The sequence below is a fragment of the Vicugna pacos genome, chromosome 3, assembly GCF_048564905.1.
Source record: "Vicugna pacos chromosome 3, VicPac4, whole genome shotgun sequence".
Classification (NCBI taxonomy): domain Eukaryota; kingdom Metazoa; phylum Chordata; class Mammalia; order Artiodactyla; family Camelidae; genus Vicugna; species Vicugna pacos.
In genome coordinates, this window is record NC_132989.1 from 97,837,041 (window position 1) to 97,981,219 (window position 144,179).

The 144,179-nt window shown below is 41.5% G+C and overlaps 1 protein-coding gene and 1 long non-coding RNA gene across 4 annotated transcripts; one reads left to right on the forward strand and one right to left on the reverse strand.

Annotated features, from left to right (window-relative positions):
* Window positions 1-51,526: 51,526 nt before the first annotated feature.
* NPR3 (natriuretic peptide receptor 3) lies at window positions 51,527-116,547 on the reverse strand. 3 transcript variants are annotated; one of them, XM_072958805.1, is made up of 9 exons: window positions 115,844-116,009; window positions 108,480-108,492; window positions 106,011-106,133; window positions 95,610-95,776; window positions 64,179-64,314; window positions 58,398-58,492; window positions 56,427-56,562; window positions 54,792-54,879; window positions 51,527-53,802 (listed from the first exon to the last, which is right to left on the reverse strand). In XM_072958805.1, the coding sequence occupies exons 1-9, from the start codon at window positions 115,877-115,879 to the stop codon at window positions 53,691-53,693; spliced, it is 906 nt and encodes a 301-aa protein (XP_072814906.1). In that variant the 5' UTR covers window positions 115,880-116,009; the 3' UTR covers window positions 51,527-53,690. The 3 variants fall into 3 exon arrangements, with proteins under 3 accessions (XP_072814906.1, XP_072814905.1, XP_072814904.1); XM_072958804.1 differs by lacking the exon at window positions 108,480-108,492 and having other exon boundaries at window positions 54,792-54,876; window positions 115,343-116,547; XM_072958803.1 differs by lacking the exon at window positions 108,480-108,492 and having other exon boundaries at window positions 115,343-116,547.
* LOC140695712 (uncharacterized) lies at window positions 54,607-60,455 on the forward strand. The gene is made up of 4 exons (XR_012071543.1): window positions 54,607-54,732; window positions 55,330-55,459; window positions 59,067-59,483; window positions 60,367-60,455. It is a non-coding gene; the product is annotated as an uncharacterized lncRNA (long non-coding RNA).
* Window positions 116,548-144,179: the final 27,632 nt, after the last annotated feature.

Below are 144,179 nucleotides of genomic sequence, written 5' to 3' on the forward strand. Positions count from 1 at the left end.
TCCCCAACCCCTGACTCCTGCATTCACTGAAAAGGAAAGTGAAAAAGTAAAAATCAGATTCACCTTGCTGATCGTTTGGTACCCTTCATGGCTGGGCACTTAGGGAAGCAGCCATTCCATCCAGAGCTCTAATAACTGCAGTGCCATTAAGCATTCATTTCTTGCCTGTATACCTTTAGGTGGTATGATGTCAGAACACATACTTAATCTTAAAGAGATAGACTTCATGTTCTCCTCTACTTTCAAATATTCACTTTTTCCTTTGCAGCCAGGAAGGCAAGACAGTGGTGGAGTTGTGTAGTTGATGACCGACTTTCACCCTTTGGGAGGAAGATGAGCCCTGCTTGTAGGTGGCCATGCTCAGCTCCAGGCTGCTTTTCTCCACACCTGGTTCTCGTTTGTAACACCAAAAGCATTTCATGCTTATTAAGCATCATCTGGTCCCAATTTCTAAACCACAAGTTTGGCTTGGTTTGTTTTTAATAAGCGGTTACAACAGAGTCCACCTTTTCAGTGTGATGATGTCTCTTAAACCCAGCTATTGGCATCTTGGAAATTTAGACTAATGTGACTGTAATAAGAGGTTGAAAGCATGAAGGACACAAATCCTGAAATTTGTGATGTTTTCCTGCCTAGATACGACACAGATTTATTTTCAACACAAGTATTCGAAGATAAAGATGGTCATGTTTAATGGAAATTGTATAATGATTTTTACTTTTGCATGGTAGTCCATATCTCCATTTTTCTTCCCCAATTTTGAATTTAAAGAATTCCTAGATCTTATTCAAAATTATTTTGAAGGGATGAAGCCGGAGGAACTCTTCATCATTGCTCAATTTCTATTTCTCAGTATTTTGCAATTGGTATCACTTAGTTTTTTGACAGCCAGCGGTTCTTTATGTGGTATTTTGTCACTGCATTTGGCTAACAGAAGAGAGCAGAGTTAAGACATTCATCTTCTTTTAAGAAGAGACAGTCAAGAGTCTGTTAGTTCCAAGTTAAATATAATTGTAAAGTCACAAGGTTTAAAAAGGATATATAACTGATAGTTAAATTTTAACAGGATTTTCCAGCTTTCTTTATAATGCATTTTTAAATGCCCATTGCCTGGTATTAAACACTCTTAACCATTCATGTATTGGGCAGGGAAATTGTAAATGTAGCGTGTTACATTCCTTGATGTTGGGTTAACGTCAAAGGTTTGGACCAGTGTGGCATGATTCTGAAGCCATCTCAATTCTCTTTCTTTAAATCAAAGGCCAACCTGGATTGGTGCAAATGTTTAATTTTTCTTCTAAAAAATAAGCGGAATGTATGTTTCCAAGTTCTCCTACCTTCAGGAGAAATAGACCTCATATGAATGACCAATAACCAAGTCTAAATCCTCTTCCTGTGTGCTTTCAAAAGTTGTCTTCTTCACAAGTTTTTCCAAGAAGTTCTAAAACATGTTTATATGTTTCACAGATCTGTCCTACCATAGCCTTTACTCCACCCCACTTTTCTAATTTAATTGTCCAGTGTCATCATCTCTAAGCTACAAAAGGTCAAAGTTCTTTTCTACCTCTTCACTATTATATCCTCATGTATGCCCAGAACAGTGTCTGACACGTAATAGCTTAATTTCTTGGGTAATGGATTGAAGAGTGACTAAATGAGTGAATACATTGGACACATATCTACCATGATGATCCATCCTTAAGCTTCAAAATTTAGATTTTTTTATGCAAATGAGAAAAAGGTAGAGAAATCACATGAATAGTGATCTAAATTTCTATATTATTCCCAGGGACAATCTCTAAATTAATACTACTATTCAGTAATGCTATCTATATTAATTGAATTTATTATTTGGATTATATGCTCTAGTTATCATTGCAGTAATTCCTACAGAGAGGGGATTTGTTGTCAATGTTTATGAATTTCTGTGTGATATTTTGCTCATAGCTTACCTCTTAATATATTTTCTATATAGAAATTTGTCCATGGGTTACACAAATTAGTGAAGGGATGTAGGAGCTTTACAAATGTCCAATAGCATATTTTCATTTTTCTTCCCTTTGGAAGTCTGAGTTCATGGCTAAAATAGATCACAAATTTTACATCTGTCCATTCCTTTATATTTCAAAATTCCAGATTAGTAAATCCAAAAGGCCAGATAAAGATTATTACTATTAATGATCACATTTTGTGGTAGACTCATCTATCAGTGCTGTCAATAATTACCCAATAGTATGAGTTAAACTCCTGACTCTGAATAAAATATGTTTCTGCTACTCTTTCCTTATAGCTTTAGCTTTTGGCATTAAAGGCATTTCTCATCTCTGGGGCATAAACATATTTTCAAAACTGCTTTTTCTCTCAATTACTCACCATACCTCTCAGGGTGATTTTAATCCCAATAAGAAATGGACTTGCCCTCATTTGGGAAGGATTCAGACTCTAGAGGTTAGTTCTCATAAAATCTGCTCTCTTCTGCATCAACCATATCTTTCAGGAAAACCCTAATCTTTATGCATCTCACATATTAATGACCAAATAAGAAGATGTTGAGTCAGCTCACAATGCCCAAGTATCTTTATTTAAGTAAGAAAGTATCAGATTTAAAACAAAGTACTGAAAAAATATGTTAAAATGTTTTCTCAAACAGTACGATGACTTTTGATATTGCCACTCACAGACTCAACTTTTTTTTAAACTGACCCTTCTTGGTGTCTTACATTCTTTTAAGCACATAGTGCTTTTCCTTATATTATCTCATTTGACCACAGTACAGTTCTGTAAATTGTACAGACAACATGCCCAGTCTTTGTGGTAAAACTGATTACTCTGATTTACCTCTGATTACTTCTGTGAACTTGATCAAATTATTTATCCTCACTGAGCTCAGTTTTCTTGTTGTAAAGTAAGATTAATACTGCTTACCCCATATAACTATTAAGATAATTAGATGGGGAAAATGCTTGGATAACAGGGACTACACCTGTTGAAGATGAAATTCATTTATACCTGTAAGTGATTTTGATCAATATGTACATTAGCTTCAAGCAGTGTGACTTGTTCACTCAAACATGTTTTGGAACTCTATGCATCTTAGCACAGAGATTGACTTCTTGCCTTTTAAATGGTCAAATAATGCTTCATAGGATAAATGTTCCAATTTGGTTTTATTGTGTTTACATTTTTGCTTTTGCTTTTATTTTCAGTTGTTCCCCTACAGATGGCCATTTAAGTTGCTGCCAACATTTTTTCTATTACAACAATATTACAATGAACCTCATACATATTCCCTTGCACATCTGTGATAGCAATTACTATGGTAAATGCCAATTTTTGAGGCATAAGGTATACACATTTTTAGTTAGAATAGAAAATATCAAACTACTCTCCAGAGAAGCTCTTCAAAAATGCATTTCACCTCATCTTTAACAACATGTCAAATGTCATATACTTATCCAAACTTTTAGATTCAACACCTGACAAACTAGAAATAGAAGGAATGTAGCTCAACATAATGAAAGCCATTTATGAAAAGACCACAGCTAATATCATACTCAATTGTGAAAGACTGAAAGTTTTTCCTCTAAGAGAGCAAGGCAAGGATGCTTCTATTCAACATAGTATTGTAATTCCTAGTCAGAGTAATTAGACAAGAAAAAGAAATAAAAAGCCTCTAAATGGGGAAGGAAGAAATAAAGTTATCTTTGTTCATGGATGACATGATCTTATATGTAGAAAACCCTAAAGATTCCACACAAAAAATAAACTAATCAACAAATACAGCAAAGTTTCAGGATACAAAATCAACATGCAAAAAATAGTTTCATTTCTGTACACTAACAATGACTAATCCAAAAAGGAAATTAAGAAACAATTTCACTTATGATAGCATCAGAAGGAATAAATTACTTAGGAATAAACTTAACCAAGGAAGTGAAAGACATACACTGAAAACTACAAAACATTGCTGAAAAGAATTAAAGAAGACACAAATAAATGGAAAGACATCTCATGTTTATGGATTGGAAGATTTAATACTGTTGAGATGTTTATACTACCCAGATTGTTCTACAGATTCAGTTCAATCCCTATCAAAATCTTAATGATATTCTTTGCAGAAATATAAAATTCATGTTAAAATTCATATGGAATCTCAAGGGATCCTGAATAGTCAAAACAATTTTGAGAAGGAGAATCAAAGTTGGAGGACTCTAGGAATCTATAATGAAAAAGAATTTGAAAACAAATATGTGTATGTATATGTATGGCTGAAACATTATGCTCTACATCAGAAATTGACACAACATTGTAAACTGACTATACCACAAAAAAAAATTTTTTTTAATCCTTAAACTTGAAACAAAAAAGTTGGAGGACTCACACTTCCTGGTTTGGAAACATATTATAAAGCTACGGTAGTTAAAGCAATGTGGTACTAGCATAAAAACAGACAAATAGAACAATGGAATAGAATACAGAGCCCAGAAATAAATCCTTGCATATATGGTCAAATGATCTTTAACAAGGGTACCAAGTCCACTCAGTGGGGAAAGAGCAATCTCTCAACAAGTGATATTGGGAAAACTGGCTATTCACATCCAAAAGGATTAAGTTAGACCATTGTCTTAAACCATATACTAAAATTGAAACAGTAAAGATCTAAATATAAGACCTAAAGTTATAAAGTTCCTAGAAGAGAATGTAAAGGAAAAGCTTCATGACATTGGATTTGTCAATGATTTCTTGGATATGGCAACAAAAACACAGTCAACAAAAGCAAAAACAGACAGATGGAACTACATCAAACTTAAAAAAAATTGTACATCAGAGAATACAATTAACAGAGTGAAAAAGCAGCCTATGAGATAGGAGAAGATATTTGCAAATCGTATATCTGGTAAGTGGTTTACATCCAGAATATATAAGGAACTCCTATAACTCAGCAACAAAAGATCAAATAACCCAATTCAAAATGGCAGTACAATTTCACTTATATGAGGTACTTAAAGTAGTCAAAATCCTAGGGACAAAAGTTAGGCTGGTGGTTTCCTGGGGTTAGGAGAAGGGGAATAGGGAGTTATTGTTTAATAGATACAATAGAGTTTCAGTTTTGCAAGATGAAAAGTGTTCTGAAGAAGGAAAGTGGTGGTGGTTTTACAATAATATCAATGTACTTAATACCACTGAAGTATATACTTCAAAATGATTAAGACGGTAGTTTTTATGTTATGTGTATTGTAGCATACTGGAGAAAAATGGGCAAAGGACTTAAATAGGCATTTCTCCAAAGAAGTTATACAGATGACCAATAAGCACGTGAAAAGATTTAAAAGAAGCTCAGGTTGTCGGGTGGCATAAACATTTTTTAAACGTTTTTTATCAGGATCCCACTGATTTTATTAAATAATCTGAGGAAAATCAGCAACTTTATGATATTGAATCATTTCACTCACAAACATATGGTGTATAGCTCCTTTTTTCAAATCTTCTCTCATGTTCTTCAATAAAGTTTTATAGTTTTTTCCTGCATAGTTTTCCTTACACAATTATTGTTAAACCTGTTCCTAGGCACTTGGCAGTTGTTGCTCTTATGAATGAGATCTTTTTTTCTATTGAGGGAAAAGGTTAGGAAAGATGTAACACATGAAACTCTTTTTGGGAGGAACAGCTGTTCTTAACTGGGATTTGCCTAAGGGCCAGGAGTCATTCTAGATGCTGTATAGATACTATCTTATATAATTTCCATGATAGCTTATGAGGTAGGTATTATCGTCCCCATTTCACAGATGGGAAAAAGAAGACATCCAGAGTTAAGTAGTATGCCCTCCATCACACGGGCTGAGGTTCAAATCCAATCAGTGCTTGTGTTGCTTTACCATATTTCTCCACTGAGGAGGAGCAAACTGCAATATCTACAGGCTTACAGATGTTTAAAAATTGAGGGAAACAAGTCCATTTAAATGAAGAGGGAAGGGTGAGGACTGTAGCAAACTTAAGAGCCCAGACCCCATGTAAAGGGGATAACATGAGGAAATGTGGTCTTTTGAGGCTGGAATTTTGAATTTTTTTTTTTCATGAGAAGCTGGGAATCTGGAATTTTGCCTCCCAAATTGTAAATGTTGGTTACTAGTTTTAATTAAAAATTAAAAGACTCTTGAGATAAAGCATCTGTAAACAGGCTATCGGCTTGCAAACTGTAACATACTGCCTCCCCCAAAATAAGTTTTGAGCAGCCAGGGGGCAGCAGGAGGGTGTAGAGTGTCACTGGAAGATGATAGAAAGGCAAGTCCAGTCCACTTTGCAGTTTTGCCCAGAGTGCAGACGCAGGAAGCAGGGAGGTCCAGCTATCACGTTGCAGAGCAAGGCCCCACAGAGACTGGAGGAGGATGAGGTAAGGCCCCACTGCTGGTGCACATTCCATCTCCTCCAGGCATCCCTGGGGAGGGCACATTCCTCATGGTCAAGTGGCAGAGTTGTTGATTTAAAAGATTCTTAGAATATTCTGTTCAGTACCCCAGTGGGTTTTTCTTGCTTTGGAAACGATATATATCTAAGCCATGCCTTGGACTGCAGGACCTCCATAGAAGTGAGCAGGAAGATTGTCACAACTAGATCCCTGTGCAGGGTCTCCTGGGGCCTGGCAAGTCCCTTCAGGTCCGCGTCTATTGATTTCTTTTTCCCTTCCCGGAGAAGACTGCGGGCCATACCACCAAGTCACAAACTAATTCTACATTCTTTCCTATAAATTTTAGCTTCTACAGAAAATTGGAAGATTAGCTATTGTCCTGTAGAGAATCTGCAAGGGTTTTTCCAATGAAGTTTTAAAATAGTTGCAAAGTTACTTACAATTACTTTCAGAAAATATAAGTAACTAAACAATAAGCCCTCCTTCCTTGGATGCAACTGGCTCCCTGAAATTATTTAGAGGATCTGGATTATAGACCAGATGCGAGATGATGAGGAATGCAAAGAGAAGGTTTCCACAGATCCAGGTATAAGAAAAGAGCCATCTGATTCAGAGATTTGACTGCAAGTTGTGAAAGGAAATGCTAGGCATAGGTGTGATCACCTGCTTCTCTCACTGGGGGACCAGTTACGAAGCCCACCTGGACAGGCTGTTGACACATGTACTTTAAAAAGCTTCTCTTCTATTTCTAATATTTTCTCTCCCCACCACCCCCTAAAATGTCCAACTGAGAATCTCTGCGGTAAAAGAAAAGAGAGAGGAAAAGGTCAAGTTGTCCTGAGATAGCAAGGCTGTGGATTGGCCAAGCTGGACACAATGCAAGATTGAAATTGCTCCTAAGAAAGATGTGAAAAGGTCCTTTACTGTTTACTACAACCTCATTGTGACTTGGTTGCATTCTACAGTCCCCTGGGGAAATGATAACAAGATACAGTGCTTTACAGAGCAATGCTCCTATTGTTCCCCTACAGTACAAGGCTTCTCAGAGATGGTGCCCTGGAGCTGTAACCCTAATTTCTTTTTAACATTCACAACCAACCCAACAGTGCTTGCAGATAAAGACCCCAGAGATATTGTGCTACTTTCTCAATGAAAGAAATAGAAGCTCTTCTAAGTTCCGCTGCAGAACAGAGCACAGTATAATACATTCCATTATGCATTTATTCCCTCCACCGTGGGCATGTGATATACAGATAGTTCCCAACATGTGCACGCTCTGCTTCTCCAGTAGTTCTCCTCCAGTGCCCTCTCCCATCCCACCTTCCTGCTCCAGTGCATTCCAGGCAATACCCAGCAGATGCTCTGTCTCTCCTGCCTCTGTGCCTACTCCCACCCTGCTGGCTCCCAGCAGCAGCAACACTCTTACTAATGACTCTAGTTTATGGATTCCCCTACTCTCCGCCTCAGCTACATTCTCCATTTAATCGTCACACTAAATTTGTTGCTGTTGTTGTTAGTTTCAATCACTAAGTGAAGTTTTTTGTTTGTTTGTTTTGGTTTGTTTCTTTTTTTTAAAACTGAAGTATAGCCAGTTGCATTGTATCAGTTTCTGATGAACAACATAATATCCCAGATATATGTGTGTGTGTGTGTTTTCATATTCTTTTTCATTAAAGGTTATTACAAGATATTGAATATAGTTCCCTGTGCTACACAGAAGAAATCTGTTTTTTATCTATTTTTATATATAGTGGTTAACATTGCAAATCTCAAACTCCCCAAATTACCCCTTCCCACCCCCTTTCCCCAGTAACCATAATATTGTTTACTATGTCTACAAGCCTGTTTCTTTTGTAGATCAGTTCATTAATGTCCTCCTTTTTCTTTTTCTTTTCTTTTCTTTCTTTTTTAGATTCCACATATGAGTGATATCATATGGTATTTTTCTTTCTCTTTCTGGCTTACTTCACTTAGAATGACAATCTCCAGTCCATCCATGTTGCTACTTGTTTATTTCTTAATAACATATAATTGACATATTGTATTAGCTTCAGGTGTACAACATAGTGATTCAATATTTTTATATATTACAAAATAATCACCACAGTAAGTCTAGTTACCGTCTGTCACCATACAAAGTTATTAAAATACTACTGACTATATTTTGTGTGCTGTACATTACATCCCCATGGCTAATTTTTTTAATGACTGGAATTTTGTACCTCTTTGTCCCTTTTACCTAATTCACCCATCTCCCATTTCCCTCCCCTCTGGCAACCACCAGTTTATTCTCTATATCTGTGTTTATTTCTGTTTTGTCTTGTTTGTTCATTTGTTTTGTTTTACATTCCACATACAAGTGAAGTCACATGATATTTGTCTTTTTTAGCATAATACCTTCTAGGTCTATCCATGTTGTCCAAATGACAAGATTTCATTCTTTTCTACAGCTAATATACCATTGTGTATATATATACCACATCTTCTTAATCCATTCATCTATCAGTGGCCACTTCAATTGCTTCCATATATTGGCTACTATAATGTTGCACTGAACATTGGGGTAGATATATCTTTTTGAATTTGTGTGTTTGTTTTTGTTGGATAAAAAGTGGAATTGCTGGATCATATTTCTATTATTAATTTTTTGAGGACGCTTCATACTGTTTTCCGTAACAATTGTACCAATTCATCCCACCAATAGTGCACAGGGCTCTGTTTTCTCCACATCCTGACCAGCACTTGTTATTTGTTGTCTTTTTGATCATAGCCATCTGACAGCTGCAAAGTGATACCTCATTCTGGTTTTTATTTGCACTTCCCTAATGATTAGTGATATTGAACATTTTTTCATGTGTCTTTTGGCCATCTGTATATTTTCTTTGAAATAATGTCTATGTCCATTTTTTAAATTGGATTGTTTGGTCTTCTGATATTGAGTTGCATGAGTCCTTTATATATTTTGGATATTAATCTCTTATCAGACATGTCATTTGCAAATAACTTATCCCATTGGATACTTTCCGTGATACCACCAGCTTTGTTCTTCTTTCTGAAGATTGCTTTGGTAATCTGGGGTCTTTTGTGGTTCCATGAAAATTTCAGGATGATTTGCTTTCCTCAAAGGGAACTTGGCACCATGGACTTTTATTTGTTTCAGCCTCTGCTCTCATAAAGCAGTTTATACTTTGTGTGGGGAGATTAAATGCACACACAAAAAACAATGCAAACTATAATCAAGCTCTAAAAATTATCATGTATCTAAAAATGCTGTTGAAAGTCAGAAAATGGATGTCCATGTGGACTAATAAAGTTGGCAATGGCTTAACGGAGGAGGAGGGCTTGAAGGTGAGTCTAAGCACATAGGAGAGTGCACTGGTCTGCTTGGGCTACCATAACAAAACGCCATACATTGGTGGCTTAAACAGGAATTTATTTCTCATGGATCTGGGAACTAGAAGATCAAGATGCTAGCTGACTTCCTGGTGAAGGCGATCCTCCTGGCTTGTAGCTTCCTCTCTGTGTGCTCACATGGCCTTCACTGGGTGCATGAGTCAGGATAAAATGAAAGAGCAAGTTCTCTGTTGTCACTTCTTATAAGGACTAATCTTATAGAATTATGACTCTTAGGAGCTCATTTAACCTTAATTACTTCCTTAGAGGCCCCGTCTCCAAATGTAGCTGCACTGGGTGCCAGAGCTTCCACACATGAATCTGGCAGGGACACAAACATTCAGCCTGTAACAGTGGCATATGACCAAAGAGTATGGGGGACAGTGGTTAGGACCAAGGATGGCAGGAGAAAAAATGAGGAGATGGGAAAAGTTTATATATATATATATATATATATATAATGACATCAGTTATTTCTGAACAAATATTTATTGAGTACCTGCTCCAGACCAGGCACTGTTCCTGACACATGGGCTGCCTTCACAGGGTTATTTCTAGCAGGTGGCAACACACATAAACATAATAAGTCAGTTCTTTAGTAACTGTTATCAGATGTGTACAAGTGATGAGTACTATGGGAATAAGAAGAAAGTTGAGCCGGAGATGGGGGTCAAGGTTAGACATGGTGAGGGGAGAGGATGAGAAGTTTAGTTAGGGTGGGCAACACAGGCCTCACTGAAAAGATGAGAATTGAGCAAAGACTTGAGGAACTGAATAAGTTGGGGAAAGCATTCCAGACAGAGGGAAGATAAAGCAAAGACCTAAGAGGCAGAAAATTCTTGACATTCAAGAAAGAATGAAGATGCCAGTGTAGCCAGAGGGGAGTGAGTGAGGGCAGGGCCTGTGGGAAAGGTCAGCGTAGGCCTCAAAGGCCACTGCAAGGACTTTGGGAGCCAGTGCAGGGTTTGAACAAAACAGTGAGAAGATCTGACTGTTTAAAGGCTTGCTCTGGCTGCTGCATGTCTGGCTAGGAGCGGGGAGGCCATACCAGACAAGACACGATGGTGGTTCAGACCAAGGTGGTAGCAGGGGAGGTGGCAGCAGTGATCTGATTCTGGATATATGTTGACAGCAGAGCCAAGAGAATTTCCTGACCGACTGTGGAAGAATGGGGCGAGTCAAGAGCGATTGTGATGCTCACATTTACACTTCACACTAGACTCATTACACTGCAGCTGGAGCACTTCTACCTTCCTGCCCGACTCCACCTCTGTCACTTTGTAGGTGAGAAATGCAGGACTCAGAGAATCTCACTGAGTTATCAGAAGTCTCTACGTTAAAGGAAGTAAAACTAAAATTGTTTCTATTCATAAAATATAGAATAACTTCATTCTACATTGGTTTAGTGCTCTCGCTACTGTTAAATATAAACATTCCTTGACCATTCTTTGAAAAACTGCAACTCAACTCTCCCTCTTTCCCTTTCTTCATTTCTTTTTCTCCCAAGCAATTGCCAACATCTAACATGTTGTACTTAGATATCTTGTTTACTGTCTGTCTCCCAGACTAGAATACAAGCAGCCATTTTTCTTGGTGTGTTTGTTGCTGTGTCTCTGCTGCCTAGAAAAGTGCCTGGCACATGATAGATATTCAGTAAATATGTATTAAATGAATGTGCTCATGCATGAATGTGTGGAAGAAGGAAGGGAGGGGAAGAGAGAAGAAAATGGAAAAGAAGAGGAGGGGGAGGGGAGGAGAGGAAGAGAGAGAAGGAAATGAAAGGATGTAGCTCCTTTAGGAGTTCACATTCTTCATGCCCTTTGCTAAGGGACACAGGAAACTCAGATTGTCCAGTTTTTTAGGTCTCATATCCACACACATATACACAAACAAAACAACAGAATTAAAATTACAAAGTAACCCAAAAGTTAAAGATTTGTTAGTTTTTAAAAACTAAATTCAACCTTATATATATGTATATTCCTTTCTCATAAATGATATTGCATCTGGGCACATTTTCTTTACTCCAGAAGATTTGCAGTTCTGCCAATTTCCACTGAGAGGGAGATGAAAACTATGGTAGGAGTCAGCAAAGCTACGACATAATTTTTTTTTTAATGAGTATTGAGCAAATAAATCAAGTGACACCATTCTTCCCAACAATGCTTAACTGGTGCTTATAATTCTGAAGCCCCTCACAGAAGAAAATGGGCTACATGCTTCTGTATAAACTGAAAAGGGGCTGAACTTTTAGGTCACAGGGTCATTAACTCTGAAAGCTGGCCTTTCCTACCCATGGCCCCCAATTAATCAAAATGCAGTACGGCCAGCAGGCATGGGAGTCATTTCCTGCTACTGAATCAGTATCACTGTCTACTGCAGCTCTTCCTAGATCTGGAAACGGGTTGAATTGTATGAAAACCTACCCTTGGAAACAATTGTTACCCCAAAAGGGGAAGAGAAAAGACCCCAGTTCTTGTCACACCCAAAAGATGAGAATTCAGACAGGAGAAAGAGTGTTGTGTAGCAAAAGATTTTAAAGGATTTATTTAGGAAGGGAAAAGTACATTTCCGAGAATGGGAGGAGGGCGATCCAGGGGAGAAACAGTGGTGGTCCTTGTTTATCCCTTCCTCTTAAACCCTCGCTTGGAGGTGGTCTTTTGACTGACTGACAGTTCTTGCCCCTGGAATGCCTAGTCATGTTTGTCCTCTTTGCGCACGTCCTCCTCACCCACGATACACACAGGAAAACCCATTGAGAGGCCTAAAACCGCAATGCTAATTATATTACAATGAGCACTGGGTCATGCCCGGCTAGGTCCTTCTCGCTACCGCAGTTGCTGCTGTTGGGGTCTAACCGGTTTCTTGCTGGTGCTCATTTGGAGGCAGTAAAGTCCCTTTATGCTGGAGGTAGGCATACCGCCACCTTCTGGACCATCTTCCCTCTCCTCCACTTACGTGCCCAGGGTCCCCACTTATCTGACTACCTAACACAATGAGTGAATATTTTCAGTTAAACTATACTTCAGTTTGCAGTTTGCAGAGCATGTTTTATGTATTTCACCCGTTCAGCGGGCTAGGTGGGGCTCCCTTCCCCAGGTGAGAAGCAAATTACTTAAGCTTTTGAGTCCTTCCATGGTCCTTGTGCTGGGTAACTTCGGCGTGCCACTCCAGACCCATTCTCCTCCCTTCTCCATCCTCTCTTCCCATTCCGCCCTCTGCTCCTGGAAATCCACTGGCCTGCAGCAACCCGTCCCTGGGCTTCTGGCTTCTCGCTGGCTCCGCCGATGGGAGACCGCAGTAGCAGAGGGGAGGGCAACAGAGAGCAGGCCCTCGGCCCTTATTTCTCTTGCTCTCTCCTACCAGGTCTAAGGGAACAAGCCGTATCCCTCTAGTCAAGCACAGTTCCTTTCTGGCGTCCCCTCTGCATTCCAGACATGGCCCCCTTCCATCTCCCCTTCTGGCCTAGAGATGGCAACATTTGTGGTTTTTTCTTGAACTCAGCCCTTGCTTTGTAAATAGTCCTTTTAATAAGCTCTCCTCAAATCACCTGATTTGAGAGTGTCCTCTGTTTTCTGCTAAAACCCAGGAACACACACACTTAACAGATAAGGAGCAGGACTTTCCCCCAGATCTGTTAACTCCAAGTCCAGGCCTCTTCCCCTGCCTAACAGTCGAGGCTATCAGATGATAAACCCGATTGCCCCCCTCATCTTGTAACAATATCTCGTCTCCAGACACAGATCAGTTTCAGCCCTAAGGGGTGGGTGCAGGCCGAGACCAGTGGAAACTCAAGAAATTGAGCTTTTTGGAGGAACCACCGTTCCATTCTGTTTCATGTCCTGGGTGTAAATCAGCCCCACCTAAGATGCCCGGAAGGGAAGTACTCCTGATCCTCGTGCTTTTGCTCTTTCACCACACTAGCCAAGCCCCTCGAGTTATGTTCTTCTCTACAGGAGGCAAAACTGAGTAAGACAATGTAATCTGCCTCTGAGGAATCAGAAGGATTCTATAAGTAGCAACTGTCAAACACAAAAAGGTCTCTGGGTAAACCAGGGGTGCAAGCACTGTCCTGTGCTATGACAAATTCAAGCACAGCAGTGAAGGAGACAGCGGAGCGTGTTCGTGCCTGACAGGAATTTCGTTCCCTGAGAAACGTTCCTGTCATGTCAGGTTGGCCAGGGAAACAGCTTTACTCTAGACAACTATGTCTTCTCAGGGGTCTATTTAGATGACAGTTTAGAGATACTAAGGACAATTGACTAATTAATTCTGACTAATGGCCTTGATTTTAGTTGAACTGTGTAGAATTTGTTAGTCAAAATATGATTTTTTCCCCAGGTTAGACAAAAGCGCCAAGTTCAGTGTGCTTGATTTAGACCATTAAGGGGTAAACTGTATGTGACTGTGAACAAGAAGAGGTGGCACGTTGGGTCCTTCCATTTTCCCGAGACGTGCCCTTGAGCTCTCCTCACTGGCCACAGAAACTTAAAGATAAAATTCCATACAGAACATTTTGCTCTCCCCCAGGGGAAAAGGAAAGCAGTTTTGGCCGGGGAGGAACCCTGTGAGGGTCAGAGTTGACAAAAACCTTAGTTTGTCCAAGCTGTTGCTATAGATTTTAAATATATAGCCATGCAGTGCTTTGGGCTGATTTCCCAGGGGCATATATGCTCCAAATTCCTAGCTCATCTATCAAGAGCTTTAAGTTGTTTAATGTTGCTTAAGACACGCTGGGTGTTGCCAATACATTCTTCCCTTCAGGGAGGCTTTTTCTCCTTGAATGTTTTCTTCTCGGCTTGTTGGAGGCAAAGGCCTCAAGAACACATCAAGTGCTTCCTCTGGGTTTCACCACGCCCTGACTGCCCCTCCTAATCCTATACCTCATAACGTAGAGAAATGAGTCTTTTCGTTCATTCTTTGATTTGCTAAGCCATTAAGGATTATATTTGTTCCAAATGCTAAGCTTAGAGGACTTCAGCAAGTGGAAGAGATCAACAAGTCAACACAAAACCAGGATCCAAGATGATTATTGCTAAGAGACTCAGGATAAAGTGCTTTGGGAATATTTTTCAACAGTCTTGTCCACAACCACGTTATGGGCTCATCTCAGCGATTTTGCCTTCTTAGAGTCTTCACCGTACCCCCAATGTAAATCTCCCTCCTTAAGCTCAGAACTTTACAGAAGAGAGCATTGTCCTCTATTCTTCCTGATGGTTGAGTCTAGAAAGTCTAAGTGTGTATCCCACAAAGCTAGTTATTCTATTATAGTTCTATTATAGTCCCTGTAGCATAAGGATCATTGGGAGATTTTTGACTCTCTTCTCCAGGGTATCATGCCATTCCACATAATAGCTAAGAAGCACAAAGGCTTTTGTGTCATGGAGTTCATTCAAGGGGAAGAAAGGCCTCTTGAAGGATTTTATGCAGAATATTGAAGATGTGAACTCAGTCATTGGCCTCCTAAGCAGGGGGTTCTTTCAAAACAGGAAGGACTGGCAGCTAAATGTTCTTTTAGTTAAATCTCATCTGAAAGTATAAACACAGGAATTCCACTTCCTTATCAATGTATTTATCTCCAACGCCTCTGCTCTGACGAATAAAAGAGGTAATCTCATATTGTTGATCTGGATGGGTAACTACTTCACTTGAACTCACTTGCAACAAGGCATTATTTGGAATATGTTAGAGGAAAGGAAAAAAATAAAGCCAATTCTTTAAAACAATTATGGAGAAACTGCCAATGGAGCTGACATATCTTTATAAACAGTTGGCTTCAAATGGTCCAGAGATTAATTGACTGGAAGCAGGAATGGCCTCATCAGCTTTCACTTTGACGTCATGAAACTACTGTTGCTTGCTCTTCCCTGGGGCAAACAAAGGGACTCAAAGCTCTTGGTGGGCCCATCACCAAAAACCCTCCTGCATTTAAATATCAATGCCTCTTAAAAGGGACCTCAGCCCTGCTGAACCAGGAAAAGGGAGAGCAAACAGACACTTATCTGCAGGGCCAAGGGACAGAGGGCTCCCTGGTCTGAACCTGAGTGTGCAGCTGAGCCAGGCACCACGAGGACACTGCCTGGCCGGCGGCCACCGCGCGGGCCTCTGTGGAGCCCAGCGCCCTGAAAGAGTTCATTCACTCCACATGGGTGAGCAATTTCCTCCCAAGTGGCTACTCACTAATGGCAGACTCAATTACAGACAAGATTAATGGGTCTGCCCGGTGTGCTGAATCTACCTTAGTTCTTTTTTCTTTCCAAAGGAAAAAGTCTACACATACAAGAACTAAAGCTCTGGGACAAATCTTATGTCAGATAATGAGATGATTTCTTGAAATGGAGGAAAAAAAGGAAACAAAGTGGGAAACCACAGGAAATATTGCGGAAAGTGACTCTGGAAGCGATGCCTTTCACATGTCCCTCACACACACACACACTCACACACACACACACACACACACACACCCGAGAAGGGCAGTGACTCTCAGAGCCGAGAGTGGAAGACACTGTCTTACCGGTGTGGGAAAAGCCATATCTCTGCCCACGGGAAGGCCGTGGGCTCTGTGTCCGTTCTCTCCTTTCCTAGCTGGGTTCCTGCTGCCTGGGACTGAAGTGAAGGGGATGAGTTTGCCTTTCTCTGGTTTTTTCTAGAATAACTTCTTGGTAAAGCTGTACTGGAACCCTAAGCCCTTTGAATTTCATCTACTAGCATTTTTCTTCCAGAGCCAACTACATAATGTATGAGGCCCGGTGCAAAATGCAAATGTGGGCCCCTTGTCCACAAAAGCAGGGGAAAAGGTGTTTCCTTTTGTTTGTGGTCTCCCTTTCAGCCAGTTGAGGTGATTTTTACTGGCTATTCAATGTTGCACTCCTTTAAGTGCAGCAGAGCACTTCAGGGTGAGTGGAGATTCTCATACATGCCTGGGGCTTCACCTGACGATGGGGGTTGCATATGCTTAGCCCTTAAACCTCTCTCCACCATGTCCATGTCCATATCCCCACCAGAGACAGAAGACAGCAGCATAACTGGGCAGTCTCAGGGAGTGGGAGGCTGAGAACCCCCCCAACAGAGGTGGCAGGAGACAGGAGAACAAGTAAATCAAGGCTCCAAGGCCCCTGTGCATGCTCCATTGTCCCACTGGACTTCACTTACAAAACTTAAATTCAAAGATAAAATTATTAAGAATTTCAACACGGCGACCACAGAGCATTAACCTCTAAGCGTGAACCCCTGTCTGAACGTGGACAGCTGCACTGGTCACCCACTCATGGAGCCAGCCCTGTTTTCTTCTAATACAGGAAATACGGCTCTTCAAGCAAAAAATTCAAGAGTTTCCCCAGATATATGGATTTAGATAAACAGAGGAGACAGGCACACATGCATTTACGTGTGTGAAACTGGCTCTTCTCTGTATTTTCTCCTAAACCAGTTGCTCAGATGCCCAATTACTGAGACAAAGGAATAAATATTGTTGGGGTTTGGATGCCCACTGACAGATTACTTGGATGAGGAGTGTGGTGGCATCCAGTGCCACCAGCAAATCCCAGCAGGACAGGTTGACAATATCCTCTTTGGCACTGAGGGCTACTGTGTGCTGGTAAACAGTTTTATTCACTTGATACAAAAAAAGAAGTTAGCCTCATGTTATTTTCATTGTGGTTAAAATATTATTTTATGTACTTTTTGTATGTCTGAAATATTTTGCAATTTTTTTAAACCAAATTTTTTGATAATTGAAGCATGCTATTTAGTGATGTCATGCAGCAGACACTATTTTAAATTGCCACCTTTCCTGTTGATCTTAATGTCTGTGTCCAGCAGAAGAGGAGAGGAGAGGAAAGAAGAGAAAAAAGAAAAGGAAAGGGAAATTTAAACCTCAGTGGGAAAATCTCTCACCTTAAAGTCATCATTGTCAAATGTAGCAGTTGGAGCTCTCACTTTATTGTGATTGGACAAAGACATCTGGTCCCACAGCATTCGTGGTCAGTATCCATCCTAAGTCCTTTATCATTTGCTGCTTTTACTGTGGTTACTTTTATGTCTGTTTTATTCCCCAGCCTTTCACCCTCAAACAAATCATAAGCCCCTTGGGTTTTATGCAGCTTTGCATGATCCCACAATGCTTACTTAGCACAGTGATAGGTACATGGTTGTCACCAGACTTTCTGAAAAAAATCGGGAAAATTCAAACGGCTTATACACGTTGAGGTCCCTCATCCTGTCTTCTCACCCTCATGTGTAGCTATTACCAGATTTATGAGTTTCAGGTAGAATTATATGTCAACCATGAATTAAAAGAGACAAATTCAGAAATGTCATATATATATATATATATATATATGGATACACACAAGAGAATGACATTTTGTGAAGCTGACCAATCAATATCTAAATGCAGGAAATTTAACATGTAATGAAGACTAGTTTTTAACTTGGCAAGTGAAACTATGAATATATTAAAAGTTTGTAATATGTTGTACATTGAAAGTTTAGAAATATTATGATAAAACTAACAGAAAATGAAGTTAAACATATCTATATTCAAATATTTTAAAACTGAATACATCCCTTTTTCTTAAACCAGAGTTTTCTTAAGCCAACAATAATAACTATAGACAACTGAATACAAAATATTCTACAAATAGAGAAAAATATTTTTAAGGAGATTTGCAAGGCAGTGCAGTTACTGCATACAAGAATCCTGGCCAGTAAGAAACTCTGAATATAGAAATATATGTAAATACAGACATAGACATAGATAAATAGATATTATGGATAATTCAAAGGATTATCATCACTATGTTCTCTGGAAAGAGGAGGCACTATGTGAAAATATTAACAAAAACGAAGTTTATTGAGCAATTATCATGTGAAAGATATACTAAATGACTTTCTTTAATTCTCACAACAGTCCTAAGGAAATAGAGATGGCTGTAATCTGAGGCTTTGCAGAGGAGGGAACTGAGACGCGAGAAGTGAACTAAGCTAGTGAGCAGTGGAACCAGAATATGAACCAGGCAACAAAAGCCAGCTTTAGCGTCTACATTTGTCTGCCTCACATGGTGCTGCTAGTGGATTTGCTGTCCCTGAAGCTTGGACCAGGCCACCAAGTGCTTCTTGCCTTGGAAGTTGGCTCGTAGGGCTGCCAGATTTAGCAAATTAAAAATACAGGATACTCAGTTAAGACTGAACTTCAGATAAGTAACGAACATTTGTTTAGTGTAAGTATGTCCCAATGTTGCATGGGGCATACTTATATTAGAAGTGATTCATTGTTTATTTGAAATTCAAATTTAACTGGGTGTCCTATTATTTTATCTGGCAACCCTACCAGCTTACCATCTCCCAGGACCTCTGAGTGACCATCACAGTTTCTGAATCACAGCCATGTGGCTTTTTGAAAAAGATAGAAGAGTAATTATAGGTTGAAGTTGGAATTGGAGACAAGGACAGACCCTGTTTCCATAGACAAAAATCTCCTCTTAATAGCAGCCAAGATGAACATCCCTCTTAAACTTGCAGATTGGGCCAAGCGGCCCCACTGAACCCCTCCTCTCCTAGGCCCTGTAAACCCTAATATTTACAGAATGAGGGCCTTCTGACCTTCAGACTTCTCTCCTTGTAAAGAATGATAATATTTCACTGAGTTGTTTTGAAGGTCAAGCGAGGTGATGTATGTGAACATTTACTGTAAATGCTGTTTTGGGACTCATGTTTTTGGACATATGAAATTAAGAAGCTATGTAATTTTGTCCCAAGAACCAAGAATAAATACTGTTAATCCAGGCCACTTTCAGTGAACATATAAACCAGGAAGCCTAGTGTTTAAACAGATTAAGATAAAAACTAACATACTTGAAAGTGTATTTTTTAAAAAGACAGATTTAAATTCTGAAATCAGCTTTAAAGATCACTTAGCATCTGTTCAGGGAGTTATGTACAAGTAAAAATAGCCCTTTTTATGCTATATTTCCATTACTGTGCAGTGTCAACTATTTTTAAATGACATGATATCGAAAGCAACTAATATTTTTAAAAATCATCCTTTTTTTCTCTCTTTACCTGAAAAGTTACCAAAAAAAACAGTACATAGAACAAAGATTTCATTAAAGATACTAGTAGCCAACAGTAATATGGGGAGAAGAAAAGTTGATTTGTTATACACATTTGATAATGAAAGTGATTTTTTAGTGAATATTTTAATTTACCAACATTTTTCAGATTTTTGCTCAAGTTCTTGTTTTGTAGAAAAGTCTTGTTTTTTTTAAGAAACCTCCCCCATGCCATAAGTGGTAATTTCAACTCTCTTCAGAAGGACACATTTTTCTTTTAAAAGAGCAAACACCTCTGAAGAAGTTACTTGAAGTCCTAAATTTTCAAGTTGGACTGATCAGCAGTGGCAACTTCTTCCTCAAAATTCCCTTGTAGACCAGCAGCCCTCAGGCTGACCAGGGTTAGACCACTTGAAGTGTAATTTCTACTGCTAGAAACTCTAGGGAGTTTGAAGAGAAATGATGGAGAAAGAGAGAAGAGAGGAATCGTGGAAGCTCGTGGACCAGAATGTAATCCTGCCACTTCAAAAAGTAGACAGCTGAGGAGATGAGGTTGTAAGGAAGAGAATCTAGACCTTGCAAGGCAGGAAAATCTGAAGTCTTGTCCTGCGTCCCCTGCTAACTCGCTGTGTGACGCTGGGCAAATCACTCAGTCCCCCCGAGCCTTCGTTTTCCTGTCTTCAAAATGGAGACGTCAGTACCTTGCAGGGATATTGTGAGGAGGAAATGGGATCATGTGGCAAAAATGCACTTACTTAAAGTTGATAAACAATTGCTTTAATAGTGTTCTTGCAATACTTATAAGGGAGTAGAACCTAAAGGCTAGATGCTCAGGGAAGAGGAGATTGAGTGAGGGGAGATAGAGCCAGAATTCAAAACTTTATACAGTGGAGGTCACGAGGGAACATGGAGAAGAAACTGGGGGTGGAAAGGCAGATATAGAAGCCAGAAAAAGAATTATGGTTCCCGAAAGTTCTCATATTAACTGGGACATAGACCTGGAAATGATTGGAAAGATGTCCACTCTCTCTGCACTCCTGACTGAAGTCATCGTACGTGTAAATGGTCCTGCAAAACCACTTCCTACAATAATAACCCCATCTGTGCTGTGCCTGAGTGTTGAGTGGAGACAACCCAAGATGGGAGCCATGACTCAGGAGAGCAGCGAAGAAAGGCCATGGGTTTGAAGGAGAAATACATGATCAGATGTGATAGAGGAAGGTTTCCCAAGCATCAGCTGAACCAGATAGATGTATTCTTCCCGGATGATTTCATGTTTTGCAATAGTTCCAAATTAGAAACAGTTGGCAGGCAGTCAGAGAGGAAATCAAGTCCAATCAAATCAAACTATGAGTTCAGTCTTGCTCTTCCCTCTACTGCCCTGCAGGTAAGAATGAGGAATGAATGAGGTACCAGGTCCCGCATCCCTCAGATTCCAGTGGATGCATAAAACATCATCTCAGTGTCCCCTCTCCCGCTTGGCTTAGGGTGAAAGGGAGTGTTCTCTGCCCTGACCCCAGGGAGGGAGTTATCCCCATCATGCTGAGAATCTTCTCTAGGGATGTGCTCTTATTAGCATTTCAATCTCCTCATTAATTTATAGACTTAAAAAATATGTAACCTCTGATATGAGCTAAAAATAAAGATCTGGATAACTTACTTTGTAGATCCTGCGTAAACCGTCTGATAACCTCAGTCTAGAATATGGTCATTCTCATCTATTGTTTGACCCTTGATTTTATGGACCTCTAGAAAACCTGGCATATCAAGAAAATTCTTAATCAACATACCATTTCATTAGTGTATTGATTAAAAAATCCAAAGGAATGTGCACAAACCCATGCAGGATAGTGATTTTCAGGGAAGTGGGGGTGACCACAAGGGACTTTAACTTTCTGCGGGACACAGTCCTACTAAGTTCAGATTTGTGTCTGTATTTCCTACTTTGCAATAAGAAAAAAAAATCATTAATATAAATGTCCCCAGGATCTTAGGTTAAGGTATTGGCAGGGAACGTTGAATTGAATATGAAGCCCAAGGAGAGAGCGGACTCTGGCTTCAAGGCATAGTGAAGCTCTAGATTCAAAAGATGACATCAGCTCCTTGCCCTCTCTACCTCCAAAACTTGGCTTTGCCTTCCTCTGAGTCGGCTTCATTCCCATGTGGAAGCAAATATACCTCCCAGAAGTTCCAAGTTCACCTGTGAGCACCAGAAGCACCAAGCTTCCTGATGCTCACAAGGTCAGGAATAGGGAAAGCCTCTCCGTCATAGAATTCATATTGATCTCCCTGACTCCGAAGATTCTCGGTGGCCCCGCTGGAACCTCTGGACGAGTTGCTATGTCCAGCGAGTAGAGCACTTTGATTGGCCAGTCTGGGTTCAGTGGCTACTGAGTGAGTGACCAGTGAGATAAGGGCCACTTAATTGTTGCTCCTAAAACATATGCGAAGGGGAAGAGGATGTGCCCTAAAGTGACATACAGCAGACAAAAAAAGAAATGAAGGAGAAGGAAAGAAGGCAGGAAAGAGGGGAGAGAAGGAGGGAGGAAAGTAAAAGATGACTACTACTTCAGAGAAACAGCATCTATAGGAAACATTTATTGACTGCCTGCTGCATGCATGGTACTGACGATCCTTGGAAATCTAGAATTTAACAATGAAAGTGTTAGCTATAAGGGACTTCAAAGATTCGATATATGACATATAATAAATTCTATAGTGATAATGTTTCCTACATCAGTGGTTCCCAGTGTGCATCACAAGCACTTGGAGGACTTGCTAAAACACAGATTTTTGGCCCAATAAGTCCTGGATGGGACCCAAGGATGTGCATTACTAGTAAGTTCGCAGGTGATCCTCTTATGTTGAGAAGCCCATACTTTGAAAGCCACTGCCCTACATCAGTGTTTCATGAAGACAGATAATATAAATGACTACTATTAATTTGAATCTCTGGTTCAGCAAGAATGGTAATCTTTTATGATAAACAAGTCAGTTCAACTTCTGCATCTCAATTAGTGGTATTCTTGCATTTAGGAAAACTATAAAGTCTATTAATATATTCTTCACAATTATTAAAGGTTTGGTATTCAGAGAAGTTTAACTAAGGGCACATCTTGGATAACAGTGAGACTCCGTGTCAAATGTTTGTTTGACTGAAGCTAAAGCCAGAAGCAAACGACCCATCCTGACCTTTCCCCACTGCTGCCCCATCCTATGAGAAGCAATGCAACATGGACACCATCAAGGGTACCATCAGAAAGAAACAAGCAAAATAGGCAGAAAAGACAGCAAGAGCTTTAAACTCAAGATACCGTCATCTCCAAAACAACGTGTTCTTTCTCTTTGGTTTACCCACTGTTTCTGATGGAAGTAGAATTCTTCTCTGGCTTCCAAGAGAGATTTATGACTGAAAAAGAACAGGTTTTACCTGGCAGGGGGTGCGTGCAAAGTTTGTTCCCTTTCATGGCAGGCCCAATTGCTCTTCATTTTGCAAATGCTAATATTAGGCTCAGTTAATCATTGCACATTCCTTTTATTAGGTGAGGAGCTACATTCTTGAAACCACTCTCAGGAAAACAATCCTTCACTTCCAGACCACCCTGAGTTGTAGACTTGGGGTTTCGGCAGTGGTAGCACTGCTGGGCCCTGTGGCAGACGTCTGGGCAGCCCAGAGACATCTTTTCCTCAGCCTCAACCCTTTGCAAGTGGTTCAGGAACTTCCTCTTTTCTCATTCACTTGGCCCAAAGTTGTTCCTTCTATAAACATCCAAAAGGTGTTAGTACCACCAGAGCATCAGACTTTATTGCCTCCTTCCCTATGGGCAAATCGGCTTATAATGAAGGTGAGCCTGTTGGAGTAGGATGTATTCAATCTCCTTTATTTGAAGGCTCTAATTCAGACAGGTTAGAGCTGTCTGAGTTTTGTGCAAAATCTGAAATAGTTCAGTTAGTTCTCAGTGAATATGTCTTGATTCTAGAAGTCATTTCTAAGTTGATTATTGGCAAATTAGTAGCCAATCTGCCATAGAAACATTGTGGCTAGATTCTGAGCCAAGCCCAGAATGCTTCCTTAACTCACTTTGTGCCTGGAGTGTATAGCTGTACACTAACAGTACCATGAACTCTCATCACCCCTTTCAAGCCTGCTTTTGAAACTGCGCACCGCAAGTTCCCTCTCAGGACTCTCCTTCGTTCTCTCCTGTTCCAGCCATGGTAGCCTGCAGAACTGCCCACAGTGAGATGGGGATCCCAGAAAGCAGAGAGGGGATTCCAGGGGAAGACGGGGTGACGGCCGCAGCCAAAGCCTAGGTCTTCAGTGAACATCGGCTAGCAGTAGCAGTTGTCCACATTTAACATTGTGATCCCTGTCCTTGCTGAGTGACAATGATGGAGGAAATGGGGAGTCAGGAAACAGGAGGAAGAAAAGGTGGCCTCTCACAGAAGCAGTGATGCCAACAGGGCGATGAGCCTCTGGCTTGGCCTCCAATTCATAAGAAGAGGATACTTCAGAGTCTTCAGTTAGGAAGTGGTCCATATGATGACCACAGCGGAACAAAAAAAAACATGCTGCAAACAAGATTCTGCTTCACCAAAAAAAAAAAAAAAAAAAAAAGATTTATAATTGGCACATCAATTCAAAACATAAATGCTTCCAACATGCTTGAAAATAATTTATTTCCTTAAATCTTTTAGCACCTACTTCTCTGCCCACCCTCAGTTTCCATTATCAGACCTCACCCAGCGACTGTGTACTGAGTACCTACTCTGTGCCAAGACTAACCCATGTATCTAGTATTAGTTTGCACAACCTGCAGAACATTTGCTGTGCACTGGAAATAAACTCACTTGCCCCATTTCTTTCCCACTTAACCCTTTCCGGGTCCCCTCTTTCTCTCCTTTGCTCTTTCTCTTACCTCTCTAAATTTACTCAATCACCAGCCTCCTAGGGGGACTCATAGGTACTGCTCATTCTAGAATGCCAGGCGTGGTCAGGCCCAGATGGACAAGGAAGCAGATGTCAGTCCCGGCTGCAGCCTGAAGGTAAAGCAGTGTAAACAAAGCCTGCCTCTATTTCTGTCTGCATTCCATTTTCTAGGTTCTAATAGGATTTGCTTATTTTACTTTCTTTCTTTTCCTTCCTTCCATTTTTTGCCCCTTGTATCCTTTCCTTTTCTTTCTCCTTCATTCTTCCTTCCTCCTTTTCAACCTTTACCTCTGAACCCCCGCATCCTGCTAAGCAATGTGGAGGAGCGGGGGAAACATTAGCCATACGCATGCCCAACTCACACAGAGGAGTGACGCACAGATTAGACTCCAAATGATGAAAACAGGAATCCAGGATTACATTCCCAAAATAATTCTGTTTGGGAAAGACTCCTTACAGGCATTCATGGACGTCTCCAGCCTCATAGACTTCGTTTACATTTCATAGCTTTTACCGAATTTTCTTCAACTGTCCCTCCAAGCATACTTCTCTGGTCCATAAACTGTTTCCAATGAAACTTGGATCATATTTGATATAATTCCTGTAACTTTGCTAGAATCTGAGACAGACCATTCAATTCTAAGCAAACCTCTATTTAAAAGCTTATGTTTGCCATTTCTCAGTCGGCGTTGTCAGTAGTGCTGTCCTCCCTCCTGATGATCCTGATGGTCTGTATTTCCCAATAATAAATACTTGCTGGGAACTTGCTTGCCACTTTCAATTTCATTGCTTCTTTTTTTTTTTTCTTTCCTTTTTAAATGTTTGTTTTGGTGACGGGTGATGTGGAGCAGTTTTACATGTTAATTAAGCATTTTATGTTTTTCTCTTCACATTCTTTTTTTTATTGAAGTATAGTCAGTTTACAATATTGTGTCAATTTCTGGTGTACAGCGTAATGTTTCACTCATACATATGCATACGTATATTCAATTTCATATTCTTTTTCATTATAGGTTACTACAAGATATTGAATATAGTTCCCTGTGCTATACAGTAGAAACTTGTTGTCTATCTATTTTATATATAGTAGTTAGTATCTGCAAATCTCGAACTCTCAATTTATCCCTTCTCACCCCCTTCTCCCCTGGTAACCATAAGTTTGTTTTCTATGTCTGTGAGTCTGTTCCTGTTTTGTAAATAAGTTAGTTTCTGTCTTTTCTTTACAAGCACTTCTCTGTTTATTAAACAATGAACAAGTCTGTTCAACTTGCATGGGACCAAGTGTGAAAGAAATGCTATAACATTTGATATTCCCAGCTTCCCCCAACCTCTTCCTTTTAAGTAAAGAAATCTTTCATACTAAAATTTAGATAACAGATAAGGCTTAGAGGTGACTTCTACCAGTGTATTGAGTTTTCTCTGGGGCAAATGTAAGGTGGAGCTTCAGGGATGGAGCCTCAGGCTGTGTTCTGAAGCTCCTGAAATGCGGTATCATTAAGGTAACCACTTACTGCCATGGGTCTGAGGACTCTGAGAAGTCAGAGGAATTGCTCACTGGCCCACCGCTTCCTAGAATTTCACTTTTTAAATAATCAGGATGTAGTTAGGAGGCAGCCTGATCTGTAAAGACCAACCGCCTACGACAGGGAACTCCACCTGTAGGAGAGGCATTACTCTGCCTTTGCCCTTCCTGGAACACGGGGAACACGCGGAGGCAAGCTTCTCTTCATGTCACCAGGGAGAACAAAGCCTCCCTCCTGGGAGCCTAGCCAAGGAAAAGAACATTCTGTTAATCATTACTCATTATCAATTTGGGCAAAGAATTGGGGGGGTGGGTTTTTTGGTTTGGGTTTTTGTTTGTTTGTTTTGTTTTGTGTTTTGTGTGCATCTGGGTGGCACAACTCTGGGCAAATTATATCACATAAACAACCAGTTTACAATTCTGGGTGGTTTCCCTGGAGCAGAAACTCTTAAACATGTCCTGAATTTCCAGTGAGATCTATCTCATCTTAAACCTAATAGACGTGACATTTTCAGTCATCCTCTTGACTTGGTAAAATGGAATTCTCCATCAATCTCTTCAGAGCTCAGGAGGCTTTTCTGGGGAAAAAAAAGAAAAGAAAAGTTTATACAGACCATCATTTTCATGTGCATTTACCCTAAAATGGAAGAATGATTAAAAAACACTTCTGTGCATTCTTCTGCTCCCAGGTGCCGTAGAATCAAGGGCTCGCTTGCTTTTGCCTAGGAAACTGGGGATGCTTTGTGATACTAGAGCCGGTCTAGCTTTTCTTCCTCAAGATCAGTTATTCAAACAGTGACTTTATTTGATTTAAACAAGCCCCACTGCTTCTTCTGCTTTTGACAAATGGAAAAATCCAGTAGGAAAGTCATGTTTACTCCTACGAATGGCAAGATATGCATTATTAATGACTCCAATCCTCAAAGGGGCTTAGAAACACTGAGTCAAGTTTTCATCTCTTATAATTGTCCCTGAGGAATCTCAGGCAAAAATCACTTGCTTAGGTAGGCAGGAAATAATTGTTAGTATTTCATTTTGTTCCAATCCTGAGAGGACTTGGAAAAACTCAGAGACTTCCGCTCCTCTGATATGGGACATAGGAAAAAAATCAAAATACTCTGCTTAGAATCCACAACAAGGCAAGCTGCACTAGTCAAGATTGTCCCAATTCTAAGAAAAAGGCAACTCATTCAGACAAAATCAAATTTCATGTTTCTAGAGGGTAAATTTAAGAGAGCGTTTTTCAAACTTTTGTTTTTACTACAACCCACAGCAAAAATATATAGATTTTACATCCTTTATGCACACATATATTTGCCTGAAATATGTTTTGTTAAATATAACTTACCCTTACTACGTACTATGAACGCTGATAGTTTTCTCTCTCTTATTTCATTCTATTCAATTCTATTTCATTCTTTTTAAAATGCTAGCTGTGACCCATGAAATTGATTTCCCAGCCCACTACCCACAGTGTAAAAAGAACTCTTAGGGTCAGGGATAAAGAGGTTAATCCCTATCACAAATCCTCTAAATCCTCTCACTTCTGTTGGAGATGTTCAAAATCTCCCACAGAGGATGTCATTGCTTTGGCTAAAAATATTCTCTTATTGAAATGTAAGTGAACGCTGTATGGGTAAGAGATGAAATCTGGTTCATCATGTACACCTTTATGATACTGAGTCTATTTCACTATATCACCTCACCTCTATCACATCACAAATAGGCTGAAGTCCTCCTTAGCACACCCAGAATTCCCCCCTCGTCTCCAGCATATTTTGTGGGCAGGAAAGGGAAGTCAGCGCAGAAATGGAAAGGGAAAAACCAGAGCACCATGGGGCCTGCAGTGGGGCTTCCATCAGGCAGCAGGGCAACCCTGGGGTGGGAAGACGCATCCAGCCCCACCTCCTTCCCCTCACTTCACTCCTTCTCCCTCTGGGAAGGTTCTTCCCAGTCCTCGCCACCTTGCTCACCTTTCCCAGTGAGACATCCCCACCTCTGCCAGCCCTCCTCTGAGTTCCAGGGGCACTTTCTGTGAGTATCACCCCTCCGCCCATCAAAGCAGCTTGTGTATGTGTCCATCAGAGCCCTGCACTCAGGTCATCGCCAATGATTGGCTGCCTCAGTTGTTAGATTGTCAGTTCCTTGAGGGTCCTAGGGCCATGCCTAGTAGCCGGCACAGTGGCCACACCCCTTCACTCTTTCCCCCATTTAACAGATACTAATTTATGCTAGTACACTGGGCCAGGTGTAGGTCATGCAGTGATGAGCTGCCTTGTAGAACTTGTTGTCTATTTGTTAATGCATAAATATTTGCAGAATAAGTGAAGCGATGTAGGAGTGAATAAATGGACCCCATGCTGCCTTACATTGTTATCTCACTGCTTCATCACGCACCCCTACCCCATCCGGGACAGCTTTAATTGTGAGGAAGTCCTTATGCTGAACCGAAGTCGGTTTCCCTGAAGCGTCTGTGTCAGTCCATGAAGAACAGGAGCAGCTGACAACAGCTGCTATGTCCCCAGGCCTTCCCCTCTCCAGTCTGAACATCTCCTGCTATCTCAGGACTCAGGGGGTCCTTGAGATAGCGACATCGGGAGTAGCACGGAATGGTTTGAGTTGCCCCACCAGTTGACTTGCTTCCCTCAAAATGCTTTCTGTTTGGTCTATAATCTCCTCTAAGCACGATCCCTGTAACAAAATCCCAGTCTCCAGGTGTGCTAAATGCCACACCTTAAAGTCCATCTCCACAGACCCAGCCTCCTTCCACATCAGCTTCTCTGAAACACACATTGTCTCACTGACTTAATCTTAACAGCACTGACCACACACTTATACTTGGCCTCTATGGGGTCATGGGGTTACTTACCCAGAAACTTCCTTTACTTCTTGATATTTTGGAATTTCAAGGACATTGAAATGGCTCTTTTGGTAAGTAAACCTAATTGCCACCCCCACCCCCAAAACAAACTTAAAAAAAAGAAAAATTGCAAATGATGAAATGGCTCTTTTGAAAACTGACCTTTGTATATGATTGTTTCCCTGGTTACAAGAGAGCCCTTATCAGGGTGCCTCTCAGAAATCTCTCTCAGAATTTTTCTGAGTCTCTCTCAAGTCCAATAGCAAAAGTCAGAAGAGGTGGGACTCATAAGCATTTAGGGGCCATAACCCTGCCTTGTGCAGAAGGATGGTCTGTGGTGAGAGACAAGAAAACACAAAGGAGAGAGTGCCACCTGAAGAGAAGCCAGGGCTAGAGTGGAGAGAGCCCTAGGCTCTTGTGTCCCTTGCCCTGTTCATCCCTGAAACCCAGCAGCCTCCCTTCCTTCCCCGGGTCTGGTTGTTCTTGGATTCTGAGAGCCAGTAAATTCCCTTCCTGCCCTTTTGCCTAATTCCACTTGGGTTTCTGTAAGTTGCAACCAAAAAATTCCTGACTAATACAACCCCTAATTTTTTCTTCCTGAGTTCTGCCATGATGTTCCTAAACCAAATATTCACATCCTGTACTTACGTATTTTTGAACTCAAAGGCAGGATCTTACATTCACGGCTGGGGAACATCATCTTGTCTTATTTGATTCATAATTCTAGTGTAGCTGGTCACAGATTGGCACACACTACCTTCAGTTGTGCTAAGAAAATGTGGCTGCTGTAAACTTTTGGTAATAGAGCTAGTCACCCTCATGAGATCCTGCTGGGTAGCAAGAAAAATAAATTAATTTTCCAGTAACAGTGTCTCATTCAAGAACACTTTTAAGCCAGAAGAAACTGACTCAGTTCTTTTGAATAAATTTTCAGTTCTTTGGGGCACTCCAGCCCCTCTTCTCCAAGATGTCACCTGGCTAAAGGAGGAATTCATGAGGCCTCATGACGAGTGTAAAGGGTCCCCAAGTCCAACTAGCATCCTCTGGTTCTCACTGGTCTATACCAGGGAGTAACTTGTCTAATTTAATTCCTGAGAGGTTGATGGCCACAACTGAGCCTCAGGTTATCATACTGGCACCTACAGCTGGATCAGTAGCCCTGGCCATTTGCCTCTGGTCACCCACTCATTGGAATGCTATTATCAAATAAAAGCAACTCCATTTATAGACATTAGAGTTGACTGCTTTATTTGTTTAATTAATTACTGACTGTTTTTGGTGCACTGTCATGTGAGCTTGAAGATCACGAACATCATTTGTCATATTAATTTCACTTCCAAGTGATTAGAATAGGACCTGAAGCACTTAATAAATACTTTGAATATATATTAACATTTGTAATAACCCATAGTGAAAAAGAATATATGTGTGTAACTGAACCACTATGCTGGTTCACCAGAAACTAACACACTGCAAATCAACTATACTTAAAGAACAACAACAAATCCAGACTAGTAAGGGGAGACTATTCAAAAGGATTGTTGCAAAAGAGGGAAAGGCAATTGCAGGAGGAGGGGCTATTGGATTAGGGAGGACATCTTGACCATAGATCTGCAAGCATCTCAAGAATTCAGCAAAGAGAGTTTTTCTTTCATAGAGAGCAGGAAATGAGGCTAAAAAGAACTGGGATGAAAGGGTGATGTGGTGGAACAGTAGAGCAGAGAATATTGTACCCAGGAGCCAGCCTGTTCTTAGGAGGAGGTTATGTGCTGGCGCAGGCTGAAAGCAGGTAAAAATTTAGCGACCTGGGAGAAGGCGTAAATCCTAACTCTAGCTAAGGTTTGACTAACAGGTGTTTTGTTCCAGTTGATCAGTAGACACAAGCAGTTTAGCTAATCATTTATGAGGCAAAAACGCGAATTTGGAGAGCATGTGTCTGATCTTGTCATAGCTAACCAGGCGGCATCCGAAAGCCTCTTCTAGGTCACATGAGGGAGGGTGGCTCTTTGCAGTGATCCCTTTCCTGGAACACAAAAAGATGGGGGATTTCTTATCCTTTTCTTGTTCCCCAGGATCACGACTCAGGTAAGGTCCAACATTGTCACTGTGAGCTTTTGTTTTCACTCCTCTCAGCTTCTCCATGTGCCCTCCTTGGGGCATGGGAGAACGTCTGGGCTCTGAGAATGACAGGAACAGGTCATAGGAGGCCGGAAGTGGTGTCTCAGGTCCATCTATCAAGCTGCCTCTCTGTTAGGGATACACCACATTGGAAATCAGGGCTGCCCAGCCCACTGTGAGACTAATTCCAGAAGTTTGCAAATTACCTCAGTCTACATATAAGGAAACTGACCAATCATCCCCCTGTGACTGGGTTTCCATACACCTATCTAGGTATTTCTGCTGCCCTTGAAGTTTTGGCCTGAATAAGGTCCCTAAGGGCCCTAACATTTGACCTCCATATCCTACTCTGTCTCCTTCCTCCTTCCCACCGCCCTCTGAGATTGCAAGGAATGCGCTTTCCTTCCTTCCTTAATGGCAGAGGCCTCTGTGACACGGTATCTATGTTCCCTCTGCCTTGTTACTTATAATAAAACTCGGTGGTCAAAAAAATTATTGGGAGCTAAAGAAGTTTAGGAAATCTATTCTCTCTCACCAAGTCCTCTTTCAAAATATTGTCAGCCTGTGAACTCAAAACTTCTGTTCTGAAATTTAAAATTCAGCATTGCCTTTGTCCTTGAATTCCTGCTGCAAAAATCCTAATTTTCCCCCAAGGCAAATGGGTGCCTCTGACAGAATAAGAGGTCACATACAAGGAAATTCAAATACCAAAATCATCTTAAATCAAAAATATGACCCCTTTTACACTAGAATGGAAAAAAATGGAACATAATTGTGTCAAATTATTTGCTAACACTCTGATCTCATTCAGCCATAAATTTGAAAAACTTATCTTCTGTATCTTCTTGGAGTCATTGATAAAAAGGATAAAATTATTGAATGAGACAGAGGACAGAACTTGGAGACACACCACAGAAACATGTTTGCAAATTGACAGTGATCCACAGTGAAAATATTGCTTGCTTGGAATTTATTCCTGTTAGCCCAAGCAAATCATTTTGGGGGGTTTGTAGTGGACAAACCCCACAATGTTCCTCTTCTGGTATTCACGCCCTTATATAATTTCCTCCCTTTGAGTTTGGGTGGTACTTGTGAGCTGCTTCTAACCAATAGAATATGGCAGTGGTGATGCAGTGCCTTGCCTTGATTGTTAAGTTCTATAAGGCTCTGTCTTGCTAGAGACTTTCTCCCTTGCTGGCTTTGAAGAGATAAGTGGCCATGTTGGAAGGCCCTCATACCAAGAGGGTGAGGAAGGCCTCTAAGAGCTGAGGATAGCTTCTAGCCAACAGCCAGAAGGAAGCTAAGGCCCTCAGTCTCACAGCCACAAGGTAGTAAGTTCTGTCAACAACCCAAGAGAGCTTGAAAAGGATGCTTCTCCAGTCAGTCCTTCAGGTGAGAACACAGCCTGACCAATACTTTGATTATCGCAGCCTGAATCCAGAGAATCCAGCTAAGCCTTGATCACATTCTTGACCCACAGAAATAGTAAGATACATATAGTATAGAATACATATGGTATGTGAACATACATATAATAAGCATACTATATATATATGTGATATAGTAAATGTATATTGTTTTAAGACACTATGTTTGTGGCAATTTGTTACATAGCATTGAAAACTAATACGAGGTCTTAGAGTGAGGGAACAAACTGTTCAAACCTGTGCCTTGGTTCTGATCCCTGCTTCATACTAGATAGTCAAGTGACTGAATCAGAACTCAGAAGATCTAGGATCTAAGACAAATCCCATTAAATTATGACCAGCAATTTCCTCCCCTTCCCTATGCTTCATTTTTCTCATCTATAAAATGAACATTATAGTGGGTGAACTCTAAGGAACGTTTCAGCTCAAATATTTTATGTCCTATGGCCCCAAAACAGGAAGATACCCCTGAAATGCATTTGAACTGAGGTCAAACAGAAAAGAATGAAGTTTGGAAATAATGGAACGGAAATGAGCAAGTATTGAAGACTAAGAGGAAATTCAGCTCAGAATAGAAAGTTTGAAAAGCCTGGATACTGATAAGCCCCATAGAAGTTCCATAGAAGTTAACGAAATGAAATGACCCAGACCAATTACAGACATGATGCTGGCACAGCCAGTCAAGTGGGCAATGGGACCATTAGCACTTCCCACCTTGGTTTTATGGACTTCATTCCAAAGACATCTTTTGTTTGGTTTGGTTTTTTTTTTTAATCTAGCTCAAATATTTTCCAGTGAAAGAAAAAGGCACATACTTTTAGCCCAACTCTGAGAAACAGCGTAGAAATCCTCTTCATGTTCTCCACCCCTAATAACAGACGTTGCTCAGTTATTAGACCGCTGTCATGACTTCTGGTTAGTTGGGAGAGCAGAGCCAATGTTCCTAGAAGGAAACCAGAGCAACAAACTTATGTGAAATAGTTTTGTGGGTCCCCATTTTCTAATGCTACATAAAGAAAGGCTTTGAACAGTGCTGGATTCTGGGAAGAACCATGGTGAGTATTTTCAAAGATTTCAAAGTCAATGGGGGATATAACTGAGAACATAAATTCTAAGCCATCATAAGCTGAATGCTGGAAAAAGAGAAGCAAGTGTTCTTTTCAGTGTGAAAAAAAAAACCTGCTCATTAGGGCCTTAGAATGAATCTACTCTTACAAGTCTAATCCATGAATAAACTAAGAAATAGAACTTTGCTGAAAAATTCCTCATGGATTTATAAGTTGCTATAAGTCCCCAGGGAGTGGAGTTTGAGCTATAAAGTTGTCTGAGGTACACAAGTCTGTACAGTGTAGTGAGAAGTTGGAAACTGACATCTGTCCACAACAAAGACACTACTGATACCAAAAGCCAGACCTATCTGGCTTCCTGTCCCCTGTGTCAAATAGTACTTAGTGTGGGTTTAAGAGTAACTTAATGGTTGCTGGCTTAAGAAAGAGGGAACTCTGAGGGACTGTTGGATGTGTGAAAGCAGAAGAACCAATCTAGATTTCTTAAAAACCTAGGACTTTAAGTCACTTAATTTTTATCTTAAATTGATCATATTATTGGTCTAATAATATTCAAAATCTTTAACTACTAAAATACATTTAAGTAAATCCAGAAAACAAATGTACATATGCCCTCATTCCTCTTGTCAAATGAAATAACAATATTAAAGGGCCCAGCAAATAGAAGGTTTCATTTCATCGTACATTCTGTGCTTTATCCAAATGTCCCATAATAATGGACCAATTCTTTGCCAACTCTTAGATTTTGTAATGAACTCAGCTGAATGTTTAAGGTGTCGTTTTGGATGGACATCAGTTAAAAACACAATCACAAAACTGGACTATAGTAAGACTAAGCCGAGAATATTGACTGTCTTATAGATTATACCAATCTCTGATGCTAAATCCATTTGTGAAGCCTGCTTTGGCCAAATGCAACATTCTTTTCTTCCTCAACTGAGAAAGGGTCCAATTTGGAAGAACTATGAGAGAAAATTACCAACTTTGGGGGCATAACAATGCTTGGTCAGAGTAAGGATTATTTTATTTTCTGTGTATTTTGACAGTTAGACTGGATCAAAAATCTGGAAGTCAGTGATTGGTCATGATCTTACCACCTTAAGCAGGCAGCTGGGTGCTCGTCAGATGGAGGACTTCAAGGAGATGTTTCACAACCCTTAGATATTTTCAGGATGGGCTTTTTATTTACCTTTGAGTTCGGTCAGATTTTCTAGTTTATATTCAAGAATTCAATAAAAGAACATTTTTAGCCATTTCACTCGGTATTTTTAATCATTTTCATTCACCAAAGAAGGTATTGGTGTCCAACTATATTCAAAACATCTTGCCAATTAGAGCAGGGGAGAGGGATAAAGAAATTTATAAGACATAATTCCTGGCCTCTAAGAATAGCTAGTCTTAGTGAGAGAAATGAGACATAGTCACAGACAACCACAAAACAAGGCAAAATGTGCCATAAGAGGAGTACAGCTAATATACAACATGAGCTTGAGGACAGAAGGATTATTTTGGATTGTCAGGACTCAAAAAAATATTCAACACTGTATGTCATTGATGTACAATATGGGGCAATCATTTATCCTAGAATCAAGGATCTCAGAACTAGGAGAATTCTGAGAAGTCACCAAGTCCAATTCTTTATCCCAGGGGTTCCTAAGTAGAAATCCATGAACTGGCTTTAGGGTATTTGGATCCTCCTCATTGCCTTTGGAGACACACTGTCTTCTATTCAGTCATTAAATATTGAAGTTTCTCAGATATTCATCTCAGGCCCATTCCATCCATGCCCATGACTTCATTAGTATGTATATCCACGATTCCTAAATTTACCTCTCCAGTCAAGACCTCATCTCTAAAGTTCCATATATTTTACTGCCCACTTGACATCTCCACTAGGAAAACTCAACATGTCTAAGATGTACCTCATAATCTTCCCCTTTATACCTGGTCCTCTTTTATAGTTACCTCCTGCTTCCATCCTTAAACCCCTACAGCTCTATCTCTACCCACTGAAATCACATCATCTTTTTTCAACCCATATCTAATCATGTCACTCTTTTGCTAAGATCCTTTAACAACTTCTCATTGTTGATTAAAGACCAAACTCTACACATGACTTTATGGTCTTGTGTGCTTTTGGCTGTAAATCATGGAGAGCCCTCACTCAATTAGCTTAAATAGTAGTGATGTTACTTATAAAGAATTCCTTACAATGGTGGCTTCAGATGGATCATCGACATCTTCAAGGACCCAATTTTCTTTCATCTTTCTTCTCTGCCATTGAATTCTTTTAAAGATTTCTGGTTTATGTTCACCATTGCTTTGGCCATGAAGTCAAAATTTTCTTTCTGTATCAATCCATACTGAACTATTATTTAAAGTGTCTTCATTTTGTCATTTAATTATGGTGAGGGCATCTTTGCAAAGTATTATCTTTTTTTAAATTGATTAACAATGCATTAGTTTCTGGTGTACAACAGTGGTTCCATTGTATATGTACATATATATTCTTTTTCACTATAGGTTATTACAAAATATTGAATATCATTCCCTGTGGTATACAGTAGGATGTTGTTGTTTATCTATTTTTTATATAGTAGTTTGTATCTGCTAATCCTAAACTCTTAATTTATCCATCCCCTCCTTTCCCCTTTGGTAACCACAAGTTTGTTTTCTATGTCTGTGAGTGTCTTTCTCTTTTGTAAATAAGTTCATTTGTATCATTTTTTAGATTCCACATATAAGTGATGTCATGTGTTATTTGTCTTTCTCTATCTGACCTACTTCACTTAGTATGATAACCACTAGGTCCATCCATGTTGCTGCAAATGGCATTATTTCATTCTTTTTTATAGCTGAGTAGTATTCCATTGTAAGGTATTTTCAAGTGTAATTGGGTAGAGTCTGTAGGATATGTTGCTACACCAAGTTGCACAATTTTGAGAATTACCTCCCTGGTCACATGACCAAAAAAGTGTCATGGTCCCATTCCAACTTATCTATAAAGCATCAGCAGCCAATGAGTTCCAAGGGCAGAAGCATTCAGTTGTATTGGACTGAAACATTTAATAGTATTTGGTCAAGCATTGAGTGGCACACTGTGTTTTCTTCAGACTACCTCCCAAGAAGATAAAATATTCATCAGTTGTGAGTCTTGCATTCTCCCCTTGCCATGTGCTTCGCTGTGTTGAACAGGTACAGGGCTATAACTCAAGAGATAACAAGGAAATAAAAGGGAATATAAAAAGTATGAGTTCTTGTTTTAAAGTCATAATTTGAGGAGAGGCATACCAGGCAGAAAGGCACCATGAGAAACCCTCCTTGAGAATGGCAATGATGCTGACAGGAACACAGCTTGCCAAGCTAAAGGTTCTGATCCAACATCAACTGCAAATAAAAATTGATGAACAGAAAGTCATTTGCAGTAAAAATGCTATGTTGCTTGTAGTCATTACTTAAAGGTAGCCAAGGCGACCTTTGTGACCTCCAAAAGAAGACAACCACCCCAGCCTGAGGAGAGACCAAGACTTAAAATCAGGAGGAAAGAGACTCCTATAGTTCTAGTCTAGTCCAAGCATATAATAGACATGGCACGAAGACCCTAGCATGAGCTCACAGGAGAAAAGCAGGAGCCAAGATGAAGTGGTCTTTCCATCATTAGGAAAACACATAGAAGACTTGTAAGGAGAGCTCTATAAAGCTTATGTAATGAACCCAGGTGAACATTAATTGAGTGATAATTTTGGATGGAAAACAAACACGAACGTTCTGGGTGTTTTCTACTCTTGATCAAAAAACTCAGTTTGTCACAGCTTCTTCAAATTTTGAAGATCATTTGAATCCCCATTGCCATTGAGAGCTGAACTGAGCAACTCAAGGTTGACTGATGGGATATTTTCAAAACATCCATAATTCCAGGGATCTTATGAAAAAATACAAGAAAGATATTGTCATCTCACACCCATTAGGGTGGCTACTGTCAAAAAAAACAGAAAATAACAAGTGTTGGCAAGGATGTGGAGAAATTGGAACCCTTGTGCCCTATTGGTGAGAGTGTAAAATGGGCAGCTGCTATGGAAAATAGTACAGAGCTCCCTCAAAAAATTAAAAATAGAACTACCATGTGATCCAGCAATCCCACTTCTGTATATATAACCAAAAGAATTAAAAACAGAGTCTCAAAGAAATATCTGCTCATCCATGTTCATATCAGCACTATTGACAATAGCCAAGAGATACAAACAACCCAGATATTCATTTATAAATGAAAGTCAAAACAAAATGTGGTGTATACATGCAGTGGAATATTATTCAGCCTTAAAAGAAGAGAAAAATTCTGACACATACTAAAATATGGATGAACCTTGAGGACATTATGCTAAGTGAAGTAAGCCAATCACAAAAAGACAAAAATACTGTATGATTCCATTTATATGAGGCATCTAGTAGTCAAATTCATAGACATAGAAAAAAGAATGGTGGTTGCCAGGGGGAAGGGGGAGTTGTCATTTAACAGGTATAGAGTTTCAGATTTGCAAGATTAAAATGTTCTGGAGATCTGTTTCACAATAATGTGAATATATTTCACAGTACTGAACTTTATACTTAAAAATGGCTAAGATGGTAAATTCTATGTTATGTGTTTTTTACCACCACCACCACAACAACAACAATAAAAAAAAGACATTGCCAGTTCCTTTATTGGCAATTAACTTCAGGAAAGATTGGGTGAGAGACTTCCTCACAGATAACAGGAAGACTGATGGGGGAAATAATACAGAGTTTTAAGTGGACAGGACTTGTCTCTGTTCCCAGTAGCTTGGGAACTGTTGAAGCTGCAGAGTGTAAATGAAGACAGAGCTGAGATAATAACCTCGGAATACAAAGGGATTGAAGAGGTTTATGCAAGACCTCCTTTCTGCTCACTTCGGGTCTCCTCAATTCTGAATCCCTTGATGGATCTGCATCTTCTGATATCAGACCCATCCACTCTGTCCTCCTTAGTCTCTGTACCACCTGAACTGTCCACACAGAATCTTCATATGATTTGCCTCTATCTGTGCTGGGAAGACAACTAAGAGAAAGTACCACATCCTGGGGGCTAAAACACAAGCATGGATTGGGCATGGAGGGAGCCCTGGGGATCAGGTGAGCCACCTAAAGGTGGGTCCATGTGGTTCTTTAGTTCCCAGATGTAATGCAGACCACCCAGTACAGAAACTTACCTCACCTCTAAGACCCCGATTCAGGGTTTCAGCAATGCCTGACATTTTCTACCAAGGGTAAGAAAGGGCATCCATTGTTCATCTACAAAGCGGGTGGGGATTTGCCAGTTTACAGAAACCAGGACTTGGGTTTTAGCCACATAGGAACAGAGAATGAACCTTTCAGAGAAAATATGCCATGACTAGGTGTCTCTCTAGGTGACCTTGGGTGATGTCTAGCCTCCTGATCAGAACCAATGCCCAGATCTTTCTTCCCATGACAGTTCCTGAGGAAGAACATGATGAACTTTCTTCTGTGGATCTTCTGGGTGTGTTTATGTCTATTAGAAGGCAGAGGACATTGAGGCTACTTAAGTGCAGTAAGAAAAATCCCTTGAGACCCTCAGACTCCTCCAGCTCTGGAGAATTTAGTCACCTGTGAGCCTTTAGCTCCTCATCTTCTCACCCAGCTTCACAGAGTTCAGGTATCCATCTTCTATTCCTCCTGCCTGCCCCACTCCAAGGTGCTAAGGGTCAAGAATCTACAGCCCAGAGGATCCTGAACCCAGAACCTACTTTGCCTTAAAATGAACAGTCAAGCCTACAGTGTTCTTTCTGAAAAAATTAAACAATTATTCCCTCTGGAGGGAGGGAGCCTGTTTTAAAAGCCAAAAATGATGTGTTTCCTTTAACAAGTCTCCACAGTGACAACTTTGGTCACAGCCACCTCTAGTCTGGAACTAGCATCTGGGAGAAAAACTGGAGGTCTCGGGAAACAGCACCAAACTGTCAGGTCAGGAAACTGGCAGGCACCTTGGAAGGAAAAAGGGAGCACACGGTCACGGTAAAAACGGAGCTCCTTATCGGCGGTGTTCGTTCTCCTCAATCAAGGAAATCCGTGTTTTCCTGAGAAGGTAAATAGGAGAAGGTTATGAGCCCTGAGATGCCTCACTGAAACGCACCCAGAGTAGCTGTGTGTTCACCAGGAGACCCCCATTGGCGTTGCAGGCTGTAAATTTTGGTCATTCCTGAGAGGTAACAAGAGAGGTTCTGTCAGCTGTGCAATTACTTTGTTTTGGCAGGACACTTTGGAGTCAAGAAAACATTGGCTGGAGTTCAAGGCCAAGATTTTGGATCAGCTGCCACCATAATTTTTCAGAAATGTGATGACTGTTCCTCAAGAAATAGTTTCCTGAGTAGGCTGCAGGAATGTCTCCCGTACGTGTTCGAATGGGAGTTAAAGAATGAAGCCCTTGGGGACCTCCTGGTACGACTGAGTGACCATGGGCTTCTCAAGCAAAGGGCAAGAAGTCCGGGTCACATCAGGAATCCTCCTCACCAAATGTACTCAAAGAATTAGAGAGCGATTTTCATTGAGACAGGCCATGCTGGGACTCTGTATCTTCTTCATGGTATGTGAGAAGCGCAATGTAAAAAATCCATCCAGGTTACCCAGGTAGATCTTCTGTCTTCAAGTTCTGTTACACTAACAGCGTAGGCTTCCTATGCTTCTCCATATCCTGTTTGGATGTCATAGTAAAGAGGAGAATCATGGGAACATCTGGATGGCCCCCGACCTTCCAGAGGACGATGGGTGGACTCATTCTTTCTTGCCTATCACGGTCCTTCATTACACAGCAGAAGGCATCACTCATACTTTAAAAGTTCAGAGGATGATTGCAATTTGAATACCAAGTCTGCAGGTTGGCATGAAGAACAGTCCCTACTATTTTTTCTTTAGCATAACATTGCATCTAGATGAACACTCTGTTAACACTGTATATTGTGCTTGTCAACAGAAACATTTACAATGTCCCTGAGTTCCTAAGATAGAAAAGAAGATGAAGTCTGGGTGGTTGGAGGTTGGGTATAAAATTAAGAGTCGAACACAGAAATACCATTACGGGAAGCAGAGGTGTGATGCCTGTGGAGGTGCTGAGTGTGCTTGGCAGTGAGGGGAGAGAGGAGAAGGCAGGTCCTTTGAGGCAGTGGCTGGGCCATAGAAATAATAACCTGAAAATTAATTTATTACCAATTATTACATTCAGTTTATTAATTTTGTGGGAGTAAACTTGAGTATATTAAAAATAAAAAGCACTGTTTGCTCTATAAGAGATTTTACAAAGAAGATAGTCAGCCTCTGAAAATTTATATAATTCACACAAATGTTTCCAAGATGGGGGCTGATGCTGGAGTTCTCATTCTGTTTAGATTACATTCATTACTCTTGGGGAAACCTGTAAAAATTTCTCTGCTCTACTATGAATGTGCTTAGATAGTGTCTACATCACAAATATAATATTTAAAATGTCACAAGAGATAGTGTTATACAAACGATATGGACTGAGATCTGACTTGGAAAGCCTACTAAATTTCAATCGTTTTGAATTGAATTTTTATTCTCTGTATTTTTTTATCACGTTTCCAGCCTTACCACGTTTGCCACGTGGTCTGCCGAGGTGGGTGTATGTCAGGAGAAGGTGTAGAGGTGGGTCTAAAAGTTCAACAGCAAAGCTTCCAATGATCAGATTCCTATTGGTTCTCATCCTTTTGTGTCGCTCTCTGCTTCCCACCCCCCCAGCTTGAGTGCACACACAAACCTCACTAAAATACTGAGGGTTCTTGTGAGACAACAGCAATTTGGGAATACTAGCTGAAGCCACAAAAAAATTTCATATTGTAAGGATCTCTGTTACAGGAGTCACAATCTTTGATCTCTCAGGGGACCCTTAGGGCAGAGCTCTCTCCAGGGCTGTTTCTAAGCTGGGAAGTTCACCCTAACATTCAAGACTCTTGTTAGGGTCTGTAGTGCCTTTCATCCACAGTATAAAAAGGGCATTCAGCTTTTGAAGCCCTGGGTTCTAGACCTGAGTTGACTGTTTATCAGCTGTGAGATTTTGAATAGATCATTTAACGTCTCAGAACAGCAATTTCCTTATCTGTGAAAGAGAGGTGTCACTGAGGGGTTGAGTTCTGGGTTCACCTGCTAGGAAGAAGGCCATGGTGGTCAGTGGTGTGCTGGTAAGCATTTGACAAGCAGGTCTCTGGAGGGAACGTGCCACGATTTGTAATGTTTGCTGATTTCCATGGTGTAAATATTCGTACCAAGACCCACTGCAAGCTACCAGTGTCATGTTACTGAACGTGTAGCAAGCACCCCATTATTTTGTATTTCTGTACAGATACCTTACAGTTGGAGTAATAAAAGTAACCCCAAATGCATAGACAATGGGAAAATGTTGTAATTAGAAAGTGATGATTTGAGTTTTTATTCCCTTTGTTTTTAATAACATTTATTTAGTAATAGTTTATACAATTTAGTTTTTGAGACTGCCTTTGTTTACCAACCAGCTCATGAAGTTCCTGAAAATGTAATCAATTGTTCCCTCAAGCCAGCTCCAGCACATCACCAGTGGTGTGGTTTCTTTAACATGAACCAGAGAATGGCAATTAATTCTTAAATAAAACCTAAGAAAGCCTTTGGGCCAAGGTTCACTTGAATGAGATAATATAGGATCTTGGATGGGTAGAAATGAGGATAAAACACAAAAATTGTCTATAGTGATGTGCAGGGTTTGGGCATCAGGAGCTATTCTTTTTTCTCTTAAGTCAAAGCAGCTAAGTTTAAAAAGGCTTAAAATAAAAGTGTCAGTGTGATGGTTTGGAAGTGGAGGTCTCTAACGTGTTATATTATTTCGCTGTCATTATTGTTATCATAATAAGCTGATAAGTAGTGATCTGTCTCACTGTAGTAGCTGCTTGTAAAGTAGCTAAAAGTTCAAGATTGGAGACTGGTTTTGAGAAACAACTATGAATCATTTGGAGGAAAGAGCTTCAGCCTGAGGTGTTTGTTCTGCCAACATTTTTGGTTTGAAGATGACTTGTTAACCACTCAACTAGTCAGAATGTGAGCATTCTCTCAAAAGAGGGCAAAGATAAACTGTTAGGAATCTGGGCTGGGACACAGGTTTTGGGTGGCCTTTAAAAGAATCAGCCAGCAGGGATTTACTCAGCAGATATCTCTAAGCCCCTGGAATACAAAAAGAGAGGAAGGCTGGCCCAGAAGACAAGATATAGTCTCAGGTTCACAGTGAATAAACAAGCAGACATAGTGTAATCCTATCAGACAACAGACCGTGTTTCTAGACTGGTGGACTTCATGAATTTTAACCATTAGTTGCCAAACTTTTTATTTTGTCTAATAAAGACATTTTAAACAAAAGCTAACTCTTATCACTACCATTTTATAATAGAAGAAGTATTTTCACAATTCAGACACAATGTCACAAAGTTACAATCTCAGAAGAAGAGCCAGTGCTTTACATACTGAGTCACCTCATGTTTATGAACACTTCCCTATTATTGTCCTAATTTTTCTTATTTCAGCTCAAACTGGTAAAACTCCCCAGATTGACACCGGTCTGCAGATGGTATTTGAGAACCTCAGAGCCACAGTCCTAAATTCTGCCATAAGCACACAGTCATTTTCTTGTCATCATGATTGATGTGTGCTAGGGCAGGAAGTGACAGGATTAAAGGTGAGAGGGTCTCCGAGGTCTTGTAGGCATACCTGGGACATTAGAACAACACTGAATGTGCCTCTGGTGGATTTCAAAGAGGAGGAGAGCTTGGGTTCTAGAACCAGATTTCCTACTTTCACACCTTGGCTCTGTCATTCCCTGTCTGGGGGTAAGAGGGCAAGGTGTATAAGTTCTCTGTGTCTCATGAGAAATGACCATGGTGCCAGCTTCACAGGGCTGCGGTGGGGACAGCGTGAGATTCAGGACCTAGAACAGCCTCTGGTAGAGGGTCCACACCACAGACACAAGCTTTTGCAGATGCTCTGTGCCAGGAACCTCCCACCCACCGTCTTGGCATGCCCCAGCATCCTCACCTATGAAATGAGGATAAGATTAGAAGGATGCATATCTAGCACAAGGTCCGTGCCAAGAGGACCCCATGGCCTCAGGGTGGGGCCAGACTCGATAACGGGAACCCAAAACCTTGAGGCACTAGGTAAGGCTGCCTTGTGAAAACAGTAAAGGCTCCCATTTATGAAGCTTCTGCTGAAACTTCAAAGTAGTTATTAGTCTCCTGATTGTACAAAGGAGGAAACTGAGGCTCAGAACAGCCTGTGGTTTGCTGAGGCCCCACAGCTAGTAAATAGAAAAGCTGGAATTTAAGTTCTTGAGTCCTCTTTGTGGGAGGCCATTTAAGAATTTCCCAGTTTTAAGAAAAGTTCACAAAGCAGAAACATTTTGGAGTAAGTATTAACATTACAAAACTACATGGAGTCTCTTTGGGTAATAATTTCCCTGGTGCAGGAAATCGTTTATTTTGGAATCATTTCATACTTGACAAAGATGAGAAAGGAAGAGAAACAAATCCAAAGTGTCAGGGAATTCTTTGAAGACCAGCAGCTTGGAAGTTACGATGGTAAAACTATAAGTAAGGTGGCAGTCGAAGAGAGGGCGTAAAGCTCCCCGGTATTGTCCACGTAGCTGCACACGCAGCGCCTGCAAGTCCCAAAGCCCTAACGTCAGTGAGTGAAGAAAATGAGGTGTAAGAACATTCGGAACGTACGGGTCTGGCAAATTGGAGAGCATCTGCCCCAACCCAAAACTTTCGAATTCCTTTTCTTTTTTTCCCTCTCTGAGCACTGGCTGGCCGAACAAAACCCATCTGCAGACCACCCGTTCACAACCCCTGAGACAATAAGTGCCGCAAAATAAGGCAGGGCCCGTCAGGGGTGAGGCCAGACAGGGAAGCTTACAGTGAGCTGGGATGTGAACTGCAGATAAAGGATGGACCCAATCAGAAGGCAAGGGTCTTCCAGGCGGGAGGAACAGCAGGAATAAAAAGTTGCTGGCAAGAAAGCGCAGGGAATGTTTAGTGGAAGACAAGTAAATCAATTTCAGTAAGTCAATTTCAGCACAATTTGACTGAACAAGGAGTAGTGAATAATAAGGCAAGAAAGCAAGACTGAGGGGGGAGGGCTGTGAACACGAGGCACAGAATACGGAGTCTGACCTTTGAGGACTGGGAGTCTTTAAGGGTTGTTGAACAAGAGAGTAACCCTCTGCAGCAGTATTTTAGGGAGATGAGCAGTGGTGAGCAAAATGAGTTAAAAGGAAGAGCTTAGAAATAAGAAGAGTTAGGAGGCTGCTCCCTGCTAATCTGGGATGAGGTGATAATGGTCTTGTTTGGTGGCAGTGAAAATGGAGAGGGAGAGATGGGCAGGCATCTGAATGGATGTGGAAGGTGATGAAAAGGGTGCAGGTCTACTGAGAGAGACCAAACGTGACCATAAGCCACCAGGCTAAGCAGTTTGGCAAAGTCGTCCTTAGAGCCAGCAATCTGACTTCAAACCCCAGCTCTGTCTCTTAGTAGCTGGGAAGCCTTGGGCAAGTGCCTTGGCCTCTCTGTGCCTCCATTTACACACCTGTAAAAGGAGGAGGATGACCACAGTCTGCTTCGTAGGGGTGATGTATGGGTAACTATATATGGTTAAATAAATGAACACATTTAAGATGCTTAGTGCAGTCTTGGCTTGGGAAGCTCTCAGTAAATATTTACTGTGATGGAATTCAAATGGGGACGCGCTCTCACTCATTCTTCATTTTCCTTCTGAATAAAATGCTGAGAATAGTTATCAAGGCTAAGATACCAGGTGGCAAGTTCTATTTAGATGCAGTCTAGCTGGATTTTTGCCTGAAAGCATAAAATGCCTTTGGTGGCACCCAAGACGGCTCTGGCTGGGGGAGCGTGGCTCTCGTGCACAGCTGGTGCTTCTCAAGCCTTTGTGAACCCTCCACCCCTACCCCACCCTCACCTCCACCCCCACCAAAGGGGGCCCAGCTCTGGAAGCTGCGCGAAGGGATGCGGAGGAGGTGACACAGCTGGAATGCAGCCTCCCAGATCTGCCTCGCCTGACCTTCTGCACCCGAGCAGGCTTTCCAGAAGATCTCTGAGGCCGCTGGCCCAGAGGGAGAAGCCCCATAAGCACCAGGGACTTCGAGGCTTGACGAGGTCATTTCCCACCAGCCTGCATGATGCCTGGTCTCTCGTGGCCCACTGTTGTAGCAGTGGAATAAGAGCCCCGTTTTGTCTACCCTGGAAAATACCCCCATCCACTAGTGCACTGATGAGATGTCACTGTTGCATTTGGGACAAAATCCCAGCATCCTCAGGGCAGGCCTGGCTGAGGGCACCCCTGGTGGGAACAACGTCCTTTAGGACCATGAGGCCCTTTATGTTGTGGGGACAGGTGCGGATCTGAGGATCACAGCTGCTGGTTCCGCCGCCTGGGGTATGAGGTCCAGGGAGCGGTCCTCAGGGCCCTCTCAGCCAAGGGCAGAAAGCGGGAGGTGTGCGGCGGGCGTGATGCGCTGGTCCAGCTGAGGCGCCTCCACTCTGAGGAGAAAGCATATTTCAGCGAACCTGCTCACAGCCTCTGAGAGCTTCCCAGGCAATGTGGCCATCACTGTCCCCCTCCTGGCCCCTACCTGGCCCCTTTGGGAGGGGACCAGTGTACAGAAAAGGGGCCTCTTTCTCCCAGAGTCTCTCATTGCAGCCTCTAAGAGGGCAGGACTAGGTGCCATCAAGCCAAATTGTCTTGGAATCCTCAAAAATGGCCAACTGCGGGTTTCGTCTCCTCGCCCGGAGAGACAGGGCAGTACGGTCGCCATTCCTTTGAATGCCTCACGATGTGCCAAGTCCGGAGTCCTCCCAGCAGCCTGCTGAGCCTGGCACTTCGATTATCCCCATTTTCACACAGGCTGCAGAGCCGAAGTATCAGAGCCAGGCTCTAAACAGCGGGAGTCCAGCTCCAGAGGGTCCCCACTATGAACTGGCAACGAGGGGGCTTTAGCAGCTAATGATGGTCATGGACGCTCAAAGCCTGCAAAAGGAATTCTTTCTCTTGGTTCTAGTTTGGTGCCAATAGATGGTTTGTTAAATTGCTATTTTTGTAAAGACGTGTAGTCATCGGCACCTCTCCCAATTGCAGTTGCTGTGTAAGTCAACCTCAGAAACCCATGATCTAGAGTGAGGGCGAGGTCGAGCTCCCCAGGGCTTTTTCAAGGACGTACCCCCTGCCACTCGCCAGCCATGAGGATCTTTGGCCTATCATGGGATGTTAGATCTTCACGAAGAAATTCAAAATGTGTAGGATGTGGAATGAAAAGATTCAGAGAGGCCATGGTCCCCAAAGTGGTGTGGGGAAGTCATGGAAATACTCTGTATTATGGAGTGAATGTTTGTGTGCCCTGCTAAAATTTGTATGTTGAAATCCGAACCCCCCATGTGGCTGTATTTGGAGCTGGGGCCTCTGAGAAAGTAAGAAAGGTTAGATGAGGTCATAAAGGTGGGGCCTTGTCATAGGATTAGTGTCCCATAGGATTAGAGACACGGAGAGTCCCTCCTCTCTTTCTCTCCCCTCCCCACACTCATACACACACACACACACACACACACACACACACACACACACACACACACACACACACACACACACACACAGGAAAAGCCGTGTGAGGACACAGGAAGAAGGCAGCCGTCTACAAGCCAGGAGGAAACCCTCACCAGGAAGCAAACCCTCCAAAAATGCGAGAAATAAATTTCTGCTGTGTAAGCCGCAGTCTGTGGTGTTTTGTTACAGCAGCCAAAGTGGACAGAGACACCCTGTGCTTTCTGGATGTTTCCTGGCCGCACCCCTCATTCTTGCCATGGCTGCCCACATCCTGCCCCCGACCCCCACCCCCCAGCCCCCGAGTCAGTGTCCTGCTGCAGAATCTTCTCAAACATGGGCACTCGGGGTGAGGGGCATTTGTGCTACTGGCAGGGGACCTCACCTTTGGTGGCAGCAGCAGCAGCAGGACCTGGGGCTCCTTGATCCAACCACAAGAATCGCTATGCGTTTCTTGGGCAGAAAATAAATCATAACTAACCTCCCAGAGGGTGAAGCAACTGTTAACAACGGGAGGCACCTGGAGATGCTCGAGGCTCTTGGTTTACTAAGCACGCTAGAATCTGAGGGGCTCTTTAGAATGACAAGACTGACTTAGGACCTCTTCAAAGGGGCAAGGAACAGAATATGCGCCAACGAGGCCAACGTGTGACTCCGTGCTGTTCACCAGCTGTAGAGACTCAGGGCGATAGCATTCAGGAAGACTTCATTTTTACCTGCCAATTCAAGGTTTGCTCTTCACTTTAATAATATGTTCTTTTCTTAATTCTTCCAAGGTCCCTTTTCAGGGCAGAAATTCTTGAGTTCATTCAGGGGCATCATTCAAACAGCACAATTCATCACATCTGCCAATTGACCTTTTGCTTAAACCGATCCTAGGCGAACAGAAAAGTCCTCAGAGAATATGGGTATGTGCAGTGTATGTTGGCTGAATTATAAACAGGAAAAGGTTTCTGTGGGATGTATCTTTTAATGAGAACACATTGTTACACTGTGAGCATGTGGCATTCTTGCTTAACAGAAACATTTACAAGAACACATACACATTTATATCCAAACACCAACTGAAGTAGATATTTTAAATGACCAGTTTGCACCAGAAATAAAATATATTATACAAAACAGGGGTTATATCCACAGTCATTAATTCTCATTTTCTACACAAAACAATAATAAATTAAATCACATTATATGCAGATAGTTCTACTTACATTAGAATAATAAACTGTATGTAGCTAGTGCAGCTTTTTCATCTACCTTTCTACCCGACTCGTGGGGTGTTGTTTGTAAGTCCTCTATGGAAATTAACAATGAACAATATGGCCCAGAAGACAAGGACGGCAGAAGTAACCCCCCACGGTGTCTGTGCTGGGTCCTCTTGGATTCAATTATTCACCATGCACAGGGAACAAAGCTTGGATTCCCCAGGGGGGAAAAAAAAGGCCTGCAAACTGACAGCATCTCCAGGCTGTTAAGGGTACCTCACTTGTAAGGTACACCGCACTGAACATTTTCAGATCTTGGCATTAATGATAAACAGGACATAACGGTCTCAAAAATCCGAATTTTCTTCTTTCTCATCCTTCTCTGCCCAGTCATTATGTGCTATGACAGCTACGTTCTCCCAGCAGATAAAAACCACCTTGGTAGCCTATGTCGTGACTTACACTGGTGAATGGGCCCTTTATTCCTTGTGCATAGAAATTTCGGTCTTTAAGCACATGAATCGAAGCAATGCAGCATTTTTGCTAGCTCTTAATTCTCCTTGTTCAAATACGTCCCCTAGAAGTCATCCCACATCTGATACATCAAAGAGCTATTATACCGTGGGTTTTTGCTTCTGAGACTCAGCTCCCACTGAAGCCCTTTCACTGCGTTAAAGTCGCCGAAAATGTGAACAGCAACAGCACCGGCTGGTTTAGAACTGCTTTGCCTTTGGTGTGAATAATATTAGTGGTTAATAAGAAATCTGAACAAACTCCAATCCAGCACCTTTTGAAAGTCATTTTAGTCCTGAAGTCTAGCTAGGGAAGAGACATCTCTGAGACCTACATGCTGAAAACCAAAGCCGGGTTTGTGGGAGCGTATGCACGTCACAGGCCTGAAGAGCCCCGGGAGCAGGTGGTCAAGTTAGGGAAGGGTTCTGATTAGAAGCCAGCTACATTCTTCCGGCCGGCGCCGTTGTGTCTCCTCTCCCTGTGAGGAGGTATGGAGGTCCTATTCACAAGTGGCCACCTGCGAGGGCAAGATGCTGATCATCTTTGGAGCCATGATGGACAGCAGATGCAGGAGGGGAGGGAGGGAGTGGTAAAGATGGTAGCAGCTGGCAATGCTACCCTCTTTCTTTCGGAAGAGCTTGATCCTGATTCTTCTTGCTGAGTGTGTCCCAAGCTTCTTACTGAAGAGGAACTAAATTACTGGTTATTCTGTAGTTCTAAAGATCAACTAAAAAGGAAACAGACCTCTCTGAACAGCACCATCTCATTCTCCATGCTTCCACACTGCCTCTAAACATATTCTGTGTTTTTAAATCAGTTCACTTTTTCCCACTAAAGGAGAAATTCAGCTCATTTTCAGCTTCCTTACAAAGCACTGAACCCCAGGGCATAACTAAACAACACCCATGAAACAGAGGTCCGGGGGCCTAATTTTGCTTGGTGTTGGGCTTTATGGCTGCATCTGCTCAGAAAGTGAGTGTTTTGTGTCCCAAGAAACATAGGTACACGTTCCTTTCAGTTTATAAACCCTCTTTTAATACTCATGGCATACTATTCCATTTGCTCTTCTACAGAGACTTCCACAGACAGCCATGGTATGCGCACTCACAGGAAGGTGGTGAGACCACTGGACCTTCTCTGAACTCTTGTCTCTGTCTATATGGGGTCTATACAATGGCCTTAATCTCACGGCCAATGGCAAACCTTATGCGCCCCAAATCAGTGGCCCCGAAGAGGAAAGTGGTCCATTAGGGGCACAAAGGCTGCCTTGTGGAAGTTAATGATCCCAGAAGCCTGTGAACAGGGAGAAGTGACTGACATTCCAAAGCAGAAGTCTTTGAATTTAAGGAAGAGGAGAAAAGGAGGCATTATCTTTCCATACCCTTCCCCCCTCCCTCCACTGAAATACAGCTTCTGACGTGTAAAGAACCACGCTACGTCTGCGGTTCAGGAAAGGACATGCGGATGGTGCTTCCGAGAACTGTAATGTTTACAGGGACGTCCTCGTGGAAGCTTGGTCAGTCTGGGAGAAGACATACACTCTATACAGAACGTCCTTCCTGGATAGATGTGATCATCTGGAGAAAGCTTTTATTTCTGAGTCCGGAAAAGAAAAAACTCTAAGATGATGATGACCATAAAACATATGCTTATTTTCAACACCAAGAGTAGACGCTATTTTGACCTCTATCAATGTCAGCCGATGTTTGGCCAGATGACAAAATACTGATAAAGTGTCCCTTTTGAAATCTGAACAGCCTGGACTTCAGGGTAATAATTTATAAAATGTTTTAAGAACTAAAGTCCTACTTTTTTTACTGTATGATATGAGGCTACTGGAGAAGGAGAAATGACTAGTTTTCAAAGATGTTAGCAGTTAGGAACTTAAATCCGAGTTATAATCTCCAGAAGTCTTAACTCAGGGTAACCTAGGGCCAAACACTTACACTTTGAGCAAAGGTTTCCCAACTTAAGGGAGTTTTCAAAACAATAGACTTTCGGTAACTCAGATGAGGATTTCAGGGACGAGAGAATGGACAACAGACATGTAAATGAGCAATCAATCTGAGGAACCCTAGAATCGCTTTAAGATTGGAAGAACACAGCACCCAGGTATCAGAAACCTCAGGATTTGCTCTACCATTTTTAAAAAACTAAATTCTCACTAAAAATTTTTAAGATTTTTTATCTGGGGATAGAATATTAAGTTTAGAACCATTCCTCTACCTTAAGTAGAAATAAAAGATACTAACTTTAAAGACACTAACAAGCCCCTATATAAATTCTAGAAAGGTTAGAAATATTTATACCCAAAGACTGCAACCAAGGTAGAGTGTTTTTTCCCTGTAATAAGCACTTGGGCTCAAAATTTTAATTTTTTTTAAACAAACACAAGATAATAGAAGATGAATATCTCTAAATTATATGGAAAACATCATTGAAAAATAAAAATGAGAGAGAAACAAGCTCTCAATTCATGAAATGTAGATAGATGCAAACCTTTCGTTCTGATCTCAGCTGGGGAGTCCCAAGAGGTCACACGCTTTGCTTGCCTGGTTTTACTTCCCAAACTCTCTTCCTGGAGCAGAATTTCTGGAGCTGGCCTTCCTTGCCTTCTTTTTCCATCCTGTTTTGAATTCAGCACTTTTTCCTTTGCACTCTGCGTGGAGAACTACAACATAGCTCTTTCAGTGGCTTGTAGTTCATTCTTTTATCATGTTCTCCAGCTGCCTGCATTCCATTTTTAAACAATAGAGGGGAAATGTGCCTCACGCAGAAATAATCCATTCAGCTTGACTGGCTGAGGTTGGAGTGAAGGAGACAGGCTCCTCCGGGAAAGCGAGCCCGGGCCAACTTTCCGGACACACGGCTCTCATCGCCCTGCCTCCTCCTCCACCGGTATCTGTGCAGCCCCGACCTCCATCACTACCAAGGAATTGCTCTAATTCCTATATTCCCCTAGTTTCTTGAATTCCCCAATTTTCCTCTTAGAAATGGGCTTTTACTGACATGAAGATAACCTTAAAAACTATTTTCCAGATGCTCAAGATGTTACTGAGGAAAGATCTCAGTGACACCATTATAAGATGTTCCACTGATCTGGCAACTTCCCATTCTTCCCTCACTGTCTACTTTCTCCACAAATTATCAATGAAGAGTGGCAACCTGAGTTTAAACCTATGTGCAGAGTACTGGGTGCAAAGTAGAGATTCAGTAAATACTTACTCAACTCTGTCCAAATTCTGCATATCCATACCCCCCCATTACACGGGTTATTAGTGGATGACCGCCAAGCTCTGCAGAGTTCCCCGAAAGGGAATACAGTAGCTATTTCAATTCCCTCTTTTAACCAAAATCACCATTGTGAATTTTGGTAAAATGTCATGATGCATTTGTTAAATTGATTATTTCTATGCTTACTGTCAAAGTCTAACTCTCTTTAAAGTTCCTCTTAAGAAAAAAGGGCTGCCTCCTTTTATAAAGTCTGACTTAATTCTAATGTTTCATCCTTGATCTGGACACTCGCTGTTTGGCCGGAACTGGAAGAAGTCTATCTCTAAAATGACTTGCATATAAAATGGGTAAACTGATGTATTCCTGTAGAGTCTACAATCTAATACATTTCTAGGTCTCTGTAATTAAAGCAGCAATTAGTATTGGGCTGTGGCCAAGGGGAATAGGAAAGCAGGAAGAAAAAGAGAGGCATCTTTCATCACTATTGGTTTGTTGTACACTTTACCCATGCTTTTAAAATATAAGTGAAATTTAATCTCCAAAATGAAAAAATAGACACATTTTCTAATAGCAAAATATAAGATTAAAATACTTAAAAATAAAATGTTAGTGTGAAATAGGGCTTTTTATATTTAAAAAAAAGAAACATTTTTGATTTGCTTTTCTTGTATAAGTCCTCTTATCGCATTAATAGTTACAACTTTCCAGAGTAGCTTTTATGAGACGCCGAAGGAGACAGGGAGGAAATCCTTTTTCAAGATACAAGGTCAGGACCCGAACGTATACACTGGACAGAGCAGTCCTCAACCTCAGATCCATCCACCAGCGCTGCAGAAAGGAATGCAGTATTTCCAACCTTGAGATTTTTCATTATATTTTCTTCTTCCTGGGGTTAAATTCTGTCCAAGAATATTCTACTTGTAAAAATCATTGTACTCTAGCTATAAAACATTTCATTTAAGGAAAAATTTTATAGCTTTCTGTGAAATACCTCCCAAAGCCATCAAGATCTGGGGACACCAGACTTTCAAGACATAAACCTAACCATATGCCCTTGAAACAGTATCAACATTGAACAGAATGACGTTATAGTCTTATATTTGTTTGTCATGAGATGAAGGCCGGGAGGCATATGCCGAGTAACAATCGTTCCTGAGCTTCTGAAGAAATTTTACAACGAAATGACTAACTGCTTAAAAGAATGAGTTCTTCAAGAGCGCCCCTTCTGTTCCATTGATGTCTTTCATCCCATCTATCTCCTCAAAGAATCTCAAGCCAAAAGAATAGGCTGCCTTTTAAGCCACTGAAAAATGGGATCTGATGGAATCTTCCCGTAACTCCCGATGTTTTCCAACGTGACTTTCTTCTTGCTGGTTTCGCCTCTCAATGGTTATTCTGTATTTCTTCCTGGGTAAAGGGAAAGTGAATGTAGTAATAAAACTTCATTTGGCTACAAAATAACTATGGTTTCTCTTACAAAGAATGACCTCAAGGGACATCTGGGTTTGGATTGATAAATGAGAAGTGACAGAATATGAAACCCTGGGCAGAGATTAAAGCAGTGTGCCCCAAGGCATCATGCCCTCATTCAAGGAGGAAAATTAGCCTGCTTTCCCAGATGCCATAGAACAAGCCTTCCCCTTCTTCCCTGGGTGCCTTGTGGGTTAAGTCTTGTCTATTCTGCCACAGACGCTCTCCCCAACTCCCAGGATATGCCCTAGAACAGGAATACAATTGTTTCCACAAAGAGTTGCAGACACCCAGCGTTACATTTCCATGCAGAAATGAAAAAATCATGGTCTAATGACTTAAGAATAAGCCACAAATTCAACCACCAAAGATTACAAAGGAATGGACAGCCCTCAAGAAGCAAAACTATCAGTATCTTGAACACACATAAATATTACAATTTTACAAGACTTGAGGCTTAACCACAGTAACTAAGCATGTGGGTTCTCAAATCCTGAGCACAGAGCAGCCTGAGAGCAGGGACTGCTCAGAGCCACTTCCTCCTCTATAGAAGGTGAACCCAGCACCTATTTCTGAATTGGAGGAAGCCTGAGAACGGGGAAGTTGACTTCCCCTTTGTCCAGATTCCTTCTCCACTTATGCACACTGTGGGTGGTAGGAATCCGGGTCAGAATATTTGTGAGCAAACAATGGCAGTGGCTATGTGGCCACAGGGCAAGGCAGCAGAAACCCTTGACCCCCTGCCTAGTGTGCCGCCCCGTTGACCACCAAACCCAGGGCCACCCCAGAGGAACGGCTTTGTTCTTTTCGCTGCCATGCTTTTTGGGTAAGAGCAAGAGGCAAGCAAGTCACAAGGAGAGTGCCAAGGCAAGTGACAGAGGCAATTAAGGAGAGTGAATGTTAAAACTCTATAAAGCGGTCCTGACCTGAAGAAGTAGAAGGCCATTAGCAAGCCAGCTCCTAGTAAGGCCCCCACGACAATCCCTGTCACCGCTGATTCTTCTAGGCCACCTGCTTGAAAAAGAAACACAGACAATCTGAGTTCATTTTGAGAAACAGCTAGAAATGCCTCATTCTGACTTTTCATTCACTGAAAACTTTCATTCAATGGAAGATGTTTCTCAATTTCCCACTTGAGGCAAATTTTCCAATTTTCCTTTCTTTCTAAGAAACATTTTCTAGGGGATCCTGTTTGTGGGGGGTGGGAGTGGTTGAGGTTTCACTTTTTGGTCTTTGGTTTTGTTTTTTAAACCAAGGGCAAAGCTTAAAAAGCACTTAAGAAAGTACTAGATAAACAAACTATTACAAGAAAGTGAGCACAATGGGAATAAAGCAGGGTCAAGGAGGATATGGGGAAAACTAGAAACTGAGGTTTTCAGATATATCCACACTCTCTTGAGTTTACAGGCAGAGAAGACAACCGCGCAGACCATGGGACTGACCCAGCATCTCTCATTTTCACAGATGGATGGTGACACTTCAAAGTGCTGGAAGATTTGGTGAAAAATTCACTGGGTCAGTGTTCTATTGTTAGATGTTCTCTCACCAAAGGCAGAGTTTCATGTCAAAATGTCTTATATAGCTTTGTGAAAATGTAAGTAACGATTTGCAACAATCAAGTTCAGTTATGTCCCAGTTATATAAAAATGAGAAGTAGCTAGCTTGTATAGGAAGAGTTTAGGATAAAGTCTTTCATGCATTATCATATTTAATCCTCAAAACAGTCCTAAGAGATAGACACATTTTTTTCATTTCACATATGAGAAAACTGAGGCTTAAAGAAGTGATGGAATGCTCCTGGAGGGTCACAAAACCAGTAAGTGACAAGGGTGGAATTTCAAATCCAGGCCCAATAACTCTAGAGACTGTGTTCTTAACATATTTCTGCCACACTCCTTCCCATAATTATTGCACATACATAAAGACCTCACAGTTTGAGGGCTGTTCCCACAACACAAGGAGCACACACATATTAGCCGAAGGCGAGCAACTGGCCTGAAAGGTCAAGGTTGACACTCACTTTGCTCTCCCTCAATAGCTTATCAAAGGGTCTTTCTAAAGCAGTGATTTCCAACCATTTTCCTACTTGTAAGCTCCTTATCAGAACATCCTTTTGCCTCTATATTTATGACAAGGCTGCTCGTGAACAACAGATTTTACACTTATTTGCTAATTTGTAAATTTCTGAGTGTTTAAGGGACATTGTTTGGTTCTGAGGGGTAAGAGGATAAATACAAACTCTGAAACAAGAAATGAATGAGTGACATTTCATATCTGATCATTTAATTTTCCCTAGTAGGGTAAGCTCAAATAGCCCAAGGTTACAGTAGGAGATGTAACAATAGGGAGAAGCCTTCCTACCGTTTTGGATAAGGGCAGAGGGGAAGAAGGACCTCGAAGCCGCTGATGAAGACGGATGCCAGTCTGTGAATTGTTCCGTGGGTTTTACACATCAGGAAAAGACACCTGAACTCTCAGAACATGAGCTCCTTGAAGAACACCTGTGTTACCCTGATACCACGGATGATGAAACCCAGATCTGATTAAGTCTCTAAACTTACATGATTTGCAAGGAGAGCTGTTTGTGTGCTCCACAATCCTGGTTTCATCTATTCTCAGTTTTAAAGGTCCCCAAGGATATTTGATGTTCGGCCGCATTTCAAAACGACCCTCTTTTCCAAAGTAATCACCAATAACCTATGTCGAGGCAAAAAAAAAAAAAAAAAGAGAAAAGAAGAAGAAAAGAAAAGGAACACAAAAAGAAAACAAATACACAAACTGAAAGGTCAAAGTGATTTGTTTCCAAAGGAGGCACAGGTGGGGCTCCCCTCTCCTTCACACGACTGTAAACAGTGTGTTTCTGAGGACTGTAGATCAAGATTTGCAGTTGCCAATGGTGCTCTGAAGATGAGCCTAATTTAGGGAAAACTGGCTCCCCATGGCAGGGAAACTTCATACAGAAAGCAAGAATCTCGGAATTCAGGTCTTCTCCCATGCTCATCAGAGAGGGTGCTGCTCCACCCTTCTGCCACGAGGTCAGCCGTTTGTCAGGCCCAAGTGACTTTCAGGGAAGTGTGAGATCAGAACGAGTCTTATACTCAGGCTAAGCATATGTGCAGCCCACGCCACCCACTTAGCTTGGCCAATAATTCAAGCATTGAAGAGCATCTTTAGGAACTTCCCATTTCACCCTCCTCTGGTTGGAAGACTATTCCCCATCCTGACTTCCGGGCTTACACTCTCCTCCCTGATGAATTTACTTTAATTTCACCCCCACTTCCAGGCTGACCGCCTCAGTTGGTTCCCTTGGCCCCTGAAAAAATAATATTCTTTACGGCTCAGTGTGAGGTTCACCCGCAGTTTCTGGTTTAAACGACTGTTTCATCAGCTACCAGAGCTCTGATCTAGAAGTATCTTCACACCCAGGCTCTCAGGCTTCAGTTCTGCTCCTGGGGGGCCTGTGACCTCCCCTCCCCACTATCTCCTGAAGTGCCCAGCAAGCACTCACAGGCTATTTGATATCCGAGTAAAAGACTCCTAGATCATCACCAAAATCGAACAGTCACTGGCACATCCTGAGCACTTGCCAGGTACTTGACGCACCTTCACCCCCGAATCCCCACAACAACCCCATCTAGCACAGACTATAACGATCCACCCTTAACAGAGGGGGAGACTCGCATATACATCAGATCCAGCCCATCAAAGGGTGAAAAAATAGTGCTTTAAATGTAGCAAGGGCCAGGTGCTGCTGGCTCGGCCCCTCCCACAGAGGCCAGGTATGTGAGAATTGCGAGAAAAACAGCTAGTCCCTTGTGCTGGGACACATGAAATGTTACAGGAACATCAACCCTGGGTCGGAGCCATCAGAGAAGCACATAGGTAGTGCCATTATTGGACCTGAAACACTGCATATTTGTATAATCTTTATATATTTATCATGCAAAGTTTCGATAGTACTTCTCTCAGTTCCAACTTCTCTGATACGCACAAGAATCGTGTGAGATCGGCAAGGAAGAGATTATGATTCCCTCATGACAGCCAAGGAAGCTGAGGCAGCGAGCTCGCACCCCAGACAGTGTCAGAGACTCATTTCGTGTCCTGGGCACTGTCTTCTCTTCCTGATGCAATCCTGAAACTCCATCATCTTCTGAGATACTAATGCATGTCCAGTTTGTAATCACCACCCACCAAAAAAAATTTTTTTTTCAAATTTTAAGGGAGGAAATAAATACACAATTTCACTTTACATCTCTTATCCGACCCCTGTCCTGCTTCTCAGGACTGAGGTGTGAGTCTTGGCCACTTGAAAAGTAGGATCTCCCCACTTAGGATAAACATGGAGCCATTTCCTGAAGTCTTTCCTGGTACCCTCAACCAGAAGGAAGCCCCCCCTTGGAAACTCCCAGTGTTCAGCTCATTGGTATTTGGAGGTTGCTCTGGGGACAGCAGTTGGGACATCAGGACAGACACATTCCTTGGAATCTCAACAGGCAGAAGGAGCAGCTGGGGCAGAAGTCCCGTGTGCTTACCTCCTGGGTGCCCACTTCCGTGTCGGTCATGGCGATCACGGAGAAATCCCCGTACCGGTCTCCGTTGGCATCTATGGACACCTGCCCAGCAATACCTAGAGGATGAGATGTGAAGAACTCCAGTTGGTTCCTTAAAATACCTCCATCCGCCAACAAAAACAAGAAAATGAATTGACAGGATTTTTTTAAACAAACTCATGCCACAGGGAATCTCATCAGACTCGGAGCATTTTTGTTGGCATTTGGAAAGACATTGTAATTTCATCTGTGTCTGCATTCCTAAATTCTTAACATTTCTCCACTTGAAAATGAAAAGAAAAAGAAACAAATGACCTTCTTTGCAGAATATGCTAAAGAAAAAAAGAAAAGATTAAGGTTAATCCTGAAAGCAGTATGCTTATGCCAGAGTTTTGTATTAATTAAGAAAAAAATAGAGTGAGAAATGGAGGTGTAGCTCATTCCTAGACTTGTCATGGGTTCACATTATCATTGGACAAACCTTATAATAGAAAACCCATGCCAGGCCCGGGACTCAATGAATGTGTTTTCCCTATGGGCTCCTTGGACGCACCAGAGGGCAGAGGGCCTGCTTCCCAGGTCGCAGGAGTCTTCTCTCTCTTAGGTTCATTCATTCATTGTTGCTTTTGGGGTTTGGGTTTTCTTTTCCAGCTACACTGAGATATAACTGACACTCATCACTGTACGGGGTTCCAGTGTGCAGCATAAAGCTTTGACTTGCAGTTACTGTGAAGTGAGTTTAGTTGCCGCGCATCATCTCACAGGCATACGATAAATCATTCGTTGTTTATCCAGCAATTACTAGAGGCTGAATTTAATGCAGCAGCTGAGGCAAAGATGAACTGGACACAGTGTCTGCTCAGAAGAGGGGCGCCTGGACTAGCGATTTAATCTCATTGGCACTGAAATCCAACGGCCCGCATCTGAATCCCAGATTTCACATTCAGGAGCTCTGTGCCCCTGGGCGGGGATTTAGCCCTCTGAGCCTCAGTCTCCAGGACTATAGACGAGGCATCCCAGTACTTCCCTGCCAAGGGGCTGCTGAAGAGATTAAGTGAGCTGAGACAGGTAAAGTACTTTAAGAGAAGTCAGTTGTTTTCTTCTTTTGTTATTACTTCTATTGCTATGCCAGGCATCTGGGAGAGGACATCTGACCGTGCCCAGGCCACTCGGAGGAGGAGGAGCTGGCACATCTAGGTGGGGACTCCGGGAGGCCTCGGTGAAAGAGCAGGTCTTTGATAGGAATGCTGGTGAAGCCTACGATTTGGACAAACAGCCATCAGAGTGTGGGAGTACCCTCAGCAGAAAGGGAGTCTTGCTTGCACTTACAAAGGCTGAAAGGAACCAAAGGGATGATGAGGTTTGAGGGGAAGTCACCCGCGTGTCTGGAAGAGAGCCGTGAGATGTAAGGGTGGAATGGCTGGAACGAAGTGGCCAGAGCATGGGGAGCCTTGAGTGTCACTCAGAGGGTTTGCATTTGTTGTGGCTGCAATGGTGGCTTACAGCAGCTAACTGATAAAAGCAAATTTTATATTTATATATACATATATTTATATATAAATAAATATATATTTTTATATATATATTTCATTACTTGATATTAAATATGTTTTCATTGTAATTTTCATTAAGTAAGAGAATGCCTATGTCAGCCACATTCGAATTATTTGTTTTCTTTCATTTTTAACTGTGGCAGAGTTCAGTGTAATTCGTAACTGGCACTTCTATTGGCTTGGTTCTCTCCAGAAGCAAAACAAATGTCTGGGAAAAGGGATCCCAGGGGAAAGTTCCATCCTCTAGTGTGGTCTGGGGAGAGCAAGTATGTGGGTTTACTGTCCTTTGGGCTGTGGTTTGAAGGCCCACTGATTTTTTCAGACCTTGGTCTACTTTGCCGGAAACAGAATGGAGCAACTATTCATCTTGATTTTTTTCTTTTGTCTTCTTAATATAGACTGGTTACAAAGGAGACACCTATCTCAAGCTGGATTATCCTTGACACCCAATACAACTTTCAAGTAATAAATGCCATTTTTCAAAAAAAATATATGTTTACCTCCAAACACATGAGCTGCCCAAAACCATCTGCCGTTCTGTTCAGAGGTGTTTATGACGGTGTGTTCCGCTAAGTGTTTTGCAGAGTATTTTATAAGACAAGGTGGCCCTAGTAATCCAAGACCTCATTACACTTGAAGCTATTACAATTCTGCCAAGAAATGGGGTGTGAACCCTGAGGGTGGCCGATTAGCAAGTGAGACTTCACCTGAGAGTGCTGTACCTGAGGTGAGACTGTCGGGCTGACAGCAGAATTTTCCTGTACTTAAGTGATGAGACTTTCCACCCTCATTTCCACTGGCCTGTCGTGGAGCTCAAGGTTTGAGCTGCACCCCTCTGACCTCTCACACATACAGAAAATTCAGCTTCTTCCCAGGCCATTTATTGAAAGCCTTGAAAGTCAGTCGTAGGTTACACAGTAATAAAATCCAAATTTGTCAGATAACATCCAGAGTACTTTCCCTTGACAACTTAATGGTCACTTTTAGTGACTATTAAAATTTAAATTGTTTTTAATTATAGAAAGGTTAGGTTTTTTTTTTTTTTAAATAGTTCTTTGCGGGGGCTGCCCTCAGATTAATCATTGTTTAGCAAATAAAATGGACTCTCCAAACCATTCAAGGCCAAAACTTACCTTGGCTTCAGTTATCTTTCCATTTGGACAAATGAGGTTCTAAGTTTAGACTGAACTGTACAATTGACTGTTTGGGGACTCACTTCATAGTGCCTGTGTAGACCCGGCCCTAGAATTGAAGTGTCAGGTTGGCCTACGGGAAAATGCAGTCCATGCCCTCTAAATGAAACTGAGTTCCAGCCACTGTGGGCACCTGCCCTTCCCTTAACAACCTCCCTCAGAAGACCAAGAGCAAATGACCACACCACGCAGTGAGGGCCAGCTAAGGACGGGATGTGGCCCACCAAGATTGTGTCCACACACGTCGGTTTCTCGGTGTATTGAGCACAATTTCTGGGAAACTTGACGCTGTCCTAATATGCCCCTGAACTAGTCTGTTTGAGTCCAGTGTCTCTGCAGAAGCAGTCAGAGGTTGAGCAAGACAATCCTGGAGGCTTCTTTTATTTGTTCTCAGTCTACAATCTGTCTAAAGTTAGAGCAGATGTCACTCCAGTTTTGAGTAAGATGTGGCATCCACTAAAACCACCAAGAAGAAATGAAATCCACCAGTTGTCACCACCATATCTGCTACCCAGACAATTCTAGCTGGAGCCTGACCCCTCTGTACTGTCCTACCCTTTCTAACAACGAAGGGGAAGATGTGATGGAGTGGATGGGAGTCCCAAGTGAAAAATATGTGCCCCAAATCTAGACTTGGATATCTAAAGATAGGCATTGCCCCCAGGGCATTAAAGGGCTCAAAGGAAGAGTTAGCTTGATGGAGAATTTAAAAAGCCTGTGTCAGTCATCAACTGGTCCAACCCCTTGAGCACAGGTGATGACGTAGAAGCCCAGAGGACTGAGTTACAGCCAGGGGCAGGGATGCATGTTCTCTGACCCCTGGTCATGACCTGTATGGTCAGTGGTTCTCAAGTGACACCCCTTAGCACACTACAGTTTATTCTCCACCTAGCCCCCATAAGGACCCCTTTTAAGGACTCAAGACAGATCCTGTCTCTCGAAATTCTCCAGTGGCTTTCCATCTCACTCAAGAAGGAACCCAAAGTCCTCAAGGCAGCTCCCAGGTCCACAGGCTTTGGCCCCCACTCCCTCCCTGACTTTGGCTCATATCGCACTGCGACTCACAAGCCTGGCCTCGGCCACACAGGCCCCCTCGGTCTCCCGGGGGTGCTCAGTGCTTTCCCACCAGATATGCCCAAGCTCTCTGCGTTTGCTGCTGCCTCTGGAATACTCTCTCCTAAACATCTATGTAATTCCTTTCACTTCCCTCAGGCCTCTACTCAACTGCCCCTTATCAGAGAGCCCTCCCCAGACCCTTCTGTTTAAGTCAGCAGTCCCACCACACCTTTCCCATCACTTTCTATCTCCTCATCCTGCTTTACTTTATATCCCCTGGAGTGGTGTATTTATTCGTTCATCTCCAGTTCCCCCCACCACTACAGTAGCTCGGAAGCTCAGCTGATTGCAGGAGATGTCTTGAGTTCACTGCTGAGTCTTCAGCACCTTGACAAGTGCCTGGAAGTAGCAAGTGCTTGGGAAGATTTGATGAATGAATGAATGAATGAGTGAATATGAAGAGCTCCAGCAGCTGGAACATCTCATACTGAGTCTCATGTTAATTTTTTTTTTTTGATTGATGGTGAGTTGGGAGGAAACCAGCACTCTACACACTGTTGGCACGAATATGCACTAGCAGATCTTTCTGGAGGATATCGGGCAATATCTAATGCACTTTAAAAGGCACCAACATACTTTTGGACCCAGATATCCCATGACTGAGAATGTTCCCTATTGGAAATAGACTCGTGAATATAGAAAACAAACTATGGTTACCAAAGGAGAAAGGGAGGGAGGGATAAATGAGGAGTTTGGGATTAACAGATACACACTACTATGTATAAAACAGATAAACAACAAGGACCTATTGTATAGCACAGGGAACTATATTCAAGTTCTTGTAATAAGAAAATTGATTGACTGTACACATTAGATTTGTGTACTTTTCATGTCTATGTTATACTTCAATAAAAAGGTTTTAAAAATGGAAAAAAAAAAAAGAATGTTCCCTGTTGGAAGTACTCACAAAAATTCATCAAGATATGTAAGGTACTCCTGGTAGCATTTTGCATAATTACAAAAACTGTGAACAACTGAAGTGTCCATCAATCAGAGGCTCCTTAAAGAAATTCTTGCACAGCCAAACAGTGGGAAAATATGGAACTGTCATTTTAAAACGTGCTGAATCTATGAGTGCCCATATGGAAAATTCTTCTACTTGACATGCAAGTGAAACAGCTAAGATGAAGAATGGCATTCATACTATGATCCTTTTGTGTAAATTTTTTAGATAAGATATACAATTGCATATGTGCTGGCAGAAGGCACCAAATATTTTTAGACTGAATCATAGAAAATTGTTAATAGCGATTACATTGGGGAGAGGGGACTAGGGTGGGAAGGAAAACTTTCACTTTTCATTTTGTACATTTTTGTATGGTTTAAATTTTCCAGCCAAGAATTGGCTCATTCTTGTACAGTTTTTAAATGTCAACAGAGGTTGCTTGAGTGATGAGATGATGGGCCATTTTCTGATTGTTCTTATACTTCTCTGTAAGAAAGCAACAGCTAATGTTCACCATTTTCAAAATAAAATAAAATAAAAGCAGGGAACTCAGTTGGACGTGCTCACCATCTCAAACCACCCAGTTTTGAACAGAAGAATGTATATCTGGGTGTATTTCTTTTCAAACTGATCCCAGAACTCCTCACAAAATCATTATGTGTGGTGAATGAGGCTTGTGAAAAATTTAATTTTAAGAAGCATGGAGTCATTCATTACCTGGCAATCAGAAGGAGACGGGGCACTTCCAATCTCAGTGAGGCTTTTTCAAAGCACTTTCGCAAGCTTTATCTCATTGAATTTTCACAACAAGCCAGTGAAGTGGGTTGACCTGGACTTATTATCCTTATTTTATAGCTGAGAAAAGCAAGATACTGGCAAGTCCCACCGTTATAAGAGAGAAAAACAGAACCAGGAAAGAAGCAGCTTGATGCTGCCTTGGAGACTGAAGCCTCACCTTCAAATGTTCTGTTCCAAGTCTGCTGGATAATTTTCCCTCCATCCTTCTTGCTGTAACCAGCTCTGAGCACTTCATGTAAAGCCAGGACGTAGAGGAGGATGGCATCATGGAATCCTTCAACAAACATGTTAACCTGGAAAGGAAAGCCCAGGTGAGTGAGCCCACGCACCAGGTGACTCACATTCAGGAATCGCGACTCACATTCAGGAATCATGACTCACACTCAGGGCAAAAGAGTCCAACTCAAGGCTGCAGGCAGTGGCAGAGGTGTGCAGGAGTAGCTAACAAGTACCACGCCACAGGTTTCCTGGGACCAGCTTAGTCAGGAAACCCTTTCCCCCACTTGGGATTCTGGAGAGCAGACAAGATGTCACAGAAGTCAAGAAAATTGTACCTGTGGGCCAGGTTAATATTCCAGGTGCAACAGCCTTTGCCCACAGTGCCCTCTGCACACTTGCCCTCCTTCTTCCCCACAGCTGCTCTCTACCTCAAGCCAGCTTGAGTCCAGCCTCCCCCTTGAGGTCTCCTCCACCTTCACCAGCCCCTGTGATGTCTCCACACTCTGCACATGGAACAAAACTAAAAGAACAGTGGGAGTCGCTATACTGTTTTCTGTAGTGGCTGCACAAATTGCAGACTTACCATAGGATCCGGCCATCCCACTCCTGCGCAGGTATCTGGAAAAAACTCCAATTCAAAAAGATACATGCACCCCAATGTTCACAGCAGCACTATTTACAAATAGCCAACACATGGAAGCAACCTAAATGTCCATCGGCAGATGAATGGATAAAGAAGATGTGGTGTATACATACGAAGGAATTCTACCCAGCTATTAAAAAAGAATGAAGTAGTGCCATTTGCAGCAACATGGATGGACCTAGGGATGATCCTACTAAGCGAGTCAGACAAAGACAACTATCATCATATGATACCACTTATATGTGGAATCAAAAAAACTGATACAAATGAATTTATATTCAAAAGAGAAAGAGACTCACATAGAAAACGAATTTATGGTTACCAAAGGGCAAAGGAGGGGGTGGATAAATTAAAAGTTTGGATTAGCAGATACAAACTACTATATATAAAACAGATAAACAACAAGGTCCTAATGTACAGCACAGGGAACTATAGTCAATACCTTGTAATAACCTATAATGAAAAGGAATATGAAAAAGTATATATATAGTGTATAACTGAATCACCATGCTGTACAACAGAAACTAACACAACATTGTAAATGAACTATACTTTGATATGAATTAATTAAGCTAAGAAAAAAAAGAAAGAACAGTAGAGATCCACACAGTCATATTCAGATACTACTGGGTGCCCAGCAGAGCGCTGAGGGTGCAAAGGCGTGGGCACCGCCACTCCTGCCTGCCCGGCATTCATGTCCTCTCTTCTACCAGCGTTAACATCTCAGTTTCTCTTTCCAATTTGTGTTCTGAGGAGTTTCAGTGCATCTGGCCACTCCCTACCTCCAGTCCCTGCCAAGCTCCAAGGACAAGAATGGAGACAGGCCATTGGTTTATCTCAGTTGAGTCATTCAGAAACACACAACTTCACGTGAAATCGGAGAAGTCACTTAATCTCTCTGATCCTTGTTTCCTTCTATGAGCACCATTTGGCATGTTCTGATACCACATTTCAACCCATTGTAACATTCACTGAACACGAAATGGGCAAATACAATCTTGAAACACTTAGTGGCTTACAAATTCTGTTCAAGTGTACCCCAAAATTCAAGCCTTCTGATTTCAAGTGTCAAGAATGGAATTCCACGCAGCAGAATGGATTGGGCAGCCCACGGACAACCTCAGGGAGGCATTGTGAGGGGTATTTCTGCCCCAGCCCTAGAAAGAGACCCCGGAGAGAGAGAGCCACCCGGCTCTGCACCATCTGGTCCAAATACACAAGCGGCCACAGAAGACAGCGCTCAGTGTCTGGTTCTTCTTGGCCTGGTCCCACCATGAAGGACAGTCAGTCCTGTTTGCATCACAGAAGCAAATACTTCAGAATTGCCAAAGCCTCGTGCTAAGAGGTCGGCTAGAATACAGTCAAAGAGCCTGGGCTCGCGACCCAGCTCTGCCGCTCCCTGGCTGGGTTTCTACACCACTCTGGGTCTCAGTTTTCCCCATCTGGAAAATGAGGAAAATGGTAGTACCTATCTCAAGGGGTTGCCATTATGTTTAAGTGAATTAATAAATGTAAAATATGTAACAGTCAGTGCTCGCTGTCAGCTTTTGTTGTTATTGTCTAACAGAGAATTATAAACCTGAGCATCTGCTTAGCTTCTAATTCCTAACGGCAGTGTTCAGAAAACAAGTGATCTGCTTACTGGTACAGCATAGCTCACTGACCCACTTCACGCTTAATGGAAAATAAGACTCCTCATTCATGCTTTGATCTCCCATACAGTTCTCTTCCACAGTGTCACGTCCGTCATTCCACCCAACTATGATGGGTGCAGCCCAAGCTGGTCAAGTCCACTGGGACAGGCGGAGGACGGAAAAGTGCTGGTTCACAGGGGAGTCTGAGTTCACTGCTAGACCCCAAGTCTAATCCTAGCCCTGATACGCTACGTAATCTCTCTAATCTCCAACTCCCTTATAGGCTGAGCGGGACTTTAGTGCCCACTCATCTCCTAGAGCTCTTCTGGGGATTAAATAAACGCGTGCATGTAAAGCATCTCAGACAGTTCTGGGGCCCATAAAAGCGAATGGTGGACACCGGCTCTTACCCTTCGCCATCAAGCTCAGAGTCATTATTTTTTAGGCAAAGCAGAATGGTGTAGAAATAACATCTACCAGTCAAAGATAATTTGCTGCTGATTTGGCTCTGCTCATTCAGTTTTCCAAAGAAATATGAAAGTTTCACGTAAGCCATGACGTCATCATGGCTTGAGAAAGTACTGTGAGGAGTCAGTGAGTTTTAATGAGTGGGCTTCAGCTGTGCAACTTAATCCTCAGACCACAGTAAAGACACTTTTTTCCCAAAGGATCTGTCTTCTCTTTGATAACTGTATAAAACCCACCCTGCTGCAGAGGGAAGAACTACAGAATGGTGGAACGTGGGACGTGTCAGATGCCTTTGAAAAGCTCTGGTCTAATCCAGCCCTTGCATTGAGGACAAGAGCATCACTCTTTCTCAGTCTTCCTGCATTTTGTAAAGGAGTGTTGTTCTGTCTATACTTCCTGTTCCTGGGGAGCCTAAGACAGCCCCTACTTAGCTCATGACATCATCTGTCCACTTCTCTCCCTCCTCCTTCTCCAAATCCTAACCCAGGACCACCATGCTGCCATTGGCCACCCAAAGCCCTGGAGATGTACCCCAGTACCAGCCTTAACCTGGCCCTTCTCCTTCCTTCTTGATATGCCCCCTAACCCTCTACCATCCAGGATGGGAAGAACAATTACTTGACTGAAGGAAACATGAACTTGGATTACTTTTGATCTCATGGGTTTAATGGTAGAAGAGAATGCACAGGCTCTAAACACATGCCCAGGTCTGAAAACTCATCTGCAACTCATCTGCAAATGAATCACAAAATTGCCCTTCTCTCCTCTCAGAGTCCCTGAGTGTCTCCCTCTCCTGCCAAAATTAGCAGGCGAGCTGCCAGCTCCCACCGAGGTTCACTAGCACCCCAGCCTGCTGTGGGGGTGGCTTCATAACACCTATCTCATAGCACCTCAAGCCAGAAGCAAAACCCCAGAGACCGTCTTTTCCCGAGGAGAACATTCTTACACCTACACGTGTTTTTTAATGGGAGGAAAGCCCGTTAGCACATTATACACTGAAAATTAGAGGTGCAAATTTAAAAAAAAAAAAGAGAGAGAGAGAGAAATCAATCCAGACTATTAAGTTGCCTTTGGAACACTTTCCACTGGACCTCCGGGCTGAAAGGAACCAGGTCATCTGGTCCGTCGCCCTGCCTCTTTACAGAACAACACTTGGACCGCAAAGTCCTGACCGACAGATCGTGGTGTCCTTACTGACAGATCATGGTGTCCTTACTAACGGGAGAAACAAGACTCCCTCTTCTGACCAACCTGTTCTAGTAGTGAGCCTCATTTCTAGCCAGAAAGGCCTTCCTTACTGTCATCAGTCATAAGTCTCAACTCCTAAACGCAGCCATTGCCCTGCTCGGTGCCACACAGAGTTAAGAGAATACAGTTCATGAGCCCTCGGAGTTTACAGCCCCCACCAGACAGCCCGGCCGCCCACACGAGCATGGGGATGGGCCCTACACGAGGCCCCTGTGAAGTGGACCCCACGAGGGACAAGTGCCAGGGAAATAATTATCTGTGCTGAGTGTCAAATAAAGTGTCTAGCGTTCAAACAAGATGGAAATCACTTACCATCTCCCACGCATTCGGACAGATTGCCAGAACAAGGACGCATGCCGTCCCATCATTTTGTCTCAGTTCTCGGATTTTGTCCTCTGTAGTTGGCCAGCAGCGGGTATCCCAAGGAAAAGAAAGCCACCTCTGCCTTTGGTCTTTCCCGCTGATGGCGCCTGTCGGCCATGTCTGCCTGCTAGTGTGGGTGTTTTCCTTAATCTTCTATCGTGGGGAAAGCCGAATAGGAATCTAGTTATTTTTAAAACTGAGCGTAAAGAGTTGCCATTCGTGACCTGGCTCCTACCTGTGACAGAGAGCCAGATCTTTCTCATTTCTCTCTGGGGAGACAAATTCAGAGACAAATCCCCCAGTGCTTGTCTTCCAAATGAGTCAGCAGAGCATGCTATGTGCCTCAGCTGGTCTGGCAAGTGAGTGAATAATCCAGCAGCAATCTGGCTCCCAGGGCCGTCTGGAGCTCTGAGAAAGGCTGCAAAGCTCTGAGACATAGGCTAGTGGAAGAAAGCCATCAACATCCAATGCAAGGCTAGGCTGGCCCAGGTACCCACATGCACTTAAGCCTGTCAGAGAGTGGTCTGTCTTCCTGATCACAGACCAATGGTTCCCAGTGCGAAGGAGGCTTTAAAGCAGAAGGTGTTGCGCAGGAGTTCTCAAGAGTTTTTTGGAAAGACGTGACCTTTAACCTCCCATTCAGTTAAAGGGGAGATCAGGGAAGGGGAAATTTCGATCGCAGGCAGATAAGAGGAGGGACGGGTCCGGGACCCACTTCTCCCTATCACAGCGGGAACAAAGTTAGCTTCATCTTGAATGATTGGTAATAAGACCCAGAAAGTGAACCTCGTCCTGCCCTCCGAGGCCACCGGAGATGGTGGACTGTGGCAGAAAGTGGCCTGAGTGTGCTGCGTGGGTAGGCCAAACGTCAAAGAATATTATGCACTTGATGAACCCTGTGCATGTGACCTCCAGGCAATAAAAATATAGATACTGTTTTCATTCAGTTTGCTTTTGAATCATGAAATTAAAAATTCACAATTTAGAGTAACAGCAGGAACTTCCATAAATCAAGTGATCACAAATTCTTCATCAGAAGAGGGGCTCTCACCCTTCTTGCACCCCGAGGTCTGCTCTTCCAGCCTGGGCCTGCCTTCGTGCAGGTCATACTCGGTCGCTGGCTGACTTATTTCAGCCTTGAAGAGAGTGAAGTTGGAAATCTCCGTCCTTACCTAGTGAACTCAGGAAACGCAAAGGGCCAGTGGCTTACTCACAGTCTGGCAGCGATCCGGGAGAGAGCCAGGGGCCAGCCCTGTGCTTGACCCAAGACTCACTGTATCACCCGGTAGACTTCTTTCTCCCCATGAAGAAGTTATGGGCTGTCTTGGGGTGGGGGTTTGTCCTAAATTGCCCAAATGACGGTTTCCATCCCAGGCTCAGCACTGCCCCTATAGCAATGCCCTGGGCTGACAAGTTCACTCATCTCCCAGCCTCAAGTGTGGCTGCCTGCAGAGAGAAACAGATTTGTTTTCTCTCTCCTCACCTAAAACAAACTGGATCGTCAAACAAAAGGCTGTCCTGGGGAGCTCATTAAGTCAAGTTCTGACCCTCATTAGTCTCGCCTGCATACAATACAGCAACTGGCTGCCCTTTTAATGACAAGAACAGCAGGGCGCCCCAGGGCTGGCAGATGACGTCCATTTACATAAGCAAACCTCAGCAAGGAGAGCGGCCGGGCCTGTGTGTGCAGAGAGACCAGGTGGAGGAGAACTCCGTGGACCTGGGCTCTTGGAATTAGTGAGTGTGGGGCGCAAGCACATGAGAATGACCTTTTTTTTTTTTTAATTGAAGTAGAGTTGATTTACAATATTGTGGTCGTTCCTCGTGTACAGCAGTGATTCAGTGAGAATGACTTTTTAAAATTCTCCCGATGCTCATGCAGGGAATTGGTCATCTGATATATTTGCCCTTTGAGTGTGTCACACACACGTCATATACGGATGCTTCTCATCCCCCATCACTCCCGAAGGCTTAGTTGAGAAACGCACGTCAATAATGTAATGACATAACCGTCCCTGGCTTCTAGGTGGTCAGGTGAGCAATGTCTGTCCTTGGCCTTGATGTCCCACTGGTGCCTGACCAGATGTGCCTCTGGAAAGCTTGGGGACACATCCCCCAGAGACTGCTTTGGACAGTCACTGGCCTCACTTCCCAGGGGTCTGGGTTCCTGTCGGACAGAGGGTCGAGGTGGGTAAACACATACAAAGCCCCAAAGGGGGCGGACAGGGGCAGGAAGCAGTACCTGCACACCCTGCTGAGCAGAGAGGCCGACCCAAGACCAGAAGAGGGGCAGCCAAGCCAGAGGGAGATGGAGACAGGGCAACACCGGGGGACGATTCTGGCCTCATTATTTCTGAAAGGCCAAAATCAGAAAGAACATATAAATTCTAACTTTTCCAACTTGATGACATCCTTTCAAGCTGGTCCTGAGAACATCAGAGAGCTCCCCCTGAATTTCTTGAGTCACCTGGAGATGTGATTAGAAGGAAGAGAGGAGCAAAAATCCAGGCTTTGTAGAAAGATGGCTTTTTTTTTTTTTTTTTTGTCTTGTGTCTTAAAATGAAAGCTCTCCCTTTTTAAACAAGCACTTTCAAGGTACGGTGAGGACTGAGCTGAGAATCAGAAGCCCAACTCCTAGTTCAAGCTTCATTCATTTATTCACTCACTGCGAACAATCAGCAGCTTAATTTTGTTCAATTCTACCTTCAAGCTGTATTCCATAGAGCAGCAGCATTCCTTAAAATGTCAACAGATGGCCCTAGAAATAGCACTCTGGTGGTTAAACAGGTTTACAAAATGCTAAATTGAACAAAGTCAAGCAGTTCTCTTTATGTTCCAGTAATAATTATAATAACTAATTTCTGTTGAATAGCTCCTGTATTCTAGGAGCTGAACTTAATAGAATTTAAGTTCTATTGTGTTTAGTTCTTACAAAGCTTTCGTAGATGGGGACTGTTATTATCCTATGAGAGAGACTCTGGCTAACATCCTAAACAGAAAGAAGAGATCTTCGTCAGTGGATGGGGTCAAAACCCCAGAAAATGTTGGGTGGGCAAGTTCTTAAGTAGGGGTCCAAACCAGGCTTGCCTAGTAATGACATGTCTCCTATTAGCACGTATGTTCAGCTAGCGAATACGGGCAAACAGCTTTGTGCTGCAGTTTCTTTTTCTAACAGGCAGGTCTACAAATTGAGTATGTACACTGGGAAGAAGAGAAGGTCCATAAAAGAGAAGACTAAGACTGACAATGTACTTCAAGGTGAGAGAGGGACAGAACCCACACCTGGAGATGGAACTAGCGGGCAAAAGATGGAAGAAGAAAAAGAGGAGGGGAGACATGAGATGACACACTAAAGGTCCCTCATTTTAAAGCAAGTATTTAAAACAGCAGCTAATACAGCATGACTCAGATCAAGTGAATCAGGATTTCTGACTCAGCTGGAGTTGACCTTGCTCCAGCTGTGAAAAAAAAAGTCTGTGAAACCAAAGGAGCATCTAAACAAGCTGTATGGAAAGGATGAGGGTCCCAGTCTGCTCCCAGCACATCAGCAAGCAAAGGTAATAAAAGATCTCCTTATTTAATGTTTTCTAACTAACACTCAACATGAAACATGATGACAGTGGTTTTGGAGGGTCTTTATTCTGTATGGCCTTGGTTCTTTTTTTTTTTAATTATTTTGATGGGGGAAGTAATTAGGGTTATTTATTTATTTTATTTTTTAATGGAGGTACCAGGGATTGAACCCAGGACCTCATGCATGCTAAGCACACACTCTACCACTGATCTATACCCTCCTTGCCTTGATTCTTGATAATAATAATAGTAACCTGATAAATAATAATAAATGTAGCAAAGCTTCATTTACCCAGCCTTGTCAAGGAAAAAAAGGTGTTTCATACAAGCAACTATTCTGAATTCTTAAGTGTTATTTCTCTAAGTATCGAAACTTCTTGAATATAAACACCTTTGATGGAAGTGCTTCTAAAATGACCCACACAAATCCTTGCCTTGATGCCAGAAATATGCTAAATGTGATACTAACTTATTGTGATTCTCTATATGAAAGGCTAGGACAGTGAACAGTCCAATAGCCTCCATCACTACTGAAGAGTGTATTGTGCTGTTTGCACAAGGCTGACACCAGACTTGTGTGTTTCTAGATAATCTTTCCTCCTCCACACTGACACGGCATGAGCTGGGACCCTCCTCCCTTCCAGAAATGCTGCCTTCCCTCGGCTGTGGAGTCTTCTGCCTCTCCTCATCTGGCCCCTCCTACTGCTGACCTCTAGGGTCCAGCACAGCTAAAGAATGAAGTCTCCCTGCCTCAGGATGGTGCAGAACACACTCCATTAGTAGTCACACCCCTAAATAAACTCTATGTCCTCCTCCTTGCAAAATCTCTTGGCTTCTCTGAGCATGCCATGAGGAACCATCACACATTAGCCCTTGGGGTTGGAATGCCCTCCCCAGGGGCCTTGTCTCTTTCAAAGCCAAGTCCTACTCAGCCTTGCTGGATGTTCTCAAGTTACCCTCTCCAGACCCGCCTCCCACCCTTCTCCAGTCAGCTGACATATATGGACGTCAGCTGGGTCCCCTCATCCTCCGGCTTCTGGCTGGCTTCCTCAGGAGATGAGCAGGCAGGAGATGAAGGCCCGGATGCCAGGGTCTGCACTCCTCCACCAGACGCCACAGGTGGTTCTCCCAACTACCATGGGCCTTGCAGGTTCCAGAAACCTCTCCCTCCTCTTGCCCTTTCTGATCTAGAGGTGCTAACAGCTTTCCTTTTGTGGGCCCTGGGTTCTTTGCCACCCTTTGATGACTTTCCTTAACTCCACACATACTTTGGCAAGAGCAGCTTTACTGAGCTCTCTCTCGCGTCCTTTCAACGTGTCTTCCATTTCCTCCCAGCACCCAATGGACACATCAAGCTTCTGTGAGCCATGGAAGCTTGTTCTTGCTGGAGCCTTCCCTGAACCACCCAGCTCCCCCCTCCTTCTGTAATGCACTCCATGCAGACTTGTGCTGTTCCACTCACCAGTCCCTCTTACACTTTTGCACACCTGCGTGCCCTGACTCTCCACAAGCAACTTGATCTGCAAGCCACATGGTAGGTATCTTAGTCTCCCTAGGACCCGGCCCTGCCTCTAATGCAGAGACGGCACTCGCTTGAGTTGACTCCACTGTCACCTGTCACTATGTGCTACTCTCACTGTGTCTGCCTCTAGGATATTACCTTCCTCTCTCATACTCACTCCTACTAATGTTACGCAAACTGAGGAAAGAAATCGCAAAGCGTGTTATAGCTCTACTTAAAGAGGCGTCAAATAGGTTCAGAGTGAGGATTTGAGAGATTTCCCCTATGATAAAATTAATAGATTATGTGTCTATTTTAGCTGCTAAAGGCCTTTATCACACACTTCTTTGCTCTTGACTAGATTCCACGTAGTTGAGACTGCCATAAAAATTGGTTAGGCGGCTACTGCTAAGAGAAAGTCTTCTAGGTTTTACACCAATACAGGATGTTCATACTGAAACTAATGATGTAATTCGCAGCCAGTGAATGAGACAGATTTTTTTTTGAGAAATCTGTTCCCAAGTTTGCATCAAGAAAACAAACTTAAACAAAATCAAACATCATCTCCCTCACAAGAAACTTAATTCCTTACATCCTGAACACTGTTTATTGGTGAAATTAAGGAATTATTGTAAACTTTCAGGTATGATAATAGTATTATGGATATGTCTTTAAAAATACAAGAGTTCCAGTAGTGACAGAATGGCTTGTATCAGATTACCTTCGAAAAAAAACAATTACACACTCTGGACAAAGTATTTTAAAAAGAACATTTTTAAAATGTTAAATGAATATCTTAAAAAGTATTTCATTGAAGGCACTGGAAAGTGACAAAAATCAGGCAGAAACTGGAAGATATTTGACCCTTGCAAGAAGGGACCCCACTGAATGAGAACTAAATGTACATGGCTTTTCCTTTGAGGGTATTCCTGGGCCAGGAGGCACGAAGCAGCTCAAACTCAAGCAGGAAGCTATGACTTCCTGGCTGTAGCGATCAGGGATGTGGTTCAGAGCTGATCCTGAGGTCGCACAATGAGGGAGTAAATTCTGGGGAGAAAACAGCCACAGAGAAAGGAGCACCCAAATCTGTTCACAAACTTCTGCTGCCCTTAGTTGATTCCCATATTTCATATGCACCGAGGAGACACCAAGGAGTCCAGTAGACAGTGACAGCTGGAAGGCTGAAGAACATCTGAACCACTGCCTTCTTCACAGAAGAGACTATGGAACTGAGATACCAGCAAGTTAGAGGAACATGGTCAAGACCTCAGGCTTCCCAGGAAAACCCTATATGGGCTACACTTGAGGCACAGAGATTATGTCCAAAGACTAAGGATTCATCCTAAGACCAAAAGAAAACCGAGACAGAGCCAGTTTCTTTCTCCTTAAGAAAGAATAAAACCAAGCTTCCAAAAGTTCAGAGTGGTCAATCAGTAAACTTGCCTGCTAGAACGAAAATTACTCTTTAGAGGAATATAACTGAATACAATCTCTATAACATATCATCCACAACATCCAGTCTAAAATTAAAAAATTACTAGATATGCAGGGGCAGAGAGGTGATCCATAGTCAAGAGAAAAAGAAACGGTGTATACAAAGTGGTCCTGAAATGATCCATATGTTGCAATTAGCAGATAAGAACTTTAAAGCAGCTAATGTAAATATGTTCAACGACTTAAAGAGAAAGACGGCCAAAAGGAGTGACCAAATGGGGAATCTCAGCAGAAAAATGGAAGCTATAAAAAAGACCAGGTGGATATACTAGAACTGATAAATACAATATTGAAAAAAGAAATATTCACTGGAGAGGCTTAAAAGCAAATTAAGTCTGTGATCTCAAAGATTTATCAATAGTAAATATCCCAATCTAAATACAAAATCAATATACAATTTGGTATTTCTATATATACTACCAAAATCATTTGAAAGATCAACTTCTTATTCTGCTTACAACAGTATCAGAAGACATAAAATTATTTGCCATAAATTTAATCAAATATATGCAGGACTGCCACACAGAAAACTACAAAAGTTACCAAGAAAAATTAAAGAAGACTTAGTTATATGGAGAGGTATATCATGTTTGTGGGTTGGAAGACTCAATATATTTAAGTTGTCAGTTTTTCCCCAAACTGGTCTGCAGTTCAGTACCATCCAAATCAAAAATCCCAGGAAGTTTTTTGTAGATATTGACAAGTTGATTCTAAAATTTATATTGAAAAAAGAAAGAACTAGAATAGGCAAAATATAAAGAAGAGGCAAAACTAGAATAGAGAAGAATAAATCAGAGGACTCACATGACCAGATTTCATCTTACTATAAAGCTATAATGTTCAAGACGGTATGAAATTGGTATAAGGATAGACAAACAGATAGTGAAACAGAAAAAAAAGAACCCCAAAAACCACACTTAAAACAGTCATCTGAGTTGTCCAAGGCACCTGAGCAATTCAATGGGGGAAAAAAATCTTTTTCAACATATGGTAATAAGACAAATTGATTTAAAAAATACAAGTAAAAGCTAAAACTTGATTTCTACCTCTCAGCTTACACAAAAATTCATTTGAGATGGATGACAAATCTAAACATGAAAGCTAAAACTATGTAGTTCTGAAAGAAAACAGGAGAATATCTTTGTGTCTTTGGAGTTGGCAAATTTTTCTTAAAGAGAATATTAAAAAGCACTAAACATGTTTTTAAAAAGACTTCAATATAAAAATCTCTTTTTATCAAAAAGCACCATTAAAAATATGAAAAGGACTGAAATGAAATATTCATTATACATATAGTTGACTTATATCCAGAACATTAAGGTCAAGTAGGGTGTAGCCCAGTGGTAGAGTGCCTGCTGAGTATGTATGAAGCCCTGGGTTCAATCCCCAGTATCTGCATTAAAAATAATAATAATTTAAAAATAAATAAACCTAATTACTTCCCCTCAAAACAAAAACAAACAGAATATTTAAAAGAACTCTTTAAATCAATGACAAAAAGAGATAATAATCCAAGTTTTAAATAGGCAAAATACTTCAGCAGACAGATCACAAAAGTGAATGAGCCAACCAGCACATGGAAGGAGGCTCAGAAATAACTAGTCACCAAGGGAATACAGTCTAAAACCACAATGAGATACCATTTTACACACATCAGAATAGCTAAAATTAAAAATCTGACAACACCAAATGTAGATAAGATTGTAAAACAACTAACTCTCATGCATTGCTAGTGGGAATGTAAAACAATATCATTGTGGCATTTTCTTATAAAGTTAAACAGACATCTATACCGTGACCCAGTAATTCCATTCCTAGGTATTCATGCAATAGAAATGAAAACATATGTGCACACAAAGACTTATATGCTCTTTACAGCTTTAGTCATAATAGTCCCAAACTGGAAAAAAAAAAAAAGTCTATCAATAGGAGAAGAAATAAATTGTGGTGTATTTATGCAATAGAATATTACTCAGCAATGTAAAAAAATAGAATGAATATTAATACATGCAACATCATATAAAATCTCAAAAGCAGTATATGGAGTGAAAAAAACCAGACACAAGAGTATATATGGCATGATTCCACCCATATAGTATGTACTATATGGATTCAAGAATGGGCAAAGCAAACGTATGGTAATAGAAATAAGAGCAGTTACACCAAAAACAATAAAATATATAGGAGTAAATTTAACCAAAGAGGTAAAAGATCTGTATACTGAAAACTATAAGACTTTGATGAAAAAAAATTGAAGACACAAATAGAAGGAAAAAATATTGCATATTCTTGGACTAGAAGAATTAATATTGCTAAAATACCCATACTACCCAAGGTGACCTATAGATTCAATGCAATCCCTATACATTTCCAATGACATTGTTCACAGAAATAGAACAATTCAAAAATTTGTACATAACCACAGAAGACCCCTGTAGAGCCAAAGCAATCTTAAGGAAAAACAAAGTTGGAAGCATCACACTTCCTGGTTTCAAACTATACTACAAAGCTATAGTAATCAAAACAGTATGATACAGGCATTAAAAAATAGACACATAGACCAATAGACAGAATCAGATGCCCAGAAATAAACCCACACATATACAATCAACTAATTTTAGACAATGGAGCCAAAAATACACAATGGAGAAAGGATAATCTCTTCAATAAATGATGTTAGGAAAACTAGATATCCACACAGAAAAGAATGAAATCGGAGCCCTATCTCATCTCACTCACAAAAATTAGCTCAAAATGAATTAAAGATTTAAATGTAAGACCTGAAACCATAAAACTACTACAAAACGTAGGGGAAAGCTCTTTGATATTGGTCTTGGCTATGATTGTTTAGATATGACACTGAAAGCACAAGTAACAAAAGCAAAAATAAACAAGTGGGACTCTATCAAACTAAAAAGCTGCTGCACAGCAAAGGAGCCATCAAGAAAATGAAAAGGCAACCTATGGAGTAGTAGAAGACATTTGTGAATTTTATATCTGATAAGGAGTTAATATCCAAAACACATAAGAAACTCATATAACTCAACAGCAAAAACACAATCTGATTAACCAAATGAGCAAAGAACCCAAGTAGACATTTTTCCAAAGAGAACATATGGATGGCCAACACGTACATGTAAAGGTGCTCAACGTTACTAATCATCAGGGAAATGAAATCAAAACGGCAAGGAGATGTCACTTCACACCTGTTAAGATGGTATTATCAAAAAAGAGAGAGAAAGATAAGTGTTGGTGAGGATGTGGAGAAAAAAAGAAAACTGTGCACTGCTGGTGGGAATGTAAATTGATACAGCTTCTATTGGAAACAGTATGGACCTTCTTCAAAGAAATTAAAAATAGAACTACCATGTGACCCAGCTATCCAGCTTCTGGGTATGTATCTTAAAGAACTGAAGCCAGTACCTAGAAGAGATAAATGCACTCTGTGTTCACTGCAGCATTATTCACAAGAGCCACGATATGGAAACAACCTGTATCCACTGACAGACAAATTGTGATTTGTGATTAAAGAAACTGTGAGACAGAAACATAGACAGAGAGATGGAGAGATAGATAGACAGATGATAGATAGATGATAGAGAGAGAGAGATAGAATTCAGCCATAAAAATATGGAAATCCTGCATTTGCAACAACATGGATCAATCTGGAAGGCATTATGCTAAGTAAAATAAACCATACAGAGAAAAAAACAAATACTGTGTGATGTCACATGTGTGGAATTTTAAGAAAGTCAAATTCATAGAAAAAGAAAGTTGAATGGTGGTTGTCAAGGATTGGAGATTGGGAGAAATGGGGAGATGTTGGCAAAAGGGTAAAACTTTCAGTCATAGGGTAAATAAGTTCTGGAGATCTAACGCACAGCATGGTGACTATTGTTAACAATACTATACTGTATACATGTAATCTACTAAGAGAGTAAATCTTAAAATGTTCTCACCATCAAAAAATAAAAATAAGAAAGGTAACTATATGAGGTTATGGATATGTTAACTAACTTTATTGTGGTAATCATTTCACAATATATACATATATCAAATCATTATGTTGTACACCTTAAATTTGTGCAATTTCATTTGTCAATTATACCTCAGTAAAGATTCAGGGGGAAGAAGAGTGGCTGCTTATGGGGATGGAAATTGATTGGAAAGGGACATGAGGGAACTGTGTGTGGTCATGCAAATCTCCTATATCTTAACAGGAGTGGTAGTTGCATGAACATACACATTTATCAAAGGCAATCAAACTGCACAGTTAAGAGCTATGAATTTCACTGTATATAAATTTTATTTTAATAAAATAATAAAGAGATTTATCATATTTAGATACATATTAAAATACAGATGAAATAAGGACACCTTGGATTCGCTTCACAGTCACCAAGGTTATAGATGAAATTGGACTGAGTAGATTAATCATTGAAGCTGAGAGTTGGGGACATGGAGTTTCACAATACTGTGCTCTCCATTTTTGTATATATTTAAAACTTCCCATAATAAAACGTGTCTTGATTAATCAATTCCCTAAATGAATATCCCAAGCCTAGAAAACTGTGGAACCCTTCCCACAGTCGGTGCTATTAGGACATATGAAAATACAGAACAATAAGGTCAACATTCATATTTTGTCCAATCCCATCCTGTTTTCTATCGCTGCACTAATTTTTTTTTAATTTTTAAATCAATACTTTTTTAAAGACATCTGTAGACCTCAAATATCAACTTTAAAGAATAGGGCAACACACCAAAAGATCAACCCGCTCTGAATCCCACTTGGGAGCCATCATAATGAACTGCTCTAAATCATTCTGGACCATGGTAAGACAGCCTTTGGAAACTATGCAAGTAATGAGTTTCATATGCTTACTAACTACCAGGAAAAATAGTCATTCCTTGTCATCAGCCTAAAAGTAGCCCTTCTACAGGTCTACAGTTTGAGAATTCAGTTAAGTCTTCAGGTTTCAAGAAACGCCCCACAGTCTTCACAGGTTGAATCATGCTTCATTTCGAAGAGACTGATCTTTTTAAGTCTATTTCATAAGAAAATTGTTTCACTCTCTTGGGCAATTAAAAGATACTCTATTTCTTTTTTAAAACATTTAGGGCTAACATATTCTACTAATGTGAGGAGAGTTCGCCTCTCTGAAGAAAGTTACCAAAACTATGAAGAGTATTCTAGATGCAGATGGATTATGATTTTGAATCACCGAGGCCCAATATTTTGAAAGGTAGAATGACACTGAGCTTAATAAATATATTGGCTGCAATACAAGAGAGACTCCTGGCTACATGCCTTAGGGAGATGCATTATTTTAACCTCTCAGGGATCCTTAACAGCCTAAAAGAATTATAGAATCACAAAAGTTTACACCTCGAAGGGAATTTAGAGCTCATAGAGTCCACCCAGCATGTTGTGAAAATGAGAAACTGAAGCTCATAACAGTTACCGGATTCGCTCAGTGTTGCTCCAGTGGTAAGAACAGAGCTGCGACTGGAACTCAAGTCTCCCGACTCCAAATCCGTACCTCCATCATCAGTGTTGACTTGTTTCTCAAGCAAGGCACCTCGCTAAACACCAAACTCACACCTAAGGCTGGAGCACCAATGTGAGTTCTCTCACATGTGTAAGATTCCGAAGAAGTTCTCTGCATATCAGGAGGGAGGGGAAAAAAATGAAGAAGTTTGCCCTAGCAAACAGATTTTCAGTGAACTGTCAGGAAAGCAGAATCAAAGAAGAAAAAAGAAGTGATATTGGGTACCAGATTGTTAAACTTAGCTCCAAGGTTGTTTAAAAAAAAAAAAGTTAATTGACAAAAAGGCTTAATCTGTTTAAGCCCACTGCTCGTAAGTCGATTCATCATTATTTAAGGACCTACTGCATTTTTTAAGAGCTGAGGTACAGAACTTTAAGGAGATAAAATCCTAATCAGAGGCTCTGTTCTCAAAGAACTAAGATGTCAAAAATCCTACGTCAAATATCACTGTCATCTGACGCAAGGAGCCTCCCTCACTCCCAGGGCATAAATGAATGTGTTAAAGAGGTTGGCAGGCAGCTCACGTTCTTCTTCTCCACCCACATTACTGCATTCGTACTGAACTATTTCAGTGTCCCTGTGTGTGATCCATTCATTTAACATTGTAGCATCTTGGTTCCCTGACTGACGTCTTTGTTGAATTTCATCGATTCACTCTCATGCGCACATCCTAGTCCAAAGCTTTGCAGACTTTAATGTGCATACAGTTCATCTGGGAATCTTGTTCAAATGCAGATTCTGACTCAGTAGGCCAGAGGGATGGGGCACTAAGACTCCTCATTTCTTCCATCTCCCAGGTGATGCTGATGCCACTGGTCCACAGTCCACCCTTTGAGTAGCAAGACCTTGGATCTTACCATCCCCTGGAACTCCTACATTTTCAAAATCCTTGAGAAACTCTTTTTGACTACAATCTCTTCCTTTTTCCTTCCTCTGTGTGCAGAACAAGTTCTTTGAACTCAAGCTCCCATCCTCCTTAATACTCACACGATGCTTGGTCCAGCAGAGCACAGAACAGAGCAGTTCTGAATGAAAGGGTGAGGCAGTAGACACAGTGTTATTCAGGCAGAGGTGCCGGGAGGAAATTGGAACTGGGGGACTGCCACTCAGAGAGAGCTTTGGAGTTGGAGATAGAAATGTAGGTGTTACCCACATAGAGATGAACATCCCACCCAGGAGAGTGGATGTGCTGCCCAGAAAGTGTTTAGAGAAAAAGGGGCCAAGGGATGAACTTGGGAAACACTAATATTTGTGAAGCAAGTGGAAAAGAGGAGTCATGAAAGGAGACCAGGAAGGGCTGCAATGTACACAGAGAACTTAGAGACGGTGGTGTCTTGGCAGCCAAGGGAAGAGCAAATTTCAAAAAAGAGAGAGACCTTTCTAAACTCCTCCACTAAAAATCCCCCCATTCAAGCCTGGTTATTTTGCTCACTCTTCCCTAAATGTGTCTAATGCATTCCTCCTTCTAGGCTGGGATTCCCTATACCGGTCTCTCTGAGGAGGCTCTTCAGTACCCATCTCTTCTTACCCATCCTTCGAGAGCCACCCACACAGGTGCTGAATTGTCCTCCCAGGACACCATGCCTTGCCCGAAGGAGGGGCTCGGTGAGTGTGCAATGGTACAGGTTCAATCAACAGCTGTCCACAGGCTTAACCACATGCATGGTGATGCACAGGGTCAAGTGATCAACAAAAATTCACGTGCATCAAGAGGGTGTATGAGCTGTATCTGAAATCTCTTCTACCCGAGAAATTCTTGCACATATGGTTACCATAAATATAGGTCACTTCTGAGTACCAGAAAGAGAAATGGCCCCAAATTGAAATGAATGTAATTTGTAGGTCAACAATGAGCAAATTAGGAGACTATTTACTAATAAATTGTCTCTTTAAGATGGAATAAAATCACAGGTGTCCAACTTCAGTGATTTAGTAATTATTCCACCTAAAGATAACTGGTTAAAGGAAATAAAAAATACAGGTCTCCAAATTTAGGCCAATTGTTAAATTGTTTATTTACACACACACACACACACACACACACACACACACACACACACACACACACACAGATAAATTCTCTGCTCGCCTCCTTCCTACCACCAAATCACAGCCTGTTAGAGCACGATTTTTAGAACTTTACAGAATGAAGCAAGTTCATTCCGGGGTGGGGAGGTGGGGATCAGGTGATGAAGACTAATCCAAAGTAATTTCCTACAGCTTGAGCCACTTTCAAATGTCATAACCAGGAAGGGGGGTGAGTCTCCAGCAATATATTCTTCTAGGTCCTCTCTTTTAACAATTGGCTGGACCCCAGAAAGGATGTCATTTAAAACCGCTACTGCTCGCTACTCACAGGGCCAGGGAGATGCTCGGCTCTCTGCTGCTGGGGCTGTTTTCTTTGGACACTATCACTCAAAGCGCTTAAGCTTCGAAAACCCCTTTGCAATCATTTTTCATAACTTCCAAGAGCAACTCGGTGTGGTTTTCTCCATTTCACAGATTAAAGTCTTTGGCACATAATGTGGCATGCCCGGGGGTCATCGATTGTAGTTTTCACACCCATCAGTTGACATTTATTGAACCACTACCTTGGGCTCCTCCACCACATCCACCTACACGGACAGCAGCATCAATGGCCAGGCCTTATGGACCAGAAATCTGCCCCAAGAGGTTAAAAACCTGCGGCTGCTGTCAGCATCAAACCCCAGAGTCCTCTGTCCATGCAGTGGCCAACAAAGCTGGCAGGGGCCTGCCAGCCGCCCTTCTTCCAAGCTGGAAGGCTGAACACATGGGCATCCCTTTCTGGTTCCTGTCAAATTATGTGAATTGCAGTCATTTTGCCTCTGCTCTCTTAGGAAAATGCAAAGCTTCATGGAAGGGAGTTCACGTTCTCAAAGGACCACACTGCTCTAGCCACATGGTGGCCGGACTAAAGAAATGTTTCCTGAGCAGAGATCTCTTGTAGAAAAACTAAATTCTGGCATTTGAAAGACTCACTCATCTCCGCTTGACAACAAAATATCACCTTTATTAGATTTATTTACTTTAAGCCTTCCTTTTCCAGGTTCCTCCTTGAAATGAAATATCTAATTTCAGTAAAGCTAATCTACTGAACCCCTGGTATCTTTGTGTAAAGGAGTTCTTCACCAAGTGGAGAAAGAGGATGCCAAGGTCCTGAGGCTCCCGGAGCACAGAGGCGTTGGAAGGGAGGGGAAAGGCAGAAAGAAGAAATCTGAGCTGTCCTCCTCTACAGTTTTGTCCCCTGCTCCTCACTTACATTAATGGGCATCATTGTTACAGCTGATGTATGTTCCTTCTGCAAGCTGAACTGGTAATGTGCCTGCCCACCGGCCAGATCTGAAGTGACCTGACTCCTCTAGAAAGAATGATGTTGCCTCCATTGTAAGGAGTTGGGCCAAATGCGTGAAATGCCCTTCTGCTCCATTCAGTGGCAACTCAGGAAGAAAAACAAAGTAAAACAGCTCGGCCTTTTGATTGTGAAATGTATTTCCACACCGCTTTGCTATTTCAGTCGTGCATATTTGAGTATATTGTCACCATTATTGCAAAATATCTTTCGAACTGAAATTATATCACTGAGCATAATGGAAAAAAACAAAACAAAACAAAAGACAGTGATTATCTTGTGAAAGGTCAAAATGAAGTCTGTCGCCTGGAAAAAATCATTTCTCATAGGTGCTGTGGCCCTTCCTGGAACATTTTCCGACTGCACCAGTTTGACAGCATTTTTGCAGTTAGTAAGTCCACACCTGCCAATATGTGGAGATAACAAGTAAATGGATACTTAGTTACAATCAAATGAAAATACTTAAACCAGGAGATTCCCAAGGCTTTTTGTTTGTTTGTTTGTTTTTTAATTTTCTAATATAGTACAACTAAAGCTATTTAAAAGTTACAGGAATAAAAAAATTTAAAGCACTTTTCCTTCATGGCAGAAAATGAAAGTGATGTATTTTTTTTTAGATTTCAGTATATCTACATTTAAATGTGTTTTGAAAGCCAACTGATATTTCTTTAGCTAGGAAAAAAAAAAAAGAATGGCTTTAATAAGCCATTCCTCTTGCAGTCTTTATTCCACTTGATTACATTTTCCTAATAAAACTAATCTTATTAATATGTTGGCATGTGAACTCATTATTTTTTCTGTTGTTAAAGTCCAACTTGTGGTTTGCTTTTATTCTTTCAAATACAATTAGCAAAGCCCTCCAGTGCCTGAAAGGGCCTTTCCGTTTGGACAAATTATTCCCTGGCTGACTTAAAGAAAGGGGTGAGGACACGGTGGGGGGATGGTGTTGAGTGGGGGCCGGGGGTGGGGGTGGGGGCGTGTCTCCTATTCTGTTGCAGCCCTGGCAGACACAAAAGCCTGCCTGTACACACTCTCACCAGAAGTGGGGCCAACACTGCATGCTTCAGCTGCGTTTTTTCTCTTGCATTGGTTTTACTGAAGAGCTAACTGAAAATTTCCAGGAAGCATATACAGTTCTAATTAAATGATATTATATAAGACAAGAAGAGGTGAAGTGCCCGGCCAAGATTTCATGGATGATCTGTTAACTTCTCAACTGATGTCACCTCCCACATTGCATCTGTGCAAAACCAGTGTCAAAACACAAGCTGGGTTAGACATCTTTGCTGTGGGGCCTTCCGCCCATTGAAGGAAATGAGAGTGTTGTTTTTCAGCATATTGGACTTTCCAAAATGTCATGCCTGGCCTATCTAAACAATGATTTATTAAACCCTGTCTCTGTTGGAATACTCTGGCTAGATAAGCTGCAGTTTCCCGGGGCCCCCATTTTGTTTCTGGGTGTCAGAGGGAGACCTGGGAGGGACGGGATGCCCAGGACACACCCCGCCTCCCTAACAATACCGCTGTGCATCAGACGCTGCCAGAATATTTGTTTAACAGTTAAATTTTCAACTTTTAAATAAGGAGAAAAAACAAGCTACGGGTGGCCTGCTAACCTCAAACGAGCAAATATCCAAGGTTATAAAATCACCCCCTGCTCAGAATACCTAGTTAGAAATAAAAACAGAATTTAACCAAATTCTACCCCAAGTCAAGAACAGAGGTCGCATTAAGAAGTATGAAACTGAATCTGAAAGCCAAAGTACCAAGGATGTAGCATTATTTCATTAAAAAATGGACTCTGCACATTCTCTGTAACTAAAACAACTTTCTTCAACAGCCATCTCTGAGATTAACTGGAGAAATACTTTTTTAAAAATGCTTCTGATCCACTCTTAGAAACTAGGCTCTAGTTTTGTTTGCAAAACCACACTTGCAGCTGGATCCTTGCAAATGCAAATTGGACACGAAGCATTGCAATTACTTAATTTGTGTACACAAAGATGAGTTTTGCATATACAAACAGTTTCAGGCCAAAGAATGGAGACCAGCTTGGAGCCAAAGAAAAGTTGGCCCTTTGTATTTTAAAGTTGGAATAATGAAAATTTCCAAGGGATTTGTATGATATAATGTTACAAGCAGCAGAATACTTTATTGTAATAAAAGCCTTCTAAAACAGAGGTGGGTGGGTTGTGATGATTGTTACACTGTGATTTTTCAATATAGAGTAAATTCCGTACCCAGAGAGTGACAATGAATCACAACTTCTAAATTAAGACTAAAGTTAGAAAAACATTTTCAACATGTAATATTAGAAACCTGGGAATGGGAAAGCCCCTGAAGGTGACAGCCCCAAATCTCTGGTTTTATAAACAGAAGAAGCCCTAAGAAGTAAAAGGACCCAGTCAAGGGTTTTCTCAGCCCAAGTCCAGGGTCAGAAGCTCTGCCTTCTCTCCTGCAGCTCCTTTCCCAGAGGGCTTGCCTTCAGTTCTAGAATGATGTTATATCTGCAACACTGGAGATTACTAGGGAGTGGAGCCTATTCAGAGGAGACAGTCTCTGCTACCCAAGGTTGCATTGGAAGGTGATTGAGCCCCACACTGGAAACCTCTGTACAACTTTATGTCTTCAAATGGTTTTCAACTTTTTTCTGAAGTATTTGGTTTTATAATAAGAGAGCCAAATAACCTGCCAGAACACAAACAGTTCCAATTATTTTTACGTAAATACCCCTTTTTAAAAATCTTAAAACTGAGTCAACTTAGCTTTTTAAAAATCTACTTTAAAACCTAAACTTCTCCTTAAACTGGCAACAAGATTCCTAGACAATGTTTCTATATAGAATCCTTTTTCAAAGGAAACTGGTATAAGAGCTATATTAGAGGATACCGTTTAGCTCTAGACAAGAAAGTAAAATAAAGTCTTTAGACACCAGTATGACAAGTCTGTAAAAGAACAACTCTTTTCTTAGTGAGTATGTATTATTGTTAATATATGTTGCTTCTGTACAATTGCTTTTGAAGAATCGCAGAAGGCAAGTGTATCTGTGAGGGTAAGAAAGTCAGCATTGAGCTAATAAATCAAGAATTAAGTAGCCACTAGAAAGAAAACTATAACCAAATAGGTATTTCTAAAGGAACAAGGGCATTCTGGACCAAAAGAAATATGCTGACTCCTTCTCTCAGACACACCCTCTCTTTCCCGCTTCCTTCTTTGCTTTGAATGTAACAAGATTACCACCATCACCACCACCACCACCACCACCACCACCACTCTCAAAAATAAATAAAAATACACAGCACCACCATCTCTCTATACTTGCATGGTACTAAGATGCAACAATCCAGAGAGACTTCTGGTAAATCACAGCCCTTTAAACGCACATTCCCTGCAAAATCCCCACTAAAATGACAATGAAAATTTTAAGGTGTAAAATTACAGTTGAAAGAGTACAGGAAGAAAATGGGAGATGGGGAAATTCAACAAAATTCTGGAAGTTGGAAAGGGGCGAGTGACTCAACAGACCAAAGTATGCAAAGGAGCATGACAGGGACTCCAACAAGAAGCAAGGAAGTCCAGTTCCAGGGCTCTAGAATTGGAGGCACCAGTTACCTCTGGAGGTGAGGATGCAGGGGAGTTGAAAATAGTGGGATTCATTGAAAGGCTGTACAAGGAGCATTTAAACGTCAGCTCCCCCACCCTCAGCCCTCACGTGGAGAAGAAACTGCCCCTTCCATCCAGGCAGAAGACAGAAGACTTATTGTCTTAATACACTGACGCAAAGAGGATCCGAACGGGAGGGTACAGGGCACAGCTGGAGATTGGGTGAAGCATAATACTGAAAATTGAGGTGTAAGTGAAAAGTCTGCAGTCCTAAAGGTGAGATTCCTCTTCTCTGGGCTCCCAGAATGTAGGGCAGCCTTATGACTCTTAAGAAGAAATTTGGAGAATTATTTACTGAAACTGACCAGCCTAAGAAACAACTTCACATAATCATATTTGAGATAACCTCTGAAAAAGTCAGCTTGACGTCTTATTACCCTACAATAAAGTCCACCACTAGACAGGTTCCCATACACACAGAGCTTCTGGAGAACTCTTTAATGGATCACCTTTAAATATAAACAGATAGATAAGGATTACCAACAGTTTAAGAAAAGCTTGTAATATGACAGAGAAAGAATTCAGAATTAACATTTTTAAATAGGAACTTGAAAGAAATAGACAACGCAGGAAGTAAAAAAAAAAAAAAACTCAACCAATGTGAAATACCAGCAATTATAAGAAGCACCTTTGTTTTATGTGCACTTAGAAAGAAAAAATTAAGACAGCCCACCAATTATAAAATGAATCTCAACTTTTGATAAGTTAAAATGAGAAAGAAGTATATTCCAGAACTGATGAAAGGGTATCCTCAGGAAAAGAAGATACTGCAATTAGGAAACAAAATCAGGGTGTTATTTTTTAAAAAGAGAGGCACTCAGAGAACAAGAAGAGCCCTTGTAAATTTAAAATACCATAGCAAAAATTAAAAATTGAATAGACAGTTGAAAGATAAAGTTGTGAAAATCACTCAGCAAATAAAAGAAAATGGCACAGTTCAAAAATAGAGAAAATTAGAGAATCAACTGAGAAGAACTGACATCCAACTTTAAAATTTTCAGAAAGAGCAAAGTGTTCAGCACAGATTTTAAAAGACTCACACCAAGACACGTCATCATGAAATTTCAAAACACCAGTGAGCCAACTGTCTGCCTCTTTGATCTCCAGTTCATTCCCCTCCCTACATCTGCTTTGCTCTACTCCATATCATTAGAGAATGATTCTTCCAGGCTGCATTTCCCTGACAGCTGACTCTTGGTTCATTCAGCCAACAAGAAGCAGTGGTTGAAGAGCAAGAAAGAGCGAAAAGCCAGGATATTGCTCCTTCTCGCTCTTTGCCTTAGATAGCATCTCTGGCAGAGGCTAGGCTTCTTCCATGCTTCTAGCTCCCATGAGCCACCCTAACCCTTGAATACTGATCAAACCATCTCTTCTCTGGTCCTTCTAGCTCTAGAGACAGTAATGGCTCTTTGCTGTTGCTAATCTCTGGCTTGCCTTACTCTTCTCTTTAGCATTTCAGCTTTTCCTTCACCTTAAAGTTAGTTTCTCCCAGTAAATTTCTTCTGTTGAATTACCTGGTGTGGACTCCATTTCCCTTACTAGATCCTGACTGATACAACCAACAACATAGAGAAAACACTAAAGCATCTAGAGACAAAGGAAAAGAAAACAGCATGAAAAAAATAAATAATCCAAACGGTAACACCAAAAACTGCAACAACAAGAAAATAGTGACCCTGACATCAAAATTTTAAGGGAGAATAACCTTCAAACTAAAATTTTATACCCAGCTAAATAATCAATTAATATAACAGTAAAAGAAAATGTTTTTTGATATGCAAAATCTCAAAAGATTTTCCACTCATACCTTCTTTGTCCTTCAAAACTAAGGTGAAAATCAACAAAGAATGAGATTTAATATCCAATAAAAAGAGGACCTGATCCAAGAGAGAACTGAAGGTTGATACTGAGGGAACCAATTAATCTAAACTAGAGAAAGAAGATAAAGGGGAAAAAAAGAAACATAATTATTTAAAATGTTTGGCTATGGGAATGAGAATGAAATAGTGAGAGTTAAATGGAAGCAAATTTTAAAAAACAAGGAAATTACTAACTCCAGAAAAAAACAAAAAGCTACATAGGAAAGGAAACGTAATCCTAAAACACTACATGATTCTGTTGTGTATGTGTGTATGTATGTGTGTGTGTATGTATGTGTGTATATATATATATAAAATAGTAAAAACTATGTTTTTTTAGCTTTTCTTCAAATTTTATTTTGCACCTATACCTTTAACTAAAAACTATGTCATAAAAATATTGGAAGAATGGGAGGAAAAAGAAGTATTGCTAGAGAAAAAGTGTGTAAAGGAGCTAATTTTTTTCCATCTTAGGGAATCAAGAAATAATATCAAAAACATCAATTTAAATAAGCCATTTTAGAAATATGGAGGGAAACAGCAGAAGCCAGTAAAAGTATTAAGGACTATGCCCTCTAAAGAATGAGAGTCCAGAGTGGAGAAGGGCAGAATGGGAGACCCGTGTTTACCTTAACTCTTATGGTACTATGAATTTATTTATAATTCAGTGTGGGTCTTTTTTCATTGAATTCAATCTAGAAAATCATGTGTTATTTTGATTCAAACAACAACAACATCAGGAAAAAAGGGTGAGCTTGACCCAAGGGCAGAGCCAGCTGTTAAAGGGCCAGCCAGTGAATGGGTCTCAGAAGTGCCAAACACAATAGGAGAATGAGGCAAAGCCAACAGCGGGATTTACAGGACAGAGAAGTCAGAGCAGCTGCCAGAGGGGAAAAGATGTCTCCAACACTGGCTCAGTCTAAACTGAGAAGTAGCAGCTGTGACAAATTTAAGTCTACCTCTTAAAGACATAATGTGAAAACACCAGGAGTTGTGAAGACTGGACTGACTCCCTAGTCCAGAATGAAGGAATGAATAAATGAATCTCTCTTTCATCTCAGAAATAAGATTAATGGTTTTAGAATATAAGATGAAGAAATATCAGAGCATTTAGGTATTCATTTTCTTCCAAGGGAGTGGTTTTTCCAAGCTTGCACAATGTTATACCCTATCCATGTGAATAAATTACAAACAAAGTTTGTACATAAGTATAAAGGGTTAACGCACCCTAAGTCAAGAAACTTTGATCCACTTAAAGAGGTCATGGAAATTTGCATAAATTTGGAAAGCACCTCTGCTAAAGAACTAAGTGAGCCCACTCCACTGTGTTTGATTTCATTTCTCTAGAAACATGGATATTTTCACACCTGTGTCACATTTGGTCTGCTACAAGATAAACTGTCCAGACTTGTGTGAGTACTGTCAGTGCTTCAGAGTGTGTTATCCTGAAGAGAAAGATGTCTGACGTCTGTGCTGGCACAGGAATGCAGCGCCCGTGGGCTCCCAGAACTTGTGGCCATAGATATTTATAGACCTTCTTAGGTATTTTTAGGTGATGAAGATCTCGCCCAAGATGGGACCACATGGGACCACATGGGACCACATGGTCCAGGATAGAGCTCCCAGCCATGCTCCCTGGAGGATGCCATAAAAGGCATCTGATGATTTAGGAAATGATGGTTTACACTACAGAAGAAAGCAGGCAAAATCGATAGCTGCAGATGAAGAGGAGACAGAGTCCCAGCCAGGCTTCATCAAGGATGAGAAAGAGTAAAGAGAAACTGATATCTTGAAAGCGTGTCTTTGGGCAGGCAGGATGCAGGGAGAGGAAGGAAGAGCTTCTGCCTATGCTGCCTGCCAGGCTCACTTGTAGGGCCTGAGACACTTAATCTTCAGGTCATGGGTTTGCCCCCATCTGGGGCACATTGTTATTAAAAAGGTCAGACTGATGTAGTGGAAAAAGAGAGTCACTGAACCAGGAGTCAGGGGATGCAACTAATCTCAGCTTGGCCACTGCACAGCGCATTCTAAAACCAAATACCAGGGCTCTAGACTTGGAACCACTTGTGTGGCAGAGGCCAAACACCTCCATTAAGACGCCCTTGAGTGAGAGCCACTGCACATGTGGGCAATCCAATAAATAGCTACCAGAGAAGCCTAGACAGGCACTTGGCAGACACTTGTCTGAGCCACACTGGGAGCCCCAGTGACGAGGGCCTCTCCAGTGGGCTTTACCTCTAACTTTATTTCTGATGACCCCTCAGATGGTCTTCAGAACTCCCACTGTAAAAAGCCATTACTGCCCCCCAATACCATCCCCCACTGAAACTGAACTCCTGGCTTTGTGTACCCGATAAGGTCTAGCCACAGGACTCACTCACCACCCAACTCTGTTGCACTGACTGCAATATAGTGGTTACATTTGGAAAAGCCACTTCACCTCCCTGGGCCTCAGTTTTCACCACCGTACAGGAAGGGGGTTGAATTTGATGTCCTCTGGTTCAATAGCTACTAGATAACTAAAATAATTAAACATCATAATAAAAGCTTACTTTTATTGGCTGCTTCCTATGTGCCAAGCATACAGTACGAGGGATGCAAGAGTGAGCAGAAACAGACATGGTTCCTGCTCTCACAGAATTCACAGTCTGGTAGAGGAGGCCAGAGTTAACCTAAAAATCCCAGTGACTACAACCCGAGCGGCGTGCTAGGATGGAAAGGAACAGAGGGCATAAGATAGTTCAGAGTGTCAGGAAAAACCGTGCTGAGAAAACGGTATCTGAGTTACTATCTGAAGGATGAGCAGGAAGACCAGGGAGGACACTGACATGCGGGAGTATCACTGGTTACAGTGGTTACATTGGACTGGAATGTAAGAAACAAAAGGAAGAGAAATCATAGCCCCCCAACCACTGAATATTTACTTAGTGCCTGGCATTGCATTAAATACTATTTAAATACACTTCTTGAGTTCTTTCAATGACTTTGTCAGTTAAAAACGATTACCCCCACTTTGTAGTCACAGTTTTACGGCACAGTTTTAAAAACATGCCCAAGAGAAAAACAGCAGGAGGCAGAGCCAGGTCTATGAAACCCCAAGCGTGCACATTTAACCACTATGCTATACTGTACAATACATTGGGCCCTATTAAAACCTGATGTGTCAAAATAGAATAGGTTTTCCATCCTGGAGCTAACTTTAACAATCTAATGTCAGAATAGAATAGATTTCCACCAAATCTCCCTTTTCTACAACACTCACCGCAGCCACCCATTTCAGCACACTGATAAACCTCTGCAGTGGCACTCAAAAAACACAACTAAACACACATAACTATGAAAGATGGAATAAGTTATTATAATGAGCTCCAATTTCTGCTTTACATTATCATTTTTATTTGTTTATAAAACTAATTTTAATGATCCCACCATCAGAGAGAAGCAGTATTGTAGTCTATGACTACAAATAATCTCTAAAGCAACAGTGTTTGGCTTGGAACATATTATGGATCTTCGTAGTAGGTGTACCTTCCAGGGAGGTTTTCCTTGATCTACCATTAAAATAAGATGTAATATTCTGAACACAGGATATCTGATGACCAAGGAGATTCATCTAGAAGTGCGCTGGAATGCCAACCTTTGCCCAATGAGTAGCATCATGTTGGACAACCTGCACTGAAATACTTGAACTTCAACAACCTCAGGAAGGAGATCAGACAAAATGACTCCATTTTTGAGTTTTTAAGCTGGAAAATTAATATGAACCTAGTAAAGTAAAATAACATACAGTGGCCTACAGAAAGAGAAAGAAAAATACCATATGATATCACTCATATGTGGAATCTCAAAAAAGGAAAAAAGAAGACACTAATGAACTCATCTACAAAACAGAAATAGACTCACAGATGTAGTAAATAATCTTATGGTTACCAGAGGAGAGGGGGTGAAAAGCGATGAATTTGGGAGTTTGAGATTTGCAAATGTTAGCCACCATATATAAAAATAGATTTACAAAAACAAGTTTCTTCTGTATAGCACAGGGAACTACATTCAGTATCTTGTAATAACCTTTAATGAAAAAGAATATGAAAACAAATATATGTATGTATATGCATGACTGGGACATTGTGATGTGTACCAGAAATTGACACAGAAATTTACATATTCTGTTTTCCTATCTCAGAATAAAATACAAACTCTAGAAAAAAAATATACAGTGGCCTATGCAAAAGACTTTGATTTTTCAGTACTGACACAGGCCACCTCTGGCAGCACTCCTGAAGGAATCACAGTGCCCTTTGTGTTCTTTCATATCCCTGAAGCAAAGGATTTGGATGATGACAATACTACCATAGGTTTTCATAAACTTGGTCTCTACTACAAAAACCTGCTTCTTTCATGATTCAGAACACATTGTCCAATACGGGAGCCACTATTCACATATCACTACGAGTACTTGACCTGAATTAAGATATTCCGTAAGGGTAAAATACACACTGGATTTCAAAGACTTCATACAAGAAAAAATATACATTCTTATTCACAATTTCTACATTGATTAAATGTTAAAATAATATTTTTATATTTAAGTGAAATAAAATATATTATTAAAATTAATTTCACCTAATTTTTAAACTTTTTTTTTCATGTGGCTACTAGAAAATTTTTAATTACATTTGTGGCTCACATTACATATTTACTAAACAGTGCTGATTAAGAAAGTCAAAAAGTATTTTAAATGATGTCTGTATAATATATATATAGCATAATGGCATTTAAGACATTAATATATGTTCATAAGACTATCATTTGATAGCAAATTCTTATATAAAGATGTGTATGATCTTATAAAAACAGTACAAAAGAGGCACCATTTATTGAGTTCCAACTTTTTGGCCAGATCGTACTACAGACTTCACTTAGACTGTCTGTAATCCTCCCAACAGGGAGGAGTACTCTGGATGAGGGAGACTGAGTAATTGGCCCCAGATCACATAGCTAGAAAGTGCTACCTCCAGCCTCTGAGTACAGTCTGTCTGAGGCTAATGTCCAAACTCTGTTGTACTTCAAGTAAAGAAATTGGGTGAGACCCTATTTGGAAGTGACCATCTCTTATGAAGTTGGTCATTATCTACCTTGGGCAAGGACTTCCAAGCCCTACATCTGTCATTAAGAAGATATTCCTTTTCTGTTTTGGATAAAGGGGAATGAAGAGTTTGGAAAACAGCACATCCACCCAACTAGCCTGCTCATCCTGCTCTGAGAAAGAATCTGCAGGAGTTACCCAGAAGTTTGAAGGGCCACACAGAAAAGTGGGCCAGAGGCAGCAAAACAGTGGCATCACGTGAGACGTGGTCAGTTGTCTATGGTGCCACTTCTTAGGAGAGTTCCCCTGCTTAATCCCAAGCCTGGCCTAAGCTTCTGACTCCAGTCTGCTCTTGGAAAATGCACAAGTAACAACATCACCAAGGGTGTGGAGCCCTCAGGAATACTTCAGTAGGAAACACCTTGCAGAGAAAGGGGACAACCACACTGCCACGAGAGAGAGAAGCAGACTGGTCACAACGCTAAGACAGATTGCCAAAAGAAAGAGCCTTCTGAAACCCAGAATACCTTCTGCCACCAAGCTTTGGAAAAATTAGGCATGCAAAACTTTGGCAGTCTTTATCCGCTTTCCCCCTCAGCACACTCCTAGCAGAATAGGTGATGGAGCTCTCCAGACATCTGCTCAGCATTACCACAAGTACCCACAAAAAGCAATTTCCCTTCCTGCAGCAGTTGAAAAAGTGTAAGTGAAGGGTGTGCTGTCGGGGGGCATGGTGGAGAAGGGAAGCCGGGAAACCTGGCCAGAAAGAAAACCACACAGAAAGCGACAGTGACATTCAGACCTGAAGCTAGGAATCTTTGAAGGGCTCAGGATGGGACGCTTTATCACGTCTGATTTAATTCAAAGACTGTTTTTCAGGATGCTGAAGGTCTAGGCTCGCAATCAAGCACTTACGTAATCCTCCTCATTGAGCCCTTGCTTCTCAACAGAACTTTTCACCTCCATGGAAAACTTCTCAAACTCAGGTTTCACTGTCCTCAGTAGAGTGATTGTTTGGAGGGATGAGTACGCTTGCTTAGCTTCAAAGTCGTATTTGTCTCCTCTCTTCCACGAGCCATCTCCTACGGGAGAAGTAAAAATATTTATAATTCCAAGCCAGTTACCATAAAAGGGCCATTCTCCCTTTTCCTCTGCGATGCGTCTCTCTGTGTTTCTTCTGGCAGCTGGGATGGGGGTATTGTCATAGTTTTGCTGTTGGGTATAAAGTGACAATGTCAAGATCCTCAAAGGAGGAGAAGGCCCTTTGGACATGTGTCCCTTTGAAATGTGAGACTGAGAGAAAAGCACTGTTGGGTTAGTTACCTTCTAATAGCCAAGAAACTGCAATTTTCAGCCCCCAAGAATCGCCACACTGAGGAGTAAGAAGTAGGTTTATTCCTTTTTATTCACACTTATTTTTTAATACCTACAATCAACTGTGAAGGTCAATCAAGATGGAACTGTGATATAATTAAACCCAACGTTATATAGATGTGGAAGGCAGGGATGGCTAGGTTCGACAAATTTATGCAAGTAATGTATATAAACTTGGTGCTATTAAGAGAAAAAGGTTTGAGATTATTGATATTTCTTGAAATATTCCTTGAATCACTTCAGACTGAAAATAACTTAGGTGAACTTGAGGATCTGTATCTGTCTAGTGCTGGCAACACCTCATAAAGATTATTTACTGGACAAATTCATCACTGAATCAACAGTAATAAAATTAAAAATTGCTAACATTTACTGATCATATACAACAATAATAAAAGCTTTATTTACAGAATACTTTATATGTATAAACTCATGTAATCCTCAGAAGATCCTGTAATGTGGGTACAATTATCCTCTCTGTTTGACAGATGAGGAAACTGAGGATTGAGAAGCTGAGTATCCTGCTGCTTCTCTGCTCTCCCTTTCACAAAAGCAAAGGCCAATTACATGGATAAGAATCATTTCTCTCCTCTTTATTATTTCATTTTTGAGAAAATATGTGGCTTACAGGACCCCAAAAGGAAATATGGACCTCTAACTTTTGGCCATAATGATAATAATTCAATGAATTATCATCATGAATCCTGGAGGTCTCTGCCACCCCGACCCCCCAGTCCACAGCGGATGCCGGGTACCCAGCAGCTGAACGGTCAGGACGCCTCTGGAGTGTGCAGCCAAGCCTGCCTGGGACTCACTCCATCTTTACAGAAAAAGCTCAGTAAAGAGCTGGTGGCTTTGCACAAAATGAATGCTGGAGAGTGTGTGGAGAAACGGGAACCCTCCTACACTGGTGGTGGAAATGTGAATTGGTGCAGCTACCATGCAAAACAGTACAGAGATTCCTTAAAACCTAAAAATAGAGTTATCATATGATCCAGCAATCTCACTCCAGGGCACATATCCAGAGAAAACTATAATTCAAAAATATACATGCACCCCAATGTTCATAGCAGCACAGTTTACAACAGCCAAGACATGGAAGCAGCCTAAATGTTCAACGGCAGATGATTAGACAAAGAAAATATATACATATATGAATACTACTCTGCCATAAAAAAGAATAAAATCATGCATTTGCAGCATCATGGACGGACTTAGAGATTATCACACTGAGCAAAGTAAGTCAAACTGAGAAAGACAAATATCATATGCTATCAGAGACTCACAGACAGAGAAAACAAACTTTTATTTACCAAAGGGGAAAGGGAGGGAGGGATAAATTAGGAGTTTGGGATTAGTAGAAATAAACTACTATATATAAAACAGATAAATAACAAGGTCCTAATGTATAGCACAGGGAACTATATTCAATATCTTACAATTACCTAAAATGAAAAAGAATATGTATATACATATATAGATGTATGTATGACTGAATCCTGAATCACTGTGTTGTATGCCAGAAACTAACCCAACATGATAAATCAACTAAACTTCAATTTAAAAAGAAAGAGCTGGTAGCTCTGAAATTTCTATCACAGCTTAAATCAGACAAACATGGATTAACTGAACTACGTGCAAGGTTCTGTGATAGCCACCACAGTGGGCATCATGAATGTCTTGAAGAGTCTCCACCTCCTTCAAGAGAGGGATTTAGAGATGGACATGTAAACTGCTGAAGTTATTACAGGGTGACAGTTAGCTTAGTGTGAGGGGCCGGGGGCGGTACAAAGAAGCAACACAGAGTACAGAGGGAGAGGCAACCAGCTCCAACGAGGGAGGTTTCATGCCAGGAGGAGGCATCAGCCTGGCCCTAAATGTGTGAGTAGGACTTTAATAAGAGGAGAGGAGGACGGGAATGCTTGCTTGGCAGAGCCTAGGGCGTGGGCAAAGGTGTCAATGTGTGTGACATCCAGTGGGCAGCTGAGAACCTCAGTCTGGAGCACGAGAAAAGACAGAGACAAAGAATGTGTTTGTGGAAGCGTCTGTTTAATCATAATCCCAATAATAGCAGCCATTTATTAATTGCTTACTGTGTGCCAGGGAACTGTTCTAAGATAAATAAGACAGAGCTGAGGACAGAACTCATTAAGGGCTAGATCCATTCTCAATGAGCACAAGATTAAATTTCAGGCCACCAAACAAAACTTGCTGAAGTCCTCCTCCTCCTCCCATGTGAAACCTCCCCAGTGCTGCTGAGGCCACAGCTATGCCCGTGCTCAGAGAGCAGGTGAGCTGTGCGTCACTGCCCCCAACCAGGGCAAACCTCACTGGGTGCTCAGGGCAGACAATGTGGCCTTTGGGAAGGGGCCAAACCCTTTTGCCAGGAAGACCCCCAAATTCTCAGAATGTCCAGAACATCTTCAACTCATGGGGGAACCCATTGCTTCCAGGCATGCCATCAATACTTATTAATTCAGTTTGAATTGACTTGAGGTATCAAGAATCAGCAGGAATGATGCTTCTTAAGCAAAAAGGTGAGACTTTCTCAGCTCTGGGTAAGAGCTCTTCCCAGAGGCACAAGAAAGGAAACACTTAACCCTGTATGCAATTAGAAAATACACATAGAACTGGAAATGGCAACTATCTAGTCACTAAAATGGAAGAAATACTTTTTCTAATTCTGAAAGACGTGAAATCCAGTACAATCAATCTGTCTGTCACAATCTAAAAGGTAATGAATTTAGAGTTTGTTTTCTAGAAAAAAGAATGGACACAAGAGTGCTTAATTAATCAAAGCCAAGCTGGGTAGGTATCTAGTCACAACCATAACCAATACAATGACTTCTTGCTTTTGTAGGCATTCCTTATTGTAACGTGTCAATAACATCTCCCATCTGCGGCCATTGGAGGCTAGGAAAGCAGAGGCCAGCTTGGCCTGATGCCCCAACAGTGGGGACAAATTTAATTCAGCAGACAACTGGGTGCCTGTGGAGATTTACGAGCGGAACAGAAGAATGACATGATCAGACTCATGCCTTGGGAAATAGCAATGGATTAGACTGGGGAGACACTGAGGGTTCACAGCCACAGTAATCCGGGCAAGAGGTTATAAGAGGTTATATGTGGGAAGTCACACTCCACCCAAAAAAGGTTAAACATGGTTCCCAGGGTGGCTAGAATCACAGGCAAGTTTGCTTTTCTTTTCTTTCTGTGTGTTTTTCTGAATTTAGCAAATTTTCAGAAGTGTATTTACTGCTTTTATAATCATAAAAAGAGGGAGAGCCCTTGAGAATGAAAGAGGAATCTTAGGACTCTGTGAGTTAGGGAGTGAACGGCAGCCCTGGGGGAGATGCGTCACTGGTGATGCCAAGGAGGAAAGGAAAACGGTCGTCAGAGGAAAGGGCAGAGCCAGCGGGAGGAGGAGGGGTGGGGAGGACATGGAAATGATAATGATTTCAGTTAGGGTCACGGTCACTCCAAGGTGACTGCTAAAGAACACCCAAGTGACAGCACCAGGCTGGGGCTGGAAATAGTGGTCCGAAGCCAGAAAGAGGAGTGAGGGCTAGAGAGTATCGGATGTCACATCCATATGTCTTAGAGTTAGATCCCAGAGATGGATGGCACTGGATAAGAAAGAGCATGCAGAAAGAGAAGGGCAGAGGAGAACACACTTAGGGAGGCTGTTTTTAGTGGGCAGGAGGCATAAGAGGAGCCAGAGAAGAGCTAACAGAAAGCTGGAAGAATGCTGTGCCACCAAAGCTAAGAAAAACAGGGTTTCCAGGAAGAAATCCAGCGCTGAACTCTTGTAGCGGCTGCTAGACCCGTGTGTCTAGACTACTTCAATTTAAATGAATCAAAATTAAATGAAATTAAACTTTCAGCTCCTCAGTCGCACTTGCCAGATTTCATACGTGCAAGAGTCACATGTGGCTAGTGGCTCCCGTGCCGGGCAACACAGGATAGAAGACAGCCAGCATCACAGCAGGTTCCAGCGGACAGCACCGCATCAGAGGGTGGAGGGCGGTCTGCGGGAAGGCTGATGGCTCTGGTGATGTGGTCAGTGGTGACTGAGGCTGGCACTCTCAGGGGAGCGCTGGGGACTGATGTCACAGTCTTACAAGGGGCCTGAACAAGGAATTAAGACGAGGAGAAAGAAGTCAGCTAGTGAGAAGAAGTAGGGCAGAGAAGGTGATTCTATGAAGTTGTTTCAGGAATAAGGGAAAACAAATTTGCTCTTTGTTTCATTTTGTTTTAAGCAATATGGGAGCCCCAAGCGGGCATGTAGAGTGAGAAGGGTACAGGATACTTGTGGAAGAGGAAATAACCTGCTCAGCCCCAAGCCTGTGCTCAGCAATCCTGTGCCCAGGGAACTGGCATCGAGCAGGGGTACCCGCGTTGGGATAACGATGTCATCCTGCTGCTCTGGTACTTACCAGAGTCCCAGCACATAGTAAGCTGTTGGTAAGCGTGGAATGAATGATGACCTGAGACATCACAGAAGACATCCAAGAGGTGGATGCCTGAGTCCACCTGGGCTGGCTGCAGCACACCGTGGCTCCTGACCTCTTGTGGTTATTTAAGTGAGGAAAAAGCATTGACCTCCTGGCCTCACCCCACCCTCTCCAAATGTCCAGTGTTCCATGCTTGCCTTGAGCTGCCTGGTCCAGCTACTCCCATCAGCAGCACAAACTGAGTGATACGACTGTGAACCATTGTGCCTCTTTCACTTCATTCTTTAATCCTCAAATGCGGAAGATTTGAGTATGATCCCTATCTAATAGACGAGCAAACTGAAGTTCAAGGAGATTAATGTGCCCAAAGTCACCTAGTTAATAAACAGAAGCAGGATTCAAATGCAAGCCAGCCTCCAAAGGCTGGTGCCTTGCCTGCTCCTCGCTCATCTCATCAGCGTCTGGGGTGTTCCAAGATTTAAAACTGCAAATGCAGTGGGGGGACAAAAAATGTTCAAAACAAAAGTAACAGAGGAAGAAAGATCAGAAGAGGAAGTGCCTAAATATGATTTAATGACTGTTACTGTTGAAAGACTGTGTGAAAATGCTTTCTCTTTTCTCATTATCCCAAACTGACTATCACATGCAAATAGGACTTTAATAGCAAAACGTAAATCCAATCCCTCCCCAGTTTTTCTGTCACTTTTCTACGTTTAGCGAGTCAAGTAATTTATGAGCATTACCAGCCCTTCCATCCTCACCTGAACTAGTGCCCTCTGAGTTCCCAGCAAGTCAGGAAAGCTCTATGGTAATCTTACAGTCCCAGACAGAATCATCCAAATAACTTTCCACCTAACTTACATCCAAAGAATATCACGCCAGGGAATGGGAATGCCCGTGGTGCTATTCAAAACTGTACAGGGCGATACATATCATCTTCACTCTAGATTTTTTTTTTAACCTATCCTTTCAGTCTTAATTTCCATCACTTGAATTTATATCATAATATATTCAGAACTCCTATAACAATACAATTAGGGCAGATCTGAGAAGTTTTTTTGAGTGCTCACCTAGACAATCTATTAATCGGTAAATATGGACACAATGTCAACAAGTTTTTTAAAAAATCCGGGATCAGATAAGTATTATTTAAAATAGAGCCTTTTTCTAGAGCAGGTGTGAAGTTTGATGTGAGGAAGCACAGGGAGAGGAAGATGTTGAAGAATTTTTCATGAACATATGCCTGATCTTCCTTAGGGTGCAAAATCTCAGAGAAGTCCCTTTATGAGTGATGGACACCAGAACCTTGCTCTAGGTCACTCTGCCTGCCACTAGATTCTGCTTACTGCTTCTGCTCTAAGGAGGAAAGGTGCTTCCACACATTTTTAAAGTTCTATACATAATGGTCAAAGAAAGCTAAAACTAATAGTAAACATAACTAACATGTACTAAATACCCATTCCGTTCCAAGAAGTTTGCTGTGTATCTCACATACGCCACCTCATTTACTACTCAGCCTGATGCCATGAGATAAGTACTATTATTATCATTAGAAGAAACTAGGGCTTGCAGGGGAGGGCAGGATTATGTCAGTTCGCCAAGAGCTAGTATGTGGCTCAGCCTCTCAGGCAGACTGACCCCAGAGCTCTGAGCCTAAGCAACCAGGCTGTAAAAGGGAAAAAAAAGAGGATCTAATTAGAAACACCAAGGATACTTTGGAGATTATATCAGAGCACACTGTATAACTCCCCGCAATTAGGCTTCCAAGAAGCAGAAAAACTGAATGAAAAAAATAAGTTTTAAAAAGTTGTCCCCAAATCACCAACAGTAAGTCATACAGATATAGCTATGTAAACATACACAAATATATACATGACTCCTTATGCATTGATACTATGCATTGAGGACACAGCACCACTTTTGTAGTATTCCTGCCAAAAATGTATAAACTCCATCTTATCATGTGAAAACACCAGATAAATCCAAATTGAGAGACATTCTACAAAATAACAGACTCATCAAAAGTGTTATGTCATGGAGTAGGGGAAAGTATAGCTCATTGGTAGAGTGCATGCTTAGCATGCATGAGGCCCTGGGTTTAATCCACAGTACCTCTATTAAAATAAATAAGTAAATAAATAAACCTAATTACCTCCTCCCCAAAACAAAAACAAACAAACAAACAAAAGACAAAACCAAAAAAAAAAGTGTTATATCATAAATGATAAGGAAAAACTGAGGAAATACCACATATTGGAGAAGATTAAGAAGACACAAAACCAAATGAACTGGGTCCTGGAAGAGAAAAAGGACCTTTGCTTCAAGGTGGCAAACCTCAAATAAAGACTGTAGTTCAGTTAGTGGTAGTGTATCAATGTTAACTTTTTTTTATAACTGTACTATGGTTATTTAAATTTTTAACATTAGAGGAATCTGGGTAAAAGGTATATGTGACCTCTCTATACTATTTTTACAAGTTCTCTGTAAGTCTAAAATTATTTCAAAACAAAATTTAAGTTTTCCAAAAATTACCTCTAAAAAGAAATTAGGTCTAGACACAGAGTTGAATTATTTCCATCTTTTAAGGAATATTCTTATGGTTTCTAAAGCATAAAAATAATGGACATTGACCTAATTAATTTTATAAAGCTAATATAAACCTGATTTTAAAATCTGCCAATAACCACCTGAAGGCAAGAAAACTGTCCAATCTCACTCATGAACATAGATTCAAAAATCCTAAATAAAATGCTAAAAACTTAATCAGTATCAGCAATACATGTAAAAAGTTATCATGACAAAGTATGCTTAATCCCAAGAATACTATAATGGCTCAATATTAGAAAATTTATTAAAAGTACCAATAAAATATATTTGATAACATTCATCACTCACTTCCAACTTTTAAAGTCACCTTAATAAATTTAAGAATATTCTAATATCTATTTCTGATAAGATATTAGAAATTAAAGTATCACCATTGCTATACAATATTATTCTGGAAGCTACTGCTAATGCAATAAGAGAAGAAAAATAAATATAATGTTCAACTATCAAAATGGAAAGAAAATTACAGTTGTTATTTGATAATGGTATAAAAACTATTGGAACAGAGGATTTAATATGTGGAATTCTTGTTTCTATATGACAACTAGAGTTACAAAATGTAACAGGGAAAGATCATGATCATAATAATAACCAGAAAGCATAAAATATCTAAGAATGAACTCAACAAAAATAGTGCAAAATTCAAACGAAGAAAACTGCAAAACTGCTTATGGACATAAAAAGAAATTCAAATAAAATAATTTAAAAGTTAGATGAGGGGTTGGGGATTTGCAGACACACATTACTATGTATAAAATAGATAAACAACAAAGACCTACTGTATAGCACAGGGACCTATATTCAATTTCTTACAATAACATATAACAGAAGAGAATCTGAAAAGAAAAAATATATGTGTATGTATATGTATAACTGAATCACTTTTCTGTGCACCTAAAACTAACATTGTAAATTAACTACATTTCAATTAAAATAAAGTTTTTAAATTAGATGATGCAGGGTTTACAGGGATGTAGGAAAACAGACTACCTCAAAGAACGAAAAAAGACAATGTTATACACCGTTGCAAAAGTAAACTGGTAAACTGCTTTAGAGGACAACCTGGCAATATCTATCAAAAGTTAAATGCATATAACTGTTGACCCAGGAATTCTACTTCTAGAAACTTGTCTTACAGATTATGTATAGATATATGTATGAATGTGTGTACATGCATGCATACATAAGGCAACTCAATATATTATTACTCTTATAGCAAAACCTGGAAACAACATAAATATTGAAAAATAACAGATTGAGCAAAGATTGAATATCAGTATTATAAAATACTATATAGCCATACTATAAATAGAGTGATTATTTTACTGAAAAAATATTTTTGTAAATATATATTTTTTATAATATTATCAATGTACTTTTATCTGTATGGCACAATTAGAGTAACATATTTTCATCCCTGTATTTTTCTATGTCTCTCAAATTTTCTTTAATATTCATGTATTGTAATGAGCAGGGAAAAGTGATACAAGCTTTATCTGTGGATTAAAGGAATTCCAGTACCTAACATTTGTATTGTACTTGCCCATTTATAATGTGCATTCACATACATTGCCTCCAAATTCTATGCTTGCAGTAGCCAACTTGCAAGACTCAGAATAAATGTTTTTCATTTTCCCTCAGTCTCTACCAGTATCTCAAAGAACTCAATACTATAACCAATAATGTAATTACCTTCTGATCTTGGATCAAGAAGTGAAACTGCCACTCTGCTTATATAAAGAGAAGGGGAAAGCAAGGAGGGGGGAAATTGGGCGTTTCCTTCCAGCCTTAAATATCTAACTTTATCCACTATAGGAAGCACAGGCTACTTTTGCTTCAATAACTTTTCTTTATCCCCATGAGAAGTGTTTTATTATGTTTATGCACAATGGTCTATTGCTTAAGTAAGTCAGGATATCAGAGCAGGAAACTGAGGTATATGCTTTAAGGTTTGGATCCCATGTAACGATCTCTCGACAGCAATAATTGGGAAGCGGAGCTCAGCATAAACATGCCGTTTGTGATACACACACTTACAGTTCCCCTGAAACACAATGTGCAGTATCTGAGAAAATGTTCCATAGCCCTACAGTGTTTGCTTCAAAGAAAGCCTTAACCACATTTAGGGGGAAATGTTTTGTACCTGTGATCTTGGTGAATTCCTTAAACACACTCTCAACATAGGAACCCTGGGAACTTTCCCAGATCCATTTTAAGGAATTAAATGCTTTCAATCATATCTGTTAGTGGCTCTTAAGAGACAGTAATCTGGAAGGAGGAGGGGCTGGGAGCAGCGACTTTCAAAACAATTTTACCTCAATTTACAGTAATGGTTATTTTATTTATTTCACATTGTGGCCCATTACAAACATATATGTAATATGCATAAATACATACACATAAATGTACAGTCATATTGCTAAAATAAGTTTTATGAAACTACACATATGCTGTGTGTGGTACACTTTGACATGTTCTACTCTATTATAGTGACATGTTTGAGCATATTCCAGTCTACTAAAAATTCTGCCCAAATCTCACTAAAATTATCCCAACAGTCCGTCATCGTGGCAACCTGCAGTTGGAAACGCACTGAGGAGGGGTCTTTAGGGCCTGGATTTATGATCATTTGGAGAGCTAGAGTGAGCTATGTTCTCCCAGACAAGTCCCTTGGCATCGCAGGAAGTGGTCTCTTTTTGCTCTGAGTTCTCAAGGAAGAAAACTTGAGAATTTATGAGAAGTGGGAGTGTTCAGAATCACAAATGTCTGAAATCCTATCTATGGACATCAGATCTATTGCGATGACTCAAGTTATTGGCCCCATCTCACAACCCATTTTGGAGACCCCGGCAGCGCGAGTGGACGCGGGAGGCAGAGTTACCGTAGGAAGAGCTGTTGAAGAGCTCGATGTTGAAGAAGGCGTAGTCCCCACTGGTCATCCCGTGCCTGTGCGCTGCCAGCATGATGCCGCGGATGGTGTCGCTGCTGGCACACATGATCACCACTGCGGGGGGAGGAAGGAAACACACGTGAACCGCCCCTTCTCGGTGGACAGCGCCGCGCTGAAACGGGGGGGGGGCGTCTGACAAGGCATAGGGCACTCACAAAGTCCTAACGCATCTCCTCACGAATTGCTTATGAATTACAAAAGGAAGTTACTACATTACAAAGGGAAGTCACTATGACTTTATAGTGGAGAAAGCTAGCGGTCGCCGCCGTGACCAAGGGGTTGAAACCAACATCACCCACCACAGAACAGACTCACCAGCCTCCCGGTGTACACAGCCGGGGCCCCAAACGACAAAACGGACAACCTGAATCTAATCAGAAGGAAGCAGCCGCAAACCCAGCTCGAGGGAGCGTGTATTGAAGACTCGGCTTGTGCTCTTTGAAGTGGGCACTTGCATGCAAAACAAAGGTGGCCCGGGGAAATGTTCTAGACTAAAAGAGACTTAGAGAAACGTAAAGCCTAATGCAGTGTGTGATCCTGGACTGGACCTTAAAAAAACAGTAATAAAAGTTTTTCTATAAAAGGTATTATTGAGACCACTGGAGAAATTTGAATCAGGTCTGTAAATTAGATAGTAGTAATGCATCTGTGTTAAAAGTTCTTGCTTTTCATAATTCTACTGTGATTATATGAATGTCCTTGCTCTTAGGAAACACACACTTCAATTTTGAGGGGTAAAAGAGCATGATGGCTGTACTTGCTCTCAAATAGTTCATAAAAAGATAGTAATATTTGTGTGTTTCTACATACATGTGTATATATTTGGAAGGGAGGAAGGGGAGGGAACAGGAGGGGAGAGGGGAAGGGAGAGATTTGAAATGACAGAGTGTCTGTGGCAGAATGTTAACAACTGGTGGAAATCTGGGTGAAGGCTATACTGAGATGCTTTACACTTTCTTACATCTTTTCCAAAAGCATAAAATTATTTCAAAATGAATTTTTAAAAATACATCAAATAAATCACCAGATTTGCTCAATATAAGACAGTAAGACATGTTAACTGCTTTCTATACTTAATAGCATGGTAAACACATTTTCCTGAAAAAGCAGACTAAATGGCTTTAGGGAGAACATTCATTTGGCAAATCATAGGATGCAGTGAGTGGTATAGGCATTCTGCTGTTTGAATGCAGAAACCTTTCTCTTAAGCTGTCTCAACATATACTGGACGTAGTTACCAAGATTTCAGATCCCTCCCCACATGCTGTCAGTTTGTATCCACACTGTCCGAGTTGAGAAGCGTTAAGCAGCTCCAGAATATTGTTGCCTGCCCTATAAGAGCTACAACAGACTAGGGTGAAGTGAGGACCTGGCCATTATCCAGTGATTTTTGACCATTGTTGATGGCCCTTGGCCCTCATGACAGGGTCCGTGGTGTTTGCACTCATGGAGGAGAGGAGAGGCTTGGAGAGACCTGGGTACCATGACCTCGTTATCACCACGTGTGCCAGCCCTGCGAGATGAGTATGTTCTTTGTAAAAGCATGAGTACTGAAAGATGCATAACAAACTTTAAGCTGTGCCAAAGCTGCCTTGGCATCCTGCATGGAGGGTCAGGCGCTTGTTGACATTTCATTTACTGCACAGGTTAGTTCAGAGTGTTGGATCGTGACTCTGACATTTCTTGCAACAAAAGGGCTCGGAGTCCAGGCTCAAAGCTCTGGAAAACAAATTTTTAAAACAATACAAACCTCCTACAGATTTATAACTGCCGGAGTAGATGTTGTTTGTGCCTGGCAATATAGTTATATATTTGGGATAAACAGTCAAATTCCAAAATGCCTCAGAAAGGAAGTTTTTGAAGAAACTCTTCATTATTCCTTATGACCTAGATGCTTGTTTTAGTGCTGATTTGAGTCTAGTCCCTTAAATGACAAAGAGCCAAAGTGTCCCACAAAACAGCCAGTAAGGGGCTGAGGCTGGACAAGTTTGAAGAGTGTGGATTCCCAGGGTGGGCATCTCCCGGAGGCTCCAGGAAGCTCCGGCTGATGGTCACCGGCAGTCTGCATCATGTTTTGATCAGCAGCTCATAGTCCAGAGTCTGGCTCTAAACCCCCAGACACAGAACCTGATTCTGTCAGCACACAAGGAGTAGAGTCATTGCTTGGGGGCAGAATCCCAACAAGCTAACTCAGATATTTTTAGTAATCTGAAATGATTATTAATTTCAGTGAGGACCAAAATGATCACAAACATGTTTGTGTTGACCCATACCTGGGTGTGCTAACTGAGGAGGCAAGTTATAAGCAACAGCATGTTAGTGAGGATAAAATCAGAATCAGCGAGGTCAGCTGGAGGATTCAGGCATCCAAAGGCCTCAGGCCTCGATAACCCTAAGCACCTGTCTCTAAGAGCTACACCTGGCCCAGGCCCGAACAGGCTGTGTCCTCAGACCGGAGCATAAGCTTCCCCAAGTCCTGGACGGCCTGTGCCCAGTGCTGGCCTCTCTGTCACTTCTTTTCTATTTTTACAGTCCTGGCCCATCTCCTCTCTTTCCCCATCACCACCAAGACCAAACCCTTCTGATGGACACATTCTTTCTTTAAATGTCATTACCTGCTTGAACTCAGCAAGAGTGACCCAGAGCAGCATTGCACCTATCTGAGCAGACTTGAATTATTTTAGATCTCATCCATTTCGTATTGACAATGTGGTTCAACTCTCAAAGGGAAATCCTAGAGGGGAGGGTATAGCTCAAGTGGGAGAGTGCATGCTTAGCAGCCACAGGTCCTAGGTTCAATCCTCAGTACCTCCATCAAAAATAAATATATAAAACCCAATTGTCTGCCCCCACAAAATTTTTTTAAACACTCAAAAGGAGATCCTAATTTCCAACTCCATGGGCGAGATATAGTTTTTCTTACATAAAACAAACCCATAATGCACATGATAGTCCAGTTTAAGTTGGAGCAAGCACTTAAAAACTTCAATAAAAATAAATAAATTAAAAAAAAAAGACACCGGCTGAGCATTTGGAATGCAGAGTCCTTCTAGATCTGCAGGATGTCCCCTAATCTCTTATGACTTTTTCATTCATGCCTAATTCAACAGCAAGTATTTTTAGCAACTGGCCTTTATACAATCTATTAGAAGGTTTAAAATAGTTTTTACTAAAATAGCTTTCTCTTCTTACTCACATTTCATCAGTTTACATAATAACTAATTAAATGACACACTTATGATAATAAGTACAACTGGCATCAGCAGATTCGGGGAGCAGTGTGGGAAGCATGCTGGCAGGCTCAGGAGCAGTGCGCTAGCTGCCAGATCCGCCAACAGCCAGTCAAGTTCATAGAGAAAAGGAGACATCAGCTGGTCCTGCGAGCTGCTTGAGTGGAGGTCAATTAAGAGAATTTCTGCTGTATTCAAGTATATTTAAATATAGGAATACCAACTTTTTTGGTCAAATTGTTAAACTTCTAAAAGAGGAAATGGTGGTGTGATTCCAAGTTTCTGGATAGACTTTTCATCATTCTGCTCTATTTTTAACTCCTTGCCAGAGAACTTGTGATGTTCCATGTCATCTTCCACTATCTCATTCCCGCAATGTCTTCTGTAAGCGGCTTCTTAACTATTGCAACATGTTCCTGCAATCACTCTAAGAATGACAGAGAGAAGTGCAAAGGGGTGGCTGGAGAAATCAATTTGGAGACCCTAAAACAGTCCAGGGAGCATGCCTGAGTCAGGGGCTATCCTTTCCCCAGTTTCAGGTTTCCATCTGACACCAGCTGTAGCAGGAGGACACCCCTCATCTTCCCACGTGCCTTCACTGATCCCTCTCCCCCAAACCCTGAAGGAAAAGGAGGGGCTTGTGTGATGGTGAGTCTAGAAGAGAAAACTGGGCATACCAGACTCAGCCCTTTCTTCCTTCCTCTTTGGGGTGTATCTGCTGGCAGAGAGCATACATAGGGGCAACTTTTGCCATGTGGTAAAGGGCCTGTCCTGGAGGTGGGTCTGCAGCGGATGGCCCCAACTAACTCTGGGGGAAGTAACAGCAAGCAGGCCCTTTTGGCAACAGATCTAAATCCACATTCTCCAGTAGGTTTTTATCAATAATAAAAATGATATTTTCATATTCTCTATCTGACTTCTATGTCCATCTTCCATTTAATTCCAAACTCAGAAGGGAAAGAGATGTTTCTTCATGGAAGTAAAGCAAGAGATGGCATTGCTGCACATTGAAAATATGACAGCAGAAATATAAAACTAAAATTCAGTAATAACTTTAGGAGTAGCTAAATAAGAGGAACTTTTTTTTAAAAAGACAGGTGATAAATAGGAGAAAAGGTGTGTGAAAAGCAGAGCCTCAAACCAGGAAGTCTAACATTCAAAAAAAAAAAAATTCTAGAAGGAACAGAGAAAATTAGGGGATATTTAAGAAAATTTCCCAGAATAAAAAGACATGAGTTTCTGAAGTGAAGAGGCTTATCCTTCAGTACCTTAAGCATATAAGTCAAAATACTGGCACAAAAGTACATCATAATGAAATGCTAAAGCATTGGGAGCAAGAGGGGATTCTAAAGACTTCCAGAGGAGGGAAAAATAGCAGATAATAGTAGGTCAAGAATCCGAATCAATTCAGGCTTCCTAAGAGCAACATTGGAATGTAAATGGCAATTCTTCAAATTCTGAGGAAAAATTATTTTCACCCTAGAATTCTATAATTATGTATAAGAGTAGGATGAAGAAATTTTCAATCATGAAAGGTCTCAATCTCCAGCTCTCATCCATCCTTTCTCAGAAAGCTCCTGCAGAATGTGCTCCACCAAAACAAGAGCAAGAGCATAAATCAAGAAAGAGGAGCACATAGGGATCTAGCCAGAGTGAGAGAGATGATGAAGTTGCAGGAGGATGTTGAAGAACCCAGAGTGGTAACTATGTAGCATGCTTAGAAAATAACCAAACTGGAGCAACTCAGGAGGCTTAAAATAGAGAACTGGTAGATGATTTAGTTATAAATTCATAGGCAACTAACCAAAGACAAAAACAGACTATTTTTTTAACCCCAAGGAAAACAAGTAGGGCAATAAAGAAATATCATTGTAGTAGCCTATATGACTCAGCTACAAATTGCATTTAGATGATGATAACAATACAGACACTGAATACCCAGCTAACCAAAAAATTCGACACAATGATATTGGAAGGGTGACTGGAATGAAAGGTTAAATGTGTAGTTAACTATCAGTAGAAGACAACTAACTCACTATCTTCCTCAGGGACGTCAAGAAGTAAGACCAAAAGCCAAAAAAATCAAAAGTAACATTATTTATATGTATGAAGTCAAGTATCTACAGAAACAGCTACAAGAGTTGAAAATACCTGCCTCTGGGAAGTGGGAAATGGGGAGCAGGAAATAGGAAACAGATGTGTGCATAGCTCAGTGGTAGAGTGCTTGCCTAGCATGCATGTGGTCCTGGCCTCACTCCCCAGTACCTCCATCAATAAATGAAAAATAAATAAACAAACAAACAAACCTAACTATCCCCCTAAAAAGATGTGTGATGTTCTGACTTTTTAAACTATGTAGCTGCATAACTTCCACAAAAATAAAGTCTATTTAAAAAAAGGGGGGGAGGATTTTTCTCTGGCTGTTTCTACTTTACATAGCAATGGGTTTCATTTGCAAAATAGAGATTGCACTTTTATTTTTGTTGTTCACAATGCTCCAGCTATTCCAAAGGCTTTCAGACTTTCTCCACTGCAGCCTGCAATGCTTCAGTTTTCCTCTGCTGTGTATTAGTTACTTTACACTTATCATGGGTTCTTTGTTTAAAAACTCTGCTGATCAACCACTGGCTCATTTACCCTAACTTAATTCTAAAAATAAGTTACTCTCATACTGATTAAATACTGTTATCTCTACCATTGTTATGCAGGCCCTGATTAATGACATATTAATAACTAAACAGATAAAACTGCAGTTTTTCATACAAAAAAAGTTTGTGTGTACAAAATACTTCTAGTTCTGCATCTCATGAGATATACAGACAAAACAACTGCAGACTTTTATTGCTTGAAAAAATATTTATTTTTAAACTTGCAGTTTTAAAAATAAATTTATCATTGAGCATAGCATATTGAGGGCAGTAGATGAATTTTTAAAAATAATGTATGCTCAGGTATGTGTATTACAGTGGTATTATATGTTGGCTAAAGACATGAGAGAAAAAATATTTAAGTATTGACTTGGATGGTAAATCTCTAAAAAAAATGAGTAAAATTCCTCAGGTTTTCATTTGATAGTACATACATATAACCAGAAGAAATTTTAGTCATATTATTATTAGCGATGATGGCATCATCAGTTTTTACTCTTTGAGAGATTCAAACACTTGTGATCTGATTTTAAAGATGAACTTAAGTCCAAAAACAGTGCTAAAAATGTTATCTCCAAAAGTGGGGGGAAAACTCTCTAGTTCATATGATGCTTAATATGAAATTTTCAAAGGCAAAAAATAGGGTCAGTTCCATTTTATACTTGAGTGAGCAGAAATCATAATCACCAAACAGCAGTCTGAAGAGGCCTGACTCCCATGCAACTTCAGTTTCAGAGAGGAGGAAATTCAGCCTCAGAGAAGGTGTTTGAGTGACCTGGGCGGCCCCACAGCCGCTGAGCGCAGGCGCCAGATTCCGAGCCTCCGCTCTGCTCCCGGGGTTCTCTCCCCATGGCATGGTCTCACTTCGGGTAAAGGTGATTATTATCATATATATATACAGTTGTTATAATTATAACAACTATAACAAAACCTCAGTTTACTGAATACTCAGTGTCCAGCACTGTTTCAGGGCATTCCTATACGTTAGCTCGGTTGATCTTCTCAGCATCTCCAAGATGGGGGTACCCCGACTATCCCCAATTTACTTGAGAAGCCTGAGTTACAGAGGTTCATAAGGAACCCAAGCTCCCTCGCCAAAGAATGTCTGAGCCAGGACAAGAGATCTGAAAATTCAAACCCCATGAACTCCTACACTGAGCCCCTGTTTAACCCATGAGCGGCTTATGCTGAAACAACAGTAGTTAGCAAAACTAAAAGATCCCCAGCGAGCTTTGTCATAAAGCGACTGCTTCTCCAGAGAGTCAGATATTTCAGGGGAGGGAAGAGGGCTCAGGGGAGAAACTATTTAGTTCTATATTTCTGAGCATCTGCCAAGTAGCTGGCAGATGCTCAGAGTGAGAATGGTAACCTTGTCACCTGTAAAACATACAGGTCAGCCGAGCAAACTTTCACCACTAAATTCAAACTTGGAAGAAGAAGGGGAAAAAAAAAAAAAAACAGCAAGGAGGCTTGGGAGCAACTACTAGGCTTTGGAATTAAAAAAAAAAAAAAGCAGCAGCCGCAGACTGTAACCCAAGCTCTCTGAAGACCCCAGGTCCACAAGGGCCCTGACGGCCTACCCTTTGGCCTCAGCCACACCTTTGTGAGGCTGAGAGGGCCCCCATGGCCGGGATCTGGGCTGACCTCGGGCATGAATCCCCGGCCACGTGCGCAGGGGTCATGCGGAAATGCGCAGACGGCATTTAGACTTTCAAGGCAATGGCAGCACAGACGCGTTGGCAGACTGTGGATCTCACCGGTAGGGGGACACACCCCCATTCCCAAGTCTCCAACTCCTAGCTCTGGGCTCTCGAGAGCCAGAGCCGAGAGCTGAAGAATCAAGCCCGGGGACTAGAGCTGCCCGAACTCTGCAGGGGTCTGGGAGTGGGAGAGGAGTAGATGTGGGTTTCTCGGCCGGGCGTAGCGAATCCGCAGCCGTTGGATACAAGTGCCCTTTTTCATAATCAGCAAAGCCGGCGCCCCGCCTGCTTGGCTGGCAGGAATTCCGCGCAGACAGCCTGGAGTTCGAACGCTCAAAACTTGGCCGTGCATCCCCACTGTCAATACCTCCCGCCTCTTCTCTCTAAAGAGTGCGTTCACTCCGAGTCCGAGGTGACCAAACTGAGGAGGGTGGCCGCAGCGCCATCCTACATGGCGCCTTTGCCCACTCTCATCTGTTCCTGAGGCCCCCAGCCTCGGGTTGAGCTATCTCCCACGGCCAGCGCCCAGGTGCCCAGCCGCGACAAGCCCTGGGCTAGCCCCAAGCCTGCCTCGGCCCGTCCCCCTGCGTGGGGTCTTGGGAAGCTTTGCAGAAATTGCACCACTAGCAATCCAGGCGCATGCGCGCCAAGCCAGAGCACAGGCGGGGTTCCCTGAGAGCTACCCACCCCAAACCTGACATTGGTAAGGAGGGAGCCGCGCTATGCTGGGATATCTGCCCTCCTTCCCACAGGTCTACTCGGCAGGAAAATGAGCCAGGGGGCTTCGGTGACTATGTATCCGTGACCACCCGCTTCTCCTCCCGTTCCCTGTAGTCATAGCCACTATCCTCAGCCTTGAGCTCTTTGGCCAATTGGGTGGTTTTTCAAACCCCGAAAGACCTGCTGAGAAAATTTGGTTGGGGGACACGTGGAAGGGAGTTTCAGCACCCGCTTCTCCAGCGCGCACGCTCCCGCGAAACCTAGGTACCGGCGCTTTAGAGACAGTGATGCCGATCGCGCCAGGGGAAGTGAATGTCGCCTAAATCCAGACACTGCGAGGCATTTTTGGTGGAAATCACAGAAGCCTGTTTATAAGGGGCTGGTGGGACCATGGAAGGAATAAGAAGGGCGATTCAATGAGTCTAAAAGAAAGCTGGATCTGTAGGAGCAGTCCGGGAAACCCGGAGGCCGGAGCTGACCATGTGGCAGCACGCCGTCTGCAGAGCGTCGACATAGGCTCCCCAACTAAGAGGGGACGCACGTCGGAGAAGGACCCAGTAACAAGTTCTTTCAGCCTTGTGACGCTTTCAGACCCTGATTGAAGCAGGGCACCTGTAGTGCGCCCCTAACCGCAAGCCCGGTGCTGGAGACAGGGGAACGAGAAGGAAAAAAAACAGGTTTGACAGCACCTGCTGGACCAGGGCACTAGCGACCTGAGGACTCACATGCCCCTCCCCCAGGCTCCACCACCTCCCTGGGACCCTCTACGTACACCCCAACAAAGTCATGGGCGATGGTCAAAGCCACACGGTGCACACCCAGGCAAGTCCCCGCGCGCGCGCCTTCCCCAGTTCCTCAGTGCTGCAGGGGGTGGTGGGATCCGCAGAGGAGCGGACCCGCGCATAGGGAGAGCCGCCGAGCGCTATTGGATTAGGACCCGGAGCCCAGGGCGCACTCCTGCTCACCTCGCTCACTGGCCTGGATGTAGCGCACGATGTCGTCCAGATCCAAGTCTTTGGTCTCATCGAAATTGTAGGCGGACGTGTGCAAACCCTCCTCCTGGAAGACCTCATGGACCCCCTCTAAGGTGAAGTAGCAGTTCCGCTCTAGCTTGTCGTCGCTGTAGACCAGCACCGCGCGACTCCACTGGTGGTGGCGGAAGAGGGCGAGCATCATCTCGCCCATCTTAGCGTACGCGGGTGCCACGCGCGTGAGGTGCGAGTATTCTGTGTCCTTATGCTGGAAGCCGGCGGCCAGGGCCCCTGCCGACAGCATGGGCAGGTCCCAGTGCGACGCAAGCCGGGCCACCGGCGCCGCCGCGTACTCGCACACTGGCCCCAGGATGAGGTCGGGCTTGGCGCCCCGCGCCGCCGCCACGCGGTCCACCAGGCTGAAGAGTGCGCGGTTGCCGCAGTCCGAGTCTTCATAGGCCACCTGGAAGCGAGTGCCGGGTGGCAGAAGCCGACGCCCGGTCCCGTTGCCCTCCACGCTTCGCAGCGCATATTCGATGGCCGGCCGCACCCGGGCCAGGGAGAACAGGTAGGAGTCGTCTTGGGGCAATAGCACCAACACCTCGATCTTCTGTGGCGGCAGCGCCTCTCTCTCCTGGCGTCCGCCGCCAGGGCCCGCGCCCCCGCCGCCGCCGCCACCGGTGCAGCCGGCCAGCAACGCCCAGCCGAGCAGGACGCACGCGGAGAAAGTGAGCGCCAGCAGGGACGGCATCGTGCGGCAGGAAAGCGCCTGCCCTCGCTGCGGACTCGCCCTCTGCCCCCCACCCACTCTTCCTCTTCCCTCCCCACTCTCCTCTCCGAAGTCCCTGCGCCCCCTTGGGCGCCCTAAGAAAATACAATACCCCCTTCACTAATTCGCCAAAAGATAGGAAGAGTCCTTCTTTGCAATGCCACTCGCTTAAAAAAAAGAAAAAGAAAAAGTTCGCCGGGTGTAAACCTGTACGCCTATAATATATTTACATATATATATATATACTTTTTATAATATATATATTCGCCTCCCTTTATATATACTATTTTGCTTAGAGGTGGCTTCTTATTTGGGCATTGCTAAGGTTGCTTTTGAAAGCGTATTTGTAAAAGAAAAAAAAGTTAGACTTGTCCAAGTGCTTGTAATTGACGGTGCATCTCCCTCGCGTTTGATCTCATTGATTTGCGCCGGTTTCTGGATCCATAACCCGCGTTTAAATAGCGTGGCAGCGGCGGAGCGTGTTACCACACAAGGCGCGCCGAGGCCGGGCTTGTATTTCCAGCGGGTGGGAAGGGTGGGGGTGGGGAGTGGTGGGGGCTGGGCTGGGGGAGCCTCTCATTAACATTCTTACATCAGGGCTCCTCCCCGCACCCCTACTCTTCCCACCCCTCCCCTGTCCCTAACTACCACTCCCCGCCAGCCCTTTTCCTTAAAGCAGCAGTCGCCCACGTCTGCACGGGCGGGAGCCCCACCGCTCCACACCGCCACCGGGGTCCCCGTCTCTCCCTGGCTCAGCACGCTGCAGCTCGCTCTCTCTCCAGCTCCTGGCTTTAAAAATGGAAATGTGTTTGAAAGTAAAGAAATGTGGGCAGGTATACACAAACGGCGGAGAAAAAAACAATACAGGATTAGAGGAAGGGGGTGGTCCTAGAAATTGGTGGTTTCGTTGCAAAAAAAAAAAAAAAAAAACCCTAGGTCCTGCTGGCTCTCACCTCTTTCTCACTCGGCCACATTCCCTCCTGACGCGCCAGCTTGGGGCGGGCACTCGACCTTCCCGGTCTCCTGGCGCAAGGTCAGTGAACAGGGACCAAGGTCCGGGTGCAGACAGCTCCGTCGGGGACCTGGAACGCCCAGCTAGCCTGGGCGTCCTCGCACCCCTGCCTCCCCCGCCCCCCTCGCCCCGCGCGGTCCTCCTCTCCCAGGGCCCCGCGAGTTCGCGCTGGAGCCGCTGTACTGCCAGGAATCCAGTGTCCCCGTGCACCGACACCTCCACAGGCGCGAGCAGAAAAGCGAAACTTGTTGCTCTCAAAGGCGAGAGAACAGTTCTTCCGAAGGTGGCAGAAAGCTTGAAGAGCATCTCCAAGGCGTCCTCTGGGCTTTGTTTGCTAAACCAGGTAACTAAATAAAGAGACCTTCCTCCTAAAGCGTTACGCGGATGGTCCCCTGGGTGCAGGCGCGTCCTCCTCTCCAATCTGTGAGCTCAGAAATCCAACCGCTTCTCCTCCCCCGGCGCGCGAGACCCTGTGCTCCGGGCTCTGCAATGCCGAGAAAGGTCTTGCGTCCTAGAGCCAGTCTTGCCACTGGTCACGGCCACAACAGCGGTGGAGACGAGGATGGAAACGGCCATGGAGAAGTCCGTGGCCCGAGAGCCTCGGCAGAGTCCGCCGCGCTGCAGGGAAAGTCTGAATGGAACTTAATCCTCTGAAAGTGTAACACACCGAGGTCATTTGCAATGTGAACGTGCTACATTGGACGGGAGAATTCTGACACTTACGCCCCGCAATTTAAAATAAATTGAAAATGTTTTTAAATAGTTTTTCATTTGACTAGGCAACCGTGTCCACAAATTTCTATTAGTCTTAGACCGACGCCCTCTTTCGGCAGGAACTTGCAGCCGACTTGTATCCCCGATGACACCTCCTCAGACGCTGAGTTTGCTTTTTGTTTTTTTTTTTTTTTTCTTTTGTTTTGTTTGACGCTGAGGCCCCAAAGAGCAATCGCTCTCATTTGTGACGTTGAAAAGGCAAATTGGGGTTTTCCGGAGATGTTAGCAAGTTTGGCCATCAGCGCTCATCGCCGTTAACAGCACCTTTCTTATGGCTCTTTCTGGCACCATAAATGTAATTATGAGTAACGTTTCGTGTTCCAGGGCGTTTAGATTTCAGATTATGCACTGTGATCCCTGAATCTTCAGGTAGGGCCTTCTAACTCCTGCGAAAACTTTCATTTGTGTTATTAGCAATGCTAACCAGTAGCAAAAGAGGCATCTATAGAATTAAATTTCACAGAGTAGTCGACGCACACACTGGAAATTGAGATTTAGAGCTTCACAGCGGTTAAATCCTGAAATCCTCGGAAGAAGGAAGGGAGGGGAAGTAGGAAGGAAGGAAGGAAGAAAAGAAAGGAGGAAGAAAGAGGGGAAAGGCAAGGAGAAAGAGAGAGAGAAACAACAGGCTAAATCCTAAGTTCCAAGGGTCTTAATGGATTTGGAAACTGGTTGCCAGGAGACTGGAAGGAATCAGGGTTTACTATTACTGCTCGCTATGCCCTGTGTCTGGGGAATACTGGCCAACGGCGATATGATTCTGCACACTGCGTAGCGTGGGCTTAGTCGGAAAGTCTGGGGTTTCAGTGGCACCGGGTGTGAACGCCTCTCCCCTTCCAGGCGCTGCCCAGCCGCGCCAGAGGTCACGGGCAGGGCAGTGCCTTTTCGTTTGAGTATTGCAGCCTCTCGGTGACCTTTGGATAAGAGCTCTCAACTTCCACTCTGTCACTCAAGAGCACTGATGTAGCTGTGGAAGGGAAGAGCCCCCAAACTAGACGGAAAAACTAGAAAAGTCAGTGTTTCCTCTCTTAATGATGCTCAAAGCACCCCATACATTTTTCCATTGAGCAGAAATTAGGATTTTTTTATTGAGGTGTAATTGACATATTACATTAGTTTCAGGGATATAACATAATGATTTGATATTTGTATATATTATGAAATAATCACCACAACAAGTCTAGTTGACACACAAAAATCTTTTTATTGTGATGAGAACTTTAAGATCTGCTCTTAGCACTTTCAAATATGCAATACAGTATTATTAACTAAGGTCACTATGCTCTACATTACATACCCATGACTTACTCACTTTATAGAAATGGGGATTTTTAAAGAAAGTTTTTCAAATGAAAATAGGCACAAGATTATAAGAAGACCCACCAAGTACTATATGTATTTGGATTTAACCTCACAAGTTTATTCACTTTCCATCAAATTAGATTTTTTCCCAGGCAGCTGAAAATGTGTGCAGATATCCTGAAAATCATAGAGTTCTCCAGCACTAGGGCTGGAAAAATTTTAGAAGTCACCTAGCCTGAGACCCTTCACTCTCTAAGTGAAGAATCTAGGCCAAAGAATACAAATGGCGTACTTAAACACCTCTTCATCCCCTGAGGATATCTGTAAATAGAACTGGATTAATGTACCACCCATTTATTACACCATGCAAAAGAGGGTTGGGAACAAAGATAAATTTCATTAAGGAGTAACATTCTTTATATCAAAGTTTTATTTTATATGTAGCTAAGTTTTGAAAATACGCAGCGTAGAAAGTTACTCGTAGATTATAATATAATTTTTGCAGCATCATAATCATAAAGATGAATCAAACCAAGAAACAGCTCATCCCTTGGACTCTGTTTTTAAATATTGCTCCTTTCAATTCTGTAAAACACTAGGATGGAAAAAGAAAGAAGCTTTTTTTTTTTTAACATTCAAAAGATTACTAACCTTCTCACTGAGTTCATACTTTCTGGCTACAATTATTGAATGAAAACAAAAGAAAGTTACAGGGACATGCTGCAGAGTAAAATAAAATTAGCCTAATGAAAGGCAATGTTAGCCCTAAACGTCATACTACAGAAAGTAATGAACTTTTTATAGAATTTAGAAATGTTTTCATCTATATCCACAAACCATATTTGTTTTAACTTCAAGTTACTAGAATAAAGGGGCAAGTTTTCTATAAAGTATTCAACTCCCTGTTTTTCAGCTCTGTGAAATGAAGCCATGTCTATATGGTATTCCTCTGTCACCAGGGAAGACCACATTATATAGGGAATCTCAACAGGTGATTCTTTGCAACGTGCTAGAAATGCTATCACAAGGAAGTTTTTTCCACCATTTGTAATAGTCCATACTATGGTCTTCTTCCTTAGAATGCTGGCATCAACTGCCAAAGGAAGAGGCTCTCAAAGAGAATCTCCTCTCTTTTTAAGCCAGCCCTGGAGTCACACTGAAGAATCCCCCTATGTAGCCTGCAGCCCACAAAGAAAGTATCTTCTGGGGACAGAATTGTTGAAAACACACTTCCCCCTAGAGGCAGAAAAGATGAAAGAATAGTACACATAATCCAAGAACATCTCTGTCATTCAATGAGCAATGAGATTTTATTTTTAACATATAATTGATCTTTTAGAGGGAACCATTCAAGATGTAGAGGGGAAAGCAATGAAAGGCGAAAAATTAAAGCCTTGCCTCTAGGTTTTCAGCTTGCCTTAACAGGGACTCAATTAATCTCTCTTCCTCTTATATACAGTATTTGCCAGCACTATAAATAATAGCAATTACATAATTTTTATATTTAAACTTATGATTCAATTTCAGTTGAAAATGCAGTTAAATGTGGCCTTGAGGGGTCCTTCTGAAAGTGCAGCTCTAGCAGATTTCTCTCCTTATGGTCAGATTTGTTTCTGTATCACTGTCCTCTTAGGTTTCCATTAACTACAATCTCTCTTCATTTCTTTGGAGATATTTGGAGATAAAATGACATTGGAAACACTTCTGAAAAATCTAGAACTCACCTGTGATTTAACCTGAGTGCTGGCATGAGGTTTTCTAGGATGTGCAAGCTATATTAAGAATTCCCCCAGATGGGGAGGGTATAACTAAACTGGTAGAGTGTGTGCTTGGCATGCACGTGGTCCTGGGTTCAATCCTTCATATCTCCACTATAAATAAATAAATAAATTACCTCCCACACACACAAAAAAAAAAAATTTCCCCAGAAACTAAAAACATCCTAAATCAACTGCACTTCAATTTAAAAAAAAATAATTCTCATCATTGATTTATAGACAGGGTATTTAATATAAACCATTTTTAAAAATCAAACAAAAATGTGTAAGTGCCTCAACTTCATGCATACCCATTCTGACTACATTTAATTGGTTTATTTAGTTGTACATTATGTCATTTCAAAAAGGCTTTAAGAAGGAGCATAAAAATGTAAAGTGGAATTTTAGAGAATTTTCCTCAGGGCAAAATGCACAGCAATTGCATCCTGCTCTCTTGGACTCTGCTTTTTTCCTTAAGGCTTTACTAACAGTCCCAAGCCTCAGCAACATTCTCCTCTCCAATCTGAGTGCCCCCAGCATCCCTCGTGGTTGTGATCATACTCAGTTTTATTTCCAATTACCAGGAGGCAGTCTGGGTGGGCATTCAGTCCTCAGAGTGTGTCCTGTGGGAACAGCACCCATTGAGGAGTCTCACGATATGTCCAGAGGTTGTCTTTTCACCAATTTGCCCTTCAGTTTCCTCAGTTTCCTCAGTTTTCTCCTTCTGATATGGAGATAGTGATCTTGTCCTGGTGTTGTAGAACTAAGGGTCAGGCAAAATTAGACGGACAGTTCTTCATATATAGTAGGAAATTAACAAGTGGCAGGAAACTATACTCAGTATCTTGTACTAACCTAAAATGAAAAAGAATATGAAAATGAATATGTGTATGTACATGCATGACCGAAACATTATCCTGTACACCAGAAATTGACACATTGTAACATATTGTGACATTGTACTTCAATAAAAAAATAAATAAATGGCAGCTCTTGTTATTACATTCCTTTCACTAACGAGTAAAAAGTACTATGCCGAATAAGTGTTCAACCAGTATTACATAAATTCATTGTGGAATGAAAGAAAGAATGAATTCAAAACCTGAAATGATACAGCTTATGCATACCTGGTTTGGAGTTACCTATTGTCCATTCATAACAGATCTTACTTAATCATGTTTCGAAATAGTGGCTTCCTTGGAGGAACCCTTGTGGCAATCACTTTGATACTGGCCCTGAATTCCCAAACTCGGAAGTTTCCCGGTGAGCTTGAGACAAGAGCTTGTTCAATGTCCTGTCCCTTACATCGTGAAGCAAAGAGAACAAGGGCTTGTGTTTGCTGCCCCACAGCTGCCCTACCCAGCTTTACGGTTTCCCCAGAAACTCAAGCGAAAGGGAGCAAGGGGAGACAGGGTAAATCAGAGAGTGATTTTTAAAAAGGAAAAAATAGAAGTGGCTGTGCAAAGGGGCTGGATTTTGAAGGTGAATGGGAGCAAACACAAATTGTATGGGAGCACAAAGAGGTTTGTACTGGAAGGAATGTATTTAATGTCTAGATCGTGGATATTATCATAAATAATGAGAACAGAGTAGAATGTCCTAGTGGACTAAGTAGCCAGGCCATAAAAATGTCAGGCCCAGAGCTTAATGCTCGTGTCGAATTCAATAAACCTTTTTAAATATCTAGTGTGTCAAGGACAGTGGACTTTCTCTTGCTTAAGTCTCTCATATCAGACATCCATTTGTTTTGTCTGGGGGTATGACTTGACCCAAGCTATATTTAAATCTATGTGATAATCATGTTATAACAGTCAAATGTGCTATGTTTAAGAAAAACATTATCAAGACAAAAATATATCAAATTTCAAAAACATCTTTTAGAAATCATTTTCCTGGTGTTATTACATCACAGTATTAAAGAGTTTATACTCTAATGGGGAGGGTATAACTCAGTAGTAGAGTGCGTGCTTAGCATGCACAAGGTCCTAGGTTCAATCCCCAGTACCATTAAAAATATGTGTATATAAATCTACTTGCCTCTCTCCCCAAAATTTTTTTATTAAAAAAATTTTTAAAGAGTTTAAACTCTAAATTAATCTGCATTAATCCATTAGAATATAAACCCCATGAGGGCTGGGATTTTTTTTTTCTTTAATCAGTATTCCCTCCTTCAAAAATGACATAGTAGGAGGCACTTGAAATTTTATCTCACCAATGATAAATCCAAAGAGTGCAAATTTGCAATAAAACAAAATTTAGAAGACAAATAAAGCAGTTCAAGGAAAAAGATAATTCAAAGAGAAATTAGCTTTCATATATATATATATATATATATATATATATATATATATATATATATATAAATCCATATACATAAACTTCCAGAATAATGTTTTAAACATTCAGATATCATCAGGTTGGATTTATGATTGTGCAAACAATATAGAAGGCAACGATCCTAAATACCAACTTCAAGAGATCTTAACACATTAATATAGCAGCACCTCATCACTCATACCTAATTCTTGATTATTTTCCTTGCTAAGATATTGCAGTATCCTTTTAAAAAATTATTACATTATCTTTTGTAATGCTGTGAGCAGGAATTCAAGGTGGTGAGGAAAATTTGTGTTACTACCTTGTGCAATGTAGTGAGATATAGTTTTTTCTTTCTTTCCAGCAAGTACATTCCATGAGGTATTAAATCTTGGATAGCTGATGCATGAGACTAAAATAGAATAGAATGCCATGAGGAAAACATCAGGAAAATTCTTGACATTTGCCCTCCCGTATTTTTGGTGACCATGTTGTGACATCAAATTTCGTCCTGACATTAGTAGAGAAAACTGTTCCATCAAGCTAACATTGTTACTTTTCAATTGTTGGTAACTCCTTTGACGGTAAATTTTTTCATTTTCTCTTCATCCATCCTACAAAAATATCCCCTTTTCAGTCTTTGTGTGCTTTTTCCCTACTGACTGCCTGGGGAAAATGGTAAGGATTATTTTAGCCTGAATCCTGAAGACTTGAAGACTCTTGGAAGTCTGGATGTAAGATATGGAAACGGCTTTCTACTTGGGCAATTTCTTGTATGCAAGTGTATGTAAGTGTACAAATTGTCTCAAACTGCAAATCATTCATGTACTAGTGAATCACTTTGGGTTTTTTTTTTAACCTCAGATACAAATTTTTTAATTAACCATAGCCTCAGTTCTTGGCACATTCATGATCAATGTATGACATTCTTGTTTTATTTTAACTTTTCCCCTTCATTGCTCTCTTTATATTCCTTTCACTCCATAGGATCCTCTTTAAGTGTTTAATTTACACCATAGATAAGTATATATTCTTGAAAGACAGCGTCTCTTCTGTATGCATATGTTATTCCAATATAGAAACTGTCTTATGCTATTTCTTATTTTCACGGAGAGTACCAGGGATAGATCTTAACAAAACTATTAGGTGAAAAATCTACATCATTACTTTCATTTTGTTTAATTTTTAGAATTGGTCATCTCTTTTTCCCAACTTTATTGAAGAATTTGTCAAATATAATTATACATATTTAAAGTGTACATGATGTGATATACATTTTGGAATAGTTACCAAGATCAAGATAATTAGCATATACTTCACTTCATATAGGCTATTACTTTGCACGTGTGTGGCAAGAATGCTTAAAATCTACTCAACAACATTCAGGTGTACAATACGAGAATGTACATTTGATTCTCAGAGCTTACTCTTCTTACAACTGAAGGTGTACCCTTTGACCTGCATTTCCTAATCCCCCTCCCCCCAGCACCTGGCAACCACTATCCTAGTCTGTTTTTATGGAATTTGCTTTTTTTTTTTCATTCCACATGTGATAGCATACACTCTGCCTGGCTTATTTCACTTAACATAATGTCCTCTAGTTTCATCCATGTTGTCACAAATGGCAGGATTTCCTTTTTAATAGCTGAATGATATTCCACCGTATAATCACTGTAACACATACACGTATATATCACATTACTCATTCATTTGTTGAAGGACATTTAGGTTGTTTCTGTATCTTTGCTATTGTGAGTAATGCTGTAATGAACATAAGAGTGCTTTTTTTTTTAATTCTTAAATCCACAGCCTTATGCTTGGGGGTATGACCAACCCATAACCCTGACCCAAGCCATAACTTCTCTGAGCAATAGCCAATATGTCTGTTTTCTGTTTCTGCATAAAGGACTACCATGACTTAAGACAGCAACCATGTATTTACTCATGATTCTGCCACTGAGTTCAGCTGGGTGGTTCTTCTGGTTTTCTTCATCTAGGATTTCTCACATGACTACAATCACCTGGAAGTTCATCTAGAGCTGGAAGATCCAAGATGGCATCACCCACATGCCTGGATATTAGCTGGGGTTACCAGCTAGAAAGTCTCAGGTCTCATCTATACAACCTATCCAACAAGATGGCCTGGATTTCTGACACAGAGGCGACCCAAGATTGCAAGTCCCAGAGCAAGAACACATATCAAGTCTCTTGACATTTGCTGATGTCTCATTGGCCAGAGCATGTCACATGGCCAAGCCCAGAGTCAGTGTGGGAAGGTGATACATAAGGGAGTGAGTATAGGATGCATGATTCGTTGGTGGCCATTAAAATAACAATCTACCATGCTAGTAGACAGTTCTACAACATATGACCCTAAAATGGTGAGTCATACCTAGGAAAGAGGTATGACTCCCTGGCCAAAAACTGAAACCAAATAGGACAAACCTGGAGAAGTATTTGGTTCTTCTGGCTTGAGCCAGCCTGGAAGACTGAGGGGGCACCAAGGTGATAGATTCTAAGGTGACAATTCGCTGCGGATTCTGGAGAGAAACTCAAAGTACAGACAAAATACAGGCAATGTGGCGTTGGGTTTTTGGCAGTTCTTTAAAGCTAGAGGACATCTACTGAATAGGGCTGATCCTTTGATTTTTCTGCCCTCCAGCTGCAAGAAGAGCCAACTTATATGCTGCCAGAAAGGCCCTCTGTCTTTCATACTCAACCTTTAATTAATAATATCTCAGTTTTTCATTATCTTACTCTATTTCATTAATTTTCCCCAAGAATAACCATCCAATTTCACAGTTCTTCTAATTATTACTTCCACCAAATTTCTCAAACATCAGTGGTATTGCCCCTACCTCTGCACTCCTTTCCACAATCCACCAATAAATTCCTTTCCATTGGTATGCATCCCAATATGCCAGCGATGAACGTTTCAATGAATGCATCGCTACAAACCAGGGGTGATCAGTGTTCCACATGCCAGCAGTGATCCTGTCCTCATTGCCAGTCAGCTGGCAGGTGATCCTGCTCCAAAATCTCATTGTAGGGTCAGCTTCCTCAAACCACACCTGGCATCTACTGTCACAGATGTGGTTCTCTGGGAAACATACCCTAAGAGAAGATTTGCATGCAGAAAGTTTCTTGGTAAATGTTCTCATGATGAACATCTGTAGGGGAGTGAAGGCAGGAGAATTAGGCAGAGGGAGGGGTTGAGCTGCAATGCAATCCCGCCTAGAGTCCTGGAGCTGGAATGCCCAAATTTGAAGCAAGGTGTCCAAATTCACCTTGAAGGCTGACCCCAGGGAAAGGCATGACCTTGGATGAAGTGTCTTTCTTCAACTGAATGCAATTCCTAGAGAGCAACTCAGCTGACCTCTCTCAGCTACCAACATTCCCAGCAACTGGTGGAATGAGTGTCTCTGCCATAAAGTGGGGATCTGGAAAGCACACGACATTCAGGACAGCCAGGGAGACATCACAAGTGAAATGGCCTCTTCAGTATCAACAGGAACTAGAGAAGCTGGAAGCCAAGAAGGAGTACTTAACCATCAGAGGTAAAGTAGAAACACATGATTACTATTATACAGGACCAAGGCTAGGGTGACGCAATCAAGGCACATAAAACACAAAATTTAAGGAGACATTTACTCTCAAGGTTGCGCCAGTGAAGGACTCGTCACCCGTTACCCTGACCATGAGTGCCTCCTTAGATTTTGTATCCTAGGCATCTTGCTTGCCTTACCTTCCTCCCATTCCTGCTATTATAGACAGTAAAGTCATCACTGTAATCAAAGTGGTCTGATCCATGTAAACTTTTCATTTATTATTTGGTCCCTGGAATAAAAAAATAAAATTAAACTGCCAAGATCCTACTTGATTTGAATAAAAAAGACAAAGTCCTAAGAGTAGCTTGAGAGTAGCAACACTTAACCCAATTTTCAGTCCTGAATCTATTCACAGAGTCAGCAAAGAAAAGTCTGGGTTCCACTGAGGAAAGAAGCAACCAGAAGTAACACTACAAGTACTGTGACTCTTCTTCTGACTCTTCTCCAAAGGGACCTTTAGCTATTCATCAGTATAATCATGCACTAGGAAGAAAGGAAAATAACCAAAACTTTGAAAAACTATTGTGACAGTGAATCTAGTGTAATTCCAACTCCCAGAGCTCCCAGATTATCACTGCAGTCTACCAATCACAGTAGAGATAACAGAAGACGTATGATGTGCTGACCTTTTTTTCAACCTTATCCACCTCACCAGCGGTCCAATGAGACTGCCATACCATCTGTGATTACTGAAAATACAGATACCCTCAGCAACTAAAGAATACTAGCACTGGCTTCCCAATCCATGAGATAAGAACTATTTTAGCAGACAAGATCAAGCAGAACCTCAAGAGTTTCCCTTTCTTTCTAAAATTATAAACCAAAAGCACTTCTGCATTTCTGAGAAATTACTAAGATTGGAGGCATCATGAACTAATTTTTGTATGTGAGGAAAGAGGATGATTCCTGTCACACGTCCATTGATATGTCCAGTATGTCTGAATGAAAAGAGATTAATTCTGGGGAAATGACAGTGAATTGTTTGATGTTAAATCAGGTGGAGACAGAATTTGTAGTTGTCCAAGCACATGTGAGCAAACCCAACAGCCCCCTGGAAACTGTTACGCAGCTACTGACATAAGTTATTTCTCCAATCCGGGAGTTAGCAAACTTTTTCTATAAAGGGCACAGATGGTAAATATTTCAGACTTTCCAGGCCAAATAGTATCTGTCTCAACTACTCAACTCTGCCATTGTAGCATGAAAGCAGCCACAGACAACCCATAAGTGAATGGATATTACTGTGTTCCAGTAAAATTTGGTTTACAAGAACAGTCAGAAAGCTGTAATTTGCTGGTGCCAGCAAAAACCTAACAAATTAAAAACTCCAGATTAAGTTTCTTTGATCTGGCAAGGAAAGCAGTATACTTTTATGATAGCACCTCAGGTGTACTTCAGCCCCCTAGCTTGAAACATAATTAATTTTGCAGGGACCTTGACTATCTTAATATCTCATAGGTCATCACACTGATCAAGTACTTTGTAACATAGTAAGGGTATCTGGAAACATAAAATGACAAATACCATTAACATCAACTAGAAGTAGACTCTGGAGTTACAGCCTCCTCCTCACCCCTACATCCAAGTGGCCTTGAAGGACAATGGGAAAGATTTTACCCATCTACTTTACCTGGAAAGAGATATTACCTGAGTAGGAACATTTGATTTATGTATATGGCAGACTGCTAATTGCTTTCCAAAATCCACTGTTCCCTTCATCCTTAGTGATTCCAACTGGGCACATTGCTTGATGTGGACTTGTGATTAATGATGAGATGCAAGCAGCAACATCATGTGTCACTTCCAGAAAAGTTTATAAAAGAAATGAAAGTTTGCTATTCCCCCACCCCTTCTTCCTTTCCCCAGTTAGAAGGTAAACATGATGTCTAGAGCTTTAGAAGCTATCTTAGAGCAAGAGATGAGGATCACACCTAAATAAGATGAGGCAGTGTGCGCCCCAGTGTTCACAGCAGCACTGTTTACAATAGCCAAGACATGGAAGCAACCTAAATGTCCATCGACAAATAAATGGATAAAGAAGTTGTGGTATATTTATATAAGGGAATACTACTCAGCCATAGAAAAGAATAAAATAATGCCATTTGCAGCAATAGGGATGGACCTAGAGATCATCATTCTAAGTGAAATAAGCCAGAAAGAGAAAGAAAAATACCATATGATGTCACTCATATGTCGAATCTTAAAAAAGAAAAAAGAAGACTGTAATGAACTCATCTACAAAGCAGAAATAGACTCATCGACAATCTTATGGTGACTGGGGGAAAGGTTGTGGGAAGGGATAAATTTGGGAGTTCAAGATTTGCAAATATAAACTACTATATACAAAAATAGATTAAAAAACAAATTTCTTCTGTATAGCACAGGGAACTGTATTCAATATCTTATAATAGCCTTTAACAAAAAAGAATATTAAAATAAATATATGTATGTGTATGTATGACTGGGACAGTATCCTGTACACCAGAAACTGACACTTTGTAATTGACTATACTTCAATCAAAAGGAAAAAAAAAAAAAAGATGAGGCAGCGATAACCCTGGGTGGTCCAGCTCAAGACTTCTTTAAGTAATAAACTTCTTTCTACATTGAGTTTCTCTGTTCCATGCAGCTGACCTTAATCTAAATTCACATGATGGGAAAAGACTAATGGAATGACCCCACAGTCAGAGTTTTGGTCAGAAAAATATTTGAAGATCGCAGACAGATTTGGGGACAAGGTATATTGATAGACATTTTGAATGGGCCTAGAGTGTGAGAATATTTCTGTTCCATGTCAATGCTCAGCAGAAAGTTCCTAGCCTGGAGAACACTCTGAGTTATCATGTGGGAAAGATGACTTGGTCTAGCAGCTTCCTTCCCCAGCCACTCCATGGCTGTTCAAAGGACGCAGGAACAAAGGGCCCATGCTGGCAGGAATGGAGGTAATGCCTCAGTTCCACAAAATTGACCTTGCTTTGGCAAAACTGACTTAGCTACTGTTATTGTAAGTACCCAGCTTGCCAGCAGCAGGACCCAACCTTGAGATCACCATTCTTTGGGTGAACCATCCACCTCTCTGAAGGGAAGGTAACTACACTGGACCCCTTTCTCCAGGTAGCAACGTATTTTCACTGGAATGTATATTTATTCTGTATTTGGATTGATTTCCTTATTCACAGTGCTTCTGCTGGCTCCACTGTCTATGGCGTTACTGTCATGGTCTCCTTCTCACCATTACTTCCAACCAGGGAATTAACTTCACAATGAAAACAGGTAGGTAATAATCTCATTGCATAAAAATCACATTTGGGTGGCCATAGACATATTTTCGTCACATAAAATCCAGGAGGCCCCTTGTTTCAGGCCACTATTCAAAGACGATGAGGCAAAATAATAGATTGTTTTCTTCTTTTGAGCAAGGAAAAACCATGAAGACCCAGTTAAAAAACAAGGAAAATAAAAATAAATTGCAATACACAAAAGGCATTCTGTATTATAGGAAAAAAAAAATCTTTGCCCACACAGTGTACAGAGCCTCAGGGCTTGGGCAACCCTAAAACCTCAGATGCACAGCAACCCTGCATGGACATTGCTGTAAACTGGGAGAGTGTGCTAAGGATAAGCACAGAATTGGGTCCCCAGGGAGCTTTAGAATGCTTACGGTTAAGAAGCGAAGGAGAAAGTATGGCCAGAGCCTTTACTGTGGTTTTTGAGGGGAGGGATGGATGAGACAGGATTGGCAAGTTTGAGCAAGCTCTGAATTGAATAATTTGAATAATTTTGTAGGGCTGTGGGCTGTAAGGGTGGTCTCCAGTTGTCTAGTCCCTGATTTAGGGCAGGGAAATATTGGTTTTGTGTGACTTAAGTAAAGGATGTGGCAGGGGATAAGGTCTTTGGATGACTTAGTGTGCAGATGAAAGTTCCACTCACAGGAGAGTCGTTCGCTCTCTCTAGGAATCAGCTCACCCTGGGAAGGGCAGTCTCTCCCTAGCCAGTGAGACCTCCCCAAGATGTCAAAGCATCATAAAATATAGAAAATAAAGGTCAACTATTAGGTAAGTTGTTCTTAGGCAGACTTAACCAAAACCAGGATATCATAGTAGAACAGCTATTTGATAGTAAGTCATATGGGAAAAAAACCAAGAGGAAACCTGTGTCATCTGTAGATTTTACACGTGATTCTGTCCCAGACATTGCTCAGTGCTGGTGGAATATGTTTCTGAACTAATCACCTAAACCACAGAAGCATAATTAAGTTCAGGAATTTTAACATTATTGTAAAACTTCTCCCCAATTTAAAAGGTATATATAGGGGGGAGGGTGTAGCTCAGTGGTAGAGTGCATGCCTAGCATGCACGAGGTCCTGGGTTCAGTCCCCAGTACCTCCATTTTAAATAAACAAATAAACCTAATTACCTCCCCACGAAACAAACAAAAAAATTTTAATGAAAATAAAATGTATATATATTTCTTTCCATGTTAATATTTTTTCATTTAAAGATATGTTACTTTTTTGATAAGAGTTTTCTTTCTTTTCTAGGTTGTGGTTTAGTTTAACAGAACAAAAATTTAAATATGTTGATTAGCAAAGCCTATCATAATATCTAGAAACAAAACAATCTAAACTTCCAAAGAGAAGAGTTTTCTATGCATTGAAACATGAAACAGATGTTTAAAATATTGTTGCTGAAGAATAACGAGTATTTTCAATATACTTAATAAAAATGTAAGTTACAAAATTCTGTGCTCTGGGTGATCAGCTTTTCTGAAGACAAAAAAAAAGTATTCACATGCATTAAAGAAAAAAAGAAAAAGGCCAGGAGGATATGGGAAGATATCCACCAGGGTACGATCCACAGTTATACATACAGGTTGTAAGGTTATAGTTGATTTATTTTCTTCTTTCTCCATATTGTGTTCTTGAAATTTCTTTAATAACTATGTATTATTTTATAAAAGTGAGAAAATAAAAATAATTTTTATTTTTATTATACTGGAATTTCTTTTTCCAAAGAAATTTTCCCCTACAGCTGGTTATGCTGGATCACAAGGCTTCAGTGGCAGGGCAGGTGGGGTCACAACCTGCTGCAGAGCCACTTCTCACTCCAGGTGGCAACCTATGGGTTCCCCAGATGGGATATGCCTCCAAAATCCACAGGCTCACTAAGCTTTGTACCTTATTCTTGGCAGTGAGCAGGGCAGGGTGCAACATGTAGAAGGAGTTGTAGAAGGAGTATCCACAAATACTCAGATCGCTGGACTCTAGAAATTCACTAAGATGGCAAAGACATCATCTTTCTTGGGGTTTATTTTTCATGCTGGGTCATGCACGTGCTGGTAAAGACATCGAAGGACTTTTCTACTTCCTGAACAACAAGTCCCATTAGCGTAATTCCATCTACTATGGGACATCAAAATGATCGCTATTTTTCCAAACTATGTTGTGATAGAGAGCAAGAGAATTGACAGGGCCTCAGACTGAGCGAATGGGGTGGGATATATATTCCAAACACCTTGGAAAATACGCCAGGCTGCCACACCACGGCTGAGTCTAGATTTTGATCAGCCAATTTAGCACACTAAAGCCAGCACAAGAAATCTGGAATCCTGCAGGAGAGCTCCAGTGTTAATACATTCAAGCCAGAAGAGCTTGGTGTCCTGTTTGGTCTAACACCTTTCAAATCCACTCTTACCTGTGCTCCCCCAGACTCTTGCCAACCCCTATCAGTGACATCTTGTAACAATATATTAACTCTCTCTTCTAAGACTCTCCATCAGGGCTCTGTTGGGTTTTAACTCTTGTTACAGGCCTACAGGCAATGAGTGGTGACATAAGTTTAGGAGGCAATCACCGGGTGTTTCCATATTAAAGGCTTTTAGGAGAGGAAGGCTTGTTCCCTCGAGGGGGGAGATGGGTAAGGTTTCCTCTGCTGGCAAAGGAATTAAGAGGAATTTACAGGTTCAAAGTTCTCAGCCTTGTCCTAATGTCTTCTGGCCACGGCTTATGTCCCACTCCAGCCCCACCAGTGTCCTCACCCTAGGGTAAGAAGCCTAGAAAGCTTAAGCATTTAATTGGCGCTGTAACTCACCATCCTTAACCCCTCAGCTGCATCGACACAGAAGTTATAAAAGATGGAAGATGACTTCAAAGCTATGTGGAGGCCTTCTGGTTCCTTGTGTGCGTTCTTATGTCCATAGCTTTTCATTTCTCTCATTTCGCCTAGGGTTCTCAGAAGAAACCATGTGACCACACCATCTTTACAAATACTGCCATTACCATAGCAACCAAGTCTCACTGCCACTTGATCTCTGCACGCCTTGCCCTCCACCTGCACTGCACTCCTTGATGCCACACAGTTATGCCACGAATTACCCATGGCCCCTACTCCCCTCACCTCTGTCAAGAAAGTAATCTCTCTGCCTCTTGAACAGACGCACAACCCAATACCCAAATCCTGTTTCAAGGGTCTGTTTTCCAAGTATAAAGTGAATTCATATAAATTACAGTTGGGTGTTGTCCCTTAGTTCAATAATCCCACAGAGAAGGCCAGAAATGAAACAGCGATGACAACCATTCCCTTATGTTTCACAGGCTGGATCATATTACGTCACTTTTCAGTCTCAAATCTCTACTCGGTCATTCCTTGGCCACTGTCTCTTCTCTAATCATCCTCACTTGACTATTCATGAAGCATTTCCTTGGGGGGCACTTAATTCCTTGCTTCCTACCTGAAGTAGAATATCAGTGTACAGCTTCAAACAAAGTCAATGTTTTTCCAAAGAGAATATGAATGGATTTCGTTTCTTTTATTATCTTTGCAGCCCCAGCATGAAGCTCAATGACCAACTCATAAAACATATCACAATTATAACAATAATCTTTATTTTTTGAATGTTTACTAGATGGTTTATATATCTTATCTCATTTAACCTTAACAGCAATACCGTGTGGTATGTACTGTCGTTATTTCCAATTTATCTGTGAGGAAACTGAGGCTTAGAGAGTTAGTAACATGCTCAAGGTCACACAGATGGTAAGTCAAAGAACCAGCTCTATTTGACATTAAAGCCACTCAGCCCCTCGGCTCCTTTCAATAGTGTTTATAGAATGAATAGACAGATAAGAAGCCCCAATCGGTGTCACACGTAGCATTTCTCCACCATTTCATTGACCCCAAACAAAACATCCTGGCATTATCACTAATCCTCTGTTCCAGACTTCACTCTTACGACTTCATCAATGGTTGCTTTTAACAGAGACCAACTCTGGCTAAATTCATGAAAGTAAAGGGATTTGTTGAAAGGTAAGTTTAGGCCACAGAATTTAAGCAACTGCTGACTGGCAAATATTGGAAAGGACAGAATCCAGGCAAAACCAGGGAATAAAGTAGCAGGAGGTAATAGCCTCTTTGGGCCTCCACCATTGGGATAAATGAACTTCGGCTATTTTCAGTCCTTAAGTCACTCTGCATCTAGCCTCAAATTCCATCTTTGGGATCCCCTGTCCAGCCCTAGGCCATGGGATAGAGAAAGGATGAGGCACCTTTCTGAAAGAAAACAGAGGGGCAGTCACCAAGAGAAGGCTTCACGGATGCTAGGCAGGCAAATGCAAAATGCCTGCTGCGATGACCTTAACACAACCGTGACCGGAGAGAAAGACTTGTGCTATTGAAAATAGTCAAAGAAATGCACAGTAGAGGCAATACCTAAAGAAAGGGTCCAAAACATTTGGAGAACTGTTTCTTGAAAGGGCCACTTTTATTAAAACTAAATAAATAAAAGATTATAAAAGAAAAACTCTCATGGACCATCTAGTGTTGTCTTAAATTACTTTTTACTGTCATGCTATTTAGATGTATACCAACATAAAACTAGGGGTAAAATCCTTGGATTTATAGCACTTATAAAACTATAAAGCCACCACAAGGTTTAACACTCAAGTCAAACCAAATGACAAAACCAATATAATTCCGATTACTTACGTAAGTTTAACTTGACAGGTGATATTTTCCTGAAACTGAGCTGAGACTCCCAGCATGAATATAGTGCTGACCGCTGTATCCCAGGCATTCTGGAGTTCAGCACTGCTATGCTATCGCATGCCTGGGGATGACTCAATTCCCCCACACTTTTATCCCTTCAGTCCACTGGGGAAACCTTGAGACAGCAGGGCCAGGTCGTTACTTGGCTTCATTTGGTGTGAAAATATCTGTGCTCTTTCCTTATGAACCCATGATAATTAGAGTGGTGTTACATGGTGTTAATGAATGGAAAACACAGATGAGGACAGACGCATAAAATTTCTTGACAGTGCTCAGTTAGGAGCTGGTCGCTCAGATGATCTGTAAAACACTGGTATTAAAATTTTTAAGATTATGTTGGAAATATAATGCAACTTTTAAACTTTCTAATGGAGAATCTGAGGCTATATCCTTGGAACCCCAGGGACCATGCCCCTCAGTTTGAGAAACAGTGGTTTAGAGCAATGGCGTCATCCTTAGTATAAATGTGTACCCTCCTAAGATAAACCCTTTGAAGGGTGTGACAACGATTTGCTGCTATAAATTCCTAGGTATGTATTCGGTGTAAAATTTCCATATGCATTCTGATAGTTCTTATGCCCTTAATATTCTGCATATTGTATTTAAAGAGGAAAAATGCCTTACAGCCTTCTGAGAATCTCTATTAAGTAGGTGAAAGCTCTAATTTCCGTTAATACATTAATACATATTTGTCAAATCTGCATAAAAAAGCATGTAAATTGACTTCATGAGTAGAGGTTAGGATTCAGACCATTCTTCTAGTTAAGAAATTGCTAATAATTAGCAGCTCTTCTTAGTAAATGCACATGTAGAGAACTTTACTTTCTAGTGATTGTGAAATACAGTGCTTGATTTTGAAATATTCTTATCCACTAAGACTAAATGACATTCTGCTCTGTTTTTTAAAAGATCAACTCAACATAATCAAATTTTACATGCATTGTAAACTTTCTAAATAAATTCTAAAAATTATTCTAAATCATATGGCTGAGTTAGATTAAGAATTATAGCGTCAAAAAAAAAAAGACAGCGCATTGATAGCTGAAGAGAAATGCTTTCATATGTGAGATGAGTCCTCCGAGAATGTTTAAATTTTGCATTTCTATTTCTAAAATAATCTCAAAAAACTCTATATTAGCATGTTATGGATCATTTGGGTGACCACTTGTGTTATAACAATGAGAAAGATTTTGATTTTCACTAGGGAATCAGTCTCTTTAATGTGTAACTGTGCCTTGTTTACAAGTGTATTGGAAACATGAGCAGACAGCACTGTGAATATCTCAACGACAAAGAGATCTCCTATCATCCATATGAGAAAAAGCAATCTTCTGTGCGTTAGTTCTAAATGCCAGAGTGATTCTAATTACATACAACTATTTGATGTGCTAGTTTGTGAAGAGAGGTTATACAGAAACTTCCTCTGAATATTTTATAGTTTTTTTTCCAAAAAATTGATAAATATAATTTTTCAAAATACAATTACCCTTAACTTCCACAGTTGGACAGTCAAAGAATTTATCTTTAATAGTAATACATTTAGGGTAAAACGTTCCACTGACTTTTTTTTAATTCTTATTTTTTTATTGAAGCATAGCTGATTTACAATGTTAGTTTCAAGTGTACAGCAAAGTGATTCAGTTGTACATATACACACATACATACATGTATTTTCAGTTTCTTTTCCATTACGGCTCATCACAAGAAACTGAATATAGTTCCCTGTGTTCTACAGTAGGTCCTCCACTGGCATTTTATATCTCTGTATGAAAACTCCCTCCTAATGTAAACTACAGACTTTGGTTGATAATAATGTGCCCATCAATTGTACCAAATATGCCACACTGATGAGGGATGTTGAGGGTAGGGGAGTATATATGTATGGGTGGGGAGGGTTATGTACGAACTCTGTATTTTCTGCTCAATTCTGTTGTGAACCTAAAACTTCTCTAAAAGAATAAAGTCTATTAAAAAAAAACAAAAAAGAAAACTCCCATAATGAAACTGATCATACTGAAGGAATGTAGGGTTTGGCAAGTTTACCTGTTTGCAAAATTCAAACTGAGTTAATAGGTAGGTAATAACAAAAAAAATTTTTTTAGAGGTTTCTGTATTACCTACCACTTAAAGTGTCACCTTTTACAGTAACTTATAAAAGAAAATTGGATAATTATAGAAATGTCAGAAAATCTCTGTATTATCCCTTGGTTACTTGTGCATTATGGCTGAAGGAAATGTCCTACAGAAAGTGTTGAGCAAGTTGGGGTCTTCATTTTCTAACTGGATACGAGCCAGCTTATGAGCATCACATGATGTAGTATAGATTTGAAACTAGCTAGGTGTGGGGTAGAATACAGGCTTTGCCATCTGTGAACAGTGTGATGTAAGGCATGTCCTTAGCAACTCTGAACTTCAGTTTCTTTATCCAAGTAAAGAGGATAATAAGATTTACATGTAGGAAATTAGAGGACTTGGCTTATTTTCTAGCTCTCTTATTCACTCTATGACTTTGACGAGTCAGATGACCTCTTCAGCCCTACTATCTTTGAATGAAAGTGAAGGGGGTTCTGGGGGAGGAGTGGTTTGGTGTGGTTTCTTTTTTTGAAGTATAGTTAGTTATAATGTGTCAGTTTCTGGTGTACAGCATAATGTTTCAATAATACATATACATACATATATTGATTTTCATATGCTTTTTCATTATAGGTTACTATAAGATATTGACAGTTCCTTGTGCTATACAGAACTTATCTACAAAACAGAAATAGACTCACATAGTAAACAAACTATGGTTATTGGGGAGAAAGAGGGGAGGGATAAATTGGGAGTTTGAGATTTGCAAATATTAACTACTATATATAAAAAAGAAAATGAAAGTTCTAATGGTTCTCAACAGAACATTATTTCCTCCCACCCCAGGGGCATTCGGAAATGTGTGGAGTGTTTTTTGATTGTCACAAAAACTAAGGGAATCAAAAGGCTACATGCCCTGTAATGGAGAAGATAGTCCCATAAACAGGGAATTGTTTCATCTGGAAAACCAGCAGAGTCCTACTGTGAAACTAAACCAGATCATCTGTGAAGTTCCTTTCACTCGGACATTTCATCATTCTATTTTATATCATTGTTTCTTTACTATTTTGTTGGATGAACCAGACAAATGGCATGAGCCACCATGACACACATGAGCCTATTCATCAAAGAATGTGGAGTAAGGAACTGGCTTTGGCTGGTTGCAGTAAAGCACACAAGGCAAGTCTAAGAGTGTGTGAGATGGAGGCTTCCCTGAGCTTCCTAAAGTAGCTCACTGGGGACAGGAGAGGAAACTGACGGTTAATGAGCACACTAGCAGGTGTTCCGACGTGGGTCACCCCACCTGACCCGCACAGCAACCCTACGTGGTGTGTCCTATTCTCCTTAATTTACAGATGGTGAGATCTACCTATAGTTCCAGGGATTTTTTTTTTTTCCAGTCTACAAGACTTGAATTGTGTGAGTGTGTGTTTCTAAAATTATAGAAAAAAAGAACAACATGAAGAATAGATAAAAATACTTCCCCCGTTCTGGATTCCTCCCCACCTACCCTTCGGTCACGTGGCCCTGCGCACCCCACCACCACGCCAAGATCCTAAAGTTTCCACTGGTCAGCAACCAGGCCTGACTGACCCGCAGCCTCAGAGGTAAAAGATGTTCCCCCCTGCCCCATGTGCGCCCAGCTCCTTCCCCAAGACAAACCTCTGCTCAAGATTACTGTCAGTCAGACTGTCCATTCCTTTCAGGGCGAAGTCCAGCCTCCACCCTCAGGACTGTATGCTGTTCCCTAGCCCCAAAAGACGTCAGAACACATTTCCAGGTCAGTCCATTTGCCAAGTGGGTTCTTCACTCTTGAGTAACACCATGACCGTAAGGGGTCAGGCACAATCACATCCAGGTCCCTTTGCTCCCAGCAAAGTTCCTTGGCCCCATCTCTCCTCCAGCACAAGGAAAGAGAAGTGGCCCATGAGTGTTCCCAGACCCTCATGGTCTCCACTCCCCATATGGGAGCACAAAGACATGTTGCTCCATATCGGCAGCAATGACATACAAAACGTCACTGCCTGGATCCGGACCTAGAAAGCTCTCCCCTGAAGGGACGACAGCGGAAGGTGAGGCAGCTCAAGCCACCATCATAGCCCTGTGTGAGGGGTTCTGCAGATCACATAGCTCCCACCTCTCTGTTCCTGGAGAGGGTCTTTGCTCCACCTTTCATTACCAAAGGCCAATCTGACTGGTTTCCCCCCAGAACAAAGGGACAACCTATTCAATATATTATGTCAGGAGACTGAAAATGACAGTTTTTCTAGTTTTAGCCCATTAAGTGATGGGACATTGTAGAGTATAATGCCAATCAAGATTACTTGTCATAATCCAACAAACATACACTGATTACCTGTCACGTACCAGGGACAACACCAAGGTTTAAAAGACAAAAATAATTATGGGAAAAAAAATCTCCAGACTCAGGAATAAATACGTAAATAAATAAGTTCAGTCACAAGTTCCTGGCAAACAAATTCTAGTAGCAAACCTTTACTGCTGAATATCTGTTTGGCAAGCCTGAGAATTTTGATTCCAGTCAACCCAAGTCATTCCTGATGGGCATATTTAGACAAGGAAGAGCAGAGGGGGAAGTGGGATTGTTGAAAATAGAAAACGAAGGTAAATCATAGCGCTTTTCTGCAATGAGGGCTTAGGAAGATACAGGAAGCTGAGAGAAGCCTACTTCCTGAGGATTGTACTCTGGGATCATACAGAAGGAAGGAACTCAGACATACATAAGGAGGCTTGACAGCCAGAGCTAAACAGAGACACAAGGTGCCCTGGAAGATCTCACAATGTAGCACGTCTTCAAATCAATGCTATTTTGAAAAACGGCTCAACATTTATTTAGTGAGGTTAGGGTTAGAGGGTTTTCTTATAAAAAGGACATATAACTCCTCCTCCTCTAGCTGCCCTTTCCTCTCCTTCTCAAATAGTGCTGTCCTAAGGCTACCAGGTAAGACAGAACAAGGTAGGCTTCTGCACCGGAAGAGGAAAGAGAAAGAGCAGTGATGGTCCAGAGCAGGCGTCAGAGCTCAGCAAGGAGAACACAGTATCCACACACGGGGACAGCTCGGGGGGTAATCAGAGCTCTTGCACGAGGAGGAGAGGGGGTCCCCACAGAGAAGGTGCCAGGGGGGGCATTGGGGCAAGGGTAAGAAGGATGTCTTTGTGAAAAGGCAGCCCAGCAAGGGATGTCAGCACCCCAGGAGTAAGGAGGGCATCTGGGCAGTGGAAGGGAGGGCAGCCAGGATGGTAGATTGGCTGCACACAGGAGGGTTGATCAAAGGAGTAAACCAGGACAAGGAGCCAGGTTTCTCATGCAGAAGAGAAGAGAAAATATGGAAAGGAATGAATGAACTCAATGATGATGGATTGGAATTGGTGATATTGGTGTGAAGTCATGGCTTTCAATAAATATAGGTATATACAGCAATAAATATAGATGTAAGTATGTGTTCATATACATACATATATTGAGAGAGAGACATACAGACAGAAAATCTATCTGCTAAAAGGGCCAGGGAGCAGTAACACCTCAATAGCAATGTGCACACCTGGCCCCCAGTTCTTGAATCCTAAACACCATGCTCCACTAAAAGGAACCAGGGCTCCCTGGTTCCCCAGCAACTTCAGGCTGGGACAGGGAAAGTATGAGATGAATCTGGAGCATCTTATGCCAGAAAAGCAAGAAGTGCTCAAAGAACGGGGGAACATGTCGAAAGGACACAGAGCTGGCTTGGATGGAAGGCAAAACAGGGACAATAGATAAAGGTAAACTACAGTAGTAATAGATTATCAGCCGAACCCATGTGCCCATGGTCATATTGATAAAACAATCAATGAATTATAGGTTTAATGAGATACAAGAATATTTACATAGCTTCAGAGCCTCTCCCTGCAAAATGCTTATTAATTACAAAGAGGAAAAGAGAAGTCTTAGAGATAAAGAAGTTCTCTGGGTTGGACTTGCAACTTTTCTGTGTGATTGTCCAAAATTATGTGTGCGTATATATATACATAATACATATTATATATCCATATGTATTTCTAAAGTGCATGTAGAAACATAGTTCAATTCTGATTTAAAAAGAGACAATAGTCTGAAAAAAATTCAACAATATATTTCCAGATTTTCTTTCATTTGGAATTCTCTAGTCCTAGCTAATTATTGGGAGGTGTATAAAATGATGAAGGAAATCTATCAGGAAGCTCCCAGTGCCATGCTTTAAGTTTCAGAAATCCGGTTGCTTGGGCTGCTGACTTTCAAATGACTGGGTGAGCCTGCAGATGGGCATTGCAAAATATTTGGGAGACACAGCTTGGTGCTCAGGTTATTTTATTTCTACTCAAGGGCACCTTCTGTCTGCAGAACCAATTTACCATCGCACTATTGTATTTCTGTGCTGCTTGATTGCCGAATGGATTACTGCCCTGAGCAGATGCCTCCTCCCACCACTCCTCCCCAGGCTCTGTTGGAGGCATCACTGTTGGAACCATGGGTGAGTGGAAGAAAGAATTCAACAGTACTAACTCGAAGACCATTTGAATAGACATTTAAATGCTCAGGAAGAAAAATGCCTCTTACTGTACACACTAGCTCGGCAAAGCCAAACACATTTGCATGCGTATTGTTACAAGTGCAGAGGAAAAAAGGCCTAAAAACTTTCTGTCAGGCAAGGGCCTGACATATTTAAATTGTTTGCAACATACTCTTTTTAAGATGTATAAAACACTATAGATAATTCTTCTCAGAGCTGCCATGTATGGTTGAGCAGGTTGTGCACTGCACAAGGGCACCTGGCCAATTCAAGCTATGTCCACTGAAAGAAAGAGGTACATTTTACATTTTGCACAGAGGAGCTATATGATCCAGCAGCAGCTAGGAGATGTGTTGTGTTGACTTTCCCTTCTAGGTATTGTAGGAAATTCTCTCTGGCATCACTTGGCTCCTGAGTCAGTCCCAGATTTTGGAATCTGGGCATTGTTCTCTGTCTCCTTGTTCTACATCTGAGGACTGTTCCCCAACGTCCACTCGCCTGGGACCCCGCACTCCAGCCTAAGTGGGCACATCCAGCCCTCACTTAAATTGGACCTCTGGATACTGACTCCTTGCTTGTTTCCTCTGAGCATGTCTGTGTTTTATGACAAATTTGGATCTTGCTACCCCATTCCCTGGACTTCTGACCTGGTTTTGTTTGTCCTCCAGCTTGGCCTGTCCTCCAACTTGGCCTTGACCTGGCAGTCACGTCCTGTTCTAACTCTGTGACTTTCACATGAAGCATACTTCCTAGCCAGCTCTTTGACCTCCTTAGTTCAGCATCGCCATTCAAAGGAGCATCTTTCTCTTCTGCAACCTTCTTAACAGAAGAGTAGCCATGATGAATTGATGGCCTACTCCAGTGCCTGGAACTGTGTGGACAGCTCTACGTACATTTATCCTTTGATCCTAAAAGATCCTGGGGTGTGTCCGAGCTCAGAATGTCAGTGTCCCAGTCTTCTTCTTCTGAAAAACACACCTTCTTTCTTTCAGGCAACTGCTCCCATCACCCTATTAAGACCATGTTGATATAATAGGTGTTGATGAAGCAGGTGTGGCTAATCATAGTTCTCCACCCCTCTGGCCACAGTAGTGGCTTAGAATACGCCACCCACCTGCCCACCAAGATCTGGTATGTGACCGCAAGTCAGGCGCTAATCTTAGTTTTATTTGGCTTTTTTTTGGTGGGAGGTAATTAGGTTTTTATTTAATATTTTTAATGGGGATACTGGGGATTGAACCCAGGACCTTGTGCATGCTAGACACACACTCTACAGTTGAGCTATACCCTCCCCACTGTGCTGCAGAAGGTTTTTAACAGAACATTGAGGGGGAGAAGCCTGTTCTTAGGAAGGTGGTGAGGGGGCAGGCTAAGAGGTGGGAGCTGGGTCTCTAATCTCACTGAAGAGCACTGCAGAGAATGAAACAGATTCAAGGACACAAGAGTCACACTGAGAAAATAAACTTTAACAGCATTTAAATCCCTGAGACATACAATGAATAGTGGTTCTAAGTGTAGGCGTGGAGTCAGAAGGCCTAGGTAACCTTGGGAAGTAACCCCTCTGAGCCTGAGTTTCCACTTTTGTAAAAAGAAGATAATAATAGTCCTTAACTCATGAGGCTGCTGTGAGGGTTGAACAAATTAATGCATGCGAAGCACGCTGAATGGTGCCTGGCACGTGGTCACGTCACAATAAATATTCACTATTATAAGCTTCTCCAGTTGTCCATGAGGCTGTCTCCACCCGCTTCCTGCCTTTGATTTGGTTACCAGAGCAAATGGTTTCCAAGTTAGTGTTTGGTCTCTATTATTTACAACCTCAAGAGTCCTGAGGACTGTGGTCTTCATTTCCCTGAATTCCCAAATTCCAAGAGATGCTCTAGGAGAGAAAGTTTCCATAGGTAAGCCTGGGCAACTCTTGGATATTCATTGTGTTTTAATTTATCTGTGGCTCCGCCTCTTTGATAGTCTCATTCTATTTTAATATATTAAGGCTCTGAGTGACCCTATAATTAAAAAGCTAGTTGAACTTTATTAAACCCACCCCTTCCCAAACTTAGTTAACTTCGGGTCCCTTTCTCTTCCCTGTGATCTTTTTTTCTTGTTCTACCAAATTAGCGTTCCACAGAGTACACTTTGATATGAGGAACAGAAGACAAAGATGAGAAAGCTGGAGAATCTGCTGAGTGACAAGGTGAACCCAGATCCATTTGAACCTAAAACACATGTTCTTTCCACATTTCAGTCAGTTCTGTGCACACATACACACGCAACACAAGTACCACTAACCACTGGGAAGGGAAGTGTTAGACATTCTGATTTTGAGTTTACGTCTCTGGTTTTACAGTTATTTTCCCAGAGAACAAAGTTTTAAGTGCTTGCTTTTGCAGATTTGTATATACCATCAAAGTAAGTCGAATTAAAACTTTTTAAGACAATTTTGAATAAAAATGGTCTGAGACATGCAACAACCTCTGAAAAATTCCAAGAAAGATGGCATTTGTCTTCTGTTTGCCAGAGCCAATTGAGGAAGAAACGCTCCCTTGGGAGATGCTTTTAGTACAATTCCCACTGTCAGTTTCTTTGTCTTCATTTGTAGGGCAGCCAAATTATTGCACAAGTACTCACATT

Excerpts from the sequence above, each read along its gene's own strand:
- NPR3 (XM_072958803.1), bottom strand. The coding sequence starts at position 116,099 with ATGCCGTCCCTGCTGGCGCTCACTTTCTCCGCGTGCGTCCTGCTCGGC. Across the intron at positions 64,315-95,609 it reads GGCTCAATGAGGAGGATTAC|GTTAACATGTTTGTTGAAGG; the intron begins GTAAGTGCTTGA and ends TTTCCTTTCCAG. Across the intron at positions 56,563-58,397 it reads CGGAAGTGGGCACCCAGGAG|GTTATTGGTGATTACTTTGG; the intron begins GTAAGCACACGG and ends GCCTCGACATAG.